The sequence below is a fragment of the Sciurus vulgaris genome (assembly GCF_902686455.1).
Source record: "Sciurus vulgaris genome assembly, chromosome: X".
Lineage (NCBI taxonomy): Eukaryota > Metazoa > Chordata > Mammalia > Rodentia > Sciuridae > Sciurus > Sciurus vulgaris.
Window position 1 is genome coordinate 127,310,637 of NC_136471.1, and position 144,179 is coordinate 127,454,815.

The following is a 144,179-nucleotide window of genomic DNA, read 5'->3' on the forward strand; positions in this document are numbered from 1 at the left end:
AACATTTACAGCACATCTCAATTTGGACTTACACATTTCAAGTGCTCATTCACATGTAGCTAGTGTTCACTAAATTAAAAAATGCAGTTTCAGACAAAGTCTTGTTTCCCACCTCCTTGTTTGTGTGTTTGTTGACTGAATATTAAATTCCTGTACTGTTTCCACCTGCAAATGTGGGACTACTCACTTCAAATAATGTAGGCTGTATTTAGAAAACCTTGCTTCTGCTTACAGCAGGATAAAACAATTCTGTTCTAGACAAATGCATTCGTGGTAGAATGTACTGCCATAATTATTTATGTCAGACTGACAGTGATGGGCGCACAGCCTTGGAGCCATGATGTTCCCCCCATGCTTTGATTCTTATCTGATTTTCCCTCAACTAAAGTTATTCAACAGTGTTCTAAATTCATGAGGCCCTTATTTATAAATGTAACTGCGGAGTGAAGGTGGGACAGGGTAAATCTTATGTGTCATCATTTAAACTGTCTAAGGAACAAAGAGCTGAGCAGAGCAGATTTCCACCCTACAAATGAAAGCATACTGGTTTAAATAAATGTACCCTTAGCTATACAGCATGGACTGGAACCGATTCTCCACCTCAGCACTATTGATATTGGGATTTTACATTTTTATTTTATTCTTATTCTTTGTTTTCAAGGGTGGTCTTAGGCACTATAGGGTGTTGAGCATCACCTTTGGTCTCCAATGTCCACACTCGCGCACTAGGTGATAACCACAAATATTTCCAGAAAGTGCCAAATGTCCCTTGGGGGTTAAAATCATCACCAGCTGAGGTTCACTGAACAACAATGAAATGAATTTTTGATGTATATAAGGCCTTTTTTCCCTTTCTTTTTCTTTTTCTTTCCTTTTTTTAGTCCAAGTTTGGAATTTTACATGAATAATGGCATTCCTTTACTGTCAAAGAATGTTACACTAACTTGTTTTTCTCTTTGCCAGTAGGGAGTGCTTGCGAGCTTCTTTAGTCATTGAGAAAATGTCACCCTTGCTTTCAGGCCGTAGGGCACATTCTTATCTAATCCTTGCTATAACGTTTATCTTCTTCAATAGTGCTCTGTTTTCTGCTTGACAGATTCCTGCTCATCCTCTAAAGTCAGATGCAATTTCCATATCTTTGTGAAGAGGTTGCCAATTTCCCAAGGCAGGAAGATGACACCATTGTTTGAGGTCTTCCTTCCTTTTGCCAAAGCTCCTCTAAGAGCATCTATTCATTATTATAGTCATCCCTGCATGTTGAATGGATGAATACATGATTACAAGTGACATTAGAGGTAGAAGCTGGGCATGAGACATAGTGAATTATGATCAGACCAACAATCATGTTTCATACACAAGAGACAATGGCCAGAGCAAAAGTAACCAGTAAGGGAAGGCCTTCTTGGAACATGGCCAAGAAGTCCTTCATAAACTTTAAAAACTAACAAAGAGCATTGACAATGTCAATGCCTTCAGTATTCCTCCCTTTTCCTTTTGAGTGGGGAGCGTAGGACTTCTCGTTCCCACATTGAAGAGCAAGACAGTTCCAGGTTTTGTAATTTAATGTATCTTGAACTTTAGCTCCTCAAGGTGATGGACAGGTGGCTCGAGATAGTGAAAGAGATCCCAGCACAGATGTGTGACTGGCTTGTGAGATGTCATCAGCAGCTGCTGTCAAAGGACAAAATGACAACAATTTAGTTTAAGGATCTTAATTGCTTTATTTTTGATTCTAGAATGGTGAAATCCTTCATTTCATAAAACAGAATGTGTTCTTTTTTTTAAAGAGAATGTCTTTATTTTATTTATTTATTTTTATGTGGTGCTAAGGATCAAACCCAGTGCCTCACATGTGCTAGGCAAGCACTCTGCCACTGAGCCCCAACCCTAGCCCAGAATAAGTGTTCTGATGGACTAAGTAGAAGAGTTTAGTTTTATAGACAGAGAAAAGTTGCAAGAAGCAGAAACAAAAAAAAACAAAAGCAGATTGGTCATTTCAAAGTTTATTTGCTTATAAGGTGGGGACAGAGAAATAGAAAGACAGAAAAATAGGCAATGGGACTGGGAGTGTAGTTCAATAGTAGATTTTAGAGTCCTTGCCTAGCATGTGTGTGGCCCTGGGTATGCTGCTCATGCCCTTAAATACACGGGAATCAGTGTGCAAACTCATCTTTGTTCTGTGGTCAATGACTTTCCCTCTTTCTCTCTCTCTTTCTTTCTTTCTTTCTTTCTTTCTTTCTTTCTTTCTTTCTTTCTTTCTTTCTTTCTTTCTTTCTTTCTTTCTTTCTTTCTTTCTTTTCTTTTCTGTTGTTTTTTGGTAGGGGCAGTAGTATGCTGGGATGAAACCAGGGCCTTGCATAGGCTAGGCATGTGCTATAACACTGACTTACACCACTAGTCCCAAATTCATATTTTTGTTTAGCAGAACTCGTTAGATCCTGTTTACATGTGTTTGAAAAGTTATTTTTCAAGAATCTTGAACAGCAGTTTCAAGCCCAACAAGAAAAGCACTTTAGTCCTGTTAAGAGATGGTTGCCAGAAGGGTAAGCAGAGAAGCTTTTGAAATGCAAACACCATAGCATTGCTTTCAAATTAGTGCCAATAGCCCTTCTAAATACAAGCCTAAGAAAGCAAAAATACTAGCTGTCAGAAAAAGAATGATAGAGGAAAAAAGTCATGAGACCCTTCTGCAGCAAAAGAATCATAATGTGCTTCTCCTTTTCTTCTGCCACGAAGAAACCAACGGTGTCAGGAGGAAGCAGAAAGAATCCTTGGTCCAAAGGAAAAATGAAGTAGGTTCTTTTATAATCAAACTACAGAAACATGTGAGTGTGTAACTTTTCTGTTTGTGGTTCTGATAGAAAGACACAACTCATCAGCTGAAAGAACTGAAAATGAAAGAAAGAAAAAGAAATGGAAAGAGGAGAGAAAGAAAAGAAGGGAAGGAATAGGAAAGGAAGAAAATAGAAGAAAGGAAGAAGATTTGGCCCTGAACTAGTTTAAGGTTCTGAGTTTAGAAAAGTATTTAGGTCAGAATTTCTCTGCCTCAGAACTATTGACATTAGAGGCTGGAACATTGTTGTACAAAGCTGTCTTGTGCAATGTAGGGTGTTTAGCAGCATCCTGAGCTTCTGCACACTAGGTAACAGCCCCCTTTCCAGCTGTGACTATCAAAAATGTCTAGACATTGCCAAATATTTCCTGGGGAGCAAAATCACTCTTGATTGAGAACCACTGTTTCAGATGGTCTGACCCATATAAGAAGATTTAGACAAGTGCTTCCCATATTATTGGTTGAGAAAAATCAGGTTTTTTAAAAAATTCTAGTTCATTTTGAACCTATACATCTTCAAAAATATATTGTTACTTTAAAAAGTAACAAATAACTGTGAAGTTGACCAAAAGTGTTTTCAAACACTCTCAATTTCTATACTTATTTCACACAGTGATGAACAATGGAGCAGCCAGTCCTAAGTAGTACTGATTTGGAGGAAATTAGACTTAAAGAGAGAAAAGATGCATTAAGTTAAGTAATACAGCATAATAAGAAATTGTGCTTAAGTCCTTACATTATTTTACATCTTGTTCAACTTCTTGTCACCTTTAAATTATATGAATTAATTTAGCTTTAGTGGTTGGGCAGCCTCTATAATAATTTCTAATAGGAGTAAATTCCATGTACAGGGAGGGTAGTGCCAGCTAGGAAATCTTCTTGAAGAAAGTGATGCATCTACTGAGACCCAAAGAATGAGTAAGGGTTCAGGGGTTGAAGCTGTGGAAGCTGAGATTGAACTTCAGACAAAGGATTCTGTGTAGGAGATGGTCAGCAGATTAATCATCATCTCTCTAGGGAACTGAAAGAGAAATGTGGCTGAAGCTAAGAGTGGGTGTGGAAAGGGCATAAAATTAAGCTGTAGAAATAATGCAGGGGCTGAATCATGTCACCATTCCTTGCTATGCCAGGTAACAATGGTTTGAATATGGTTACCCTTCCAAAATTTATGTTGAAATTTGACTGCCACTGTGACAGTGTTGGGAGCTGAGGTCCTTCAAAGGTGATTAGGTCATTAAGAGGGGTTAATGTCAGTGTCTTTTTTGTTTTTTTGTTGTTCGGGGTGGAGACACAAGAAATGATAGAATCTTTGTTTTATCAATCTTCAGGGATAGATTAGTCATCATGAGAACGGGTTGTCATTATGTCTCATGTTTTGCTTATTCTACATGTGCCCACCTGCTCTTCCACTTTCTATCAGCACAGGGCTCTCATTATATGAGACTGCCTGATCTTAGACTTCCAGCCTCCAGAACCATGAGCTAAGTAAATACCATTGCTTTACAAATTACCCAGTAACTGACTACAACAAGAAGTATAATGCCAAAGTCCAGCAGCAGCAGCAGCAGCAGTACCTGGGAACTTTTTTGGAAATACAAAATCTCAGGTCTCACCTCAGACTTACTAAATCAGCATCTGCATTTTAACAAAAGCCCCAAAGAATCCATGGGTTTAGTAGAGGTTGGAAACTATGTTCTAAGACATAAGAAGGCTGAATGTTTGATTGGGACATTTATCCTGAGGGATATGGGTAACTATTATGAGACCCTGAAGGTTGGCTAAACCAACAATACCCCCAGACCCTTTCATCTTCCTTTGCCATAGATACTAGGTTGATGAGTATGTGGCTCAATATGTACTTTCCCAGACTCACTTCCTGCTACAGGAAGGACGCGTAGAAATCTGCTGGAGTGATTTTAAGAAAGCAACTACTTCCCTGATTGTAACAACAGGTATTGCCAGCAGATCCATTTGCCATTTTTTCTACATTTAATGGGGATGTTATTCCTGGAATTGTGGTAGCCATCTCGGTTATGGGAGAAAAGCCAATACTGGTTTTGGTTTGTTGGACTGCATAACATAAGCCAGGATACACCTTCATCCAGATCCCCCCTCTTATTTTTGGTTACTTGTGACTGAAAGCACTTCTGTGGCCACTCCACAATGATGGATTATTAATGTATCAGTTAGGATTATGTTTGCACATATACAAAATCCAACACGATATTTGTAAAACAATATATATTGTTTCTTACCTTTACCTAGTGAAAAATCAAGTGATATGCACTTTAGGCTAGAATGCCAGCTACTGTAAAACACCGAACAATTTTGCTGTCTTTGTCATTCTCAGTGCATGATTTTTATCATCGACTTTCATAGTTGCTGAAATTCTACCCATCATATCTGCACTCCAGGTCAATAATCTACTTCCTAATTTCAAAGTAGTTTTCCTTGAAATCTCACATCATACTTACATTTACATATTATTGACTAGAACTTGTAACATACTTACACCTTGTTGTGAATGAGGGTAGGTAATGTATTATTTTTGGGGCTGCCAGTACTAAGCAAAATCAGAATTTGGTGAGAAAACAAGTAGAAGAGAATGGATATTTGATATCTGTATCTCTCTAGAAAACTATCACAACCAGGTTTGCATTCCAACACTGTCATTTTGACTGTAGTGTGGAGAGCAGGGTGTAATTAAAGAAGATTGGAGGTAGGTAGACCAATGATGATGCAGTGGAACAATCTAGGCCAGGGGTTGGCAAACTACAGGCTGTAAGTCAAATCTGGTCAACCACCTGTTATTATAAATAGTTGACCATAATATAGTCAGGTCCATATCCTTTCATGTTATCAATGGATGCTTTTGTTATACATTGGCAAAGTTGAATAATTGTAACAGAGACCATAAGCCTGTAAAGTCTAACTATCTGGACCTTTACAGAAGAACTTTATCCACCTCTGCTTGAGAAGAGCAGAAAGTAATATTGGAGAAAATAGACATTTTCATACTACAGTGACATAGCCACATCAATATTTATAGTAGCTCAATTCACAATAGCTAAACTATGGAACCAACCTAGATGCCCTTCAACAGATGAATGGATAAAGAAAATGTAGCATATATATATATATATATTATATATATATATATGTATATACAATGGAATATTATTCAGTCTTAAAGAAGAATGAAATTATGGCATTTGCCGGTAAATGGATGGAGCAGGAGAATATCATGCTAAGTGAAATAAGCCAATCCCAAAGAACCAAAGGCTGAATGATTTCTCTGACATGTGGATGCTAATTCACAATAATGGGGTGGGGCTAGGGAAGAATAGAGGTAATTTGGATTAGGCAGAGGGGAGTGTAGGGAGGGGAGGGGACAGGGTATGTGGGTAGAAAGAATAGGACAATGAGTGGGACATTATTTCCCTATGTGCATATATGATTACACAACCTGTGTAACTCTACATCATGTACAACCAGAAGAATGAGAAGTTATACTCCATTTATGTATCATGTGTCAAAATGCATTCTACTGTTATGTATAACTAATTAGAACAAATAAAAAAAGAAAACACATTTTCAAGAAACACTGAGGAGGTAGAACGAGTGGGTGATTGTTGAGTGTGGGGAATTAGAGACAGAGTAAATCTCTGGGTAAAGAAGGTAGAGTGTTCCTGAAATCCTAAGCATTATCCAGATCACTATCTAGCAAATCAAGTTTCCATGAGAATATTCTTGTGAAACTTCAAACTTATCTTTACTTATAGTCCATTAACTAAACAAGAAAAGCTAACTCAATTTTTGAGATTTTGGCTTTGATGAAAGAATACTGCATATGAATTTGAAAAGGGTAGAGAAATGAACATAGAAACACAGAGTCTGAGACAGGTAAGGCACTGTGCTGGAAAAGTTTTTATTTTATCTATTTGTACTCAGTGACAAGGCTCTTTAACTTTGTTTTTTGATGTTGGCTAAATTACCTTAAAAGTAACAGAAAAATTATATAACCAACATAAGTGACAATTTAAAAAAATTCTTTCATATCCTTCTTAAAATTTTAGTGATAAAAATATAGGAGTATGATAAGCCCATGAAAAAGAGAGATAAGAGAAAAATGCAGGAAAATCTATATTTACCTTTGGAAACAATTGCTTTTAATTCAGGATATTTTCATTTTTATTCCCCTCTTGAAATATTAATCATTTTCTACTAAATTATACTTTCAATGTAATCATATATACTTCTCTTATCTTAAATTTTATCACACTATTTTTTCATGATGTGATCTTTATCTTTATTATTTTGGTTATAAAATCAAGTAAAGGATTTATGAAAAATTCTTGGACTTACAAACATGTGAAACTCTCAGGTTCTATATTTCCTAGTTGTAGAGATAAATCCTTGACATAATATACTGAGGACCTTCCACCTACTCAAAAGGGTTTTTTAAGCCAAGATCCCTGTCCCACTACAATCCAGCACTTACCTCATTTGGGAATGAGGAATCCAATCTTTGCATTGGCAGCAAAGCCTGGGAGAGTTGCTGATTTCATTCAGTAGTTATTTGTAGAAGCAAATCGACCCTTTTATTCTCACCTTGAGAGTAGCAGGTAAAGTTGCTGTGCCACACAAAACAATTCTTCTTCTTCCATATGCCTTACAGTGACATTTCTTTGCAACTAATCATCATCTAGAAACCCTCCCCTTATCTCCCATCCTGTGGACATTTGATAACTGGCCCTAGATTAGGGAATAATTTCTCTCAGAGAAAGAAAATGAAAGGAGATAAGTTAGTAGATATATGGTTTATCTAAAGGATCTAAAACAAAAAATAGATTGATTTTACAGATCCAGCAAAACAAAATCTATTTAATTTGCACCCAAATGAAACACATTTTTAGGAGAGAGTTTGAGTAGTACTTTCCATTTCCAGGGACAATCTTTTTTATGTGGTAGAATGTAAACCATACCTGTACAGGGGTAAAAACTGTTGTAAATGCTACCTGTTCAGGTGTCTCTTTCTTAATATACTCTGGAAAGCTTCCAAATGTTGAATAACTGATCTCTAGAATAAGTTCTGTTTTGCTTATAGATTTTAAATATTAAACAAATCCACTGATTCTCAATGGAGCATTAAACATCTGAATTCATTTGGTAAATCTGAATGTTAAAGTGGTTTTTCAAATGAGAATAAACATAGAGCCATTTATTACTAATGATAACACCAGCAGTTCTAACAATTGGATCCCACCAAATAGAGTTCAGGATTTGGCCTCCATTTTTTTTTCTTACTGTGTTAGGTTAACCCTGCACAGAGATGTGCTCCCACCAGTGTGAAAGTGGGTTAATTATTAATGTCTTCAAGACAGTGCAGGAATGTGTTATGTGTCAATTAGTGTCCCAAGATATTTTCTCTAAGACCGATTTGCATGTTCCTTCATTCACTGTGATCCTACCCAGTTTCATATGTTACATTTCCTAGATGCATTTGTTAGAGTAGGATGAGTTATTTTTTCACACTAATGTCTTTTTTCCTTTTCTTCTACCTTTGAAAAGTCAACTCTCCAAACAGTGCATTTCCCCAGCTAGCCCCCAGCATTATACATCAATGAAAATTGGAAGAAAACTGTTGACAGCTGGTCTGCACTCAGTTTTTACCACCCTGGAGACACATGAAGGAGAAATAACTTGGTCAACTCTCCTGTGGGTTGGCTAATTTGACTTCCTGATGGTTAGGGGAGTCCTTATCAAGGGAATGCTTTCGTTAGGATACACCAGATTTGTCTAGGATTAGTTATGATAAACCCACCAGGAATCTATGGATTTCTGGGGCCTGGCTAGTTGGAAAATGCCATCTTTTTAATTATTAGACTATAATATGAAGATGTTTCATGACAAAAATAGTTCATTTTGTGTAAGTGATCATTATAGTTTGGATCTAAAATGTCCTCCAAGACTCATGTGTTGAAGATTTGGTCCCCAAATGCAGCAATGTTCAGAGGTGGGAACACTTCTGGGGAAGTGATTGGATCATAAAGGTTCTAACCTCATCAGTCAATTAACTAATTGGATAGATTAATAATTTGAATGGACTACTGGGAAGAGGTGAAAACTATAGGCGGGTGGGCCCTAGTCGAAGGAAGTAGGTCATAGGGGGTATACCCTAGAAGAGTATATCTTGTTCCTAGCCCCTTTCTCTCTTTTCTCTCTGAGTTTCCTGTACACTATGAGGTGAGTATCTCTGGTCAGACCCATAACAATGATACCAGTCAACCATAGGGTGAAATCCCTGAAACTATGAGCCCAAACAAATCTTTCCTTCTTTAAGTGTTTATCTCAGGTATTTTGTCATAGTGAGGGAAGAATTACTAACACAGTGATGCCTCCCTCCTCCCCTCTTGCAACACTTAGAGATTTCACTTGTTATAACTGGGCCAGGACCACCCTACCCTACATCAGTGATTCCCTGAAGTCAAAGGCCACATGTAATTTCTCTTTGTAACACTGTGCTCAGTGCAGTACACATATTAGAAAACATTTGAAAAATGTTTAATTCATTTTAAAGACTAATCATACAAAACATAGCTCACTAATAAATGACCATGAACAACATAGCAAGCAAAATCCACAGAAGTTCATAAAATACCTTCTAACCCACAATGATTGCAGCCAAGGAAATGCTTAATAGTCAAATAAAACAAGAAGTCTCTTAGAAAAAAAGAACTTTTGAGTAAAAAGTAGAAGTCCTTTCCATGAAGGTTTTAAATATATATATGAACCACTGGAGATTTGGGGATCTTGTGAACATACAGATTCTGATTCAGCAGATCTGGGGTGAACCCTGAGATTGGTCTTTTTCTGACATTTGAAAGCCTTCCTCCTCAAAGCCTGGTGTAGGCACGGTGGCATCAAGATGACCTAAATATTTGCTAGAAATTTAGACTCTTCAGCCCAGTCCAGCCTTCTTAGTCAGATTCTGGCTCCTCTTTCAGTGATTACTTCTAACACACTCTTTGAAGAGGACCAAGGACTCATTGATTTCTAAGGTTGCATGGCTCTGCTTAAGGAGTGGTATTTTCTTGATGCTTCTGTATCTCCATTATAATTGTTTGACTTTTCCAAGCTTATTGCTAAGGGGCAACAAAACAGATTTCTATCTTTCATACTTTTCTGAACATAAAGCCTTGAACTTTCAGTTCATTTGATTCAAGCCATGTTTGTTTAGGGACTGCCTAGCAAACAGCCTAAAACTATTCATGCTGTTTACTGGAGGGCAGGAAAATACAATATTGAATAATGAATCCCATGGGCAAGAAAAGGAATGTGAAAATTTCACCTATAATTGACTTAAAGAACATTAGATTCAATAGGTAGCAGAAAGATGTGCCTGGGGTAAATAAGATGCATTTATATAGCAGAAACTCACAGAGTCACTTTTTCCCCTGAACTGTTAATAAAAATGTATATTGATTTTAAACCATAAAATGGAAGGTTAATAGAAACAATTAGCCAAAGATCAGTGCCAGAACAATTGAAAGTCAAAAATATGAGTGAAGATGACAATACTACTGGAATAAGGTGAAATTTTGGGCAGAATTTCTTTCTTCAGAGAAACAACCAGTTGGAAAGAAGACTCAAAAAAGAAATGCCATTATCAGAAAGAGGCAGGCTGACATGAAAGGATTACATGCAGTTAAATCCATGTCTGCCAATACTCATAGAACACCATTAACTTTAAACAAGTACTACATGCGTAATTACATTTATTATCTATAATGAAGTCCCCTAAATTAGGATTCTTATGCTGCTCCTGAGGTCTACTTGGATTTGCCTTGAGTGAATGAAAGTCAAACAAATGTGGGTTGGTTGAAGTCTTGTGGAGCAGAAAGCAATAATGACTAGTTTTTATGATGAGCTTCCATCCCAGTAAGTCTCAAATACCTTTCATATATTTAACCAATCCACTAAAAGGTAAGACGAAAAATGTTCTGAGAGGGATAAGAAGGAAGAGAGAGTCAGACATGTGTAATCTGGCCATGGCAAAACTACAAAATGCCATAGGGGGTAAAATGGAACAATGAAATGTGAATTCACAGAAAGGCTTTTGGAATTCCATGTGACTGTTAGTTAAAATACACACTTTATCACATCCAATTAATTTCACAAATGGAATTTAGAAAACGAGAGTATAAAGATCTATCTTGGGCTTTAGCTATAAATCTATCCTCTTGTACAAAAGTCATGAAATTTTAACTTTGAACATCACCTTCAGCTCTGATTTACATTCCAGTTGCAGGCTGGGCTTATGACACACAGGGACCCTTCAACCCTGTTAAAACCACCAACACAGTGTTCTCCAAAGTGATCTCAGAATAGTTAGATTCCATGTGCCAAAGGATAAAATTACAAGAATTTAGTTTAACAATCTTAATTGGCTGTATTTTTCAATTCTAGAATGGAGCAACACTATATTCCATAAAATAAAATAAGTATTCTGATGATCTGAGCAAAGGAGTTTGGCTTTATGGACAGAGAAAGGTTTGAAGAAAGCAGAAACAAAAACAGAAAGTGAAATGGTCTTTTTTCCCTTTTTTTCTGAGACAGGGTCTCTCCACGTTACCAGGTTGGCCTCCTCTTGCCTTAGCCTTCCAAGTAGCAGGAACTACATATGTATGGTGGGCTCAGTTGGAATGGTCACTTTTAAAAAAAATTTATTTTGTAGTATTGGGGATGGAACCTAGGACCTCACACATGCTAGCCAAGCATTCTATCTCTGAGTCACATTCCCAGCCCTTTTTATTTCTCATGCTGAGACAGGGTCTTGCTAAGTTACTGAGGTTCTCACTAAGTTGCTGAGGCTGGTCTCAAACTTGCAATCCTTCTGTCTCAGCCTCCCACGTAGCTGAGATACCACCACCATGCCCAGCTGAAATAGTCATCTTAAAGTGGTTTTCCTGGTAATGTGGGGAAAGGGAGACAGAAAGATAGGAAAATAATGAAGATTAGTTAACATCAGATTATTTTACTTTTTGTGTAAAGATGAAAGCAGAGGAAATTTCATTATCATGACAAATATAATTGGTCTCTTGGGAAATTTGGCTATTCCCTCTCTAATCCTGATTTCTCAGGACGGCATAAAAGCTTATTTTCAGCTTGGTTAGGTGGAATTAAGGTGTGAGCGACTCCATTTTGATTTTTAACTTGGTCTGTTGGGGCCTAGTGCAGAAACTTGGTGCAAAACAATGATTGCTTACAATTTTTATTTAACATGTGATGTCATAGATTTGCAAAATACATAATGTTTTCAGAATTTTGCTTTCAACATTAATACAATTAAGAGTATTAATTTGAAATTCTATGGGAGAAGACAGTTTTGTTTTAATATGGTGTTTCTTTATAATTTAAATATTGATGCATTATATTATACATATTAGAATTCAGTATGCTGTATTCATACATTCAGATATCATAATTTGATCTACCTCATTCCACAGTACCTTCCCTTCCCCTCCCCTTCTCCTTCCCCTGATCCACTTGCTCTACTCTACTGATTAATATAGTGTTTATTAAAATTATATGACAATGCTTTTTGGACAAGTTTAATTAGTGTTCAAAGGAATTTACTTGAGGAATGCAGACCTGTAGAGATAGAAACAGCACCTGAAGAACTACTCTAGCATGATATTAAGGGGATCATAGTGGTCCCTTCTGGGATGCAAGTAGGACATGAAGAGTTGGGGAAAGTTCCTGATCATTAAACCTTTGGCTATCCCTCAACACTGTCCACCTCTAGTGAGTCCATGAGAGAAGAAATATCCTTACAAGTTCTGGAGAGACAATGACCCTACTGACCTATAATTTCCATTCAGGATTCATACAGCTATCCTAGCTTCTTTGAGAATGGTGACTGTCCTTTAATACTTGTCACCCCCCCATCCCTTGAGTACCAAGTTATAAGCTTTGCCTGAAGCTGTGCTTCATGAATGACAGTTGATTGATGTACATGGGGAAAAATAGGAATGAAGAAGGGAAATGCTAGCCTAAAACTCAAGAGTAGTCTAATTTTTAAATTTCAGAAACTTTTTCCTTCATCAGCTAGGCTCTATGCATGCAACAAGTATTGTAGTATATACTGGGGACTTGGTGATGAATACTATCCCTTGCCTTAAGGAATTTAGAGCCTAATGAGGGGAGAAACATTAATAAAAGATGCACATGTATTTAAATACAAGCTATAATGAGTGCTACAAAGAAAACATGGTGGTGTCATGGGAACATCTAACATGGGGCTCTAACCACATACATCCTTGGGATGTGAGAAAATTTTCTGAGTCAATGGTGAGCTGAGAGTCACTGGGAATGGATAAGGGTGGGAGGTTGGTAGGGAGGGAAATTCCAGGTAGAGAATGCACCCCAAATATAAAAAGGGAAACTTGGCAGTGGGGTGGAGAAATGAGTCTGGAAAGAACCTTGTAGGGCAAATTAGGAAGTTTAATCATGGGTTAAAAGCCAAGAAGTCTACTTGAGGGTTTTAACCAAAGGAATGATATGATCAGATGTGCAGTCGCACCAGGTCTGAATGTTTCTGCAGTTTCTCTCTTTTTATTTTTTATTTATTTATTTTTTTTGCGGTGCTGGGGATTTGAACCCAGGGCCTTGTGCTTGCAAGGCAAACACTCTACCAACCGAGCTATATCCCCAGCCCTCTGAATGCTTCTGAATCAATATGGAGAAAGGATTATGGAAGATGCCCAGATGCCACTTGAGTGTGTTGCAGGAGTCCAGGTGAGAAAAACTGGGAAGTGGGGATGAGGAGAGAGAGAGAGAGAGAGAGAGAGAGAGAGAGAGAGAGAGAGAGAGAGAGAGAGAGAGAGAGGAGAGGAGAGGAGAGGAGAGGAGAGGAGAGGAGAGGAGAGGAGAGGAGAGGAGAGGAGAGGAGAGGAGAGGAGAGGAGAGGAGAGGAGAGGAGAGGAGAGGAGGAGAGGAGAGAGAGGGAGGGAGGGAGGGAGGGAGGGAGGGAGAGAGAGGGAGTGAGGGAGAGAGGGAGTGAGGGAGAGAGGGAGAGGGAGTGAGGGAGAGAGAGAGAATGCAGAAGGAATGCTCTGCAATGTCAAGGATGAAACGTTTATAGATGGTATAAATGAATGGAAGGTGGTGTCATCCTTGGGGACCAGAAGTCAAGGTCAGGGGTTGATTGTGAGTTGCTTTTCACAGTTTGTGATGAACACCTAAAACCGCAGAGTTAGTAGTAGGCACATATGTCTATACTTAAAACAGGGAATCTGGGCTAGAAATATACAAGGATTAATGGCTTACCAATGGTATATGCAGCCATGGATATGGAGGAGTTTCTCTAGGAAACAGAGGGAAGAGTCCAGTTCAAACCATAACATCTTAAAGAGTGGGCAGAGGAAAATAAGCCAGTAAAGGTAACTAAAGGGTGTCAATTGGCAAAGAAGTTTGTTGTCTCAGAAACCTAGTGGTTAATATAGTACAATTGTAGAGAGAGCCACTTCATATATGGGCTCAAGTAGTTCCATTGGATAAAGCAACATAGAGGACATTTCTGGACCTTAACAAGTGCTTATTTGTTGGAGTGATGTAACTAGACCATAGAATGAAGTGAGATATCAAGGTATGCAAGTGGGGATGTTTTGGGATCTTTTACAGGAGTTTGTCTAAAAGGAAGATCATATTTCAGTTCTGAGTTTACCCCCAAGTATGTGAACACCCTCAAGTAGATCTAGCCCTCAGATCTTAGAATAAAGGTGGTCTATTCTATTGAATGCATATAGAATGGCAAATAAGAATGTTTTCCTTTCATTTATTCTCAATTCTCTCGTGAGAATTAAAGCAAGATGAGTTTGCTGGTATCTAGTTTTAAAGACGCAATACAGGGCTGGGAATGGTAGGTCAGTGGAAGAGTGGTTGCTTAGCATGTGTGAGACTGGAGATTCAATACTAGCACCAAAAAACAAAAACAAAAACACCACAAAGAGATGCTACACATATTTATTATGATACAGGACCCCTTCCTTCCACCCATATAATAAAGTAAACCTGATGATTTGTCTGGTGTATGATGTGTGATGGTGTATGACGAAGCTTTGAATTCATCAAGATATGGATGGATTACTATGTCTGTCTCAGTGGAGACAAATTTTCAAGGAAAATTCTGACTATATTCAACTCTTCCCTAAGCACTGACTTTAGAATGTAACTCCACTGTTAGATGCACCTCTACCTTTAATGACTTAGGTCTCAAGTGGTTTAAGAAATTCCAGCATGGTTAAATACTGGATTTTCGAGAAAGCTTTGCTTTTTACATTTGCCCTTTTCTTTGAACTTTCTTTTTTAGCAACCTATTAATTCAGTCACATTAAGAAAGTAAATTTTGCTAGACTGTGCCATGCTATTTTATTGTCCCTAATGATTACTTTTTACCCTCCACCCCTACTAAAGAGCCACAGAATTAGAATATTGAAATGCCAAAGAAAAAAGACACATGACTATTGGATTGAGAAAGACAAATGATTCACTTCTCCATTATAGTCCCAGATCTAGCAAGGAAAGGGGAGAGGCACAATCTTATGTTTCAGAATCTTCTTGCAGTCAGAAATTTATTAAGAATCACATATGACTTCCAATATTAGGAATTTTCGAAGTTTCTTGTTGTTAGAAACTTACTAAAAATACATACATGACTGAGTGTAGTGGTGCACGCTTGTAATTCCAGCAGCTTGGGAGGCTGAGGCAGAAGGAACATGTGTTCGAAGCCAGCCTCAGGACAAGCAAGGTGCTAAGCAACTCAGTGAGACCCTGTCTCTAAATAAAATAGAAAATAGGGCTGGGGATGGGGCTCAGTGGTTGAGTGCCCCAAGTTCAATCCCCAGTACCTCCCACCCTCCAAAAAAATACATTCATGATTTTCAAACATGAATCAGGAAATCAGCAAGATTTTTCAACACATATACATACATACATTGCTCCAGAACAACCTGAAAGTGTGCAGTGTACTTTTTAAAATAATAGAATTTAAGGAACTGGAATTTGATCCAAAACAAAGTATAAATATTGGAAACATGATGCATGTCTCTGTAAAGATATTTTTCTTTCCTTTTTCTTTCTTTTTTTAACAGTTTAAATCTTTGCACTTAGCTATTTTCACAGAGCATACTTATGTCTGACAGAAGGAATTTAAATAAATTAGCTGAAGTGAACAGATTATTCTAAAAGAGAAAGTTTAAGAAGCTAATCGTTTTTACTACAGCTTCATTCATAAAAGCACACGATTACTGGAAGTACCCTTTGTTCTAGCAAATTAACTCATTGTTAGCACAATTCTTGAGTACTTTTTATGGTTGAGTAAATTTTAAATAAAGTGGTCACATACTTTCCCTTAACAATTTATTTATAAATTTGAATATTTGTGTGAACTGAAACTATGAGACTAGAGAAAGTCAACTGGGATAGAGATATACACCGAAACCTGTCATTTGGTGCTTAATACAGAAGTTCTAGTCCATTTCCTTTTAGGTGTGGACTAGAACTTCTGTTGGGACATTTGTGAATTCAAAGAATGGATTGACAAAGACAAATGATTCACTTCTTTGTTATAGTCCCAGATCTAGCAAGGAAGTCAGCAATCAGATTAGGTAAGGCTGAGTTTCAATCATCCTATTTCCTGACTGAAATTGAGTGAATTGAGTGAAATCACAGCACACACAATAGACCCTCTGTACATTCTTTCTTTGAGTGTGGGGCTTGAGGATGCAATGGGATATCATCCCCATGATTAGATTGTCATATGCAGAGAAAAGGTTTTGTAGGTATAATTAAGATTCCAAATGAACTACCTTTGAGTTAATCTCAAAGATTGTCCTGGGTGGGCCTGGCCTAATCAGGTAGGTCTTTGTAGGGAACTGGGCCCTTCCTGAGAGAAGAGATTTAAAGCAGGAAGAGTAATGCTGTGAATTGCTTATGGTGGAGGACATAGAGCAAAAACCTAAGAGTGGCCTCTAGGACCTGAGAGGCTCCCTCACCAGCAAGAAATCAACAATCCTAGTCTTACAGCCACCAGGGGATGAATTCTGCCCAAAACTTGAAGGCACTTGAAAGTGGATCATTATCCATTTGAGCCTCTATGGAGGATGCCTTCAGCTGACACTAAATTTCAGTCATGAGAACCCGAGCAGAGAACTCAGCCATACTGTGCTGAATTCAACTCACAGAAACTGTGAGACAGTAAATTAGTATTGTCTTAGGCTACTAAGTTCGTGAAATTTTGTTATATGGCAATAGAAAATTAATATATGCCCTGATTTTGTTAAACATACAACTTGTTCAGGCCACTAGCCTATGCTTTCTGAGACAACTAGTGACAACACACTCTACAAGATGCCCTTCAATGGAGTGATAAATCAACCCCTTTGAGGGTTAATACTGCACATCAAAACACTCCATCAAAGTAACATTAGCCCCTGCATTGAAAACCTTTCTCAAAGTAAGGCTATGTATAGCTTAGAATACCAGGAAACTTTACTTTTCCAGCCAAAAGTCCTGAGTGGCTATTCTGTTTCTTGTTTCTCTAAGTATTTTATCTTCATTCTCTTTCCTTCTCATACTGTTTAGGAAGGTGAAGCTCTGTCAGACTTACCCATTCAACATTTTAACCAATTACTCAAATGTGACAGTTCAGGGTGGTTACAGCAGATAAGCATTGCCCTAGTTCAACTCCTGGCTCTGAAATTGACTAGTCATGTAATCCTGGGAAAAAGAATTACTTCTTGGACCCTCTTTTCCTTTGTTAAAAACAAGATCTTATGATGTATTCCCAGACTGCTAAGGACAAAGGAGCATGAAAAAAATACTGTTAAAAGTATTTTAAGGATCACTCAAATTTTTCCTCTAGAAAGACTTCAAATCAATCAGATGAGCATGTATCTTGTCCTGAGGGTCAGGGAGATAGCCCCCTATATTCTTGCCAATTAAACCAATTGTCTTCAACTATTTTAACATGTGCACAAGGTTAGTTTTACTTCTCATAGCAGGGGACATGAGTGTGGTAGGAAAGATATGAGATTGGACATTTATTCAACAGGACAAAATTAAGATGTAGACATGAAGGATCTGATGTGATGATTTCATTGAGGTGCCAAGAAGGCAAGGATAGGAATACAAAGCAGGAAAGATTGGCTGTGAATGAGGTGGGACATTCAAGATCAAGTGTGAAAAGTTATAGGAAGCTGGAATATGAAGAGGAGGAGGCAATACACCAGCCAAGCATGGCCAGTGTCAGTGGATGCTTTACATTACTTCCTCATTCTCACACCCATCCTGTCAATTAGTCCTATGATTATTGCATTGGGTAGGGAGAACAAATAGGCTGAAGCAGGCTGACATTCCCAAGACACTCAGGGAGGAGGTAGCAGAGAGGGAACTTGAACTTGGGCAGTCTACCTCAGTGCTCTCACTCCTAATTGCCAGACTCAGGACAAATGGGAACATTTCCAGTCTGTCTCTTTGGGGCCAGGAAGGGATATATATATATATATATATATATATATATATATATATATATAGAGAGAGAGAGAGAGAGAGAGAGAGAGAGAGAGAGAGAGAGAGAGAGAGGAGAGAGAGAAAGCATGTGCACACATGTGAGTCCTATGCTTCTGAGACCCCATGGTGTTCTGAGATCAGGAAACCTTGAGCTGGTAGTGAAAATGTAGGGGAGAGAGAGTTGAAGATTCCTGCACTTCATTCTTTCACCAGAGGAGTTGTTTCCTAGAAAATTGTCCTTTACAAAGATTTTCTTCACGGTCTCAGGTTGGTATGGTATTTCTTGGTAGGTTAATGTTCTTTACAGTTTATTTTATAAGATGGAATGGACTTTCTACCTGCTTTAAAAAAATCTCCACCTCCTTCAGAAGAGGTACCAGTTCTGTGCATTCTATTTTTATGGCTCGGTACCTCCCATTTGGACGGTTGTGTCTCCTAGTGGCTAGGGACCAACATCAGCAACACTTCCATCAGCAGTTTGGGTTGCCCTGTGCCCCTCCCCAACAATCCTGATTTTAGAAGTCATCAATGCCACATTGCCCAACATCCCAGTGCTTGGCAGCCAGCAGGATGCCTTCTTAGCTTGCTTCCTGCTTACTCCCATCAGGTGGGAAGGTGTGTGAATACTAGAACTGGGGCAATCTCAACTCACTGCAGCCCCAGGAATGAGTTCAATAATGAGAACCAAGCCACGACAGTGGGTCCACTGCTAAGAACTGCTCTGAAGAGCAGGCAAACTCGACACAGGGATGAGGAGAAAAGGGACACATTAAAGGACAGGCTCACCTGACCCAGGACTGTATCTTTGGAAGCCTGAAATGTTGTCCTTATAAAGATGCAAAGCAGATCCAAAAGAAATTCCTGTCATCTTTAAAAGGTCAGTATGAATTTGAACATTGATTTTCTTTAAGATGCTTTATCAATTAGAGACCAGAGGTTTTTTTTTTCCTGATGATATTTATTTCATAAATGTAATTATTTTTCTAAAACATATTAAAATAGAAAACATGTTCTTTTGATCAATTTGTACAAAGAAAATACCAATATAGTAATAAAAATACTGAAAATATATGAAAAGCACCTGAACATTAGAGAAATTACACTGGCAACAAATTCTAGGAATATATTTTTTTTGTAATTATACAACAAAGTGCTATTAAATCCAGTCAAAATTAGTGGCAAGATATAAAAACAGTTATGGTATTATTCAATTTGAGGCTAGGATTATCAGCAATTGCATTTTTAGGCTATCTGCAGATCAAGCTAATGGTATCTCATTAATGTTTTCATGGAAAATCTATTAATTTCCATTCTCAAGTGACAAAACTCTAAATCTAAATGAAAGTCCTTGGTAATTTGGTCATGAACATGTAATAACATGATTAAAAACAAATTGATTAGAGTACCAAAAATAATCATGTGACTGTGATTAAATCCAAATGAAGACAAAAAAATAAGTGTAAATATATATGATTAATCAAGACAAGTACAAAAGTTTAGATTCTTTGATTTTATAGTCAATTTTCAGTAATTCTGCTCAGTCACATTTAAACGACACACAAACATTAACAAGATATATTAATTTCCACTGACTAGACATCAAGCAAGGATATTTTAGTGAGTCAACATAATTTTCATATGAAACATTAAAGGGACACTGGTAGGACAATACATTTCCAATTTTGGCTAATTCTTTCATTTATCTGCCAAGGAACAGAAAAGCATACACAAATAATTTGGGAAATCATATGAAGGCCAAAAATCTACCCTGTAAGGGGGATTCACTGTGCACACACACAGGTAGATATTGTGCACAGTACTTAGGGTGGACTGCAGTCCCTTGCACATCTGGAGGTGGCAAACTAAAACAGAAAAGCCCAAATTAAGACAAAGTATCACACTAGTGTCCTTTTAAGGTTTTATTTTCTATGCCAATTTTGAAGGAAATCTATTATATCGTTCTCCATAACTCGGTTTTGGAATCAACTTCTTCAAGATGAAAGCCAACAACACTCACTTCATAATAATAATAAATCTCCAAATATGGCTCATTTGAAATGCAAATTTATTTTACAAGCAGGCTATTTTTTCTTTCATATAAAGTAGATACACATGTGAACCAAAAGGGACTAACAACTGGTCATATTAATGAGAAAGAAAACTAATTTCATTAGCTTCTGCTTTTGCAAGGGGCATCTCTTCAGGAATTTAGGAACCATATTGGGTGGGTATTTCCATACCCATGGCAGAATAACAAGTCAGTCAATTAGTCCTGGTCTGAAGGTTTTACAGCCCATCATGAGTTATATTTTTCATTCTCTAACAGAGAGCTGATACTTAGGCTTCTACATGTTTTTCTTTTCACCCTTATAGATACTCCAGTCTTTTGTAAGTTTTTCTCTACTGGCTGATTTTAACAAGGGACATTTGAACTACAAATTCATCATAATGCTTAGCATCTTGAAGAACTAACTTCTCAAAAAGTGTTATCTAATGCCTTTCATTTAGAAATGAGGGGGGAGACAGTGCAATTTGTGGTCCATAGAGAGATTCCTTTGCTCTGGAATGAGGGTGAAGATGGAAGAATGGAGGATCGGGCTTTCATAATAAATTAGGTGAAAGGCTTACTGTCCAGCCACAGTGAACAACATGAAGCTGCACAGAGATGACTGGAAGGAGGGTCTGCTTGGAGAGACTTTCCTTCTGGGCATTACTATCAGAATTCAAAGAGCCAACCACATTTAGTTTTCGAAATTCTACCGAAATGAGATTGTTAATTAAAAAGCCCAGGATTAATAAAAGGCAGACTGTTAAGGAACATTGAGAAACAAAGGCGAAGGTGGTTTGGCATTGAATAGATTTACATTCCAAAAGAATATTGACTATCATCTGGAAGTGCTTCTCAAAATTACAAAGTCATGATTACATAAATTACTTTGTTAAGTATGTTTTCTTTTTCAATATACATGTTCTTTTATATACAGAGTATAGAAAAGCTAGCAAGTTGGCTCAGCTATAATAATTTTGTCATAAAAAAGCAGATTACATTTTTTGGCTGCAACAAAGCATGTTACTTATACTTTTCAGTTCAGCTAATGTATTTACATGATAAAACCTAAGCTTTAAAAGTATTTGAATCAAAAGGAAAAAATAAATTACATTTACGCTATTCATTTACACAATGCATATACCTTTACTTACTTTCTTAACTAACTATACTCACTAATAATTTCTCCAGAATTTCTTTATTCGAACAATTTATTTTCAAGACAGGTAAGTACTGTACCCCTTTAAGTGCTGCATATTTCCTTTTAGGAAGCACAGATGTGCAATACTTTTAGTAGCTTGGTGTAGTAGTTTGGGGTCTGCTGCTTTTCCCAAATAACAGATGAAAAAGCCATGGTTTTGACCAGGCACCACCACTTTAACTGTACAGTGAATAAAAGAAAGAGACAACAAGGGCAAGCAAGAGCATTGTTAAGGCAAGTAGCAGCTGCTGGAACCAGATACAACGTTGAACTTGGTCTTCAAGCTTCCTATTGCTTTCTAGTACACGATTGAGCTGAAGAGGAAAAAGATTCGTATTAATAAAAACAATCATTAATAATAGGAATGAGAAATACGGGTATTAGAAATTCAAATGTTGAATGGGATGGGGCCCATCTATTCAGACAGGCAGGGGGCTAGAAATGAAAGGAGGTATTCAACTTCTTTGGTGGACAGATGTGTGTTTGATTACTCTTATTTTGAAAGGTACAATTTTCTAGTTGAGACAGGAGCAAAGCAATCACTTCCTAGAGGCACAGGAAACCTTTGAGCTACTCAGAAGGAGAGCCCTTCTGTCTGTCTGTCTGTCTCTTGTTTGAACTGCTGGTTCAAATCTGGTGATAGGCAAGTGCTCCACCACTGAGTAACACCCCCAGTACCTTTCTGTCTCTTTCAAATTTATAAGTGCTACTTGGTACCCCTTTCTGCAAGATGGAATTCTTTGATACTCAGCAAAGCACAAGGTCCCTATTCCAAATTAAAATGGCCAGAGCTTTTCAAAGGTTCAATTTCTGAAAGTAACTCACCTCTTACCATTTCTAATTTGGCTTCTCTTCACAAAGAAGAGAGCACTTTTGTCATGTCTATGCCAAAGATTTTCCCTTCTGTTAGTGGTAAAAAGTGGATTTCTAATGCTGATTAGCATTAACAACTTATTTTAGTTAGGAAAAAAGTATACTTACTTGTAGATATATATCTTCACTGGTTTTATCTGACATGTTAAGAGCACTGTCTTTTAATGTAAGGGTGTTTGGTTTATTGCTCTCAACAGTATGGCATCTTAACCTAAGAAAATGCAAAGGAAACAACTTCTTAGAAGCTTTAGTACATTTTCTCATCAAATTAAAATATAAAATAAAAAAGTTAAACACAAGAGTCTATGTAACAGAGGCGAAAGGCCTCATTCCCTTCCCCAGGGCCACTTAAGGTAGTGGCTCAGTGTGTATTTAACTATTTATCTTCAAGTTTCTCTAATTTTTTTGGTGCTAGGGATCAAACCTACAGCCTGGCATAGGCTGGGCAAGTGCTTTACCTCTGAGCTATATCCCTAGTCCTCTTCTAGCATCTTAATGCATGTAGAAAGAACACAAGAGATTGTGAATACTGTTCAATACCCATGAGATTCAATGGAAAGTTTTTTAAAATAACTTTTTATGGTATTCAGTAGAATTCATCCAAATATTTTACTATTTGAAGGCAGTCACCCTTTCTAGATAGGAGATACTGCTTTACTTGGGTCCTCAGTACTAAAACACCAAACATCCCACCCACTTCCTGGGAGAAAACAGTGCTCTCCTCTTGACAGTTACAGGAAATCAAGCCACAAGGAATGGGAAAAAACGAAAGCAAAGAAAATAAAGCAACTTATAGAAAACAAAGCCAAAACCACCCCCTTGTTTTGAGAGGCTATTTCATAAAACTTCAAAGTAATCTTTAATACCTTTTATACCAGTGTTTCTCAACCTTTCAAATTTTTTTCCACATCCACACCTTTGACCCAAACCAAAACCAAAACCAACCCCCGAAAAACTCTTGATACAACAAAAAGTAGGTCTTCCTGAAATATAATCTGAAAATTTAAATATGTAATTAGTCCATGCAAAAACAACTGGAACAACTGGAAGCTGGGTCTCCATCTGCATTCCTTTCTCCCCCTCTCCCTGGGACTGAGGCTCATCATCCCTCTACTCCTGCTCCTTTTAGCATTCTCAGGAACTGCATTGCTAATGACACATCTTATACATCTGGCTTCTCCTCTAATGATCTCAGAACCTGGTTTTTAAAGAATGCTCAAATCTCTTTTATAAAAAGGAGCACCATCAAGGACACAGTCCTCTTTCCAAGTGCCACTGCACTCTTTTCCTAACCAACCACACCTCCAGTACAGATTTTACAGCAGCTTCCATTTCTTCACTTCCTCTGATCTATGTGGCTCCTGCCAACTGAAATTGTTCTGGGTAAGGTCATCAGTAACCTCTGTAACATCATCACCAGCTGGCACTGGCTGTTCTGTACCTCATCCTTCTTGACTCACAAGGCACCACTTGATATTACTGGTCATTTCCTACTTGATGACACAGTCTCTTCACTGGGCTTTGATGATTTGGCAGAGCTCACTTGATTTTCCTTCTCTTTGTTGATTGTTGGCCTCCATTTGACCACAAAACACTCCTTTAGGATAGGCTTCACTTTTCCCCTCTCTTTCTGGGCCAACTAAAATAACACTGTCTCCCCAGGTGCACTCTCATTCTCTTCCACTCTATTAACTCTACCACCAACAGCATGATCTTGTCAAAGGCAGATCAGTCTAGGTTGGACTCTACCACTGTTTCTGTGGTAGGTGACTGAGCTCCTTCTCTGGCCCCTTCTTGCTTCTCTCAGTTTCTTTCTTTCCACTTGCTTTCACTCTCTGTTCTAGCCACTCTTGTATTCTTTCAACCCCTTCTGTGAAAAATTTACTCAGATGTGACCAATAGGTCTATCAGTTCCTCATCTCGAAAGTGGGAAAAATCCTTCTCACCACTAGGGTGATCTTCACAACTCCTTGAATAAATGAAAGTAAAGCACCCAGAACTGTGCTGTCCCACGGCAAGCACTACTCCAGTGTGACCCCTGCAGCACAGCTGCCACTGCATCTACCCACTATTTCCTACACAGTCCCAGAAGGATCCTTGAACAAAAGGAGCCAGATTTCCTCATGGCTCTGCTCAATACCATAAGTCTTTCTCTCAAACTCAGAAGTCACTACCAGCAGTGATCTGGTGTCCTACTATCTCGTTGCTCCCCATATCCTGGATGCCCACCCCACATTGGAGTCATGTGGCATTGTCCTCCTTGCTGTTCCTCACAAACATGGGCCAAGCACAATTCTTTTTTATTTGCTCTTCCCTCAGCCTACAAAGCTCTTTGTCCAGTTTCCAATGTAGCTCACTCTAATTTCCTTCAGGTACTACTCTAAATGTTGTGAGGGTTTCTCACCTCAGCACTCCTGACATTTGGTTTCACTTGATTTAAAGGGGTTGAGGTTGTCCTGCATACTGCAGGAGGTTAGGTGGTGTCCCTAGCTTTCCCTACTACATGCCCATTGTAACCCATCTCTCAGATGTGACAACTAAAAATGTCTCTAGACACTGACAAATGTCCTCTGGGGGACAAAACTGGGAACACTCTAATAAATCATAATTCCAATTAAAAAAGAAACAAAGCAAAACTAAACTACAACACAGCCTTCTTTTTTTTCTATATATCATTTCAAGACTTTTGTTACAACCCGACATACTCTCTCACACATATATATCTACACACTCTACCTATACTAGCCCCCTTTATATAGGATAATGTCATATATATTTTTCTGTGATTAGTTTCTTTTCTGATAACATATCACATCTATCTTTCCATGTCAGAACAAACAGATTTGCTATGCTTCTTTGGATGGCTACAGAGAACTCTTTAGTGTGGTTATACGCAAATATATCTCAGTATTGCTTTACTGGTGACCATTTAAGTTCATTCTTTCCAATGCTGCAACACACATTCTCACAGTCATGACGAGCATTCCTGAATGGGGGGGCTTCTGGGTCAGAAACGTGCATGTGTAATCTCCACAGAGTTCCTCTTGTCAGGACCTTCTTGAGCAGTTCCAGGTCACTTATTCCCAGAGTCACAGAGTCAAGAAGGAAGGGATGGTGCCTCCCCCATGGAGGTACATTTCTTTTTTCTGATTCTTCCACACATCTATGAGAAAAATCTTACCTATGCTCCATCACTTTGTTTCTGGGAACTTCTTTCCAGAACTGAGTCAATTCTGCTGGCCCAGTGCCAGATGACTGCTCCATTTCTGCAGCCATTATCAGAAACCGGTCCTGGGCAGAGACTGTTAAACCTGCATTCCAAAAGGGTAATTTAGCATATGAACAGGAACCTTTACAAGGGGCTGGATATGTGGCTTACTGCATTATTCTAGAATATTACATTAAGGAACAAGAAGAAAAGGGAACTATCTTAAACATGTAAAAAGTCCCCCAGATGAAGAATTATGTGTTTTTGAAATTCGATTTCAATTGGTGTCAGTTTAAAAAAAATTCACTCATTAAAAGACAATTACATTTTAATGCTGGAAAAGGGCTTTGGAGACCCTTTGACCATCTCATTTCACACATACAAAAACAGATACTTAGAGTAAGGCCGAGGGGGCTTGCTGATACTCTGCTAATGTCTACATTCAGCCCTATAGCTCTGCAGACTCAGTAAATAGCCCCCTGTCTCAGCCTCCCACCACAGCGGCTGTGGCCACAGTGAACTCACCGCCATGGGGAGAAACAACTATATCCACTGATGCACCCGGATCGCAGCTGCTATTGCTTGGCTTGACTCTGTATTTTTCTGGAGCAGTTGTTCTCACCTGTTTGGAAACACAGGCATTACACAACAACCTGTATGGTAACGACCTTTATGCTTTTGGGGGGGGTTTCTTAAAAATGACTTTAAAATAATCAATAGTTAATAATCAATGAACTGAGAGTCTATAGAGCAACCTTGGTGCTTATGCATAGATTGTATTTTTCCTCATTAACAGGATAAAAGCATCTTGATCTATCTAAAAAGGTATTTCTAAGTTCAACTGTCACTTAGTCTTCCTCTTAAATAAAAAATTTAACCCATTTATTAAATATGTATCCTGCTAATAACCTACACTTAGTAATGCAAATTCATGCAACAGAATGCATAGTATATCCCAGTATGATGGCACTTAGAAATCAAACACAGTTGACAATCAAAGCGCATCCAAAACATCTTAACAGTTATATCTTAGTCCAAGTGGAGATTAAGAAAGGAATACCTATGATATGGGTGGCTGCGGACTCAGTCTTGTTACACTTAATGTTCAGTATCAGGTAGGTATCCAATATAAACTATACTGTAGAACGTACTGCACTTGAGGGAAATGTGCACTTGCAAATTTATAGTTTCGCCTTTCACTGTTGTTATGAATTAAATTATTCATATAATGAAGTGTGATTTCCTTGGGCTTTTATTTACAATAGGCATTAAACTCTGGGAATAATTTGGACATTAGCCTATGAGGGGCATTAAAGACTGAGATGCAGATCCCACAGAACTTGTACTGCTTAGTTAGAACCAGTAGGACATATAACATCCTAAAAGTATCATCAAGAAAAACACTGTTTTAGTCTTTGCACAAGATTATTCATTGTTTAATGATTAATCTTTCAATTAGCATTGTCTCAAATCACTTTCCAATTCACATTTTCACACATGATGTATTATATCTTTAAGCTATTTACCTTAAATGCCACTATATTTTTAGTTATATTTGTCAACACTATTAAAGTTTTCTTTTCTCCAGATTCTGTACTTCCAAAATAGAGTTCTTCAGCTGGGCTAGGTGGTGACAAAAACACAGGGCATTTGCATTACTCAGAATAAATGACAATATAATCATTAGCTTGAAAAATATATTTGGCTAATATTTTATGCTTATTTGTATAAAGAGATTTCACTGAAAACAAGACTATCAAACAATCACCTAATTCAATTTCACATTTCAATTTTACCGATCCAATGCATGCTATTTAAGAAACCCTATTGTTTTCCCTAAGATCTAAAGCAAAATAAGAAAGAAGAAACGAGAGAATAAGAAAGACTGTGAATTAATTCTATAGTTAACACAATCTTAAGGTGCATTTACTTAAACTCTTTAAAAGGCTATGGATTATAATCAAAGGAAAGAAGGGATCGATGTTTCAACTTTCCCTCATTACAGATATATAGGACATGGGCATTTTGTCTTATACCAACAGACAAGACCATAACTTAAACAGAATCATTAGGAATATATTTAAATAAAAGAATAACTTCTTACTGTACAATGGTTTTTCTAGGTAACAGAGGAGAGAAATAAACATAGAAAGAAATTTGAATGGGAACTAAAGGAAAAACTTATCAAACAGTAAAATCAGTGAGCCTCAAAATTCAAATTTTACTATTAGTGGTCATTGTAATGCCTATGACCTACTAAAACATAAAAGATTCAAGCAAAGTTTGTGCACTTAAATGATATTATTCAAATTATATCAGGTGCCTCAAAACAATGGGAAGGACATACTGGATGGTGTTTTTATTTTAATTAAATAACTAAGGTGAGTCTTCGGAAACATATTTTGATTTTGAGATACATCTTTAAATAGATTCATTTTACATAAGGAATGTCTACACATGAGAAATAGTCTGTAGTCTAGAGAACATATATTATTAAGGAAAAGCTCACCCAGAAGGGCTCTGCCCCACTTTTGGACAAGTTAGTAAAACAGCATAGGGGTTTGGGGATATAGCTCAGTTGGTAGAGTGCTTGCCTCATATGTACAAGGCCCTGGGTTCAATCCCCAGCACCACAAAACAAAACAAAACAAAACAAAAAACCCCAGTATGCTTGCTGGGTTCCTTTTAGGGACCAATCTTAAGTTATATAAAAGGCATCAAGGTTAAGCATCTCTGAGTCACTCTCAGTAACCAGCCCAAAAACCATAAGCAGCTTTGGAGAGATGGACATTGTCTGGGTCCTTGTGATCTGTGATTTTGCTGGGGGCACAGGCAGTGGTGCCAGAGCCCAAGTGCAGCCCTGGAAGCTGTCCTGTTCCAGCTTGGCTTTTTTCCTAGCCTGCTATACTTGTCAAACCTTGACATTCACAGGTTAGGATCTGCACTTTTGACAGGTCCCTCGTGAAAACACAGAATGTATAACTTACAAATTAGTAGAGGGAAAAATGAAGACAAAAGAGAGCAAACTCAAAAATGGGAGAAGGGCAAAGAAAATCCATGGGAAACAAAATGTATATGTGTACCTTTCTTTCTCACTCACACATATACACAGACAGTGGAAATTAATCCAACTACAACAGTTATCAAAATATGTGTTAAAAGACCCATTTTGTCAATTACAGAGCCTCAGATTTGATTTTTTTAAAGAATTTCTCAGTCTGGTTGAGATATACCTAAAACTAATTACATAAGGAGGTTTCAAGTAGAGGGACAGAAAATGCTATATTCAATTATCATGAATGAGGGACACTGAGCTTATTATCCCCAGGCCCCAACACTAATTTTTGTTTGATCAAATAACCTAGCAACAGAAATGGAGATGTGCTGAAATTGGGTTTTAGTCAAAAATCTATTTTTTGGGTTTAGAAGGCAAATCAACAAATGCCTCTTTTGGTGGCATTTCTGGCATCTCCCTAATTATATAAGTATAGGTAATATGAGAAAAATACATGTCATTCAGATTTATTAATATATGAATATTCACTTTTATTATCTGATGTATTATGAGGGCCATATACATACACACAATATAATAAATAATAAAGTAGCTATAAATACATATGTATAAATACATACATATATGTCTGGAAACTAAGGTGAGTCTTCAGATAACCCTTAATTTTGTATTTTAATTTTGCTGCCTCCTCAAGATATAACAGTATAGCTAATAAAATCTTCAGTGATTACCTGATGTGTAACAAGGGCCCTTTAAATACACTCAATGGTTTCTTGAAAGTTTTCATCTTTGAATCAACTTTTTCATTTTCTTCTGCTTTGGGAATAGATTCAGCTGGGTTAATCTAAAGATACACACACACACACACACACACACACACACACACACACACACATCCCAAGAAAGAGAAAAGATAAAGACATTTTAGTTTTACACTGCTAATTGGTCAGGTCACTAGGCCAAAGGGTAAATATTATTTTAATTCAACCTAAATTATAATCTTTAATATACATTTACTATACCTAAGTGATATATTTAACAAATAGTAACATGATCATGAACATATATTTAATTGCCCACTATAAACATGTTGCTGTTGAAAATATAACATGGTCCCTTCCCTTAAGAGTTCTTAAATTTGTACTAAATTATAACATTATATTTATTTCTCTATCTAGTCCCTAAAAACTTGTAGAAAGACTGATAACTAAGTGTTCTTTGAAAGATGAGGAAGTAGATCAAGGTAAAGCTTTAAATCAATCACTTATCTTAGAAAAATAAAAAAAATATTTAGATAAAGCATATTCTTCCAGATGCACTTTGACAATTTTTGTACAAAGCATGGACTCAGCCTTTGCCTTTCATAAAACAAAGTGGTGCTACCGATCAGCTCATGTTGTCCTTCCTCTTTTTATACACAATGATGGGGAAGGGCAACAAGTTTAAGTGGATTACCCAAAATCCCATTGCCAGCCTGTGGAAGAATTGGGACTAAACCACAGCATTTGATTTCATTTCTTGTATTCATAAAATTACCTTTTTTAGAAGAGTAGTTTGCTCTTCATTAGAAATTGTTTCCAAGGTTTCTTTACCATCAATTTCTATATCTTCTTTACTTGAAGTTTCATCCTCACTGGCAATGGGCCCATTCTCACACAATGGTGTCTGGAAATCATCATCTACCAGTGGTGGATAGCTATACTTGAAAGGATCCTAAGAGAAAAGAAATCAGCCTGCTAAGAGGTGGACAGAGAAATAATTCTCTTATAGTAGATTTAAAATTCATTACTTCAGTCAAGAAAACAGATTCAATTAGGTAGTGAAATTTAAAATACTGGAAGTATTTCAAACCAGATAGATAGGGAGAGCACACTAAGTAGCATGGGACAATCACAATCTATGAATCTAAAAGAATCAACTTAGAAATTTACTCTTCGCACCAAGAAAAATTGAAGATGGATAAAAGCTTTAAATGTATACTTGGTATTTGTTTAAACCAGAAAAGCACTGGAACAAAACAGAAAAAGGATTAAAAACAAAAAACAAACAAATAAAAACCTAAGTAGGGAAGGCCTTTCTACATAGTACAAAACCTAGAAAGCACAAAAATATTGATAATAGGCTGGAGATGTAGCTCAGCAGGACAGCACTTGCTTAGTATGTGTGAGGCCTTGGATTCAATCCCCACCACCACAAAAATACCACCACAATAAAAACAAAAACCAAACCAAAACAAAACCTCAACCAACCAACCAACCAACCAACCAATCAACCACCCCTCAAAAAAAACAAAACAAAACAAAACAAAACAAAAAAAACCCAGCTTTTTTAAAAGGTCACAACTGGAAAAATATGTACCATACAAATAAGAAACAAAATGTTTTTTGTTGATATATATAAATCAACAGGAAAAAGACTCACCAAAAGGTAAACAGTGGTATAGAGTTCATAGTCAAAGAGGGAAAACTGCCTTTGAAATCATAAAAGCACTCAATATCATTTATAATAAAATAAGTGCAAATTAAAATCACATTAAAATATTGGTCACAAGAGACTGGCAAAGATTTCAGAAATGAGACTATGAGGTGTTGGCAAGCATGTGGCACAACTCTCACACTTTATTGGTAAATAGGTGCAATGTTTTTGGGGGAATTTGGCAACAGCTACCAAAATTAAAAGCTAAAATACCCATTGGCCTGATAATTACTTTTAGGACTTTATCTTATACAAATATTTGCTGTACCCATGTGTAAGGTTCCATATGCAGTCCGATCCACACCAAAGATGGCCCCTCAGCGGCTTCTTCTTCCCATAAGTCTCGGCTTCCCGCCACCTATTTTCCCACCGGCGGCAAGCCGGACCAATCAGAAACCCACACGTCACTTTCTCCCTTAACCCGGAAGCCCCCAAGAGTATATATGTAAGCCTCATCTTGTAATAAAGCGGACTTCTCCAGTGACTTGCCAACCGTCTCCATCTTTTATTGGTGCCGAAACCCGGGACGGAGTTAGCCTTGAACGGCACTCCGTTCCTCTGTTGGCAGGCCACCCTCGTCCTCTTGCTCCGGCGCTGGCTCTCGACACTCAACACCGGCTTCGAAAATTCGTAAGTTTCCCCTTGGAGGAGCACACCTTACCTCAGTTATACGCGGGAGTACTAGCCGTGACCGTCCGGTAGCCTCCCGACGCTGAGTTAAGGGGGGACAACCTCCCACCACGACCTTCATGGTCACAGTGGACCCCTGTGCCCTTCCGTCAGAACACAAAAGAGGCCAATAGAAGACACTTTATGAGGAGTGAGGAGCTTAATCTACCCCTGGGGAACCCCAGTCACCTTTCCTCTCCAACTGCCTAAATCCAGTACTGGTAACCTCGTGGCCATCCGGGTTCCTTACCCCTTTGGGAATAGCGATCGAGGTGACGATCTCCATCGCGCTTTCCCTTCCGTTCCGTTTCCAGAACCTCCGGATCCTTCTCAAGGCATTGGGGACGCCCTTTACCTTGTAGATTGATCCCCCTCCGGGTCTCTCTTGAGGCATTGGGGACGCCCTTTACCTCGCAGACTGCTCCCTCCTCGCCCGAGGTCTTCCGCTCCCTACACCCTTCTTCCCTCTAACCATGGGGACCTCCCCATCTTCCCCGGTGGCAGACACGCCCCTCCAGTGTCTCCTCAAAAATCTAGGACCTCTTTCCCTTAAGCCTGACATCAAACCCAAATTATTGACAAAATTCTGATCCAAATCTTTTAAGGGACCTTTTCAACTATTGCCAGCGCCTGAACAAGTGGAAGGAGATCCCTTAAGATTGCTTCCCCATTGTCCTCCCCTCCCCCATCCTCCTCTCTTGATTCTTTTGACCCGGCCGATGAGCCTCCCCCTTATAGGGCCCCTCCTCTCAACCCTATACTCCCGGAGCCACCTTCCTCCCCTCTCTCCCCACCCCCGACCGCCTTGGCTCCCATGCCCATAGCTCCTACACCCACCGCTCCACCTATTTCCTTCAGCCCGCCGCTCACGCGCTCCCATGGACCCCCTCCGGCCCCTCCCACTTTTATGGCCCCATTAAGGGAGGTAGCTGGAGCTGAAGGTATTATCCGTGTCCACGTCCCCTTCTCCCTGGCTGATTTATCTCAGATGGAACGCAAACTGGGCTCCTATTCCTCCGATCCTACCACTTACATAAAGGAATTCCAATGGATTTTACAAGCCTACAGCTTAACTTTTAAAGATATATGCTCCTCGCCAACACCCTCCTGACCGAGGAACGGCGACGGGTTTGGGATGCAGCTCAAACTCATGCGAATGAAACACATCGCACAGACCCTACTTTCCCTCTAGGGCCTGAAGCGGTCCCAGAAATCGATCCACAATGGGACTACAATACAAATCAAGGCATACAAGCCCGAGATAGGTTTGCCTCGTGTCTCGTTGTGGGCCTAAAGAAGGCGGCCCGCAAAGTAGTTAATTTTCAGAAGGTCCAGGAAATTATCCAAAAAAAGGATGAAACCCCCACTGAGTTTCTAGAGAGGCTTACTCAGGCCCTCAGGCAATATACCACACTGGACCCGGACACAGATGAGGGCCGTTATAGCCTTATGACCAGTTTCCTAGCTCAGTCCTACCCCTACATTAAGGCCAAATTAAAAAAATTGGAACATGGACCGGCAACTCCTCAAAGTGAGATTCTGTCGCTGGCCTTTAAGGTTTTCTATGGACGAGATGACGAAAAAGAACACCTAAGGCATAAGGCCAGGCAAACTGATTTACTAATGGTTGCTCAAATGATCAGGGGGACTCCTCATCCTGTTCCCCATTCACAGAAATTCCCGATCCCTACAAGGGCCCCTCCTGGAGCTTGCTTTAAATGTGGAAAAGAGGGTCATTGGTCACGCTCCTGTCCTCAGCCATGGCCCCCCAATAAAAACAAACAGGACATTGGGGCTCCGATTGCCCCTTCTCCCGAAGGGGTGAAGGGCCAATCGCTAGAATGCCCCCCTCTTGTCCTCCGATAGTGGGATTAGCTGAAGAGGACTGACGGAGCCCTGGGCCACACCCGACCCTCAATATCACCACTCGCGAGCCTAGGGTAACCCTTGTAGTGGATGGCCGGTCTGTCACCTTTTTATTAGATACAGGAGCAACCTTCTCACTTTTGACAGAGTTCCATGGCGCCACCACTTCTAGTTCCACTCCTATTGTCGGGGTAGGAGGGAAACGCATATATCCACTCAGAACTCCCCCACTTCTGTGTCGCCTTAAGAATTCCTCTTCACATTTTATTCATTCCTTTTTAGTCATGCCTCAATGCCCAATTCCCTTGTTGGGACGGGACATTCTTTCCCAATTCAAGGCGTCTATTTCCTTCCCACTTTTCGATGCCTCTACTTCCTTTTTTATGGCCCTATTGCAGGATCCTACCTCCTCACATCCATGTATCTCCCACCCTGTTAACCCCTCAGTTTGGGACACGGACAATCCCTCCATAGCTCAGTGCCCCCCAGTCTCCATCCAATTACGGGACCCTACCAAATTTATTCATCAGCCTCAGTATCCCTTAACCACCTCTACCCTTCTCGGACTTTCTCCCATTATTTCTGACCTTCTTCACAAAGGATATCTCTCCATAAATGCCGCTGTCATACCCATCCACCCTCTTGTTCCCAATCCCTACACTCTACTCTCTCTCACCCCAGCTTCTTCCACTCACTTCTCAGTTCTGGACTTGAAGGATGCCTTCTTTTCCGTACCTCTAGACCCTTCCTCACAGGACCTTTTTGCCTTCACATGGACTGACCCCCAAACACGACACTCCGAACAGCTCACTTGGACGGTTCTTCCTCAGGGTTTTAGGGACAGCCCACATCTATTTGGACAGACCCTCTCCCATGACCTCAAAAATTTCTACCCCACTTGTCCTCTTTCCACACTTTTGCAGTATGTTGATGATCTCCTTCTCTGTAGCCCTTCTTGGGATATCTCTCAACGGGACACGGCTGCCTTGCTTAACTTTTTGGCCCAACATGGATACAAAGTGACACCTTCTAAAGCTCAAATCTCAGCCTCCCAAGTCACTTACCTAGGGTTCTCACTCACACCACAACATAAATCCATTACAACTGACAGGAAACAAGCCCTTTCGTCCTGGCCCGTACCTAAAACCAAGGCTGAAATTCTCTCTTTTTTGGGCTTAGCAGGGTATTTCCGTGCTTGGATCCCTAACTTTTCTCTTTTAGCCAAACCCCTTTACGATCTCTCTAAAGGAGACCCAAATGAACCACTCCCCTCCTCCCCTAAAATGCCTTTTAATAACCTACGTCTCAAACTCCTATCTGCCCCTGCATTACACTTACCAGATTTAACAAGGTCCTTTCTTCTCTATGTTCATGAAAATCAGGGACAGGCCCTAGGGGTACTGGGACAAATGCAGGGCCCCACATTTGCCCCAGTAGCCTATTTATCAAAACAACTTGACCCCACAGTAAGGGGATGGGCCCCTTGTCTCAGGGTCCTTGCAGCTGCCCAAAAACTACAGCAGGAAACTTTTAAACTTACTTTTGGAGCCCCCTTAACTATATGCTCTCCACACCATCTAAAGGATCTCCTAGCTTACAAGTCCCTGCATACTTTACCCCCCTCACGAGTTTTAGCCCTAATTACTTCCTTTTTAGAAAACCCTTCTATATCCTTTCAATCCTGTTCTCCTCTCAACCCAGCCACTCTTCTTCCTGTTCACCCTACCCCAGAGCCTCCACTTCACAACTGTCTAGAAACATTACAATCCTTAACTCATTCTCCCTCTACCATTGTCGAGGGCCCCTTACCCCATGCGGATCACAATTGGTTCACGGATGGATCCTCATATAGAAGTCCAACAGCCCCCAAAGCTGGTTATGCCATAGTCTCCCTAACAGCCACTATAGAAGCCCAACCTCTCCCTCCGGGTACCACCAATCAGCAAGCTGAACTTATCGTGGCAACCCGAGCATGCATTCTGGCCGAAGGGAAAACCCTAAACTTATACACCGACTCTAAATATGTGTTCCACACACTCCTCTCCCATTCGGCAATATGGAAAGAGAGAGGATTTATGACAACTCGTGGGAACACCATTACCAATTCTGACCTAATTCACAAGCTATTCCAAGCGTCCCAACTACCCACGCGGCTCGGAATTATCCACTGTAAAGCCCATAAGAAGGACAACTCTCCTTCTACACAAGGAAACCGATTAGCTGATGCTGCTGCCAAGAACGCAGCATTTAGCAAGTCATCTGAGACCCCACCCCCCATTCTTCACTTGTCCTCTCCCAGTCCAATCCCGGACAAGAAACTTCTCTTTCAAATGCTGCATGACCTGTTTCACTCCAGTCCTCAAAGCCTGTCTCGTTTCTTACAATCCTTCTTTCCTCTCACATCCCAAGATAGAGAAATGCTAAAACAACTTTCTCAAACCTGTGTTATATGCCAAAGAACCAACCCTAACACCACTACAGTTCCTTACCCATGTCCCTCACATCAAGCCCGCGGTTCCATTCCGGCGGCAGACTGGCAAGTTGATTTCACACACATGCCTCCTGTTCACCGACACCGGTACCTCCTAGTTTTCCTAGATACCTTTAGTGGCTGGATTGAGGCATTTCCTACTACCAACAAAAGGGCCTCCACTGTCGCCAATCACCTCCTTACCTCCATCATTCCATGCTTTGGGATGCCTACCTCCCTTCAATCGGACAACGGACCGGAATTCACAGCTCAAGTAATCCAATCTCTCTCTCAATCTCTAGCCTTACCCTGGCATCTACACTGCCCATATCGTCCCCAGGCCTCAGGTAAGGTTGAGAGAGCAAATCGGTCCATAAAGGAGACTCTCACCAAACTTTCCCTAGAACTCCACTTAGACTGGATTCGCCTCCTCCCTCTGGCACTCTTTAAACTACGCTTACTTCCAAAGAAACCTACCAATTTGTCCCCTTTCGAGGTGATGTATGGAAGATCTCCTGTACCCCCTGGAATCGTTCCTACCTCCCTAAACATCCCAAATACCCTCAGCCTTCCTCTCCTTTCTCACCTTAGAGCTGAACTTTGGAAACATCAAGGCTGGTTACTTCCCCGTCCTCTTGCAACCTCCCCTCCTCCCTCCTTGAACCCAGGGGATCTTGCCTCTTATACTCCACCAACCACACCTGAACCCTTATCTCCTAAATGGCTGGGACCATACCCAGTAATCCTTAGTACCCCCACCGCAGCTAAACTCATCCTACCTTCTAACGAGACCACTCCTTGGATCCATATTTCCAGGTTAAAACCCTGCCCGGCTGACCAAGGAGACTCACCCCCTACTCCTCTGGATCCTGACCCTATAAATACGGGCAAGCCGAACATCTATACCAGTTCCGTGGATCCCTCTAATCCTTTGAAACTCTGTCTCTCGCGCCTCTCACCCATTCAGGAGGAATGATAACTTCCTACCTTTCTGCTTTTTTCCCCTTCTTTTCCCTGACCCTAGCTGGATTTGGTCCACCTGTCAACAAATATGGACAACCCTGTGCAACTTGCAAAGGGGCCTCAACCCCGGGAGCAGTGACCACCACAGGGAAAAATTGCCTCCCTCTATTAGGTCCACTTATTGGAGTTCTTTGCATCATTTTCTTCCTCCCCTGTCTCATAAGGTTCGTTAGAGACCAAGTACAAAAAATTTCTAACCAAGCCTTTAACCAGCTTCTCCTCAGGAACTATCAACTGCTACCTACTGGGAACAACGCCTGGTGACGTCCTGCTATGATGGACTTCCCCCAACTTCTTCCAAGGCTAATATCCTTTCTACGGACCTTGGACACTGATGCATGGCTCCTCCACCCGACTAATGACTACAATGAATTCCTAGACCAAATTGAGGACTTATGGCTCCAAGGGAGTTTTATGGACTTTACGGGGGACGAAGTAGCCAACGCTTTGTTCTCCCCTCACAACCAACCCCCCTGCCCTGGGCCCCTTGACGACGCCCCTGATCAGCAGGAAGCAGCCAGATTGAAAATCAACGTCCCGAATTCCCATAAACCAAAGAGGGGGGAATGTAAGGTTCCATATGCAGTCCGATCCACACCAAAGATGGCCCCTCAGCGGCTTCTTCTTCCCATAAGTCTCGGCTTCCCACCACCTATTTTCCCACCGGCGGCAAGCCGGACCAATCAGAAACCCACACGTCACTTTCTCCCTTAACCCGGAAGCCCCAAGAGTATATATGTAAGCCTCATCTTGTAATAAAGCGGACTTCTCCGGTGACTTGCCAACCGTCTCCATCTTTTACCATGTACTAAGATTTACTTATAAGAATATTCACTGTAGCAATATTAATAATGGTAAAAAATTAGAAAGTAACTAGAAGATGGGAAGATCTCCCATGTTCTTGGATAGGCAGAATTAATACTGTCAAAATGGCCATACTATCAAAAGTGCTATACAAATTCAATGCAATTCCAATTAAAATCCCAATGATGTGCCTCAAAGAAATAGAGAAAGCAATCATGAAATTCATTTGGATGAATAAGAGACCCAAATAGCTAAAGCAAGCCTTAGCAGGAATAGCAAAGCAGGTGGTATCACAGTACCAGACCTTCAAACTATACTACAGAGCAATAGTAACAAAAACAGCATAGTATTGGCACCAAAATAGACAGGTAGACCAATGGTATAGAACAGAGGACACAGAGACACACCAACATAAATACAGTATTTTCATACTAGACAAAGGAGCCAACAACATACAATGGAAAAAAGATAGCCTCTTCAACAAATGGTGCTGGAAAAACTTGAAATCCATATGCAACAGAATGAAACTAAACACCTATCTCTCGCCTTGCGCAAAACTCAACTCAAAATGCATCAAGGACCTCGGAATTAGACCAGAGACCCTGCACCTAATAGAAGAAAAAGTAGGTCCAAATCTTCAACATGTCAGTTTAGGACCAGACTTCCTTAATATGACTCCAAAAGCACAAGAAGTAAAAGCAGGAATCAACAACTGGGATAGATTCAAACTAAAATTTTTTTTCTCAGTAAAGGAAACAATCAACAATATGAAGAGAAAGCCTATAGAGTGGGAGAAAATCTTTACCATACACACTTCAGATAGAGCACTAATCTCCAGAATCTATAAAGAACTCAAAAAACTCTACACCAAGAATATAAATAATCCAATCAACTAATGGGCTAAGGAAATGAACAGACACTTCACAGAAGAAGATCTACAAGCAATCAACAAACACATGAAAAAATGTTCAACATCTCTAGTAATGAGAAATGCAAACCAAAACTACCCTAAGATTCGATCTCACCCCAATTAGAATGGCGATTATCAAGAATACAAGCAACAATAGGTGTTGGTGAGGATGTAGGGAAAAAGGTACACTCATACATTGCTGGTGGGGCTGCAAATTAGTGCAGCCACTCTAGAAAGCAGTGTGGAGATTCCTTAGAAAGCTTGGAATGGAACCACCATTTGACCCAGCTATCCCACTCCTTGGCCTATACCCAAAGGACTTAAAATCAGCATACTACAGTGACGCAGTTATATCAATGTTCATAGCTGCTCAATTCACCATAGCCAGATTGTGGAACCAACCCAGATGCCCTTCAATTGAGGAATGGATAAATAAACTGTGGTATATATACACAATGGAATACTACTTGGCCATAGAAAAGAATAAAATTATGGCATTTGCAGGCAAATGGATGGAGTTGGAGAGTATCATGCTAAGTGAAAAAAGCCAATCCCCAAACACCAGAGACCAAATGTTTTCCATAATAAATGGTTGATGATATATAATGGGGTTGGGGGTGGAAGGAGAGAAGCATGGAGGAACTTTAGATTACATAGAGGGAAATGAGAGGGAGAAGGGGGCAGGGGCATAAAAAATGGTGGACTGAGACAGACATCATTATCCTATGTACATGTATGATTACATGAATGGTATGAATCTACATTGTGCACAACCACAGAAATGAAAAGTTGTACCCCATTTGTGTACAATTAATCAAAATACAGTTTGTAAAAATAAAAAAAATAAATCATACAAAAGTAATTATCACAGTAAGTTTCACTGTTATGTAGTACTAAAAATTTTATATGTACCCACTTATTCATGATCTCTTATTTGTAAGTAGTAAAAATTGGTTCAAGATATCTTGAAGGCTGGGGTGTAGCTTGGTGGTACAGTACTTGGCTAACATATATGAAGCCTCAGTTTTCTCCCCAGCACCACAAAACAAAACAAAGAAACTTGATTGTATATGCTTAATAATATTTTACATTAAAGAGTCTATTGAACAACACAAAATTGGAAGAAAACTAAAGACACATCAAAAGGAAATTCAAGAACTTGTGGTTCATCTTAGAAACTGGAGTACTATGAAGCCATAAACAAGAGTAAGAAAGTTTGTCATACACTGGTTTGGAATAATCTCTAAGACATGCTATAAAGAAAAAAAGCAAGTTGTGCAATAGTGGATAAATACACTACCGGTATGTTTAAAAGGGATGGGAGGGAGGGAGGAAGAATTACATATACTTACTTGCTTATATATGCAATACACATCCCTGGAAATTAATATAAAATTGCTGCTGTAGAAGGGAACAGGGTGGTTGGTATAAGAGTAGGAGGAGACCATTTCAAAGTAGAATAGATTTTAAAAGATTTGTTTCTGAATACTTTCCTGAATACTGAATACTCTGCAGGTAAGAACCATGTAAATTAATTACCCATTCAAAAATTTAAAAATTAACAACTTTAAAACTTAATGAAAAGTGTCTGTACCATCACTTTCTATTTTGGAGTCTCTGTTATCTGTCTTTGAATGTCACAATATTGCTTTTGCTTTTTCCTTGAGGAATGAATACAGTAATTGTTCTTCAGTGTTCTTTCATCAACAAGTTTCAAGGGCTATACTTACAGTTCCACCCATGTGGGGAGGCAGGTATTCTACACTGACATAATCCTGGACTTCATTTTTACTTGTAAACTTCAAAAAACTCACTGCTTCTGGGCCAAGCCAGCTTTTCACAATTTTGAAAGCAGCTAAAGAAAAAAAAAGTCATTTCATTAAAATACTTTTCATTCTCATCAACTAATTCATTGTCTATGCTAACCCCAGTCTTTTGAAACCAGTTTGGGCTATGATCTGTTAACATTTATCTTTACATGGCATGATACTTAATAGTCTCAATTCCTGTAGGCATTTATGGTGTGACTGTCCTTTATGGATTTCAAATGTTCTATCGAGATTCAGGAAGATTAATTTACCCTGATGCTCATTAATAATCTTACCAACATCTGAACACATCTCAAGTGCTAAGATCTGTAGATAGTAAATAAAACTGCTGTGTGACTTAGGGAATAAGTGTACAACAGTATGAAGAGTCATTTACTATGGTTCTGATAAACCCTCAATCTGAAAAACCTTCTCAAAGGAGAAATCAGAAAGAGAAGGAAGTAGCCCTCCCTATATGGGTGTGACCTGGACCCAGATTTCCTTCCTACCTCTAAACTACTCTGCCTTTTTCCCAGGCTCTGCAGTTTACATAACTGTGGGGGAACTTAACGAATCTACACGAATAAACTGTTATCACACACAGCTGTTTGGTAATTACAATCTTGTCCTGTCGTGCCATTTCTTACTTACACTTAATTTTTTAAGCCTCATTTCTAATGTGAGATTCTAAGCACATTTTTAAGATACTACAAGTGGAATACTGCATTAAATGTGCATAAGCGTTGATGGAAAAACTGGAAATAAGAACAGCATGATAAACTCTGAATACCAGTTCAGAAAATTACATTTTTACCTTGGCTATGATTTAAGTTTTTCTTTTGCATAACATTTAAATTATCAATAATTTCAATTTAAAGTTTGTGAGTTGGCAGGCTTGAAGCTATGCAACTGGAGTTAAAGTGCTAAATTTGACTTTTGATAACAGCTTTATTAAGATATAATTTAAATGATGTTAGCTGTGGGTTCTCAATTGATGTCCTTTGTCAGGCTAAGTGAGTTCAATTCTGTGTAGTAAAGAATTGGCTCTGCTCAAGGAGGTTGGGCTCTTTCCCTCAGTTTCTGGGAGGTAATCCTCATGTCTTTGTTTGCCTGGGGCCTTGGATCACATTGGAATATGATTTAGGGTGGGCACTGGCAATTGTAGAAAGACAAACAAACATGTGGTTTAGGGTGGGGGCTCTGGTCACACAATATTAGTAGACCTTGGAGAGACTGGGGACAGAGATGAACCATGAGTTTATCAATCATGTCTACATAATGGAACCCCAATAAAAACTCTGAATACTGAGGCTTGGATGAGCTTCCATGGTTGGCAATCATCCATGTTCACTGCCACACATTGATGCTGGCAAAGTAATGTGCTCCACATTTGAAACTTCCCTTGGCCAATTTTAATATGACTCTCTTCTCTGTAATTAACTGTGACTATGAGTATAACAGCTTTCAGTGAGTTCTAGCAGTCCTTCCAGGGAATTATCAAAGCTGTGGATGGTTTTGGTAACCTTTGAACTTGCAGTTTATGCCAGAAGTGGAGAGGGGTCTTCTATAGATTGCTATGATCTCTCTAGCTTTCAGTTGTTCCAACTCTACATTTTCCATTCCCAGTTTCAGTGCTTTTATCATGAGAGGATACTAGATTTTGTTGAATGATTTTCCTGTGTCTACTATTAATATGGTGGATTACACTGGTTTTCCTATGTTGAACCAATTTTGCATTCTTGAGATAAATCCCACTTGGTCATGGTGTATACTGCTTTTTATGTTTTGCTGGATTCTATTTATAAGGGTTAGAGTCTGGAGTTTTCTTTTCCTGTTAGGTTCAATATTACAGTGATGCTTGCCACATGAGTTTGGAAGTGTTCCCTCCTCTTCTATGTTTTTGAACTGTTTACAAAGGATTGGTATCGATTCTTCTTTAAATATTTCCTAGAATTTACCAAGGAAGCCACCTGATCCTGGGCTTCTCTTTGTGGGAAGTTTTGTGGTTACTAATTCAATTGTGTTATAATTCTATTTTGATTCTTCTTGAGTCAGTTTCAGTTGTTTATATCTTTGTAAGAATTTAGCCATTTCATCGAAGTTATCTAATTTCTTGGCATACAACTGTTCATGGTATTCACTTATAATTCTTTTTGTTTTGATAAAGTCAGTAGTTATGCCTGTTTTTTAACTCCAAATTTTAATAATTTAAGTATTTTTTTCTTTATAAGTTTTGCTAAAGGTTTTTTTTTATCAACTATGTTGAACTTTTCAAAGAACCAAGTTTTAGTTTTGTTGATTTTCTCTATTGCTTTCTATGTAACTGATTTTGTAAGCATCAATGAAAGTTCACATTCAGAGAAAATAAAATTTGCAATCACTTTAAAGTTGGTAAATTGTTTTTCAATGGATTTTTCAAAAAATACTGCCAAGAAATATATTACAACTGTCAAAAGGGTCATGTGGCTACAGCGATTTAGGGTGAATTTCAGATTCATCCCATCTTCTTCCTCAACTTGAAGTTGAAGAGAAAATATAGCCAAGGCCTGTATTCTGTGATGTTCCCTATTTGTAGATGACAAATAGAGCCTTCTGGTTACACTGTCACTTGAATGGCTGCATATCTTGAGGTTGATTTTAGAAAAGACCAGTGAGTACCCCAGAGTCTGGGCAGAGAATGTCAACCCCATTTGCTTAAGACCAGCCATTGAGTACTCTAGCTCCAGCCTGTTAAGAGTGCACATCAAGTACAATACAGTTTGTTATTAAATAGCTTTAGAAGTATGGCTAGGTTGGCAAAGTAAGAAAAGAGAAAACTGGATATTTTGTTTTAGGAAAGCATAAATAATTTACTCACCATTCATTATCCAGGGCATATCAAAGATCACTATTTTTGCTGAAAGATGAAAAAAATTTCATTGAATGTGACTTAATACCTCTATAGTACTATCACTCATACCCGGCCTAGAAAAATCTGATCACTTAAATGTAAGTAAAAACTGAGCTGACTGACCAAGTACAATTCAGTGAAGTGTGAGTGGTGCTGGGACTGAACCAACATCTCACAATGGTGAGTGGCTTGCCCAGGAGGATGACTAGTGGGAAATCAATAATGCACTGTCACTGCTGTTTTGAGAACAGCCTGTTTCTTTGTTCATTTATTGCTTGAAGAAAGGTACAAAAGAAAGTAAGTTAAGAGGGTAAGTGGACTCTTTGGAACTGGCATGTCATAATAGTGCTGAAGGTCACTGAAATTTAAAAACATTTCCATTATACTATATTTAATTATAATTTTCTAGATATTACACTGTTAAAACAGTCTCACAGTTCTCTCCATCTCTTTTAATAAATCACTATGCTTTAAGTAACAAAAATTATTTCTACTTTTTTAATATTATGAGTTCTAGGAAGCCAATAATTCCAAAGTATAGAGAAGTATAGTTTACACACTGAACAGAAGATATTAAACAGCCCTATTAACAACTGTGAGAAAGAACCAGAAATCACAAAGGGGAGTTTTGATATCCAATTCATTTTTTTATTCCAGATGAATCAATATGTAATTTCATTCTTCTCTAAGCAGAGAACCTTACAGAGTGGATATAATAATGTAGGACAAGTGAAGTACATGTAAAGAACAAGGTACGAAGAGATACCCTGGTCTTAACAGTCCAGTCTTCATTTGGCATATACTTGAGATATGCTGGTTATATTTCATGATGGATTTTGAATCAATTTACGATTCCACAAAATTCAATGTCTGCAAAATTACAGTATGTTGGTATAATATATACATTATCTGTAGTTAACTGAAATGAACAGCATTCTAATTCATGCTTATAAAGATCTCTGAATTTGGGGTTGGGGTTGTGGCTCAGTGGTAGAGTGCTTGCCTAGTATGTGTGAGGCACTGGGTTCTATCCTCAGCACCATATAAAAATAAATAAATAAAATAAAGGTATTGTGTCCATCTACAACTAAAAATATTTTTTAAAAAATGTATGAATTTATTAATAATTCTTTTAAAAAATCTTGGATGTATTTTATAAAGTAATAAGAATATTTATGTTATTTCTAAGTGGCTTTTTACAAACTCCTTCAGATATTTCAATAAACAACTGGAAATTTTGCTTTAATTTTGTCCATAAGAGAATCAAACTAATAATACAGAGTAGTGATACCCTACAAACTATAGACTGGCACTGCTCAAAAAGCCTTAAAGAATAAGGGTACATTGCAGATACAGAAGAATTCCTAAGGAACAGTAGATGATACAGGTTCCCAAAATTGCACACTACTCATCATTCTCTATAGCTAAGAACATTCACAAATACTGTCTCTGAAGAGATGAGAGTACAGGGCTAGAGGTGGCACTACTCTTAATATCCATTATGCTTTCTGCCTATTCCTAATTTCACATTAACAATAATAATGTGAAAATAAGCCAAAGTAAGATGCTTTAGAAATTTTTATATTTTAATGTCACCTGAATGATGAGTCCCAAATGACCCTAATCTAGGTATCTGCCAGGAGTATACCCAGAAGGGTCCATGAATTTTCATTTTTTATGTCTCTATTGCCTCCCTTCTATCTTTTCACTTTTAACCCATTGGGATTAAATATATTTGTTTATGTGGGTTGGAAGCTTGTTTTCCTAGGGGGAACTCATCACATACATCCAACAAATGAAAAAATAAGCATTTGAGATTTACAAATTTTTCATTTGGGTAATTACCGAAAAGTTAAAACTAAAAGAAAAAAACTCCAAACGCAAGATTCAAATACAGTGTTTTCTTGTAAAGTATTTTCTTAATGACAATTTTTAGAAAGCAATCAATAACACAATGTACTTTATGCAATAATGTTGCTTATCATACAGTGTCCTTTATCCATATTGCTATCTGTTCTTGCATGCATAAACATTCCATATAATTAATACAATTTTAAATGAATTTCTAAATTGAAAGAATAGTAAAACTAGGCCAATCTTTTAAGTAAATGTCTATTTGTATGTACGTGTGTGTGTGTGTGTGTGTGTGTGTGTGTGTGTGTGTATGTGTATGTGTGTTATGGGATGTATTTTAGAACTTAAACTTTTAAAGCTAACTGTAAAGGACAATGACTACTTATGAATAAATTTCCTCTTTACCTACCATAAAATGTGCTTACATGTCCACCTATGGACACACTTAAATCTCTTCATCAGAAAACAATGTTTTAGATATGAAAGTCTATAATAATACAAGGCTCTACAATTCTCAGACATTGTCTATAGTTTCAATATTACATTTTTATAAAGGAGTAAGTTACTTACAGAGGTATTTAGGGTAATAAACCTTAAAGCAGTTGATGATAAAGCGTACAAAGTCCATGTCCTAAAATAAAGATTAAATCTTTAAGACTGTCCACATTAGAGAACTTTAAATTGCACATTTCTAAAGGTCATAAGGTGTTAAATACAAATGAGACAATTATTAAATTCTTAAAAATGAGCTCATATAAATATTTATATTCCCAAGCATTAAGTTTTTAGGTTATTAAACTATAATTATCAGCCCTAAAATTGAGTTGAAGAAATCAGATGCTTGAGTGATGTTTTAAAATTATTGCTCAAACTAGTTATATATTTCAGGCTGCTATGGCAATGGGGCATAAAATAGATCTAAAAGCAATCCCCACAGAGAACTCTAAAAATCTACTGAATAATTCAATAATTATTAAAACAAGAATACAAGAATACACACAGTTTATAACTACATGGACTAATAATACATATACATATAAATTCTGTTATAGTATTTGCCTTCTAAACCTACTTTTTATACCACATGATAGCTTTAACAATTAATCTGATCACACTGACCAAAGTATCAAAGTATCTACTTGTGGCTTCTTTTATTTAGGGACCTCAATTTATTGTTTTAGTTTATATTCAAGTGTTGTTCATTGACTTCAATTTCTGGGAGACTTTGTAAACTTAGCTGTCTGGTTAGTTCTAGTGCTTTGAGCACAGCAACAGGAAATTAGGTCATTGGGGATGCTATTTGCATTTCATTCCATGTTCTTTCATGGGCACAGGCTGTTTCAGTAATCCTGATCTGCCACCTTATAAAGTCTGCTGGATGAAAGATATAAGCAGGCAAACTACAGTCCATCACAATTACTGAAAGGCAGATTATTCTAGAGATGAGAGTCTATAAAGTCATCCCTAGCATCTGAGTTGCAGCATCTTAATTGCAGTAAACTGAAAGTAAGCGTCCTTAACTATCTGAAGTAGTTATGGGATAAATTCTAGCATATAATAATACCTTTATAAATAGTCATTACACCTACTGTGTAAAGTTTCATAATTTGAGGTTAAGTAAGAGTCAAAGAAAATAGCTGAAAAGAACTAGTTATATCAACATTTTGTTACCTAGTTTATAATCCATAAACCCTCTAGGAACTTTGCCTAGTCTTTGTCTAATATTCTCATTTCCACCATTTATTTAATTGACTATGCTTGCTCATCAAATCTTGAGTTACTGCTAATTCAGATGGATTTGATAAGATGCCACTGCTGTATGTCTATCAGTGGGTACTACATAAAATAGTTCTATGAAACCTATTGTTCTGCATTCTGTAAGGATGACTCTGTTTTTGAGGATGTTATACATTATCTTAGAAAATGTCTTTCCTTTGAGGACCCATGAAAGATTTTTCTCTCTAGTTCAACTATCAGGAATGAATAACTAGTTCTAAACTACTGGTTTTCAAGTATGGCCACTGCATGATTTAAAAAGATTTCATTTCCTTAGGCAGGCAGCTGAAAGCTTAGAGTCAAACTGGTGGCCCAACTCTAACAAATGATTTCCTAAGTTTTTCCCTGTAATTCTGTATACATCTTTATAAGATGATTTAAACCCTATGTGAATCATGAGAGGGTCATATATAGAAATAAGTTACCCAATAAGATTCAAGTAGTTTAAAACAATAATGACTGAAATATTTAGTCATGCAAATAATCTTTATTTACAAATTAAAGATGATGAGGTATTACATAAGTAGCTTAAAAAACAGCTCAAGTCAATTCCCTGCCCATATTTGGTAACAGAAAATATTAACATTTATTTTGCATGATTCTGAATTAATAGATAGGAAATTATCATACCCAAAGGATAAAAGAATCGTGATTTACCTCTATGGAATATTTATTTATTTAGGTAATTTGATTTTGATTTTGAATATAAAATGATTTCCTCTGTAATTATAAACCTATTCATATGGAAACTAGGTTGAAAAAAATCCAGGGCATTGGATTCTTAAACAATAAAGACTAATAGAAACATGAAAAAAATAATCTGTGGTCCAATCACACCAAAAACTTCTTGTTAATAGTTTTCTCTAGCCTGTTTTTTGTTTAAGTTGAAGGTTTCTTTTTTTTTTTTGAGCTACATATCACCATATTATGGTAAAACAGTCTTTTTCATTAAAGAAGTATTCTCCAATACTACTATAAATTCTTTATAAACACCATTTTATATAGCTACATATACTCCACCAATTAGATATACCATAATTTACCATTTCACCAAGTTAGACATTTGTATGTTTTCTAGGTTTTTGCTATTTTAAATGACATCCTGAGAAACATTTTCATGCACAATGCTTTTTTTTTTTTAACTCAGGATTATTTCTTTAGAATAGAATTCTAGAAGTTAGTTACGAGAAAACAGTATGAATATGGACACTTTAAGGTTCTTAACATACTTTGCCAAATGTTCAACACTGCTGTGAGTGGGTCTGCAAATGCCACTTCACTGCTACCAGAATCTGCCACAGTTTAAATATACGAGACAACAGTTAAAATAAATGTGCCAACTAATCTCAATTGCTGCTAAAGGTTTTATATTTAGCACTAAAGAGACAAGCGTCCAAATTAAAGACAGAATACTTTGATGTTTTTTCTGAGATGGGGTCTTGCTAAGTTGCCCAAGCTGGCCTCACTCTCTTGGGAACAGGCGATGCTCCTGCTTTGGACTTCTGAGTAGCTGGGACTACAGGCATGCAACCCACACCCAGTTGTTTGACTTATGTTTTTAAGCTTGGCAAAGTCACCTGGGGTTAAAATTTAGCAAATCAAACAGACAAATAGAAAACAAATCCAAATAAGCAAACAAAAGTACCCAACAAAATCACAGTATGTATAAAACTTGTGAGTATTTTGCAACTGCAAAACAAGGTATAATGTCATAGAGATCATATATGAATTTATTTGATATTTACTGCATGTGTTTCCTCTATGCAGGGCACAGGAGTGGGTGCAGTAGGATATGAGCCATAGTGGAAAAGTTGTTATTACATTGACTCATGCTCTGCCAGTCTTGATGTCCTATCTCTTCATCCTGTTTATCAGACATGGAACATTTCTAGGAATTCTAGTGTCAATGCCAAGTACTGAAGCAAATTTAATTCTCTGCAAACCCAATTCCATGTCTGACTTCATTCAAAGAAAAAAATTGCAAACTTAAGCTATCTCTATTTTACAACAAAATTTGGTTGGCAGGGAGGACAGGAGAGAGGGAGGAAGCCAGGATAAACAATGGTTTAGAATTAATGTAAAATGCTTACTATGCTATTTAGTCCAGTTTCTGACAGGTCAAACATCACTGTTATAGGTTTTCCGTTTTCTCTCTTAGCATAACGTTCCAACCAGAATGCTATGAGCTTCTTTTTGTCCAATATAGTTTTTTGGTCTTTTATATGATACTTCACTCTGATCCAGACTTTAAGCAAAACAAAAGATAAAGATAAGAACAAGATTTATGGCATTTTAATATTATTACATACATATACAGCCTTTCCCTTGACATGCTTCTTCATTTATAACTCATTTTGTTTTACATTTTAAAAGCAGCTCTTCTTTCTTTTAAATGAAAAATAGTTGCCCTTGGGACCTTTAAATTAAAGAGAAGCAGAGAGGTAAACTATTTTTCTTTCTCTTAGGAAATAAACAACCTTCACTTTTATGGGGAAAGAGAAAATGCCCGTGAACAAACACTATTTGGTAATAACCTGAAAGTACTCTTCAGTATTCTCAAAAAGAAAGCCAATGGTTCTGCCAAGCACTAGAAAAAAATGTTCCATCCAGAGGAAAGACACTGACAGGTGTGATGGCGGCCTGAGCAGGTGCTGGGCACATGAGTGGAGTATGACAAATGCTTCAGGTGGTGGCAGCTATGAAAAAATGTGACAAGTAGTGAGAGGAGATGTGAAATAGACAGGAGCTTGGCTTGAGGGTCTCTGGAACACCAGAACATTTTAGTTTTCCTATTTCAAAACACATTTTGGGCAGTGGCACAGAGGATAGAGTGGAAGAGGCAAGGCAGGAAACCTAATAGTCTATGACTTGGGAAGGGACTAAGAACAAGTGGGTGGTAGGCAGGGACTGAACTGAGGAAGTGGCTGTGAGGATGGAAAAGGGACCAAATTAAAGCTATATTAGAGGATAAGAAAATGAGTGAGAACGAGTTGGGCAATATAGAAAGAGGGCAAGTGGTGGGATGCAGATGTTCTGTTGTGTGTCATGTTAAAGGCAGCTCACAGTCAAGTGGGGCCAGTTTGTGGGTAGCTGCATATGTGCCTGTGGTGTGGGGACTACGTGGGATCCCCACCATGTGTGGGAAGGTAGCTGAAGCTGCCATTATGCTTCAGATGACCCAAGGAGATGGTATTAGCTGGAAACTAAAAGAAGCCAAGAAAACGCTAAGCCTGGGAAACATTTAAGGGGCAAGCAGCAGAAGACCTGAGAGAATTAAAGATTGAAAGGAGAAATTGGTAATAAGGGAAAGATAAGATATTGTTAAAATACAGTACAGATCACAAGCTAAAGAGAAAGTGAGCAAGATGAGCAAAGTACATCTATTCAGTGCAGGGATCAAACACACCAGTTTGCACTCATTGCACAAAATGAAGCTAGATTTGGTGCAAGTGGGAGAGGACAATGGACTCATCTGAACAACAGAGATGACTGTTTCTGTTCTTCTTGTTATTATACACATTTCAGAAAAAGCTAAGGGGAGATGACTGAGAGACACACAAAAAAATCCATTTAGCAACTCTTAGCAACTGTAAAAAAGATTCTCCATAAAAATACTGGGTCAAATGTTAACAACAACATCAACAACAAAACTGACTTCTTGTATATCCCCCCAAAACATTAACAACAAAGTCGAAATAGAAGATAGTGACCCTGAATCAAATTATTTTGATTGGGTTATAGGATGCAGCGTTTGCTTTTACTGCCTACTTTCTTATAATGCAAACAGTATGCACAACTACTAAGTATCTGATATGCAGTAAAGACGGTCCTGACCATCTCCAATTGCAGGAGACAAGCAGTGTACTACAGATGGAGAAAGTGTAGCAGATTAATTCAATTGAGATAGATAAATGTTGGTGCATAAATTAAATATACTTACACAACTTGTTGCCTTCTTTGTCATAACCATGCAGATAAATACCACCAATTTCTAACAACCATCTGGGAATGGAGGATTCATTAAGGTCTAAAAAGTGATAAACTTTGATCAGTAACTGTAATTTAGAAACCAAAAGATAAAACTGACAATGTAAAGGTAATGTTATATAGTAGCTCTGATAGAAAAAAAAGATACAACTAGCGATACAAAAGGGTATTTCCTATTAAGGAAACGAATGACATAAAGACATATGGAGGGCTGTGGGGGTGTATCTCAAATGGTAGGGCCCTTGCCTGGCATGTATAGGACCTGTGTTTGATCCCTAGCACTGCAAACAAATATACACAGGTGACAGAAATGGAAATATTCTATTTTCTTTGACAAGTCAGTCATTATTTATTTGGATACACTTTCAAATTCTGGTTGTGGCTCACATAATGATTTGACTTGCTAACAAATATTATCACTATAGACAATCTTAAGAGAACACAATAGGGGCCCACGGTCAGGGCTCAGTGGTGGTGTTTATACATAAAGCCCTGGGTTCAATCTCTAGCATAAAGAAAAAAAAAGAAAAAAGAAAGAAAAGACAAAAAGAAAGAAGGAACACTTGTTTGTATATATTCACATAACCTCAAAATTAGTGGAGAAAAACTGATTTTGATTTTTCTAGTAAAATGGTATTTTTCTACAAAATGTTTGACATCCAGTAGACTGATACAGTTTATAACCCTGGGGCAGTAGAAATGCAAGAATAATGCAAGATCCTTTGACAGGAAGAACAAACAAAGTGTTTAGTCTCTGGGAAGGCTGAGGACCAGCATGACAAGGTAGAAGCTTCTGTTTCATTTATCAGCAGTTCCCCAAGAATGTTCGAAGGTTTCTCCTTTCCCACACCTCCCACTGCTCTTCCTATCTCTGTTTGCCACCAGAAACTAGCAATTCTATGTAAGAACACAAGTATGGTTGAGTTCGAAAGTTTATTCTATACTTAAATGATTTAAATTACCAGATTCATTTTTTCTTTCAGTAATAAGTGCTAAACTATTGCCGAACAGTTCACATGATTTTAAAACTTCCAATCACATTCTTTCTTTTTATTAGTGCCATCACTTTATTTCTTTAATATTCCCTTTCTCATGGATTCCTTCTACAAGTATGAAGACTGGGGAGAGTATCTGCTCTAATTACTTGTTGACTGTCTTGCACTAAATTTTGAGACCTATTCACTCCAGAGTTTATAATCTTCAAGGACAGGAAATCCTTCTTTATACCTAATTGAAATCAGTAGTTATGCCAGTTTTTTCGTCCTAAATTTTTAGGACACAGATACCAGGTAACCCTTTCTGTGAAGAGTTCTTCATATACTTGAAGACCATGCTAAAATTCCCTCTAAGATTCAAAACTTCCACTTGGGAGACAAATTTCAATCTAGTAGTGGACTTAAAAAATTAAGAAGAGAAAAGTGCCATTGGAATCCTTTAAGTTTGCTTTTCTGGAATCTCTACTCATTTAATGATTCTATATAAACACCCACAAGCACAAGGAACTCTGGGGTAGGGAAAGGCATGGGAAACAGCTGAGAAAAACAGGAAAATAACATATCCTTATTTCGAGGTCTAGTAGTGAATATGCTGCCTCGCTGTTGTGTAATGGTGCTGAACTAAACACAGGTTAGAAGGCTGTGCTGTGAATGAAGAACATGTGATTCTGCTCCCCAGTGACTTGATTTCCTTAGGAATGATCCTACTGATAAGAGTTTTTCACAAGCTGTTCCTTTGAAAGTGTTATTGGGTCTTTCTAAATAATTATGTTCATATATATATGACAATTGCCAAGAATATGTACAAATACAACATTTAATAAATGTAAATCAGCAACATTTGTGCAGGCAATGTTACCCTGTCACAGTTAAACTGAATGGCTTACCATTGACAGAAAATTCTTTCCTCCACTGAAAACTCTCATCAAGCATCTTCAGTGTTTCATCAACAACATTATGTCTCCAAACTAAGTAACTTTCAACCCAGTTATCATCTTGTTGTAGCCTTTCAACATCACGTGGATCATATTTTTCTGACTTATCTAGGGAAAAAAGAGTAATAAGTTTCCAAGTCAAATTTAATTCTGCAGTAACAAACAACAAATGTCAATGCCAATAAGAAAGGCCTGGAAGACAAAGCCAAGCTTTTTGAGGGTAGATGTAGGAATATAATTCAGATGAAGAAGCAATTTAAAGAATTGATGGAATTTCTAAATGAGTAAAAACTAAAGTTACTTAAAGACTGCATATTTAAAAAAAATAAGACCAGAGTCTGATGTGGTCGTGCATGCCTATAGACCCAGATCTCAGGAGGCTGAGGCAAGAGGATCACTTGAGCCTGGAAACATAATGAAACAAGGGCTCAAAAAACAAAAACAAAATAAAAAGACCCCCGAAATAAGATCAGAGTAAAATATTTGGCACAACCCTCTCTAAAACTGTAAACCAATTATCTGGGAAGATCAATTGTACATGAACTTGAAATCCTTACTGTTGTCAAATAAAGACATATGTATAGAAATGAATAAGTTATTTTAAAAAGATGGTTGCTTGGCAAGTGTTATTTAAAAAAATAAACAATGCAAAATGAAAACGTGACCATGTATACATCATTATGGTATTTATTATTTCCATACTGAGGCCGATATTTTCAATAATTTATTGGAATATTTGTTTTTAATAACAGTAACTTCTCACTATCTGCATACACACATGCTATATTCCTAATTTCGATACCAGATATTCCTTCTTGCATGCCTTGTTCTATGTTTCTACAACTGAACTCTCCTTGTCTTTGTACAACCATCTCTGCAACCAAATTTTACCTTTCTACAACACTCCTATCAAATGTGTCTCCTTCCATAAAGACCTAATGTTTTCCCTCCTGTGAACAGCAGCATAGGACTTGAACTTAGCCTTTCTTAAGGCACTTATCAGTTTTTACTTTGAATTAGAGTTCTCAGCATGCATGTCATATTTCCCAAATAGACAGTAAAGGTGTCAAGTGTAGATATCTTATGAATCTTCCAAAACAGATGACAGTAGTGACAATGAGAAGTCCTTCAGTAAACCTTCATGTACAGAATCTATTATGTCTTATTTTTTTTCTTCAGCTATCTGTATCCTCTCAAGGCCCAAGAAAATGCTTCAGAAAATTTCTTGGCTCCTTCATTTCCTTTTCTTTCACATCTAGTTAGCTTCCAAGTTTTATAGATGCTACTTCCTCTCCAATTGCACTGCCTTTATTCCAGAGCTTCAGAGATTATAGCAGAAAGGGCAGAAAAATATAAAGTACATTTAGAGAATTATCTTCTTTGAGTCTCAATTTCCTTATCTTTAAGCTGCTTTATATGCATACAGCACTGTATGAGGACCAGATGAAAAAACATGTATGAAAATACTTGGAAATTTAAATCAGTGTAAAATATGAGACCATAAATCACAAATCTGCATATAGTCACCTTGGATGTGATCTTTAATATCTGGGCTCTATTTTTCTAATCTATAAAATGGGTGGTTTTGTAGTACTTAAATCTTGGAAAATGCTTTTTAGTTTTGCTACTCAAAAATTCATCAGCATTTTTCTTTAATTATATGTGGCATTCATAAGCATAAATTGGAAATAAAAGAATTCATGGAGTCTCCTGTCCCATGAAGGAGGACCATCCAGTTGGGTTACTGGACCAGTAAGGTATTTTCTCAGAAATTACAGACTGACTTCATGTATTTTCAAGAAACATTCTACAAATACCAAGTCTGCATAACCATAGTTTACTCATCAGTTGTTCTTCCAAATAAAAATGGTGTTCTAGGAAAAATGTGACTAATTCAGATGGTCACTTAAACATACTTAGCATGCAGAAGTGCTTTATGCATACTTCTCCATTTTCTCACCCAGAAAATTAAAAGGACATGTCCTCAAAGGTCAAGATTTAATAATATTTACTGTATCATTAGGGACTTTCTAAAATAAAATTGGCTTTTTTTCTCTTTTTTTTTTTTTTTTCACTGAGAGGGTTGACAAGCAAGACTATGATGGCTATTGGCCTTGATTTGGGTCATGGACTCAGCAGTTTTATCCACCATTGCTTCTGTGCAATCACTACAAATGTCATCACAGTGATAAAGGCAAATGATATCATAGAATTATTATGAAAATAGTTTTGACCTCATAGGCTTCTAAAAGAGTCTTGGGCATCCCCTAGGGTCCCAGACTCTGAAAACTCCTCATTTAGAATTATATTTGGTAAGTGGTAATAATTCAGTAAACATTAGCCATAAGAAAAAAGAAAACATTATTGTTCTCATTATTACTAGGGATAGCATAAAGGAGACAATGCCCATTATGAAGAAATTTAAAGACCATGGCCTTTTTTGGGGGTGGGTAACCAGCGATTGAACTCAGAGGCACTTAACTTCTGAGCCCCCATCCCCCACCCCTTTTAAAAAAATTCTTGAGACAGGGTCGCACTAAGTTGCTTAAGGCCTTGCTAAATTGCTGAGACTGGCTTTGAACTTGCAATCCTCCTGCCTCAGTCTTCCAAGTCACTGGGATTACAGGTGTGTGCCACTGTGTCCAGTTGCATTTCTTCATAAGAAGTCATTTTCAGCTACTCCTTTGTTTAGAAATCCTCTTAATGAACCATCAGTACGCTATGGTTCACTAGCTTTTTTGACCCCATATTTGTTTTTATGAGTTTTATACAGGTACAACACCAATAATTAAATTGCAACATCTATTATTTGGCAGAGAAAGAACTAAAGATACATGACAATGGTGATTCGCCTGTGGGAACAGACAGTTAAATATTCTAGGGTAACAATGATTCTCTTAGCTTTTCATATCTCTCTCTCTCTCTCTCTCTCTCTCTCTCTCACACACACACACACACACACACACACACACACACAGTTGTAAATGTTGCAAGATAAAGAGACTGAAATTCTTTTTTGTAAAACAGAGTGACATTATCAACAGGTCAGAAACTGTGTTTTAAATTTAACAAGTGTGAAAAATATGTGGCTTCATTCAGGATATGGGGTAGAGTGATGGGATCAAAAGTCCTATACTGCTATATATAGTGAGACCAAGTAAGTCACTCAAAGCCTTATTTTCTTATATGTAAAGTGGAGATAAGGACTGCCTACTAATAGTCTTTGGAGGATCAATAACACTGAAAAATGTAAACACTATACAAATGGATTTATTTCTATTAACATAAGTTAGAATGTTAACCATCAATGAAAGACAAAATTCAAATTTACCTAAAAGTTAATTAGTTGAGAAAGTCTTGGAAGTATATTGTAGTTCTTATAAATGGGCCTAGATTAAAGTTGAAAATATACAAAAATGTTCTGATATTGAAAATTAGAGAACAGTTTTTAACTGGGCATCATAATATTTAAAAGGAGCAATCATAAAACTCTAGGTTATTATAGTAGTTTACAACACCATATGATTTCTTATTCCTCCACAATTCTGACATGGATCCATTGAAAGTCCTGATAGGGCCTTGGAAGAGCATTCATAATGAATGGACTACTTCTATTGGGTGGACTAGGTAAATGTCAACAATGGGAGTAATTGACCAAAATAACAAAATAATCCTTCAGGAGTATCCTCTGCTAGTTGGCCACAATCTACCCTGAATCTCCATTTTCTTGTGAAGCTATCAGACTGAGTGATGGGTGATCTTTTATGATGGAATTAAGTCACTGGCCTATGGCACTCATTCTCAAGTGTTGGCAGGTATGAGAATCATTAGGAAGGGCCTATTAAAACAGGAGTTACTGGAACCCACCCCTGGAGTATCTACTTTTGTGTGGGATGCAAGATTCAGCATTTGTAACCAGTACCTATATGATGCTGCCAGTACACAAACCACACTTGGAGAACCATTGGTCTATTGCAGGGGATGGCAACTTTTCTCTATATAGGGTCAGGTGGTAAATATCTAAATATTTTGGACTTTGAGGGCCACACATGTCCTCTGTTGTTGAATTTTTTTGGGTGTACATGTTTATCAATCCTCTAAAAATATACACATGCACACAAATCTCTGAGGGCTGTACAAAACGTGATTTTGCTGTTCTCTGGTTATGCTTTATACTAAGTTATCCTATATAATGAAGAGTTGTAGAAATAATGGTACAGGTCATTGTCTTTTTCCTGACTTTACAGGAACTATTCTAAAGTTTAACAATTAAACATAATATTTGCTATAGTTTTTTAGAAGCTATAGCCTTACTGGTAATTTCTATTGTGAAATCCTTGTCAAACCATGGGTTGTTTAACAGAAGAAAGAATTACACACATTGTTGGGAAGTTATTAATCCATGGGTTATTTAAGAGGCATGTTATTTTAGTTTCTTAAAATTTAAGTATCTGCTTACTGTGATTTTAATAACATTGTTTGATGTTGTGAGACCTGGACTGTATGACCTAGATTCTTTAGAGTTTTCTGAGACTTATTTTATGACTTATTATAGGTGGAAACTTTGCAAAAGTTCCCAAAATAAAAACAGATAATTAAAAAGTACACATTTTGTATTTGTTAAGTAGGGAAGATTATACAGTCAAATATACACACAAGCATTCATATGTCTATGTGTCTATGATCAAGTTTGTTCGCTGTGCTGTTAAAGTGTAAAATCTTAAGTGTTTTTGCCTGCTTGTTTTCTGTATTTCTGGAAGAGGTTTGTTAAACTCATTCAACATGTTTGTGGATTTCTTGAGTTTGCTTTATAACTAGGATATTTCACTTTATGTATTTTAAGATTATATTGTTTGGTAACTTTTTTATGTTGTTAGTTCTTAACTGTTATACCTTTGTAGGGGTCTTTTTATGATTAGTAGTATATATCCCTTTTTATATGTAGTACTGCTTTTCACTCAAAGTAATATTTTATCTAATGAAAGTACTGCCAACACAGGATTAGTTTTGGTCCATATTTGTTTTGGATACCTTTTTATCTCTTTCTATTTCCTTTCCTTCTCCCCTCCCCTTCCCCCCTCTTCTTCTTCTTCCTTCTCTCTCTCTCTCTCTCTCTCTCTGAACAGGGCCTTGCACATGCTAGGTAAGTGCTTACCACTGAGTTACACCCCAGCTCCTCCATCTCTTTATCTTCAACCTTTCTTCATTAATTTACTTTAGTAGTCTCTTATAGCCTGTAGGTCATTAAGATTTTAAAACTTTAACCTGATAGTTAATGCATACAAATCTGCTTATATGTGTAGCAACTACTGATAAAAGTTGGGATTATTTCTGTTGTTTTCTGTGTTTCATGGTTACTATGTTTCTTTGCTTATCCTTTCCTGTTTCTTGTTGGGAAGATGACTTTTTATTCATTCTCTTTTTCAGTACTCCACCGGTTTGGAAGTTAAACATTTTATTTCTATCTTTCAGCACCTACACCTTTACACATGCTTTTTGCATATTTTTTCTTAACATAACAATAGAATGTATTTTGACATAAATATAAAAGCATGGAAAATAATATGTTTTAATTTAGTCCCCAATACTTCCCCTTTCTCTCTCTTTCTCCCACCCCCTAGTCCCTTCCCTCTACTCTACTGATTTTTCTACCATTTACTTATAGTTTTTTCAGTGTCTTGTGGCTGCATGTGACAGTGAGATTCATGTGGTATATTCCTATATGTACATAGGAAAGTTAGGTCAGATTCATTCTACTGTCTTCCCTACCCATCTCTCTTCCTTGCTTTCAATTCCCTTTGACTACTCCACTGATCTTTCTTCTATTCTTTTTTTATTCCCCCATACCTTATATATAAAAATCTGAAGTTAATATTTCTATGCTCATCTAAACAATACAAGTCCTTGTGATGTTTTATCTCCATATCCCCTATTCCTATTATTATTGTTGCTATTGATTTTTTCTTCACTACTTTGCCTACCTACTTCTTTGCTTTTCATTGCTTCTTGCATCTCACTGTTTCCTTTCTGCATTTTATTTACTTATTAATGAAAGTCTCATATTTACTTTACCAGCAATGAACTATAACCTATGCCCGCCTAAAACTTTTACCTTTACTTTTGAATACATATTTTCAGTGGGCAGATATTTCCCTCAGTACTTTCTGAAAATTACTTTACTATTTCCCAGCATCACTGCTACTGATGAGAAATCAAGTACCAAGTCTGATATTTGTTCCTTTGTAGATCATCTGTCATTTCTCTCTGGATTTTAGATTTCCTACTTGTCCTTGGTGCTCTCAGTTTCACTATGATATGCCTTGAGATCAACTTATTTATGAAGCTCACAGTTTTGTTTAGCATAAAGACTTGATACTGTTATGGTTTGGATCTGGAATATCCCCCAAAGGACAATGTGTTGAAGGCTTAGTCCCCAATGCAGCAATGTTTAGAGGTGGGGATTTGAGAAGTAATTGCATCATGAGGGCTCTGATCTCAGCAATGGATTAATTCTTTGATGGGCTCATAATTGTACAGACTATTAGGAGGTGGTGGAACTATAGGAGATGGGGTCTAGTTTGAGGAGGAAGGTCAAAAGAGGCATGCCCTGGGAGGGTGTATCTTGTCCCTGGCCCCTTCTTCTCCCTCTGCTTCCTGGCTGCCACAAAGTGAGCAACTCTGCTCCACCATGCCCTCTCCACCATAATGTTATGCCTCTTCAGAAGCCCACAGCAATGAAGCCATGGGACTATAGACTGAAACCTTGAGCCAAAACAAACCTTTATTTTACTCTTCTAAGTTGAGTTTTTTGGGTATTTTATCACAGCAATTAAAAGCTAACACAGATGTCTTTTATAAAGTCTGGGTAATTGTCAACTATTATTTTGCAGCAGGCTGTTTTTTCCTGCTGGAAAGTCTACTATATGTATATTGGGTTTCTCATGTCTTTTATTTTTTTATCCATTTTAAAATCCAATATTCTAGATACTGAGTAAGTACCTGTATAAAAACTTTAAAACTGTCTATGAATGTCCTATGTTAGCTGTGAATATACAACAGTACAATGGGAAAGGAAAAGTTCCTGCAAATTATGGTCCAAGTAATCAGGACAAAGTAACAATATAAAAAATGTTTATTCCTAAATGCCAAATCACTAGTCCAGACAAATTCAGCTAAAAGTAGTTTTGACTGAAATGTAGCTAGTTTTCTGCCTTCCCCTTCTTTGTAAAATGGCTATAGTGGGGAAAGGTCCTTTAGGAATTTCTGTGAACTCTTCTCACTCTCCTAGAGATTTTATCAAATCAAATTATTCTTAGAGATTCATTTTCAGTAATGAAAAATCATCCATGTACTGTACTACCCAGAGCACACAATAAGGCTGGGGATGTAGCCTCAGAGCACTTGCCTAGCATGAATGAAGCTCTTGGTTTCATTCCCAGAACTGCAAAAAAAGCAAAGTAGATATGATAAACAAGACCACCAGTCTTGTGTAACCTTTGCAAGTGACTATGACATAAAACAAACTCACATCCTAGAAATTACAGCATTCTAGTAACAGATGGTTTAAATTTTTAAATATCACTAAACATTCAGAATGAGGACATATGAAGAATAGGTATCAACAACTTAAAGATATAAGACCAAAATTAAAAGAATGTTTGCTGGTCATTATAGAAAGTCATTACTCAGAAGAAAGATTCAAAAGTAAGGAGACATGTATCATGTCTCCATGGGAAGTTATAATCTTATATTCCCTACAGCAAAGGCTTGAAATTTTTAGATATGCAATAAAGATAAAAATTGATAATTTCTTTTTAAAAATTCATTTATAAATTGACAAATAAAAATTGTATATGTTTATGGTGTAATGTTTTGGCATATGTACACAATATGGAATAGCTAAATCAAGCTATGCAGGATACACACTGTCTCACACACATCATTTCTGTCTGGTAAATACTGTTATTACCTTATAGTCACCATGTTGTACAATAGGTATCTTGAACTTATTCTTCCTGTCTGATGAAAATTTTGTATCCTTTGATCAAGATCTCCCCAATCTCTTCCCCACATACAATTTCTGGTAACCATGATTCTAAGAGGAGTTCAACTTTTTTAGATACCACATATAAGTAAGATCATATAGTAATTGATTTTCTGTGCCTAGCTTATTTCACTTAACTCAGCATCCTCCAGGTTCATCCAAACTGTTGCAAATGACAGGATTTCTTTGTAAACAGTTTTCCATGGTGTATATATACCATGTTTTCTTTATACATTCATCTGATAAGTTCTGAAGACTTTTTCTCTTATTCTAATCATGACAACTTTAAAATGATTGACCTTGAGAATGTTAAAGACAGAGAAGAATTTAAGAAAATGAAAGTACCTGCCTGTCTATTCTTTAAAGGCATCTTTGCTTGGGGTTAATAACTCATTAATGATGAAGACTAATTTGTGATCACCCACCATCTGCTAGCCCAAAACAGAGGTGGTATTGCAGATGAAAAGAGGTGAAGCCTGAACTAGTCCCTCATATGGTTCATAATCTAGACACTTATGCAAATTATCCAATAGTACAGTTACATTTTAAATGTCAATTTCCTTCCACCCTTCCATTCCAGACAGGGTGGCTGATAAGGACAATCCCTGTTTTATGCACCCCTTTATCTACAAGGGTTCCTTCCATTCATTGCTGATCTTCCTGGACTTGAAATTTGCCTTTTTTGTAGTCTATGTTACTAACCACTTTGTCCCATTCATCCTCAGAAATAAAAGGTATTCCTCAAAATTGTTGCTTAATTTAAGAAAGACCAAAACAAACAAACAAGCAAAAATAGCTAAGGGCAAAGTAAAGACATTTTCAAAACTAAGAGTTTACTACAACAGACCTCATCAGGGGAATTATACATTATATGAAATAATGATGATTCTAGATACAAGACTGAAGAAGAAACAGTGAATCAAATTATTAGTAAATATATGGTAAGTAAAAAAATGCAGACACATGAAACAACCATATTAAATTGGAGGGGATGACAAATTTGAGGACTCCAGTTAGAGCTAAACAATGAATGTATCTTCCAAGGAACAGAAAAGAAGAAACACTTCTAAGCTTACATAATCCTGACTGATGTCAATATTACAGAAGCAAAACAGAAAAAAGAAAATTACAGGTAAAGTCAAGAACATAGATGCAAAATTCCTAAAAACTTGGTAATATAAATATAGTAGCTTATTCTTAAAACCTGATCAATATAATCTACCATATTAACAAGCTAAAGAAGAAAACCCAAATGAAAATTTCATCAGATATAAAAATTATATCTAAAGAATTTAGTAAAATTCAATCATCAAACTTGAGGGGAACAAATCAAAGAACCTCAAACTAGGAAACCAAGAACAGAAGGAAATTTCTTCACTTTGATAAAGGATGTTTACAAAGATCATGCTTAATAGTGACATATTCAGAGCTATCTTTATACACTCAGGAATAGACAAGTAGGCTTTCACCACTGCTGTATTCAACAATGTTCTAAAGGCTTCAGCTAGTATGGAAATAGAAAAGAATGGAAAGATGTAAGAAATGGAAAGTTAGAAAGAAAACTGGCAGTATTTCATAGATTTCATAGAAATCTCAAATTAAATAGCTACAAATTATCAGACTAAGGGTTAATAGGCTTTGGAATTCAATATTAATGTAAAAAGTCAAATGCATTTTGCAAAAACTAGCAACCATCATTTACAAAATAAGTTTTAAGACATATCTTTTACATTACAGTAGCAAAAATAAAATATGTATAGGACCTGGGCATAAATATAACAAAAGATGGGTTAACCATTATGGAAAAAATGTTAAGTCCTTCCATAGAAGGACTTTGGTAGGCAGATATATACTCTAGGTTCATGGATAGAAGGACTCCACCACGAAAAGGTCAGCTCTCTCTAAACTCATCTTAGGATTTAACACAATTCCCTTCAAAATTCTATCAGAAGCTGTTTTTTCTTTTTGCAGAAACATGATAAGATAGTCTAAAATTTATATGGAAGAACAAAAGGTCAACAGGTGCCTGAAGAAGTAATTTTCATGGTATTGGAAACCAAATGGCCCATGAAGATATGAAAAACTGCTCAATCTCATTGGTATTCAGAGAAATACAAACTGAAACCACAATGAGATAGCTAGTCTAGCACCTCCATCAGATGGGCGAAATTTTTTTTAGGTGGGAAATTTTAGGGTGTGGAAAAACAAGGACACTAAAAATACTACTGGTTAAAATGAAAACTTGTAGAATCATTTTGGAAAACAGTTCCACATTATCTAGTAAAGCTGAATATGTGCTTATTCTGTGGTCTACCCATTTCATTGCCCAGTACAAACCTTGGAGCAGCAATTCTCAAACATCTGGTTTCAGGACCCCTTTTATACTATGAAAAATAACTGATGATTTCAAAAAACCTTTTTTGTTTATATGTGTTATATTTATTACTACAATATTAGGTATTAAAATTGAGAAAAAATAAAAACACAAGAACACATAAGTACACACTCTAGTTCTTTGGTTGAATAGTAAGTACAGGTTGTTTATGTTTTATACATTCTGCAAATAAAAAATTTCAAAATTAAAGAAATTAAACAAAATCAAAACAAAATTAAGAGTACAAAAAAGTTATTTAGCAAGAGAAAATTATTTAATAGCAATGGAAGATACCACAAAGCAATAGGTCATTTTGAATATATTCAAAAACTACAAGAAAAGTAAGAGACATGAGCAAAAAAGTCCATACCAATATTAAAATCCATACTAACAAAAAAGTTTAAACTATAAATGGATGTAAATATCTGAAATGTTTACCACAACTAGCAATCAAATGCAAACTAAAAGAATCATCAGTTAGGAAATCACATGTAATATGTAGTGAGACTAATACTCTCCTACAGGACTAGTAGTAATGAATATTGGTGAAAGTTCTCTGGAGGGATTTTAACACATATTATCAAATGTGTCAAAAATACCTAGGAAAACAATAATTTGATCTGAATCTAAAGGAAATGATCTGAACTTCAGCACAAAAAATTATATTAACAAAAATCTGGAAATAATCTAAATGTCCAAAAAGGGATTACCTAAACTAAGTGATAAGAAAACTACCTTATTTATAGACTCAAATAACAAATATTAATACACAATGTTGTCTACCTTATAAATTTGGGGAAATAAAGATCATGTCAATGAAAATATAACACAAAATTATATAGAGTGGCTTTTTTTTTAGAATTTAACATTTATTTTATTTATTTATTTATTTTATGTGGTGCTGAGGGTTGAACCCAGTACCCCACCTGTGCTAGGCAGGTGCTCTGCCACTGAGCCACAACTTCAGCCCCAGAGTGGTCTTTTAACTCTATTTTCTTAAACATATAGAAAAATGGTCTGGGGATGCGGTTCCGTGGTAGAGTGCTTGCCTAGCCTGCACAAGGCCCTGGGTTCAATCCCCAGCACTCAAAAACCAATCTAATCTTAAATGTATAGAAGAAAAGACTGAAAAATGTATCCATTGCTAGAAGAGCTGTCTATGAATGGCAAGCTTATAGGGGCTGGTAGATATTTTTTGGTATCAACCAAATTCAATTAAACAAATTCATATATTTGTAAAGTCACATAATAAACTCAACCAACCTCTTAATAGTTCTCCACCCTTACTTTAAAACACACATCACTTGGGTGTCCAAGGATTTCAATATTATATACTCGCAATATTTTTAGCGAGAGAACTTGCTATTGCTTCCTAAACATGCTCCATATTTTTTCACCTCAGTCCCTTGGCTCAGACTATTTGACCCATGTAGATATCTTTCTCTACCTGAACAAATTCTACCATGTTTCCATAGTCATGAGAAACACTACCTGGGTCAGTCAGTTTTCTGTTACCCTAACAAATATCTGAGAAAAATCAACTTATAAAGAGAAAAGGTTTAGTTTTAGCTCAGTTTTGAAGATTCCAGGCAATGATTGGCCTGGTTGCTTTTGGGCCCATGGCAAGGCAGCACATCATGGTGGGAGCATGTGGTGTAGCAAAACTGCTTACCTCATGGCCAAGCAGCAATCGAGAGAAAGAGAAAGGGATGGGGGTCCACTTTATGGGCATACTCCCTAATGACCTAAAGACGTCCCAGTAGGCCCTACATCCTAAAGGTTCCACTACATTCCAACAGCACCACCCTGGGAACAAGCCTTTACCACATGGATATTTGGAGGACACTTAGAATTCAAAGTATAGCACCACCTTTTTTTTTTTTTTTTTTTTTTTTTTTTTTACAAATGTTCTTGTAACTCTGTGTTTACCCAGACACCAAACAGTAGTTATTTTTCCTTGTCTTTGACTACCACAGAGAGCATTTTAGCACTCTTATTACTCAATATAATTTGCCTTAAACTTAACGGTTGTCTCTATTTTAATGCTTCTATTAGATTGTAGTATTTCGGGAAGGGCTCTATTTTTCTTTAACTTTTTCTCTAATACTGACACACTGCTTCCCAGAATTAAGCATATAATGAGTACTTGAGGATCTGAATAAATTATTATCACAAATGGTTAGTCTCTTGTCTTGTGCACAAGGAGTATAAAGAAAGAATGGGCAAAGTTTCTCATTTCAGACTGAGCATGGAATTTTTCACAGTAACAAAGAGAAAAAAAAGGACAATTATGGACCTATATTTTATTCCTTTTGTCAAATTAAAATATTCCCATCATTGGTAACAGTTACTATGGGCACAAAAATTTGTTTGGAATTCCTAAGAACCTACCTCCAAAACAGTTTTTGGATTATAGATAGTACTTGAAGTGATAGGCTTGCAGATAATACACATTTTTCTTTTGGAAAAACATCATGTTTACGTAAGTCTGCCTTAAACCTCTTATGAAACAAAATATTGTTAATGACAATAGAAATTGTGAAAGACAGAGGAAGAAGGAAAGTGGATGTTCTAAACACCCAAGTTTGTTTCTAAAGAACAAACTTAAAAGGGAGAAGGTAGGTAAGTTATAAAACTTTTTTTTAACCACTTTGCAAGTCCACCTTTATCAGATATTACATTTTGGGAAACAACTGAACCTTTAAGAAAGTCTTTGAAGATTTCAATTTTGTTTTCCATTTAAGTCTTTAAATTAATATTTGTAATTGCTGTGCAGATAAATTACACACATTCATACCTACTTAAGTGTGTATATTTAAGGATAAAACCCTCCCCATTCTTAAAGCCACATAATACAGTGCTTTACATTTTCTTTTTTTTTGGTACCAGGAATTGAACCCGGGAGGGGGTGGCGCTTAACTACTGAGCCACATCCCCAGCCTTTTTTATTTTTTATTTTGGGACAGGGTCTCACTAAGTTGCTTAGGGTCTCATTACATTGCTGAGGCTGGCCTCAAACTTGCAATCCTTCTGCCTCGGTCTTCCTAGTTGCTGGGATTCCAGGCATGCGCCACCATGCCTGGCACAGTGTTTTATTTTGAAATAATGCTTGTATGAGATATATTGTGAGGACTGCTCTTTGTTAGATTTTAGTGGGAAAGGGGAGCCAGTTGGGACAGTTCTTAATTCATAATTGGACTATTCTTCCAATGCGTATAAGTATTGCTGTATTCATTCAGGGTATGCACTGAGAACTGTACTAGGTATTTAGAGGCAAGTAAGATATACGAGACTTCTCCCCTAAATTTCTATAGGTTGCTACAGAACTCATATATAACCTATTTGAGGAAGTGAAAAATAAACAAACAAATATACAAGACAATTACAGGTTATGGTAAGAGAAGTAAAGAAAATAAGCAGGGCAGGGAAGCTACTTAATAATCAGTGAAGGCCTCTCAGATACATTTAAGCCTCAGAAAGTATAAAAGGACCTAGCCACACACTCTAACTGGGGAAGAGCCTTCCAGGCACAGTAAAGAAGTGGAAAGTTCCTGAGATGGAAACAGACTCATTCTGTTTGATGAACACAAATGAGGCAGTATAGTCACGTTTTTCAAACTGTGGGTCATGTTTTAGATTGTGATATCAAATTTGTGGACCACTGACTTTTTTAAAAGGATGTCAAATAGTAAAAACATCAGAGTCACATGGTTTCAGAATAAGTATTCTTTAATGAACTTTTGCTTCAACTATGTGAGCATGTACATGTGTTACTGGGTTGCAATGTATGTTTTTTAATGTAGGAAGTAGTCAAAGCTGCACTAAGCAAGGAGAGAAGTAAGAGGTAAGGATGTAGGGGTGGGCAAGAGTCAGATGATATATCGTCTTGCATTGCAGGTCACCACGAAGATTGGGATTTTATTCTACGTGCAGTGGGAAGGGGACTGACGTGATCTAATTTGACATTATGGCATTGCCAAAAAATTACTATAGTGAATTTCAGAAGGCCTGAGTACTAACTTTGGCGAAGCCACAAACACCAGGGATTTTGAGAAAACCACTTAATCTCCCCATGCCTCAATTTCCTCATTTTAAAAATGACAAGGCTGAACCAATATGGTCTTTAAGATCTGTGTATTGCTAAATTTCTGCCTATCTTGTGTTTCTTCCTTTGGGCATAAGTAAATGACTACTGACAGCGGGGTCACCAGTTCACTAGGTTTAGTTCTGAGTTACTTCTTAAAATACTATAAATCATGTAACTGTAAGAAAGCAATTTTAGAATTATGTCTTTACTGCAACCAGCTATGTTATTTGAAATGAGATCTCTGGGCTAAAAGTGAATTGAGTACTTTTGCAACTCTCTGGTGCAAAGTTTGGAGAGTGAAGAAAATTTGCAAGGAGGCATGAAAAGATTTAGTGACCAGGCTATTTTGGAACAGATTTCCTTATTTGTTCTAGGACATCAACTGATACATAATCTAGGGCAGTTTAAAGTTGTAAGAAACTTCTGCAGAGCAGTAAAGTCAAGATGTGCAAGCTTAACTTCTTTAAAAGAAACCAAAATGACTATTGAGACAAAATAGAGAACTTATTATATGTTAAGTTCCTACTAGACAGTTTGATATATGCTTCTTCATTTAATCCTCCTAATTTATTTGCAATTCACAGATACAGAAACGGGTTCAGAATAGACATGTAAGCTATTTAGTGGCAAGGTCAGAAATAGAAACAATTCTAAGGTAGGCAACATATAGATCCTTTTTTAATTCCATATTTATAACTTATCCTGCATGTTTTAAAAAACTATTTGATAAGTATTAAACCATCAGTTAAATACCTGACAACTCAAGCATCGTGACATATGGACACAGAATGTTCAACCAATAAATCAATTCTGGACTCATAGGAACTTTGCTAGGTGTAGTATGAGAGTATAAGATAACTTGTTCTAGCACTGGAAGGCCTACACTGTGGGTAGCGTGCTGTGTTGTATGAAATGAAGTCAGGCAAAATATCAAAGAAACTGGCATATTCAATTAAGTACACGTCAACAGTACTATGGCAGTTTCCAGATTCATTTTCTCAGAGTGTCACTGGTGAAAAGCTAGTAAAGGAACTGTGAAATGGCCAGTGTCGAAAGACTGACAAGTGTCCTACAAGTTCTATAAACGCGAAGAGATGCTAGAAAATCACCGATTTCCAACTTACATTAACCCTTTAACGGAAGCATCAGACGCACCACTCTTGTTATGGAAAGCAAAACCCTTGAAACGTGCAGAGTACAGGTCCTGTGAGAGTCGAAATGGTCCCTATACTTCCCACAGAGACACCCACTAACACCCTAGCAAAGTTGGGGATGCTCATCGTACACCTTTGTCAACCCCGAGGACGCAGTGCTCACCTGTCACATACTCAGCTTCAAACCTTCGCCGGGTCTCAGAGATGAGCTTGGCTTTATTCTGGGCGTTATTCTGGGTGGGAAACATGACAGGAGCTTAGATACTTCTTGCACCAGCCCACTTACCCTCAGCCCAGCCCACCTGCACCCCGGAGAGCGGCCCCAGGCTTCGGAGGTGGTTTCCGAGTCCAGGGAGCCAGCAGCGGTGCAGTCGGCTCCTCACCTCGGCCATGATTACGGTTGTGGATGTGACTGCACTTGCTGAAGCTGTCACCCCTTCCACCGCCGCCGCCAGAGTATCTCATCACCGGCCAGTCAGGCCCAGAGGTAGACAGGGAAGGGCGGGAGGGGGAGGTGGTCGCGTGACACCGGAAGGCAGACGGAAGTGGTGCTGCACCACTCTATCGGAGGCAGCCGCCTGGGCTTGGAGGAGGGACAAGGCTCGCAGCCTGGGCCCCATTCGCTTCTCGCTCGAGCCCCACCCCCGACGTCCCCCCGCACTGCGGTCCCGCCCCCGCCAGCAGCTAGATCTGTGGCGCTGCCCCCGCCGGCTCCGCCCTGGGGAGCTTGGCTGGCCATTCGCTTTCACAACACTCCCTGGAGGTTCCGCCTCCTCAACCTCCCATGGCAACCGTCTCCCAGCCCACTTGGTACGCTCCGCCTCCTCTGTATTCCACGCAGCCTCCGCGCGGGCTGTCCCAGAATGCAGCGCGCTGGCGGGAGGTTTGGAACCTTGGGACGCTGAGCCTGCGTGGGTCTTGGTGAACGTGCCTTAGTTAAGGTAAGGTAGGGTCTACTCCTTTCCGTCCCTCCCATCTTCGCGTTGTGGGAGGCCGACTGGACCTGCACCTCTTGCCTTCACTGTGCGGGAGAGCAGGAAGGAAACTGGCGTCCCGGGGCCTAGGACTGTTTTCAGTGGAAGGACTGGATTTTAAGTGCTTGCTCTATTCTGGTATTATTTATCTGAAAACTTTCTTCATTCCTTCAACATCCGTCCTATTTGGAGTGTGAGATACTTAAAAGAAAAATTATCGTTGAAATCTTTAGACTCAGTTATGTAAAGTAAAAAGTGAAAAACATTTTCGATTTAATTAAAGTAGTTTTCAGCGGGAGAGGTGGGCGGTTCTGCCACTTAGGGGACATTTGGCAATTTCTGGAGACATTTGTGGTTGTCACAACTCTCACTACTCGGGGAAGCTGATGCTACTGGTTTCCAGGGGGGCAGAAGCCAGGGACGCTGCCAAATATCTTGCAATGCACAGGATAAAAGACAATGACTAGCCAGCACAAAACATAAGTAGTGCCAAGGTTTGAGAAAGGTTTGGATTTATGAAGTACTAGAACAAATTTTAGTTTCCTTAATTAAAAACCTATAATTGAAAGGAAATCATTGTGCATACAATATTGCCTTTCTTAAAACTTCAAAGGTACTGAAAACAACAAAGAAGTTGTAAGAACAGTCCCCCATATTTGCATCATCCATAGTCACCCATTTTAATATGGTACTTCAGAGTCTTTTGCCCCAGACTGTTTCTTATATTTACATTCTTTTCTGGGAAAAAAAAAAATCAAACACATTGTGTAAAAATGGTTTGAATACATTTGTAAAGACTATTTCAGCTGGAATGTAGCTCAGTGGTAAAACACTTGTTTAGCTTGCTGGAGGCCCTGGGTTCCACTTCCTGCACCACTAAATAAATAAATGAATTTAGTTATAACTGAAGTCTCCTTCTGGTTCCACTACCAGACTCTGACATCCATCCCCTTGTCTGGAATCACCAGCCATTCAACATGTGGCATAAACTGTTTAGTTTTGCTTTTATATTTTGGACCACACTACCTGGGTTTGAGTCTTAGCTTTGGCACTTTTTATCTGTAGGCCTTTGGGAATATCCTGAAATTCTGTGCATCAGTTTCTCATCTTTAAAATGAGATAGTAATATTTCCTATGGCATAAGGATGTCATGAGGAGTAAATGACTAATCCAAAGTGCTTAGAACAGTATCTGGCACTCTCTATGAGGAAAATAAAGAACTCCCTGCCACTATTCCTAGAGAAAACACTTAAAGAATATAGCAATTTTAAAACAAAAAGTATATAATACTGTTTCATATATTTTTCATTTCTATAAATACTACAGTATATCTTGTCTGCAGTTTCTTTTTAAATTTATTTTAAAAATGTAATTGACCATAAACAGTTTTAATGCATTCGTTTTAATGATTGTGCAATAAGCCATCTGTATTTATTCATTGTCCTATTGATGGTAATCAAAAATTTTCCTTCTTTTTTTCTGTTTTGTGGTATTGGGAATTGAACCCAGGGCTTCAGGTGTGCTAGATAAGCACTCTACCACTGAGCCATATCCTAATTTTTATTTTATTTGGAGACTGAGTCTTACCAAGTTGTTCCAGTTTCCTGGAACTTGGGATCTTCCTGCCTCAATCATCTGAGTTGCTGGAAACAAGTTTGTGTCACCACAGCACACGTACCTTTTACTTTTTTATATTACAAATTATAGTGCAGTGGACACATTCTAGAGCAACATCCTTATTCATATGTGATATTATTTCCCTGGATTTGTATCTAGAAATTAAAATAGTTGTATATATGCATTTTGGTTTACTGCCAGTTTATATTCCAAAGTCATCTCTCCCTTTTATTAATTACTCATAATTATCTCCTAATTGTTAGCTTTGTTTCCATTATAACTTCATTCACATCTTCAACACTGTCACCAACGTCTTTATAACACAGCAATACAATTTTGTGGTTTCTGAATTTGAAGTCTTTCAAAGGATTATCGTTGTTTATAGGAGAAAGTTAGAAGTTCTTAGTATGATGTAGAGCTCCTTCTTTAATTTAATGTTTAATTCTTTAACTTAGTAAATCACCATTCCCCCACATACACGGATATTTTAGGCATGTTAGATAATGCTGGGAAAGGAAAAGGGGAGATCAATTCTGGGTAAATTCCCAAGAAATGGTTAATAAAGGGAAAACCATTTTAATGGTGAACATATTTGGTAAACAGCTTAATTTACTTAACAATGCCATATATATGGGTAAAAGGTATCTGTCAACATTATGTTCATAAGATTGTGTTCAGTATTAGTAGGTGCTGTTTTTGGTTGGGCATCTTAATTCTACGTCTCTTTCTGAAGATATTTTTCCTTGCTTACAATTGATAATGGTTTCTTACAGACTTTTTTGGATTTCATATGCAGATATTATATTGCTCTTATAGGTTGTTCCTGAACCACAATGATAGTTTATTTAGAGCTTTGAAATGTATAATGCCAAAATGAATTTATAAGCATTAAAAGGAACACTGTGTTCATTGAGAGAGGGGGTTAGTAGAGAAGAGTGGGTAAGGGAAATAAGTTTTTGCCACCCTACTATGTTTATATTAACATAGGTTACAGTCATTCCTTGTATCCCTGGGTGATTGGTTACAGGACCTTCACACACAGATACCAATATCTGTTAATACTCAAGTCTGTTATATTAAATGCCATGGCATTTGTATATAATTTACACACACCCATCTACTTTAATACCTCTGGATCTTATAATATTTGTAATACCTCATGCAATGTAAATGCTACATAAATAGGTGTTACACTCTATCCATTAGGGAATAATGGCCAGAAAAAAAGGTATATGTGTATAGTACAGACTCAGTTTTTTTCTGGAATATTTTTGATCTGTAGTAGGTTGACTTTACAGATGTGGAACCCATGGATACAGAGAGCTGACTATATATGCAAATGCTATGCCATTTTATATAAGGGCCTTGAACTCTGGTGGGTTTAGTATCTGCTGGAGGTCCTGTGAGCAGTCCCCCATGGATACCAGGGGTTGACTGTACTCCAAAATTTAGCAACTTAAAATAGCATATCTTTATTATCTCCTAATTTTTGAGTGTTAGGAATTTGAGAGCAGCTTATCTGGGTGGTTCTGGCTCAGGTCTTGTCCTGGGGTTGTAGGATCTGCTCTCAAAAAGGCTCACTCATATGGCTTTGGCAGAAGGTCTCATTTCTTTGCTGGTTTTTGGTAGGAAGCCACGGTTCCTTGCTATGTGAATATCTCCATGGGACTGCTGTGTGGCAGGTGGTGTCCCTCTGTGCAGGTGATCTAAGAGGTGAAAGAGAAAGAACATTGTTCCTTATGATCCATTCCTGGAGTCACACAGTTCCTTCTTTCTGCCCTAGAAGCAAGTCACAATATCCAGCCCTCCCTCAAAGGGAGGCAAATAAGTGATACTTGATGAAAATTGTAACAAAGAATTTGTGAGCACATTTTAAAACCACAAGTGATATATTCGGAAATGAGATAATAAGATGGGACATCTCCACCTTGAAAATAAATGCTAATTGAATCAACTTTTAAGTAGAATTGCCTCTGTAAATCATAGTCCTTTCTGAAAATGTAGGCTACATTGACTTAAATTTTAGGTTATGGTTTATAATGATGCATTTTTCTAATTGAACTATTCATAGATTTTTATCATGAATGAATAAAACTTGAGCTTTTGGAGTTTTCTTCTCATTCAAGGAAAAACAATCCTATTGTAAATGATCTAGTTTTTAGTTGTTTTGGAAACAGTTGAAATTCCTGGTATACATAATGGTACACAAGTAGGGAAAGGTATGAAGTAGAGTTATTTATTGTGGAGGGGAATCTTTCTTCATCCACAAATCCTTAAGTATGTAACTATTCTTTCAGTGTTTGGAAGGTTAGATACTCTATGGGCCAGAACTAGCCATGATGCTGATGCTTATAGTGATGTTTGCAGTTAACAGTTGTTGAGTACAGTTGTTTCCTCTTATACACAGCTGATATATTCCAAAATCCCTAGCAAATGCCTAAAACCATGGGTAGTAGTAAGCTCTATATATACTATGTTTTTTCCCATATGCTTTGCTGCTTTGTCATATAGTACCCAAGTTAGCCTGTCTTCATATTTTATGTTCCGGTGCCTTCTTTGCATCCCTGCTCTTGAACTTTGGGGTCATTATTAAGTGAAATAAGGGTTACTTGACTATAAGCATTTGGATAACTGAGACAGCTACCAAGTAACCACACAGTCAGAAACATATCTAGACATGCTAGACAAAGGAATAATTCACATCTTGTCCTAGATAGGAAGGAGTGGGACAGCATGAGATTTTATTACTTTACTCAAAACAGTGCACAATTTAAAACGAATGAGTTGTTTCTGGAATTTTCTACTTAATATATTCAGGTCACAGTTGACCATGAGTAACAAACTGCAGTACCTATGATTAGGGTTACTACTGTACTTCCTGTTTAACAGGCTCTATTTCAAGTGCTTTGTATTTAATTCTAGTACCTTCTGAGGTAGAATTTTTTTTTTTTTTTTTTTTTTTTTTTTTTTTTTTTTTTTTTTTTTTTTTTTTTTTGGTACTGGAGATTGAACCCAGAGGATTTAACCATTGAACCACATCCCCAACCCCCACCTTTTTTTACATTTTAATTTTTTATATGTTCTTTTTGGTTATTTTATTTAGAGATGGGATCTTGCTGAGTTGCCAAGGCTTTCTTTGAACTCACGATCCTCCTGCCTCAGCCTACCCAGCCTCTGGGATTACAGGCATGCGCTATTGCACCTGGCTAGGTAGATATTATTATTATACTCCTTTATACAGATGTGCTTGTGAGGAATGAAGGGGTTAAGTAACTTGCCCCAAATCACACATCTAGCAATAGGAAGACCCAGATTCATACTGACTCTCTAAGCTTTTTCTGCTTAGTATATGGTAAGCATTCACTAGTGCTTTTAAACACTATCAAAGGAGTGATTCAGTATGTGTAGCCACATACTGAAAAAAGAGAGAACATCCTTTTTTAAGAAATATGTGTTCAATTTAGGTGGTGTTCTTTTGATTTTTATTGTATTTAACTAATTCTCTCCAGTTACCTTCTCTTTATAACCAGTTTGTTCAGAAGAAGAAAATGGATGCCAGGTCAATGTGGTAGTTAAAAGTGTAGACTCAGGAGTCAGAGGGCCTTTTTTCTAAGTCTAGCAGCATTGCTGATTAGTATTGTAACTGTGAATCCTTGTTGCAACCTTGGGAAGTTGCCTTATCTTCATTAAAATAAGTTGTTTGTATTCAAAAAAAGATAATAAGAATACTTATTTTATTTTATTTTTGGTACTGGGAATTGAACCCAGGGGCATTCAACTACTGAGCCAAATTCCCAGCCCTTTTTATTTTATTTTTTGATTTTGAGAGAGTGTGTCACTCAGTTGCTTAGGGACTTGCTAAATTGCTGAGACTGGCTTTGAACTTGCCATCCTCCTGCTTTAGCCTCCTGAGCTGCTGAGATCACAGGTGTACCACCACACCCAGCAGAATACTTATTTTTTTAAATTTTATTTAAAAAAAATTGTTCTTTTTAGATATACATGACAGTAGAGTGTATTTTGACAAATACATACTTGAAGTATAACTTAATTATAATTAGGATCCCATTCTTGTGGTTGTACATGATGTGGAGTTTCACTGGTGGTGTACTCATATATGAACATAGGAAAGTTATGTCTGATTCATTCTGCTGTCTTTCCTATTCCCATCTCCTCTCCCTTCTTTTCATTTCCCTTTGTCTCTTTCATTGAACTTCTATTCTTCCCTCCTCCCAGTTTGTTGTGTGTTAGTATCTGCATATCAGAGAGAACATTTGACCTTTGTTTTTTGGAATTGGCTTATTTCACTTAGGATGATAGTCTCCAGATCCATCCATTTACCAACAAAAGTCATAAAGTCATTCTTTTTTATGACTGAATAATATTCCATTGTGTATATATACCACATTTTCTTTATCCATTCCTCTGTTGAGGGGCATCTAGGTTGGCTCCACAGCTTAGCTATTGTGAATTGAGCTGCTATAAATGTTGATATGGCTGCATTGTTGTAGTATGCTGATTTTAAGTCCTTTGGGTATATACTGAGGAATAGGATAACTGGGTCAAATGGCGAGGCGGTTCAATTTCAAGTTTTCTGAGGAATCTACTGCTTTCTAGAGTGGTTGCATCAATTTGCAATTCCACCAACAATGTTTGAGTATACCTTTTTCCCTACATTCTCGCCGTTTATTGTTACTTGTATTCTTGATAATTGCCATTCTGATAATGAGATGGAATTTCAGTGTAGTTTTAATTTGCATTTCTCTAATTGCTAGAGATGTTGAGCATTTTTTCATATAATTTATTGACCATTCCTATTTCTTCTGTGAAGTACCTGTTCAGTTCCTTAGCCCATTTATTAATTGGGTTATTTGTTTTTTTGGTGTTAAGTTTTTTGAGTTCTTTATCCTGGCTAATGCTCTGTCTGAAGTGAAGACAGCAAAGATTTTCTCCCATTCTGTAGACTCTCTCTTCAGACAGAATCCTTATTTTATTTATTTTTTTGGTACCAGAGATTGAACCTAGAGGTAGTTAACCACTGAGCCACATTCCCAGACTTTTTTTTTTATACTTTATTTATAGACAACGGTCTCACTGAGTTACTTAGGGCCTTGTGAAGTTGCTGAGGCTAACTTTGGACTTGTGATCCTCCTGCCTCACCATCCCGAGCTGCTGGGATTACAGGTGTGCACCACCATGCCCAGTGGAACACTTATTTTAAAAGAATAGTTGTAAGCATTAAATAGTGCCTATATTGTACCTGGCATATAGGAAGCAAGAATGATTAATAATTCTATCCATTATAATAAATTGTATTAATCCTCAATTTTTCCCTACTTTGAATGAGAATAATGACTTCTTTAGGTAATAAAAATTCATTGTTTGTAAAGTAAGATTAATTTCTTATATTTTTTCAGCCTTGCTTTAGTCTCTCCCGTTTTCTTTCTGGGGTTTTATTTTTGTCATAGATCCTGTATAGGCTCTTTGTCTTCAGGAAGCAGGAGCCCAAGTACCTGGACTGTGGGAAGTCTAATTTGGGAATCACCATATTTTGATAGAGCCAGAGCTTCATGACAATTAAACTATTGATTAACTGACTTGTCATTCTATATGGGCTAAGGTGAAAATAGAAGAGAGTTGGTAGGTTTAAAACAGAGAGAGAAGTAGAACCCTTAAGAAATTCCCTGAGCCAGAAAGAATGTCTGAAGTCACTTTTAATAGAGCATGTAAACCTTTAAATATGTGCTATTAACACATTCAGGTATCTTTTTTTGATTAGTTATTAACATTCTAGCAAACTTTTTACAGGATGTATAGAAATATTATTGGGGATTTTCTTTTCTGCCAAGTGTGACATTGTCATGAAAGTATGTAGTATAAAAAGCTAAAAAATGCTTAGTGAAATTTATGGTTGCCTGTGTGATAATTTTCTAACAGAAATGTGTTTTCTTTTCAACTCTGCCTACTTCATGGCAGTTTTTCTCATTTATTTTTTAGGATTAAAAGCATCAACTGGAATCAATTTGCATTCAAAAATTGGATCAGCACAAAGACTTGATATTGTGGAATGCCTAGTAAACAAGCCATGTCATCTAAAGAACAAGAGAGGCTCTTGTGTTACAATGGAGAAGTCCTTGTTTTTCAGTTGTCTCAAGGAAATCTTGCAGATAAAGGGCCTGCAAAAATATCCATATTGCATGTCAAAAGAATGGTGTTTGATAGAGAAACAAGAACATTTGTTCTGAAGTCCACCGGGTTCTTTAGCATGAGGAAAGAATACTCTCATTTAAAAATTATATGTTGCAATTGTGTGTCAGATTTCAGAACTGGAATTAACCTCCCTTACATTTTGATACAAAGCAATAAAAATAACATTTTCAAATATTTTCTACTGTGTCTTCACAGTAACAATAAATTTGAAAAGCATTTGACTTTTAAACTAGCCCATGAGTTGAAGGAGAGCATAAGGGTTCTTAATGGCCCTTTAGTTTTATGGCAATATGTCAACACATTGTACTGTATCTCCTCCCACACTCGCAAAGTTATGAGTGTGTTGGTTAACTTTTCCTCTATTGAGTGGGCAGGCGAGATTGAAAATCTAGGTATAGTGTTATTGGGACTAACAGAATGTGATTCATCTGAGAAAGAATGCAACCAAAAGCCTTCAGAATCAGATTTTGCAATTCAGAATACCAAATTTTGTGTATATTCTCTTGAAAGTCAAGAAGTATTAAGTGATACTTATATTATTCCTCCTGCTTATAGCAGTGTGGTAACTTGTGTGCATGTCTGTGAAACTGAGATTGTCAACAACCAGTTCAGAATATCTCTGATTGCCCTAACTCGAAAAAATCAGCTGATTTCATTCCAAAATGGAACTCCTAAACGTTTGTGTCAGCTTCCATTTGGAGATCCTTGTGCTGTTCAACTTCTGAATTCGGGTGAAGGGAACCTCTTTTTCATTGTATCATTTAGGTCCAATGATGCTTGTGCTGTTTGGAAAAAGAACTTTCAGGTACAGTGTTTAATCTCTAATAATTCAGTTGGTGGTCTGGTACCTTTTAAGCATTTCTGTGCTTCATGGAGTTCACCCTGGAGTTTTATTAGCTAAGTCAATTTTTGTAGTTCTGCCCTTAAAATGTAATTAAGTGTCACATTGTTCTTTTTTTTTAAAGTTAGCTGAATACTACCTGATAATTTTTTGTCTTGCCATTATGAGTTTGGAAATACATAAATACATAACTATAATGATTATGTATTTCTTTGTCTTTTAACATAACTATTTCTAACTTTTATTAATATAATCATGTCAGAAAACCTAGGTTAAGGGAAATACAATAATTGCATTTGATCACTGCTACTTACCACGTAAGACAAAAAAGTAAATATGATGGTTTTGTGATTGAAAATTCTGAAAGGGAAATTTTTTTCTAAAATTGAGTTCTGAAAGGAGTTTACTGTTTGTGGTATTATGTAAGAGGTTTTGGATAATAAAATGAATACCTTATTTAATAATGAGATGATGTCTTTGATAGCAGTTTTTTCCCCAGAAACAGTCTTCCTTTTGATTGACTATGTATCCCTCTATCCATTCTTTTACTACCTCCTTCCAAGAAGGAATTAAGGCAGCTTACAAAGATAGGTAAAATACAAACAAGCATAACTCTGAGTAAATGATGAAAATCAAGGTTAATGTGCTCCCAGATCAGTTCTTCATTAAAGTCCTAGGTATGTTTAATCCAGTGATAGGACTTGAAATAGCTGAGTCTAGAGGATACTAATTAGCTTTTCTGTTCTCAGTCTTTCTCTCAAGAGAAATTGTCTCTGCAAGTTTTGACAAGAATGTTTGTAGCAGGCATTTCAAAACTGAGTTCATTGTCAGATATACCTGAAGTAGATATTGGTATGTTGTCAATAGGAAAAGATCTGTGTGTCTGATATGGTAGCCACTAGCCACATATGTTATTTAGTGCTTAAAATGTGGCTGGACTGGATTAAAATGTGTTACAAATGTCAAATATATATGAGATTTCAGATTTGGTAAAAAAAAAAAATCTCAATTTTAAAAATTAACTACATTGAATTAAAGTAGGAGTATTTTGGAGATATTAGGTTAAAGGCAGTTAGCCCTCTGGGGGTTCTACATCCATGAGTTTGACCAACTGCATATTTAAAATATTTGAAAAAAAATGATGTCTGTCCCAAAAATGTACAAACTTTTTTTGTATATTCCCTAAGTAATACAGTATAATCACAATTATATAGCATTTACATAATATTAGGTATAATTAGTAAGATAGAGATGAATTAAAGTATATGGGAAAATGTGGGTGGATTATATGCTAATACTACAACATTTAAAATAAAGGATCTAAACATCCACAGATTTTGGTATGTGTGGTGAGTCTAGGAACCAGTGTTCCATCAATATTGAGGGGTGACTGTATATTAAAATTCATTTCACCTTTTCACTGCTCCTAGAAAGTTAAAAATTATGTGTGTTATGCATTCGTGGCTCACCTGTGTTTGTACTGGATAGCAACTTTCTCAAGGTATAGATTACAAATGTGTGTGTATTCATGCGTGCCAGCTCTCTGGTGGTTGCATGCTGAGCACATTCTTATCACTAATGCTTCTTCCTAAAGTTCATTATGCTCCATGATAACCTTGGGAGGGTTCTGGGTTTACAAATAAACAGTCTTCTTGCACAAATGAAGAATCATAGCTTTAGAAATTATCCCAAGAGGACCAAGATTGATATTTGGTTGTACAGATTGAACAGCCTTACTTAACATTCTACCCTAATACAAACCATCATCATGTATCATCTAGATGTGCCTCTGCTCCTAGATTCTGAGTGGAACTGTTAGCATTTCTGCCTCAGGGAGAAAGGGGAGTCTCATCTTCATGGTGTTAATTTTCCAAGGGATCAGTCTGGAGGCTTTCAGCTTTATGGACCTTTAAGTAGCTGTTCTCTTCTTCAGATTTGGGGCCTCCTGTTCTAATATAAACTGGCCAAATCATTCCAGTAGGCAGGATGCTTCTAGGTGACCCACTGTTATGGGTGTTTACCTTTGTGTTCCCCTGATAATAGCTCTGCCTCCCTTCCCCAGGGTTTAAGCTAATAAGTTCATCTTGATGCTCTTTTAAGGTATTCTACTTTGAATGTGTACTAGTAGCACCAGTTACTGAATTTAACTGAATTTCTTGGGTAATTGTTCTTATCCTAGATACACATACACTAAGGCTTATGGGAATGAGGGTTTTCCATAAATTTGCCTTGATAAAGAATCTTCACTAGAGTTTTACTCTTGATAAATGTTACGATTTCCAAAAGATTTAGTTATGAGAAGTGTTAGAATTTATAATAACTTACAATAAGATTTTCACAGAGAAATCAGGAATGTGACAGTCCCTGGACAAACATTAATAAAGTATTAAATGTAAGTATCTTGGTATTTATAAAGTTGTCTTAATTCCTTGTGCTTTCTGATCCTGTAGTATCTATTTTATTTTAGTTTTTACACTACCATTTTCATTACTCATTTATAAAATTGGGGATAACAAATTACTACATGAAACAAAAGGGCTTGTTTATTTCACATCTGATTTTTTTCTTCTCTATTCTTCTTTTAATGTGTACTTTCTCTCAGATTGCTGCTAAGTGGGAAAAACTTACCTCTGTATTGATAGATGACTTTATTGGAACTGGAACTGAACAAGTACTTCTCCTTTTTAAGGACTCCTTGAACTCATTTAAAATAACAAATCTTGACAAAATAAATTATTCAGTAAGTTCTTTTGTTATATGTTATTTTAAGAGCTATATTAAGAAATTTTGAGTACTTAAGTGCGTTTGACCCACCATTTAAGTATCTGTGCTTTTATAGTTATACTTTTGAATTTTAAAAATTCATAGATTGAATCTTTTAAATCTATGCATTAAATCTCTCAACAAATATTATACAAATTGAGTATATGTAAATTTGGAATATGGTATATCTGATGTCATTCAGGTGATTTTAATATTATAAGTTAATTTTGTTGCTTCTGGAAAATCAATTTTTATAACAATAAGCACAATACCGTATTAAGGAGTAAAATGAAGTAAAACTGCATTTTAAAAGAAGTAACAGTTCAGAGTATCTTGAAGTCTTGAACGTGAAATTATAACTCTGCAGTTTCAGATCTGTGGAAAATCTTTCCAAACCTCAGATTTTTTTTTACTTGTAAGATGAAGATAATTTTTATTTTCTCTAGTTAAAGTAATAGAAAACTAATAATCCAATACTTTTAAAGCAGTATTTTAAGTGGTAATAGTAATAGACATAGTAATTTTATCTAGTTACAAGAAGATATGGGAATATAATTTGCCTTTCATAAAATTGAGGGTAATATTTTAGTGGATAAACTTTAATTATATTTTGTTAATCTTAAAATTTTCAATTTTATTTCAAAATTTTAGTTCTAAGGGTTTTTAAAAATTTTTTTTAGAGTGATCCATTGAATCGTAATGAAGATGATTTATTTGAAGATGAACCGGAACATTGTTATTTGGCGATTCCAGCACTGGAAAAAAGATTAAAAGTTAGTGTCTGTATTTGTTTTTTGCTTTTGTTTTTTTTTTAATATTTATTCTTTTTAGATATACATGACAGCAGAGTGTATTTATTTTGACATATTATGCATACATGGAGTATAACTTCCCATTCTCATGTTTGTATATGATGTGGAGTTTCACTGGGCATGTATTCATATATGAACATAGGAAAGTGATGTCCAGTTCATTCCACTGTCTCTCCTTTTCCTTCCCTTCCCTTCATTCTACTTTTGATTTTTGATGAATGCTATTCTGTTAAGGAAAGAACACTGAAAGAAACATGTTTAAAGTGTAAACAGCTCAGCACTTGGGGAAAATGGTATTTCAAAGGATCTTTACCTTTTTGGCACCTGTGTAAAAGCTATCGTAGCATTACTTACAAATATGACATCTAAAAATGACATCTCTTTAGAGTAAGATTGGGTAGATTTAATAAGCCTCATGAGACAATATAAGAGGCTCACTTTTGAAAACATTCTTTCTGGCCTATAGAATTGGTATACCACAGTATCTCTTTTGGAGAGAGGGGTACCAAATAGGATAAATTATAACAAATTATTTGACATGAGCAGTGTACCCTCATGTTTTCTGTAAAAAATTCTCTACAAATTCTGTTTTTCTCCTGAATATACATCCTCCATAAAACACTGAGACTGCAAAGAAATACTAAACAGAAACTAACAGGTACCTATGTAAAATAACCAATTTTAACATGTTCATGTTTATATTCTAATAGTTTTATTATGACTTGATGCAATTTACACAGAAATGTGATTATAAGATGAATGTTTTAACCTGCATTTTTGTTTATGTATATAAATATATTTTTAAATGTATAAAATAGCATGTAAATATATAAAAAAGTTTGAAGAATGATGTTTAACCCTGTAGTCCCCATGTAGATTCGACTATATTTTTTAATGTTTTGAGGTGGTGTTTTGCTCTTTACCCAGCTTGTCCTTGAACTCTTGGGCTGAAAACAGTCTTCCTTAGCCTCCTCAGTAGCTAGGACTGCAGGCGTGTGCCACTGTGCCTAGCTCTTTTATTACTCTTTAAAATCATATTTGCCTCCTCTTTATGTGTGTGTATACATATTTGTAGAATCTTTTGAAAATTGTAAATGTTAAAATACTTCACTCCAAAGTATTTCAGCAAGAATCTTCTAAAAATAAGGACAATCTCCTATGTAACCACAATATCATTATCATAATAGAAACTTAATCTTGCTGGGTGTGGTGGCACATGCTTGTAATCGTAGTGGTTTGGGAGGCTGAGACAGGAAGATCATGAGTTCAAAGCCAGCCTCAGCAATTTAGCAGGACCCTAAGCAACTAAGTGAGACCCTATCTCTAAATAAAATACAAAGTAGGGCTGGGGATGTGGCTCAGTGTTTAAGCACCCCTGGATTCAATCCCTGGTACCAAAAATAAAAAAGAAAAGAAAAGAAAATGAATCTTAATCTCTAAATCTTATTGATTTAGCCCATGTTGAAATGTATTTAGTTGTTATAAGCATGTTTTTTATATATCCTTTTTTCAGAATCCAATCAGTTTATCCCTACATTTGGTCATCATATCTCTTCTTGGTCTTTTCATGTAGAATAATATCCCCTTCTATCCTCCCCACTTTTTAAATGACTCTAATAAGGAGGCCAGGCCAGTAGTCACTCTTTTTGGATTTGTCTGTTTCTTTATGGTGTCCATTAAGTTTTTCTTTATCCCTGGGATTGGCAGACTTTCTAGACAGTAAATATTTGTACTTTACAGGCCCTTTTAAATTTTTTTCATAGCTTTTTCAGTTATTAAAGTGAATTTACTAAATGCTTATTAAACACAGATAAGAATGTGAACAGTAGATAAATAAAACAGTATAATGGAAGTAGAACCATAAAGGAAGAGATTGATATATTACAAACTTTCGCACCCTGAGCAAAGTAAATAAAAAGAAAAGTTGTGGGAAAAAATTGTAATAAATGACAAGGGATATTTTCTTTAATATAAATGTGCCTTCTTATATAGAATTGTTGGGAATGTAAAGTAGCCCTACCTTCTTAGGGGGAAACTTGTTATAGATATTAAAATGTGAATCACATGTGTCTTTTTACTATCATAGTTTCACTTCTAGAAAACCTAAGGATGAACATGAAATTTTTTGGTGTGGCATTAGGGATTGAACCAAGGGCCTTATGCATGCTAAGCACACAATTTACCACTGAGCAACAGCTCTAGCCCCAAGATGATTTTATAAGTATGTTTATGTAGTGTTTATAAATAACAAGAGTGGTCAAAGTGTAAATGCACACCTTTAAGGATTATGGTGAATAAATCATGATGTACATGAGAAATGGAATATTATATAGGTGCCAAGAAGAATAAGATATTTTTATACTGATTTAGAAATGATGCCATAATAGGGTAGTTTATGAAAGCATGTCTTTATAAGAGGTTTGATTTATGAAGCAGGCCAACTCTTCCGATTAAAAACAACTTAAAATAATAGATGAAAAAATTTTTAAGTTTGTTAAAAGTTCTAAAAACCTGACAGTATAAGAATAAATTATCAAACCAAAATTTCAAGTCTGGAATCCAGAGAAATAAGCAAAATATTGATGCTTCTTTTGCCCTGGGAACATATTCAAGCCTTCATCAGTGACAGTGATGCCCCATGCTCTTGGCAAAAATAAATATACCTCTCTAGAAATACATGTTTATCCCAGGCCTCATAGAAATCTCACATTTTATTTTATTTTTTTCAAAGAAAATGAGCCACTCATAGAATAAGAGCACATAAAAACAAGGCATCACAAGTAATTACTCACAGAAAATAACCAAATCTGTTTTTTCCAACTCAAGCTCAACAGATAACTAATAATTAAAGAATTGAAAGAAATGCAAAAAAATTTAGTGAATCAGAATGTATTAGAAAAATTATCCAAAAAAATCTCACAAAGACAAGGAAACTATAAAAGGTTAAATAAAGGAAAGGGAAAGCAGGGACAAGTGGAGATGGGGGATAAAGAGAGTGTAGTGTCCTTTTTAAGAATCCATGTATTCATAGCAGCTGTCAGTGTGGATATTGAAGTTCTAATGGTGGTAGCCATTTAAGAGGTTAGCAAATTTTCCATACCCCCATTTTGTACATGAGGAAACAAAGAAGCAGAAAGGTTAAGTGGCTTGCAGAGCTAGAGCTAGAGTCCATTGTACTATTCTTTCTCCCATGGAATTTATTTTCCAATGAATTATTGGAGGGGAAATGGAGAGACCAGGACCTTGGAGAGACTTGTGAACATGGACAGGGACATTGCTAGTAGCATTGGTTGTAATTTTCCACAACTGTGTGTAACCCAAATGTGTACCAACAGAACAGAGATGTAAATCATAGTCATAAGATGGAAGGAATGATCTATATTTACTAGTAACAACATGGTCAACTCTAAAATCATTCATAAAAAGTCCAGAAACAAAACACAAAAAAACTAAAAATGTTCCTTAGGAATTCATACAAATGTGTTAAAATTATGAAGATAAGGAAGTTATTTTAAAAGGGCCAGTGTAGTGTTGCTCCAGGGAAGAAAAGAAGTTTGTGACCATGGAGGGCTTACAGGCAGCTTGTGGAGTGCTGTTTTTTGACATGGGTGTTTTTATGTGGGTGTTGGCTTCATTATTAATCTGTGTACTCTTTTGTATTGTGTACTCTTCTACTGTGTTTGATAGAGCTCACAATGAAGAACAAAAAGCCAGGTTCAGTGTCGTCCAGTGCATGTGCTCCTTTATTGGGTTTTTGGTGGGTTTTTTGTTTGTGAGGAAGAGAAAGAACACATTCCTTAACATATAACATGTAACATGAAAATGTGTTGGAAAGGTAAACCATCTGTTGACTATGTATCTAGGTTTGTGTGTCTAAGAAGAGGAGGTGAGGCATACTTTTATATTGTTTAAATTTCTTACATATTTCTGTAGTTTTATAATAAAACTTCATAACATAAATTATCTAACAAGTCTTGTGATTCACTATTTAATCCTGGAGCAGGGAACATACTGAAGAGAGAAAGGGCAAGAAACCAAAGCTAGTATTCTGAGGGTTCATTTTCAATCTGTACACATAATCCTTCCTTCTACTCCATACCCATCCAGCAATTCAGATTTGGCTATATATCTCTGATGAGTACATCTTCTATACAAGTCATGAATTACTGAGTGAATGAGTGATGCACTGTGAAAGATGTGTAGCTCACAGAACTAGGTCAACAAGAGTAGTGTAAAATATTAGAAGTTTAAGATATTAGACACTTTATATACTTTGTGCAATGAGGTGAGATATAGAATTAATTTAGTCTTCACCTTCCAACTTATATTCATTGATAAAAGTAAAATTGGCTTGCCTGAAAGTTTAAGGAATCCAGAAGAGGAATGCATTTTGTTTTTTAAATATAGAAATATGTTTTATTAAAAGCTAGATTAATACTTAAACAGCTTCAGATATCCATCTGAAATGAAACAACTTCTATCAGTTCAATGGCAACTCTTTAAATTTTCAGCAGCACAATCTATTCCATGAATGTTTCATCCTTAGTGCTGAAATCTATTTATCTGGTATAATAAAAGGAATGTGTTGCTCTGTGCCCAGTTCAGACCTACATTTGTATTATTTTTTTCAGTAATTTTCAGTATTTTTTTTCCAGGAGAGTAGATCATTGCAGTGAGTTTATTGACATAAAAATAAACTTATAACATGTCAGGGCTGTTACATGACATAAAAATAAACTTATAGCATGTCATCTTTAAAATTTTGTTGTAAAAATTATATGAACAGAGGGTTTCAAACTATCATATTCATAGTGATCATTTCTATTCATGATGTCTTTGCTTATATGGATGCTTAGTTTTTGAAACAAATTATTTCAACAAGAAAAATGTTTTTGATGAGGGTGAGAGTGTTCACAGAATTTGATTCTTATCCATATTGATTCTTAGTTACTTAATACTAAAATGGATGCTAATAGGTTGGCATTCTCAGTTTGATACATAAACTCTATATTGCAGTTATTTGCTATATTTTCCTTTGAAAGAAAAAATACTTTTTTGTAATCAGTCTTAAAATCTATAAATAAAAATTTTTGCTCTGAGAAATATTCCCTGCTTTTCCATAGAAAAATGAATTGAAAAGCACATTTGGAGAAAGTACTTCCTGAATTAATGGTATGCCTGGTTTCATTTGAAATTATGACTCTGGCAACTATTTTTCTTTCTACTTTACAGGTTGGTTTGGCTTCTGTTCAGGAATTACAGCAGCATCTCTTGCTTAAGGAGAAAATTATTTCAAAATCTTGGAAAGCTTTAATAAATATGGTTCAAGGGAAAGATGATAGTACATCAAGTGCAGAGGAGGTAAAATTAATCATGGCCATTTTATCACTTTATGCATCAAAAATCTGCAAGCAAGCTGTTGAAGAGTTATTTAAATTGGAATATTGGAATATATTAGAAAATACTGCTCAGTGGATCAAGAACAAATGTTTCAGGGATTATACTGGTGGACTTTTATGACATTGAAAAATATTTGATTCAGGAGCCAATATTTTACCTATTTGCATGCAATCCTATAGGATATTAAATCTTGGTTAATTAAATTAAATTTCAGTTATCAGAAACCTTAAGGAACAAGTTCTGTTGATTAAAAAAGATTTAACTATTGACTTTTTTATTTATATGATTTAGATAGGAATTACTCATAAGTAAATATTTCCTGGATTTGTAAATAGAATACTGAGCATTATTTAACCTTATATTAGTGATGACATAATTTCATCATTAGCATGATGATTGTTCTTTCAGTCAGTTGCCTTGTTCACTTCTAAGGGTATTTATTCCTCTATCTAGTAAATACCCTTAAATTGCTGGGTTTCCTTAGTCCTTCTATCTACAGTTTATAATTTTACTTTTTTTTTTGTGGCGGACCATCATATGAACTTCTTCAGGTACCTTGCAGTTCCTTATGCTGTTATAGTAATGTCAAAAGTTAGTTAAAACTATTCAGACTTTATAAAAGCAGTGTTTATGCATATTAATTACATACAGAGAAAGACCAGAATGTATAATTACATAGAGAAACTTAATGTGGCATTTTTATTTTCTCAAGTGCACTCTTGTGCCTTGCCCTGACTTCCTCTATATTGCCCATCCTTTTTTTTTAGTTGTAGATGGACACAATACCTTTATTTAATTTATTTATTTATATGTGGTGCTGAGGATCTAATCCTGTGCCTCACATGCTAGGCAAGCACTCTACCACTGAGCCACAACTGCAGTCCCTATATTGGCATTCTTATGTCCCCTGCCTGCATTTCAGTCTTAGCAATATGAGGGGTTTGGTCCAAAATATGATCCTGTTAATGTAAAAAACATAAGAAAAGCACATCGTGTTGTATTTCTTTATCACTGTTCTAATTTCCTGGGAGATCTCACAAAAGTCCTTGTTAAAATTGAGTCCCCATTCCCTTCTCAGCTACTGCATCAATTTTGCTAGTATTACAAAGAAAGAATGTTTAGAAATGAATTGAAACCACTATGTTCAAGGCCCTATTTTGGGCTGTTTACATTGTTAATTTTAAAAACAAGACTGGAAGGTAGTAACAGTTTCCTCAGGTTTCAGATGAATAACCTGCCACAGATCTCACAGCTGCTGGCCAAAGCCAGTAGAAACATGTTAGTGCACTATTGTGCTGTAAGTGCCCATATCTTTTTTTTCAGTAATTATCACATAGAGAGAGAGTAGGCTAAGTTAGAGCACAGGCTTTGGAACTAGTATGCCTTAGTACAAACCCAGCTCTGCCACTTGCTTGCTGTGTTACCTCTGGCAAGATACTTAACTTCTCTGTGCTTCATTTTCCTTATCTGTAAAATGTAGACAACAATACAACTGACAAAGGACACTAGAGTTATTGTAAGGGATGAATGAATTGATACATTAGTGACATTTAGAACAGTGCCTGACATAAATAGTCAATAATATATGTTGTTATCATTACTACTATTTCTATTGTTATTATAAATGCTCGTGTGTGCAGAAATTACTGAGCATGGCCTGGACTTTTAAGAATAAATTTTAACAATCTGTAAATAGTCCAAAGATCAGTTTAATTGGTTTTATTAACACAAAAGTCTATAGTTACCAGCTAAGTGCAAGTTGCTAAGATTTTGGATTGTTTTTGGTATACCTAGGGTACATATTGTCAGACTGACATACCTGCTGGTTCTGTGTCGAATAACTCATCTTGTTCCTGTCAGTCCGTGCTTCTTGATCAGAATAGATAATTAATTTTATGTTTTATGTATTTTATTTTAGTAAATTATGTGTAATATATAATATGGTACATTATGATTTATTATAAAATAAGACAAGAAGACCTGACCAAAAGCTGATTTACATTATTTTAGTTTTGCTACATTTGATACTTTTCCTAATCAGTTATTTAAACATATTTTTATATAAGGGATATCTTGTTCCTTTTTGTGGTAAAGAAGAAAACTGTGTTCATGCCTTTGATGAAAAGCTACCAGACAATTTTCAAGATTCAGAACAGCTAGTAGAGAAGATATGGTATCGTGTCATGGATGATAGCTTAGTTGTTGGAGTGAAAATGTCATCTTTGAAGCTGTAAGTAAATTCTGACATGATAACGCTTTCGACCAGCACTGTCCAATTAATGTAAGCCACATGCAATTTAACTGTTCTAGTAGCCATATTAAAAAGTGTAAATAAAAGCAGATGGGATTAATTTTAATGATGTTTTATTTAACTTAGTATATCCCAAATATTATCATTTCAACATGTAATCAATATAAAAATTGTTAATGAGATATTTTAGGTTTATTTTTTCATATCAAGTTTTTTTTTTTTTTTTTTTTGCGGTACTGGGGATTGAACTCGGGGCCTTGTGCTTGCGAGGCAAGCACTCTACCAGCTGAGCTATCTCCCCAGCCCTCAAGTTTTTATATTTATATCACATTTTAGTTCGGACTAGCTCCATTTCTAGTGCTCAATAATCATATGTCTCTTGGCCAATATAGCTGTAGAAGTATCTCTTTTACACAAACGCATTGATGTTAATAACATGAAGAAAGTGATATTTACAAAACCAAGAAGTTGTAGTCTCAGGGTAGGAAATAATTAAATAATATTCAGAGCTTTCTATCAAAACATTTGGAAGTATTGGGAACATTTAGAAACTATTGACTAACATGGATTGGTGAAAATTTAGTTAAGTAACAGAAGTTTCTGATAATACAGGAATTTTTCTCTTTGAGATCATGTATAGGGAAGTAATGTCTGTGTTGTCTGCAGACTAGCAAAGAACTTTTGAGATAAAATAGACTAAATATAAGCATTGTAGTGCCACATTTAAACCCCAAATATGCAAGTAGAAAGAGACCAAGTAGTGCCTTGTAGTAGTTGGAGAGAGCATGTCAGTATATATGAGCAGCTCAACACAGTAGGACATTTACATTACTTACCTAGTGGAGTTGAGATATGGATTTGTTCTTGTTTCTGTGAATTTCTAAGGTGTTTTGGGCTGGTTGATCATATGGAGTTTTTTGTCTCTTCTTTAATGTGGTGAGTTGTATTGAGCAATTTTCTATTATAAAACCCATTTTGTGTTACTGAGATAAACCCAAATTTATTCTATCATTTGGTACACTGGTATATTTGGTTTGTTAATGTTCAGTCAAGAATATTTGCATTTTTATTCATGAGTGAAATTGGCTTGAAATTTTCCTAAACAATACTTGCTTGGTTTTAGTATTAAGGATATACTTGTTCGTTTTGTGTTGGAGGTCTTGCTGTGTTGCTCAGGCTGGCCTAGAACTCCTGGACTCAAGTGATCCTCCCTTCTCACCCTCCTAAGTAGCTGTGACTCCAGGAATATGCTACCATGCCCAGCTTATGCTATACTGTATTTATTCATTTATTTTTGTCTGTGATAGGGTGTCACTGTGTTGTCTGAGATGGTCTCATGGATTCAGGAGCTCAAGTGATCATCCCTCCTCAGCCTTCTGAGTAGCTGGGATCACAGGTGTGCACCACTGTGCCTGGATTTATACTAGTTTATAAATGAGATAAGGATTATTTTCTTTTCTTCTGCTTTGTGGAATAGTTTGTGTCAATTCAGAATTATCTGTGCTTTGATATTTGCTTGTACTGACCTGGAAAGCAGTAGAAACCTGGCCATTTTCTTCATGAGATGTTGTTTTTTTGCAGTGCTGGGAATTGAATTCAGGGCCTTGTGCATGCGCGGCAAGCACTCTACCAACTGAGCTATATCTCCCGCCCCTATGAGATGTTTTTTAGCTACTGATTCAGTTTTTTAAAGAGTTAATGGGATCATTCGGATTTTATGTATTCTTAAATGCATTTTGCTTATATTTTCCTAGTAATTTGTCCATTTCACCAAAGTCATCATATTTATTAGTATGTTGTTACCAAGATATTCAGATATTTATCAAGCACATTGTCAGTCTTTTTTTCATTCCAAAACTTGTGTCTCTTTTTTTCTTGATTAATTTTGTTAGAAATTCATTTTATTAGTCTCTTAAAAATTTTTATGCCAATCTTTGATTGTGTTTCCTGTTTATTAATTTCTTATCTTTTATTATTTTCTTCTACTTTCTTTGGGCTCATTCTGTTATTAACTATTTCACTGTGATGTGATTAGATGCAGATATTGATTTTATTCTTCTTTGGGTCTTAGAATTTCTTGACTCCAAGAAATGATTTTTAATTTTTTTGGCAACTCAAGAGATTCTTAGTTATTACCTTTTCAAATATTGATGCCTCCCAATTTCCTTTTACTTTTTTTTCTCATGGGTTTCCTCTTAGTCCAGGAAGTCCTGTTAGGTCTGCTAATTCTATGCTCTGTATCTCTTAACTTCTCTTTCATATTTTCTGTTCATTTCTCAGTATGAATCCTAAGTTTCTTCTGTTCTATATTGTGCTTACTAATTTTATCTTTAGTTCTCTCTATTCAGCTACTTAATCTCATCAATAAATTTCTAATTTTTATTATTATTTGCATTTATCTTAAGTTATTTGCTCATCTTCAGATCTGGCTCATTATTTTTTATTGCTTCTTATATTTTCACTTGCCTTTTATTTCCTTAATAATATGGTAAACAAAATTACTTTAAAAATGTTTTTATATGTAAGAAATTTCAAACATACTGAAAGAAAAATACAGTAAACCCCATCTACCAGTCATTGAGCTTCAGCATTGCTCAACTCATTGCTAGTCTTGTTCCATCTATACTTCTATTCTCTTCTTACCCCTATTATTTTGAACAATCAAAGGCTTTTTTTTTTTTTTTTTTTGGTGCTGGGGCTTGAACCCAGCACCTTGTGCATGTGAGGCAGTACTCTACCAACTGAGCTGTATCCTCAGCCCCAAAGATATCATTTTATTTCACCTGTAACTATTCTAGTGTATGTATCTAAAAAATAAGAGCTTAGAATATGTATATAATCCCCCTCAGAAATTACCAGTAATTTTCCCAGTAAACATTAAAATTTCCTAGTTGTCTCTATCAAAATTTTTTTCATATCCAAATAAGATCTATAAATTGAACTTGACTGATATTTTCCAGTTCCTCGTAATCTATATGTGCCATTTTCTTTTTTTTTTGTATGTGTTTCTCTTATGTAGTTTGAAAAAATCAAGCAATAGGCTCTGTGAAGTTCTGTAGACAAGATCTTGCTGATTTCATCCTGTGTTATTGCTTCACATGTTTCTCTGTCTCCTGTATTTCCTCTAAAGTGGCAGTTAAATCTAGAGCCTGGATCAGATTGATACTTGAATTTCATTGAGAGAATACTTAATAGATAATGTTGCTTTTTTGCATCAGGAGGTATATAAAGTTGGATCTTTTCATTTTGTGATATTAGCTATTGGTGATCATTGTTTTACTGGAATTTCCAGTATGATGATTTTCTGATTCTATTATTGTCTTTTTATTAGCTGGGATATTTCTATAGAGAAACCTCTCATCAGTTATTTAGCTATACCCTCAAATAGAGTTTGTAATATAGAAACCAGAGTTTAGACATAAAAGGTGTTCATTTGCTCCTGAGTGCATTTTTTCTAGACCTTTTTAGTGGGCAGAGGGAGATTTTTTGTTGTCATTGTTTGGTTGGTTGTGATTCTTTTTTTTTTGTCCATGATAAAACAGCATAAATTCATGCCAGTGTTTCCAATTATACTAAGAAGTTCAAGATATTTACTTATCACCACTAGTCTTGCATCCATGTCTTTTTTCCATTGCTGAAAATCCCAGTTCTCAGTTTGTACCAACATAATTACTTGTTTCATTCCACAGTCTATATGGCAATATTCACAGAATAACAGTACCAACAATATGATTGTTACAAGTTTCAACATTTTTTTTGTAATCCTTATTATAACCCGCTAGATATACAGTGAAATTCTTGTGTGTTAAAGTCATCTTATTGATTGTATTATCATTCTCACCTGTTTTATTTGGTAATGTTGGCAATGTTGAATGTATTAAAATACGCCTATATCATAGTTATAAGTTGTTAGAAATGTAAATCTGGGAAGAATTGCTGAGAAACCAGCAATATTCTGTATTAAAAGCAGATATTATTCAAGTAATTTATGGGAATATAAAGTGCAATTTTTATTTTAGATGTATTTGAAATCTAAATTATTACCAAAATAAACTCTGGAAAATGAGTAGTTTTTTTTTTTTTCTTCTTTGAAAAGTTTGAATGGAAAATCCTACTTCAAAAATAAAATCCAGGCATTATTGTACCATTCTTTACCTTTAAAAATTATTTTCCAATTGTGGGGTGCCATAGCACACACCTATAATCCTAATGACTTGGGAGGCTAAGGCAGGAGGACCACATGTTTGAGGATAGCCTGGACAACTCAGGGAGACCCTGTCTCAAAATCAGAAGTAAAAGGTGCTGGGGATATAACTCAGTGGTAAAGCATTCCTGGATTCAGTCCTTAGTACAAGAAACAAAGAAAGAAAGAAAGAAAGAAAGAGAGAGAGAGAGAGAGAAAGAGAGAGAAAAATAGAGAGGGGGGGGGGGAGGGAGGGAGGGAGGGAGAGAGAGAAAAGAGAGAGAAAAGAAAGAGAGAGGGGGGGAGGGAGGGAGAGAGAGAGAGAGGAAGGAAGAAAGAAAGAAAGAAAGAAAGAAAGAAAGAAAGAAAGAAAGAAAGAAAGAAAGAAGGAAAAACAATTTTCTATAAATCTAACATATTTCCAGTGGTTTTGCCGGCCTGTTTTAGAAGGTATGGTACAGGACCTTTAAAAAAAATGTGTATTGTTAACTGTGATATATTTTACCTTTGAAATTATGTTTCCTACGAAAGAAGAGAATAAACATTTTTGTCATTTGTATGGTGTCTAATCTTTTATTTGATTTTTAAAAATGAGGTGATGGATTTTAAAAAATGAGTTGGTAGAATTAACCAAACTTATATTTTTTACAGGTCCCTCAATGAAGTGACTTTATCACTGATAATGGAGCAAGCCTACAGCTCTAGCTTTCGGCTTATTAAGTGTGAAAATAGAGTGATTAAATTGAGTACAGATTCTTTCCCAGCACCACACTTGATGCCACATGAAATAGGATCAGAAGCCAAAAAGATCAAGTTGACCTCTGATAGTAAGGAAGAAGGAAGATTTGCTTGTGAACAACCATATATGAAAACATATGTAGAGACAATTACTGCTATAACGTCTCTTTCACCACTTTTAGCATTCAATAAATTTTGTTGTGTTGTGCTGCTACACATTAGGGAGAAAGAAAATGGTAGCTGTCCTAAAGATCGTTATATTCCATGTGGCAGACTTTTTTTAAGTCTAGAAGATCTTTCAAGTGGGAAATACTTAATGACATTTCCAAAGAAGAAACCGATAGGTTTGTTGGCACTTTTTAATCAGAAACTTAATTGAATCAGAAAATTTTAAGAAGGATTTATTTGATAATGAACAGTTTAACGATAGAAATTGTGACATTTTTCTTGTAGAGGACATGGAAGATCTTTTTGCACTTCTTACAACATTGCACAAATCTTGTTTTCAAGTCATCTCACCTGGCTATTCCCTGAATTCAATGAAGATGTGGCTCTTAGAACACATGAAATGTGAAGTAATCAAAGAATTTCCAGAAATGTGTTTTTGTAAAAGGCCAAGAAGTTTCTATGGGACACTCTTCAACTGGAAACAAAGAACCCCATTTGAAGGCACTTTAACAGTCTATTCCAGGTAATGCACATTAAGTTGGAGTGTTAGTGTATGTGAGTGTGGTGACCGCATGGTCTAACAGCTTTCCTCTTGTAGAGTTCTGTGCTACTGTGGGATGTGTCAAGGCCATGTCCTGGTATATAGTGAATAGACAGGTGTAACTTCAGTTAGAAACTGAAGATCTCTGCTTTAGTTTTGTTTGTTATTGACTTTTTAAAGAGTCTAGTAATTGTTTTAAGATTTCCTTTTACCTCTTCATAGTGAGATTTTTTAAAAATATACTGATCTTAATGTTTAAAATAAGTTTAATCAGGAAGTGGTTAATAATATGAACCAAATTAGTTGTGTGTGTGTATTTGCTGCAGTCTGAATTTTATCAATGATTGCATGCTTTTTTGATTCTATTCATCATTGTAGTGTATAAATGAATATCAGTTGATTACTACAATATGCTATAAGTGACTGCTTTGTAATATCATATTTGGTTTTTATTTTAGGAATCAAACAGTTTTGTTCCAGTGCCTTCGTAATCTCATCAGAGTTCTCCCTATGAATTGTTCCTTCAAAAATTTAAAATTAGGAAATGAGGATTTCCTAATTGATCGTTTGGCATTGACTTTGGAGAAGGAACTGGTTACCCTTGGTTCTCTTTCTTCTTCTGCTTTAGCTAAGGTTGAAAGCAACTTTGTACAGATGGGTGAAGCAAACACAGGAAAGAGTAGTGTCATGACTGCTTCATCAGACAAGAAGGAAAATATCCATTTGTACAGAGAAGAAGTTCAGCGAGAAAAGAAGAAAATGTTGGAAAGGAACCTAAAAGTGAGTGGTGTCCTTTATAGAGAGATGACTTTAAAATTAGTTGAGATTCAGTTGCAATCAGACCTCTGTGCAGAGAAACTGACCAGTTTACAATCACAATTTCAGCGTGATCATATTTGAAATTGTGTTTTCTCTCCCATCAATTTTCATTCTGCTTTGTATGCCCCCTTTGTAAAAATATTGAGGCTCATTGCAGTTCTTTTAGTTTTGATGATGCATATAATAGTATTCCTTGTGGAGTAGCAGTTTTCAAGTGGGGCTGTTTTACTTTCCTTTGTTCTCACCTTCCATTGCAAGGAACATTTAACTGTGTCTGAAAGTGTGTTTTTCTGGTTGTCAGAAGTTGTGGGGTAGGATATTATGTGGACAATCATAAAAACCAAGACGAAACTAATACTGGGGTATTGTGGCTGGATAATTCTTTGTATTGGGGAGCTGTCCTGTGCATATAGTAGGAGTTTTAGCACCATCCTTAACCTCCTTTACCTTCTAGGGATATGTAGGGGTACTGTGGGCAAATAATTATCCAGCCCAAAATGTCAATAATGCAGAGGTTGAGAAATCCTATATTATATTCACCACTGAAGTGAAGACAGAAATGCTATAATAGAATTTTGATCTAAATCTTTAAAAAAATTCTTTGCTAATATTCTGCTTAGTAAAACCTAGCGTGTAAAAAACAACTTCAAATGAATAAATTAAGCAAGACTGTGAGGATTCACAAGTTCCTATAAATATTAAGCTTCTGTAGGAAGTCAAATGGCAGAGTGTCTGAGTGAGACTAGTTTTTGAAACACTGGTTAATTTAAATTTTATTAGAGACCTGCTCTGAAATTGTGTGAGTCTATAGGAATGTAAAAATTTTAGGGCATTTTTCTAAAAAGCACATCCCTTTCAAAAGGCTAAGTATACCTCACAGGCCACTATTAAAAATAAAATTGAAAATGCTTTTAAGTCATCTGAAATTCCAACTCTAGGCAAAGGTAAAATATAAAGTTGTAACTAAAATAATTTAAAGAATATGGTGTTCCTTAGGGACAGAGAAATTTTAAAAATAAGTGAAACTTGACTTCAATAAAGAAGTGATTTATAAGGGATCCAGTGAGAGACATTTCAAAGGGATAAAAATTGAACCTCCTCTTTTCTTTTTTTGAAAAATAAGAATTCTTGACTAATAAGTGTCAGGAGAAGGAAAAAGACACCAAAAGGTATGAGCAGAAAGAAATGTTCCTGATCTTTTTTACTCTAAAATCCTTAAGTGCGATGCCAGTTTCCATCTCAGTTGAAAGAAATGAAGATGATTATAGGAAGTAGCATCTCATGCTTGCAGCTATGAAGTGCTAATTCCCCCCATGCCATAGAAGTGCTTGTACCTAATGATCTGGTGATACAAACTACAAATGGTTTTTAGAAAATATAGGTGATTAGTTTCTTATCTTAGTTTTTATGATTGTCCATATAATATACTACCTCTTTTTGGCAATCCGTTGGAAACTGAGATAGAACTTCACAGCCCTATTTCTATGAAATGCCAATGGGAAATATTTTAGATATTCTGCAAATGGAAATGGAATAAATTCAGGATTAATTGTAAAAATCTGGAAACAGTATGTGTCATGTGTTATCTTTTGAAACTGACTAGGACAGGTTCTGAAAGAACAACCAAGTATAAAATATAGTAACTGATTGTAAAATGGAGGTTGTCAAAAGACTAAACAGGATTTAATTGTTTTAGTTCATCTGTAGGGAAAGTTCTGATACTAAAAAACAGCATGTTACTTATTTTTTATTTATAAATACAATCAATATTATATGTGTGTGTATGTATTCCAAATACCTTTTTTACAAGTGAGTTTTGTACTCTAGTATACTTTCCTACTAACTACAAACTAGAGAGGCCTAAGTTTGAGGACTCAACACTCTGGCATTTTTTACGATTCAGCTGTGTTTGCATCCACAAACAAATTCCATTGATGCTACCCTGGTTACAAATCTGAGGTTACTTTCAAAAACATAATCGTCCCAAATTCATGGTTCTAAATTCAAACCAAGTTTTGTTTAGGAATGTAGCTCTCCATAGTTTTCAGAAAAATAACCATCTATTGACTCCTGATCCCATTAATTAAGAAATATGTTCAAGCTAGTGTGTAGTCAGTTCATTAACCAGGCGTAGTAAAAGGGCAAGAAATGTAACATTTATTGACTATCAGCTCTATGTCAAATGGTAATCTTCAAACATACCTACATGCTAGCACACGTGCATGTACACACACGCACATTCATATGTGATTTAAACATACATATATGGTTAATTCTTCACAGCAACCTATGATGTATAGTTATTAGTGTTGTCCTTAACATGGAAAAAATATTAAACCAAATTAAGGAGATGCCTAAAACCACCTTGATCCTGTGTCCTTGTTGCAAATAAGTTCAAAAACAGCAGATAATTTAAGAACTTTAATATACCAGTGAATCATATTGTTGTAATAACATCTCTTTATACCATTTAGAATTTACCAAGTTTCCCCCCAGTGTCAGAAAGGAAAAGATGTAGTTTACATCTCTATCTGCTTTCTCCAATAAAATAAAAAATTGAACTGTCTAGGCTAGAAGCCTGTGCAGAGCTTTCCTTCCTTCTTTCCTCCCTCTTTCTTTCCCTTTTTACTTCTCTCCCTCCCTTCCACCTGGATAGTACTAGATATTGAGAGGAATTCTTTTTTATTTTGCAAAAACATTACTTTCTGTGCTCAGAATTTTAAGAGTGTAAGCTCCTTCTTGGATAACCCTATCTTGCAGAACTTTAGGCTTTTACTTCTAAACACAGCTTGGTTCAATGGAAAGAATGTTGACACATAAACAGTATACTTAATTGACTTCTTTAGGGGTTTGTTCTGTTTTCTATTTCTGAGTTGTCTATACTGCTCAAATGGCTTACTGCCTCAACAAAATAGTGCTGTCCTAAAAAGTCCTCATGTTATGCATTCTTGCAGTGCTAAGAGTCTGGTCACTTTCCAAGCCCTTATTTCAGTAATCGTGTCAATTTGACTTTTTATTCAGTAGGATGCCAGGTCCTGTTTGGAAGCTGAACTTTCATAAAGGCAGTAAATTAGATAACCAGAGTGCTCTTCTTATTAGGTTTTTTCCTTTGCTCTACTTATGAGCAGCTGTGTTGGACAAAGTACCTGTGTGTGTAATTGTAGGTCAACATCATGGCTCTGGGTTCAGCCAGGGGGTTTAACATCCTTAACTTCACTTTTAATTATCTATTTCCTCACAGTGGCAGCCAGTTATGCCAAAGTATAAGTGGTGTTATGGCCAGTAAAGCATACCATTAATAATTAGTCTAAATATTTAGCTAGATGCCACTTAGTCAGGAGTTAAAAGTGTACCATGCTCTATTGATTGCTCCTTGCACATCTTTTTTACTCCTTTTTTTCATACCAGAACTCTCATTTTGTTCACAAAACTTTCTTTCTCACTGTTTGGGGAGGTGGACCCCATCCCCAGTTCAGAGGTTAGTTTTCACTATTCTAAGCCTGTTGATATAATACCTTTCCTTGGCAGCCATTACTGATTTGGCACAAGACCACCCCATTGGACCTAGTCAGATTGAAGGGAAGGACTTTGTTGAGGAAGAGACACTTGCTAGAAGTAGTTTTAATTTTAAAAGTCAAGAGTTATGTTAGAGTCACAAGGACATTAGAATGAATTTGACACTGGATCTCAACATTTTTGTAGTTGCACCCCTGAATCAAACATAAATTTGACTTTTTCCCTGGATTGCTGATGGATTTGGGAAAAAAAAAATCTTCATGATAGAAATCAGGATTTCTGCTACTTCTAGCTAAAATTGTTTGAAACTGCTAGAAATGGGGAAAAGAATCTTAGAGAATAAAACCCATGGAGCACAGAATGCGTTTACATTTAAAAAACAGCAATAAAGAACCATCTACCCTCTGCCCCATGCCTACTCTGATTTCTGGGTAGTGACTTACTCCCCCTCTCTATGTTTATAGTTCAAATTACTACATTCTTGATAGCAATATATAATTGAAATAAAAGTTTTAATTTTTAAAATTTATCTTTTTCTATTCCTTAGCTTCCCTTTAGTATTAGATGATTTCAATTGTTTTCTTATGCCTTCCTTATTGGGATAGAGGCATATGTCAGATTCTTTAACCTATTTCTCTATTTCCTATTTTAAAATATAAAATTGTAAATGTAAGGACCATTTCTGTCCAGTTTGTTTCTTAGATACCTCAAGAATTCATAATTTAAATTCTCATTGCTTCTGACAACTCTTCTCTTATTCTTAGCTACATCCTCTTCAGTAAAAAGAGGAAGAAATCTTTTTTTTTAATTTTTAATTTTAATTAAAAATCATAAATTTACATAGGGCAATGTTGTTTGATTCATTTTGTTATTTTTTCCCCTTCCCCCCTCCCCTCCCACCCCTCTTTTCCCTCTATACATTCCTTTCTTCCTCATTCTTACCACCCTCCTTATCCCTAACCCTAAACCTAACCCTAACCCTAACACTAACCCCTCCTACCCCCCACCCCCGTATGTCCTCATCCGCTTATCAGCGAGATCAATCGTCCTTTAGTTTTTTGAGATTGGCTTATCTCACTTAGCATGATACCCTCCAATTTCATCCATTTGCCTGCGAATTCCATAATTTTGTCATTCCTCATGGCGGAGTAATATTCCATTGTATATATATGCCACAGTTTCTTTATCCATTCATCAACTGAAGGGCATCTGGGTTGGTTCCACAATCTGGCTATAGTGAATTGAGCAGCTATGAACATTGATGTGGCTGTATCTCTGTAGTATGCTGATTTTAAGTCCTTTGGGTATAGGCCAAGGAGTGGGATAGCTGGGTCAAATGATGGGTCCATTCCAAGCTTTCTGAGGAATCTCCATACTGCTTTCCAGAGTGGCTGCACTAGTTTGCAACCCCACCAGCAATGTATGAGTGTACCTTTTTCCCCACATCCTCGCCAACACCTATTGTTGCTTATGTTCTTGATAATCGCCATTCTAATTGGGGTGAGATCGAATCTTAGGGTAGTTTTGATTTGCATTTCTCTTATTACTAGAGATGTTGAACATTTTTTCATATATCTGTTGATTGCTTGTACATCTTCTTCTGTGAAGTGTCTGTTCATTTCCTTAGCCCATTTGTTGATTGGATTATTTGTATTCTTGGTGTAGAGTTTTTTGAGTTCTTTATAGATTCGGGATATTAGCGCTCTATCTGAAGTATGATTGGCAAAGATATTCTCCCACTCTGTAGGCTCTCTCTTCACATTACTGATTGTTTCCTTTGCTGAGAGAAAGCTTTTTAGTTTGAATCTATCCCAGTTGTTGATTCTTGCTTTTATTTCTTGGGCTATGGGAGTCCTGTTAAGGAAGTCTGCTCCTAAGCCAACAAGTTGAAGGTTTGGGCCTACTTTTTCTTCTATAAGATGCAGGGTCTCTGGTCTGATTCCGAGTTCCTTGATCCATTGTGAGTTGAGTTTTGTGCAGGGTGAGAGATAAGGGTTTAATTTCATTCTGTTGCATATGGTTTTCCAGTTTTCCCAGCACCATTTGTTAAAGAGGCTATCTTTTCTCCATTGCATATTTTTAGCCCCTTTGTCTAGTATGAGAAAATTGTATTTATTTGGGTTTGTGTCCGTGTCCTCTATTCTGTACCATTGATCTACCTGTCTATTTTGGTACCAATACCATGCCGTTTTTGTTACTATTGCTTTGTAATAGAGTTGAAGATCTGGTATTGCGATACCACCTGCTTCGCTCTTTCTACTGAGGATTGCTTTAGCTATTCTGGGTTTCTTATTCTTCCAGATGAATTTCATAATTGCTTGCTCTATTTCTGTAAGGTACATCATTGGGATTTTAATTGGAATTGCATTGAATCTATATAGCACTTTTGGTAGTATGGCCATTTTGACAATATTAATTCTTCCTATCCATGAACATGGGAGATCTTTCCATCTTCTAAGGTTTTCTTTAATTTCTTTCTTTAGTGTTCTGTAGTTCTCATTGTAGAGGTCTTTCACCTCTTTTGTGAGATTGATTCCCAAGTATTTTATTTTTTTTGATGCTATTGTGAATGGGGTAGTTTTCCTAATTTCTCTTTCTGAAGATTCATCACTTATGTATAAAAATGCATTGGATTTATGAGCATTGATTTTGTAACCTGCTACTTTACTAAATTCACTTATGAGTTCTAAGAGTTTTCTGGTGGAATTTCCAGGTTCCTCTAAATATATAATCATGTCATCGGAAGAAATCTTTATCAAATGTTATTTTTCTAGGAGTCTTTGCTAGAAAAAACTGATTTGATGTCATGGGACTGTTTGAGAAATAGAGTAGTATTGCTGTATCAAAAGAGATACAGCATTATTAATTTAGACCTTGTAGCCTTTTCAAAGATAACAGATACATACTATGGAGTGAAAGATAACCCTTTCCAATTCCTTTCTAACCTCATCATAAAAACCAGATGATGGTAATTTTTACCGTGATTTCATGAGCCTGATGAGATATTTTAAGGTTTAGAATGGCTGCGTAATTTGTCAACTGCAATAATAAAATCCTCTTTGATTTATCCAGACAGAAAATTAATTTACTCCCAACACTTAAAAGATTCTGATAAAAATAATAAAAACATTGACATGTATTTTCAGAGGATGGAATCTGAAAGAAGGTAAGGTCAAATGTGTTATAGTTGCCAAAATCTTCAGAAAAATAAAACTTAAATATATGGTACATGCATTGGTCCTAGGAAGGGCAGGTGGGGCTTAGTGTGCTGGCTAGTCTGGTGTTTCCTGAAGCTGTGCTAACTGAAAGGGGAAAGAATTATACAGGAAATATAAATAGTAGGAAAAGGAATTATCTACAACATTTAAGAAAATAGTTGAATAAAACTGTAACCTACACTTCATATCAATTTTCTACAATGGGGTGTGTTGTGTGATATATGTATGTGTATATATACTATGCTATTCTGCTTATAAAATCAGTTTTTAATAAAACACTGTCATATCCTGACAGTCTTATTGTAACACTTATTACACACACACACACACACACACACACACACACACATTCACACATACACATATAGTGAACATATATTTTCTAAATGTTTTGCCTACATGATCCTAAGAGCCCTTTAAAACTGTGCTTTTCTGGGTAGTAGTCTTTACTCATTTGTGGCTATTCAAATTTTCATTTTGATTAGTTAACATAGTATAAAATTTAGTTCCTTACTTGCTCTGACCGCATTTAAAGTGCTCAGTAGCCACATGTGACTAGTATTTGGTCAGGCAGAGAACATTTCCATAGTCATAGGAAGTTCTACTAGTCAGTACTACTCTAAGATGTTTATTATTAACTAACTTTTGTTTCCTAATAAAGAAACTGAGACCCAGACAGGTTAAATAATGTGCCTAAGATCTCATAGCTAGAAAGGGAACTACCAAGACTTAAATCCTCCAGTCTAGTTTTAGTACCTCTGCTCTTTCACCACTATGCTATTCTGCTTATAAAATCAGTTTTTAATAAAACACTGTCATATCCTGACAGTCTTATTGTAACACTTATTTTAAAAATGGGGTGCAAGAAATACATAATTTGCTAAAAGTATAAATCTATTTATAAAATTGAAATATCAGGGAAAATTTGAATGTGACAGTTCATCCTAAATCCTGTAATGGTCACATTCTAAAGAGTTAAGTGATGCCTCAGCTGAATCTGCTTTCTTACATACTCGCCTACATGTAAACACCAAATACCTATGCATTAGTCCCTATTTCCTTCCTGTTGTTTTTGTTAGAACTGTCACTTTCCAGCATTATTGCATTACTATTCCTGGTTCATATTTCAGGATTTCTTGAATGAAAGTGTTACTCTCTAAATAATCTTTAAGTAGCTTCTCCTTGAGAAATACATACGTCTTGTGAGTTGCCATGATACTCATCGTTGACTGGTCATGACTACAGTAGGGGACTTGGAATTCTAGGAAAAATTGTGAACTGTCTAGCTTAAGAAAGTTACATCTTTATTCTGTATGAGTACTGTGTTACTTGAGAAGAAAAGGAAGTTGAATTCTGTGTTCTGTTTTCACCCTTTGCTTGCTCTAATCCTTCCAGGTGATCTGCCCATAGAAAATATTTTACCTGTTTGAAAATATGAAATATAAGAAGATGAAGGGATCTGTCATTCATTCATTCATATATTTTTAGGTTTCGTTGAATCAGTGTTGTGTATATCTAGGACCTGGAGATACAAATATAAATAAGCTTCTTGGATCTTAAAAAGCTCAGTTTTAATGGGAGAGACAGTGGGACAGAGATATATGCTATACTGAGGTATTCGATACATGTATTCCTGAGGTTCCAGGGAACACCTTTAAGTGAACTATGCCCAGTAGAAATACTATCTTAGTGAGAGGATTCCTTGGGGATCTGATAAAATCTGAGGCTATTCATGTTGGAAGTGGTTTTGAGTTTAAAATGGTGGTATAATGATGTTTTACCTCATGATTCAGAGAGAATGCTAGAAAAAAATGTAGGCACATAGAAAAGTTCAAACCAAAGCACTTTGAACAGCATAAAGGAGTCTAATACATACAGATTATACTTTTGAAATCTTTCTTTCTTTTTCTATTTTCTTTCTTTTTTTGTGCTGGCAACTGAAGGCCTTCAGGCTTGTTGAACACCCATTCTATCACTGAGTTGCACCTGCACTCCACATTTGAAATATTTCTTGATTGAAAAATTAGTTTTATTGTATCAGTGAGCCTACAAAATAACTATATTCAAAATTTTAGAAATAAACCTGGTTCTAAAAATTAAAGTACCATATATATAATATATTAAAGCAACTTCTTAAATTGATTGAATCACTTTTATTTATTGCGGCAAAAAAAAAATTACAATATTAAATTTACAGTCTTTACCATTTTAAATATACAATTCAGTGGTCTTAAGTATTTTCATAGTGTTATGCAGCAGATCTCTAGAACTTTTTTATCTTGTGAAACTGAAGCTGTACACATTAAACATTAATTCCCTCTTTCCCCTTCTTCAACCAATGGCAACCACTTTTCTACTTTCTGTTTCTATGATTTTGTTTACTTTAGATGAGTGGAATCTCATTCATATGAGTGAAATCATACAGTATTTGTCTTTTTGTGCCTGGCTTATTATATACAATATCCTTGAGATTTAGCCATATTGTAGAATGTGACAGATTTTCCTTTTTAAGGCTGCATAATCTTATATTGTACTTATACCACATTTTGTTTATTCATCTGTGGATTGACATTTAAGTTGCTTCTACTTCTTGGCTACCATGAATAATGCTGCAGTAAGTACATGTGTGCTAATTCCTCTTAGAGATCCTGCTTTCAATTTTTCAAATATGTACACAGAAGTGAGATTGGTGAATCATATAGTAATTTTGTTTTTAGTTCATTGAGGAGCCTCTGTACTGTTTTTTATAATGTATGCACCATTTTACATTCCAACATTGTAGAAAGGGTTCAGTTTCTGTATCCTCCCCAATACTTGTTCTGTTCTTTTTTTAGTGACCATTTCAATGTGTGGGATCTGATGAATTTCCCTAAGCAGCCTTTTAAGTTTCCAGTTCACTCAGTTTTATTTCTTTGTATCAGTGGTTCTCAAAGTATGGTCCTTGAAAGAATAGCATCATCTACATCTGGGAACTTGTTATAAATGCATATTTTGAGCCCTATTTCAGACTAGATAAATCAGAAACTGGATATGGTGACTGGTGATCTGTTTTAACAAGTGCTCCAGATTATTTTGTTGCATTCTCAACTTTGAGAACAGTGCCCTTCACTAATAATCCTCAGCCACAGCTGTACTTAAGAACTACTAAGAGCTTCTCAGTGGTTTTCTTATATTATGCCCCACTCCAAAGGCTCTGATCCTTTTGATTTAAGTTCTGCTTTAGGTCTTACCATTGGCTTAAAAGCTCCTCAGGTAATTCTGATGCATAGCCAGAGTTGAGGGTCACTGCTTTATAATAAATAGCAAATCAGCTTGACCATTTTAGGGAGCATGGCTTCACAGATATTTCTTTGTTGGTGGCAACTTTCTCTTGACTAATATGCCAGTGTTTCTCAGACTTTAGTAATATAAACATACATTACCTGGGGATCTTGTCGAATTCTGCATTGTGATTCAGCAGGTCAAGAGTGAGGCCTGAGACTGCATTTCTAACAGGATCATTGGTGGTGATGCTGCTGCTGCTTCATGGAATACTCTGTTATGGTTTGGTATGACATGTGCCCCAAAACTCCTGATAGAGAATGAAGAAATGGTCAGAGGTAAAATGATCACATTATGAGAGCTGTGAACTCATCAGTGGACTGACCCATTTGATGGATTAATAATTTGGATGGATTACTGGTGGTAACTGTAGAGAGGTAGTACATGACTGGTGGAGTTAGATCCCTGGGAGCATGTCCATGGATAATAACCCTTTTGCTTTCTCTGCTTCCTGACTGTCATGAGTTGAGCAGCTTTCCTCGTCCACAACATTCTGCTATGATCTGCCTTACTTCAGGCCCAAAGTGATGGACTATGTTGCCCATAGACTGAGACCCCTGAAACCTTGAGCCCAAAATACACTTTTCCTTCTTTAAGTTGTTGGATATTTCGGTCACAACAATGAAAAGCTGACTAAAATAAATTGATATCAGAAGTGGGGTTTTTGCTTTGACTAACATGAGCATATAGTTAAGAAACCTTTGAACTGGTTTGTAGAAGAGTTTGGAAAATTTTGGAGGTTCAGGCTGAAGAAGCCCTGGAATATCATAAGAGAGCCTGATGGGCAATTCTGGTAGGAGCACAGAAGATGAGAATGCTGAAAGGCATGCAGACAATAAAAGATTGTGGGCATGAGGTTTTGGAGGAAATGAGGACTATGGGGATTCAACTAGAGGCTGCACAAGTTCTACTTGGGCAAATAACTTGTTTATATTTTTTTCAAGTCCTGAGACTTTGTGAGAGCCTGAATTTAAAGATGGTGGACTAATTAATCTGGAGGAAGGAATTTCAAGGCAGCACAGCATTCAGACAGTAGCATGGGTACTGCTGTTAGCTTTTAGCCAGGTTTACTGTGATAATCAGAAACACAAAGCAGAGCAGAAGGATTTTTAAAACTTGGAGTTTGGTCAGGAAAGTGTACAAAAAATTAGGGCCAATAAAGGTATGGTTTTTGAAGAAATAACTACCACTAAAGAGAGGTTAAATACTTTGCATAGAGACAATAGGAAAGATGTCTTCAGGTCATCTCAGGAATCAGTAAGACCACACCCATCACAAACTCCTGGGTATAAAAATGAAAACTAACTTAAGAGAACTTAGGAGCACTCTGCTTGGTTATCAGGGCCAGGAAACTCCTCAGGGTGCTTTTCACCATGATGCAGGCACTCAGACCACTGCAACCATGATCCAAGAGAACCTGGCTACTACTGCTCGAGCTGCAGGAAGACCTTGACATTGTCCATGTGATGCTGGTGTAGGAATGCAGGTTGTTGGAGTTAGGGGGTCATGGAGGCTTCTACAGAAATTTCAAAGCAAGGTCTCAGCAGCCAGGAAAAGTGTAGCAGGATTGGAATCTCTCCGAGGCAGCCTCAGAGAGCAGTGCATGAAGCTGAAAAAGAACCCAAGGCTGCTGCAGAGACCTCCCAGGATTAAGAGATGCCAGTAACATGAACTTCTATAGAGGAAAGCTGCTGACTGCTGGCAGCCAGTTTATGATAAAGGCCATATGGGCTGCAGGCTCTGGGCATCCGGAGCCATTTCATGTTACATCTTGCTGACATGTGCCAGAGTTGCTAGATGCGGTGCTACAGGACTTGTTTTGGTCCTATCCCTTCTTTCTATGTCCCTGTTCTTCACTTTTGGAATGGGAAAGTTTACTATGTATCATTGCGTTTTGCATATATGTAACTTCTTTCAGTCTTACAGGGACTTACAGCTGAGTTTGCTTTGAGTCTCAGATAAGACTTTTGACTGACTTTTGGGCAATTCTGGAACTGTTAAGACTATGAATACTCTTAGAGATGGATTAAATGCATTTTGTATTGTGAGATGGATATGACCTCTTTGGGGGTAAGGGTGGAATGTTATGGTTTGGATATGATCTGTCCCCCAAAAGCCCATGATCAACAGTGTAGGAATGTTCAGAGGTGAAATGTTCATATTATGAGAGCTTTAACCTAATCGTTGGACTGATCCATTTGATGGATTACTGGGTGATAACTGTAGGCAGATGGGGCATGACTGGAGTAAGTAGGTCACTAGGAGTGTATTTTTTGGTATTATATATCTTGTTCCTGGTTCTTCTCATTCTGATTCCTGGCTGCCATGAACTGAGCAACTTTCTCTTCCACACCCTTCCACTATGATGTTTTGCCTCATCCCAGGTCCAGAGCAGTTGAGTTGGTCAACGATAGACCCAATTTTCTGAAACCAAGAGCTCAAAATAAACTTTTCCTCCTCTAAGTTATTCTTGTCATAGCAAAATCAAGGTTTATATGTTTTCAGAAGGAGTCATTCTAAAACGTCCTCACAATTGGATGTGGTTTTTGAATGGATTAGTAATACAAGGTATTTCATCTTTGCTGTTGTGCTTATTGATGCAAATTTTACACAAAAGTGTTCATGCATTATCTGTGTTCCAAAACCTTTTGCGATAAAAGGAAAACCAAAAGATATATGAGCTTAATCTCTTCTTTGACATTTTAACATTTAGGTTATCTTCTGTGCCTTGTATCAGTCATCATGGATGGGGTTTTCTCTTTAAATTCTAAAATAAAAAATTCACTCTGAGCCGGGCATGGTGGCACACACCTGTAATCCCAGCAGATCAGGAGGCTGAGATAGGAGGATTGCAAGTTCAAAGCTAGCCTCAGCAATGGTGAGACCATGTCTCTAAATAAAATACATAATAGGGCTGTGGATGTGGCTCAGTGGTCACGTGCTCCTGAGTTCAATCCCCAGTACCAAAAGAAAAAAAAATTAGTCTGAACACAGAAACAGTGGGAAGAAAATGACTGTACAATGAATGCGTAATGACACCTGGTATCCATTAGGACTTCCTCTGAAAGAAAATCCAACTCCAAATGAATTTACATGTGGAAGTGATATAATCATCATTCAAATGGGAAATGTTCAAACTTGAAGCATTTTGTTATAGCAGGATTTCTAGGATGTTCTTAGCTTCATTGTAAGGTTGGCTCCCCATGTGGTACAAAGGAATTGTGCATTTCCAGAATAAGTATCTGCACACCACTCCTTCCAGAAGGAAAAGAGCTTATCAAAGAGTGAGGAACCTTTTTCCCAAAGGAAATGTTTCCTGATGGCTTACTGCCTTATATTCAGTCACACATTCAATCCAAAATTGCCTTTGGCAATTTGATTATCCTGTATTGATTTGCTTAGGCCTGGAGAAGGAAAGGAAGTAAACATTTTGCTGTTTACTGTTACTTAAATATTTTATGTAAGCATTTGTATATGAGTTGAATTGTGCTCCTTCCCACCCCCAAAGTATGTTGAGTCCCTAATCCCCAGTACCTCAGAATATGATCTTGTTTGGTCATATTCACATTGCAGTGACCAGTGTCCTTGTAAGAAGGTGGTCACTTGAATATGAAGGCACACAGGTAAAATGCTATGTTGTGATGAAGACAGATTGTGGAATTATACAACTGCAGGCTAAAGAATGCCAAAGATTGCTGGAAGGTCCCTAATATCTATGTGTTTTTCCTCTTGTTTCTTTACCGTCCTGTTCTTCAAATGGCAGCCACAGTTGTTTTTGTCAAAGTACAAACCTGATCATCTGCTGCTGAAAAGCCATTTGTCATCTTTCTATTGTTTCAGTGTTCATTTAGTGGCTTCCCATTACTTTTAGAATGAAGATCAAACCCGTGTGTGGCATACAAGGTAAGTATCTGGCCTACTTCATGGACCTAGCTAGAATTCTACTCTCCTTCCGGTGAGTTCTGGCATGCCATTAATTATTCAAGCACAACATTTTACCTTTTTCACTCAAACACTACATGTGCTGTTCCCATTTCCTGCAGCTTCTGCTCTCTGTCCAATCCTCCTTTTCCATTAACTTGGTTTTATATCCATTCATCCTTCATATCTCAGCTGTTAATTCACTTCCTGTTGGAAACCTCCGATCCTCTAAGACCAACTCAAGTCCTGCCTGGTATATACTTTCATAGTATATTTTATTATTTTTTTTCTAGCGATCATAATAATTTAACAGCTTACTATTTTTAAGTAGGTACTATGGTTAATACCAATTTGAAATCATGGCTTTTACTCAGAAAAACCCTGTACTCTAACCCTGCTGTTTTAGTAAGCTTTTTTGCCACTGTCAGTAAAGGACTTGACCGGCACAATTGTAGAGGAGAAAAGGTTTATTTAAGGACTCAGTTTCAGTTTCTCAGTCCATTTACAGCCAGCTCCATCATGACAGAAGAGTATGGCAGAGGGATGCAGTTCACATGATCAGAAAGCAGAGAGAGAGAGAGAGAGAGAGAGAGGTCTCCACTTGCCAGATACAAATATATGTATACCTCATGGCCACATCCCCAATGAACCACTTCCTCGAGCCACAGCCTACCTGCCTCCAGTTACCATTGTTAATTCCATCAGGGGTTAATTCACTAATTAAGGTAAAGCTATAACCCAATCATTTCTCCAAATCTTGCATTGTCTCACATGTGAACTTTTGGGGGACACAATATCTAAACCATAAAACCTTCAATCTTTCTTTTGGGTGGAGCCCAATTTCAGTCTTGATCACCTTTTTATTGCATGTAGCATAGTACTTTGCACATAAGTGCTTTAATATCTGTGTAATATTTTTAAATGAATGAAATATGGTCAGTTGGATTTTGTATTTAATTTTTTAATGACTCCTACAGAGCAGGACAGAATCACTGGAGTTGAGAGAGTATGTGTTTATACATAAAAGGACACATATATGCCAGACTTGCTTTGGATCTGAACTGGAAATATCAAGAATAGGACCTGGCTATATATCATTTTTAAAGTTGTAGGTATGATTCTAATGGTCACCATAAGTTGAAAATCATGGATAGATGGTCAGTGGAAAGAGGGAGTAGTAGTCAAGAAGTCTTCCAGGTTTATTTTGGATTAATACAATAGAGCATTTTGGAAGAATAGTTTGAACTGCTTCAATAAAACTCTCATTCTGTGAAAACAGTCCTTCATTAAATAGTCTGAGCTCAATGAGGGCAATCTTTCTTTACAGAGTAATTCTGGCTCATCCCTACAGCTTATTTGGTCCTTACTGTGTACTGAAGAACAAATTCATGTCCAGGTAGTAAAAAGCTCAGTCTATTTTCTTTAAAATGAGACTACATAAGAAAATAAATACCATAATTACAGTTACAACAAAGTGCCCATAATAGGAAATGCACAAGACCTACATAAAGAAGACATTTAAATACTATTAAAGAATTCCAAAAAGGTTTTAAAAATAGCAATGCATACCATTTCTTGGTTAGGAAAACTAGATGTCAATAGTATGTCTATTTTATTTTATAGATTTAATCCAATTCTAATAAAGTACCAGTAGGTTTTCTAAGGAACTCGTCAAGCTAATTCTAAAATTTCTTGTGGAAATATGTGCAAACTATAAAATCACTGAAATTTCTGAAAAAATAAAGCATGAGGGGAATGGCCTCTACCATAAAATTAAAATTAAAATTCATAGTAAAATTACAATAAGTAGAATTTTTTCCAGTGAGCAAATGGACACCACAATAGAATAGAAAGTTCAGAAGTAGAAACAAATGCATGTGAGAATTTGGCACATGATAATAAAGAGATTCCACTTCAATGAGGAAAAGATGGTATTAGGAAGTCCAAGTAGCAATCTGGAGGAGGAAAAATAGAATATGCCTATCAACTGGACCAATTTGAAATACATGAAAGTTACTATGGTTGTGTAGCATAATTGAAGTTAGATATTGTGATGCCTCTAGAATGCTCTTTTTGCTCAGGATTGCTTTGGCTATTCTGGGCCTTTTGTTCCTCCATACAAATATTAGAATTTGTAGTGAACCACTTATGTTTGGATGGTGGTTGCACTGAATCTGTAGATGACTTTTAATAATGTGTTAGCGTTTTGTTGCTGTGACAAAGAGCTGAGAACAACACCTCAGAGGAGGAAAGATATATTTTTGTCTCATGGTTCCAGTTCATGATTAGCTGGCTCCATTGCTTTGGGCTTGAGGTAAGGCAGAATATCTTATCATGGTTGAAGGGTATGGCAGAGGAAAGCTGCTTAGCTCATGGTAGCTAGGAAGCAGAGAAAGAAATAGCAAGTGAGGCACTAGGGACAAGGACCTTGCCCCAAAGGACCCACTCTCTTCTGATGAGGTTTGAGCCCTCATGATCCAATTACTTCTGGAGGATAGCACCTCTGAACACTGATGCATTTGGAGGAGGAAAAATAGAATAAGCCTTCTACAAATGAGTTTGGGGAACATTTTAGAACCATAACAGGTAATATGGCTATTTTGAAAGATAATATCTGTAAAGCACCAATTTAAAAAAACTAGAAGTGAATAGAAGGCAGATCAGTAGAGTTGAGGAAGGCAAGGAAAGATGAAGTGCTAGGGATGTAAGTGGAGGAAATTGTATTTTATGCATGTATGATTATGTCAAAATGAACTCCAATATTATGTGTAGTCATAATGTACTAATTAAAATATTCATTCTGTTTATCCATGAATATGGGATATCTTTGCATCTTTAATTTCTTTCTTCAGAATTCTATAATGTTCATTGTAAAGGGTTTTCCTCTCCTTGATTATGTTTCTTTTTAGGTATTTTATTCTTTTTGAAGTTATTGTGAATGGGATTATTTTCCTGATTTCTTTTTCAGAAGACTCATTATTGGTTTGTAATAAAAGCTACTGATCTTCATATATTGATTTTATATCCTGCTACTCTGCTAGAAGTCTTCTGGTGGGCCCTTCAGGTCATCTTAATATAGAATCATATCTGCAAATAGGGATAATTTGACTTCCTTTCCTATTTGTATCCCTTTTATTTCTTTCTCTTGCCAATGCTGTGGCTAAATTTCAAGTGGTATATTGAATAGATGTGGTTCCTTGTCTTTTATTTGATTTTAGTGGAAATGCTTTTGTTTTTTTCTCCATTCAGTATGATGTTGGCTTTGCATTTTTTGTACTTAGCCTTTATGATGTTTATCTCTGGTTTCTTCAAGTTATTTTAAATGACAAGAGTGTGTTGAATTTCATTGAAGGCTTTTTCATCTGTTGAGTTATCATGTGACTTTTGTCCTTGGTTCTATTTATATGGTTTATTTTTTCAAAGAACCAACTCTTTTTTATTGATCCTTTGAAGTGTTCATTTGGATTCTATTTCATTAATTTTAGCTCAAATTACTAATATTTCTTTCCTTCTACTAGTTTTAGGATTGATTTGATCGTGCTTTTCTAGGACCTTAGATGCATCATTAGGTTGTTTGAGATCTCTCTTTTGTTTAATAGAGTAGGCATTCATAGGTATAAACTTCCCTCTTAGCACTGCCGTTGCTACAGCCTGGAGATTCTGAATACTGGCATAAAAACAGACATGTAGACCAGAGGAACAAAGTGGAAGTCATAGAAAAACCCACAACTGTAGTCATCTCGTTCTTGACAAAGGTGCCAAAAACATACATTGGAGAAAAGACAGCCTCTTTAACAAGTGGTTCTGGGAAAACTAGATATCCATACATAGAATGAGACTTGACCCCTATCTCACCCTGCACAAAGTCAACTCAAAGTGGATCAAAGACCTGAGAATTAGACTAGAAAGTGTACCTGCTGGAAGAAAAAATAGGGGAAACACTAATGTACAGGTAAATACTTTCTGAATAAGATTCCTGTAGTTCAGGAAATAAGAGAATGAGTTAATAAATGGGATGACATCAAATTAAAAAGCTTCACAGCAAAGGAAACAACAGAATGAAGAGACAGCTGGAAGAATGGAAGAAAATCTTTGCTACCTTCTCCAACAGAGAACTAATATCCAGAATATATAAAGAGTTCAACAAACTCAATATTATAAAACAAACAACCCAGTCAGTAAATGGACAAATGATCTGAACAGACATTTCTCAAAAGAAGTATAAATGACTGACAGTTGTGTGAAAAGAAAAAGTTCAGCATCTTTAGCCATCAGGGAAATCAATGGAAATCAAATCTACACTGAGATTCTCTCACCCAGTTATAATGGCAATCACAAAAGAATGCAAAGAATTTTTACTGGTATTCTTTTATTTACTGTTTTTTTTTCTTTTGAGCAAGATGAGTATATTTTACAATTAAGACTTAAAAAATTAATTTCTTATACTAATCAAAACTTTGCCCTTCTTCTTAGCTCAGGACTGCCCTAGATTCTGCAGACCAGAAATGGGGAAGGGAAGCAGATTGCATTCTGGACCTTCACTCCCTCTGCTTCTCTTGGCTGGCTCCTCAGGGAGAAATTAGGGGCAAACAGCAATACCTCTTGATTTGCTGCCACACAATCTAGCTGTTGGTACCTCTGTCATAGCACAACTGCAGGCTCTTTGTGCTGTGCCTTGTTTGATCTTCTCAGAGATATTTGTGAAGGCCTTGGCAAGATCAGTGATGATTTCATGACTCTCCTTTAACTCCTACCCTTTGGTATTACACCTCTGGGGTTACCCCGTTCTTTGGCAGGCAACCCTTTTGGAAAGATCATTTCAGAATGGCTCTATTGGCTACCTCCCACAGGCCTTCTAGGCCTTCAGAGAAACATGCCACCCTTGTGCCCACTAATCTTGGAAGTACAGTTGTTCCTACTGCTTTCTTCTCTTCCAACGTTGCGGGGCAGCTTTCAGGTCCCATCAAAGGACAGTTTGGCACTAGTCTTTGTGCTCCTTGGAGGTCTGGGGTTGCTGTGAAATTTTCCAAAAATCCTCTTGTATTCTGCTTGGGTGGTACAGGGAAAATCTGTGAATATGTACAGCTCAGCAAGCATCAGTTGCAGAGTGAGATGCCTTCTTTCTCTTCTGAGAAACTGGAGGGGACTAGTTAAACAAATTTAAGCAAAAAGGATTTGCTTGCTGCTTACTTGACTTGACTTGAGATAGGAGATAATGCCCTCAGGAGGAAGAACAAACACCAGTATGCTCTCATTTCTTAAAATATTGAAAAATAACATCTCTTCTAATTTTTAAACACATTTCTCTGTGTTTCTCCTAAATAAGCTAGAGGTAGGTGGTAGTCACTGAACTAGTTTGTCCACTTCTTACTAAGTCAGCACCTGTCTTTAGAATAACTAGAAATTTGATGCCTATTGGTCTCAGCTTTGGGGACTTAACAGAATTCTCCAGAAGATAAAAAAAGCCCTATATGAATTTATAGTAAACCAAAAGAAAACCAGAATAATCATTTGTTTAAATAATTAGATTATATAAGTCAAAAGTTATATAAAATCTTGTGTTTTATTCTGTTAGGTTCTATGTCATGTCATATGTCATAATTATTTGTCTGCTATATGACTAAGGGTTAACTTGTGGGCAACCCTGCTTTTTCTTTTTTCTGACCCAGGGATTGAAATAAGGGGCAACTAACCACTGAATCGCATCCCCAGTCCTTTTTTATACTTTATTTAGAGAGACAGGGTCTCTGAGTTGCTTAGGGCCTTGCTAAGTTGCTGAAGCTGGCTTTGAACTTACAATTCTCTTGTCTCAGCCTCCCAAGCTGCTGGGATTATAGGCGTGTACCACTGTACCCGGCTACCCCTGCTTCTTGAGGAGAAAGATTTAGGGACACGGCAGTGGGAAAGGGAGAAGAAATAAAGGGAGGACAACAGACAGGAATTTCCTTTTAAGACAAAAATAAGATCATGTCACTCTGCTTTAACCTTCACCATCTCTCCATCTTACTCAGAGAATAAGCCAGAGTCCTCACTATGGCCACATGATCTGGCTAACTCTCTTAACAAGCCCTCCTGTCCCTTCTCTCTTAGGCATAGTGGCCACCTTACCAATGCATAACTATGCCAAACACACTTCTATCACAGTGCCTTTACATTTGCTGTGGTACCCTCTTTCCCTGGACCAGAGGTTGGCAACCTTTTTCTATAAAGGGTTAGATAGTAAATGGTTTAGGCTTTGCAGGCCATACAGTCTCTGCTACAACCATTCAACTATGCTATTGAAGCACAAAAGCAGGCTTAGATAATATATAAACAAATAGGTGGGGACTGTGCTCCAGTGAAACTTCACTTATAAAAGCAGGTAGCAGTCCATATTTGGCCTGCAGGCAAAAATACTGCCGATCCTCGCTCTCTCTTTCTCTCTCTCTCTCTCTCATAATATATATATATATATATATATATATATATATATATATACATACATGGCTTACTCATTCATTTAATTCAGGACTCCACTCAAATACATTCTTATTAAAGAAGCCTTCTCTGACTACCCTGAATAAACTAGTGCCTCCGAACTACTATACTATATTTTCCATTTCTGTCTTATATTTTTTCAAAGGATTTTCCACTTTCTGACAATTGATGCTTTTATGTGTTTATATTCTGTCTCTCTCCCTCTCTCTCTCTCTCTCTCTCTCTCTCTCTCTCTCTGCCCCCTAGCCCCCACACAAACATAGCTCCGGGTAGAAAATAGAAATTGGTTTATTGTATTCTCAAGTTCCAGATCTGTGCCTGGCACTTAGTAGGTGTTTAATCAATAGAGTATTTATCGAATTAATAATTGAATAGTTAACATTTATTAGGATGTTAATTGAGTCCATGGTAGGCTTAGGGATAGAACTAAGGAACCTAATATTACCTGATTAGATTAAAATTGCTATTGTAACGTGTGTTTTAAGTCTATAACAATGAAGAAATTGTACTAGATTAACATTTTCTCAAGTGTGTTCTGAGAAACCCTAATTTTACAGGTCTACAAAGGTCTGGGACATTAACATTTGTGCCTGGATTGAGTTGCTGTAGTTTCCCATGGACTTTTATCAGAACACATGGGCATTCTAAGATGTAGGAGGTTCTAGAATATCGAGGTATGCCGGGGATCTCCTGCATTCTAGACATTCCTCCTTAACCCCTCAATCTAACAGTATCTCAGTTTCCTCTTAATGGTCAGGCTGAATCACCCAGGCAAGTACAGTAATTCATCCCTTCTTTACCTATTGACACCCTGGTACCAGGAACCTAAAACAACAGGTAACAGTCTCAACTTAAATGAAATCACTGTTATGTCATTCAAAGGAAGCAGAGTAAGGAATTCCAGAAAAGGATACAGACTTAGAATTTTCTATTTGGATATTAAGGATAGTTTTCAAAAGGATAAAAGCATGACTCTCAGACACATAGAAAATTGTTACATGTCAAAAATTGCACTTCAGTTAAAAATTGATGAAAAACAGTAAAACATTAAAATCAGTCAAAGAGCATTTGAGAAGTGAGATATGTATAAGTAATGTTTGGGTAAGTTTCCCAGATTAAATACAAAACTGGCTAATATCCTATAGGGCCATTAACAGTAACCCCCTTGATGGCTCTATCTTTTTTGGACAGAAATTATTTATTTACATTTCTATTGGACAAAATTCTTCAAGTTCACCTCTGACTCCACAGAGCAGTAAAATAGCTGAGATGATGAATGTGAAGCCTAGCACTATACTGAAAGAGCACCTGTGATCTTTTTCTTTTGCCTAATTCTGAGACATCGATCATTTTTCTAATAGACAATTGCAATTCAAATGTAATACTTAACTATTATCTATTAATGTACCCTTTTTGGTACTAGGGATTGAACCCAGGGCACTTTATCATTGAGCTATGTCCTGAGTTCTTCTTATTTATTATTTTGAGATGATCTCAATAGGCTGCTAAGGGCTGGCCTTGAACTTACAGTCCTCCTGCCTCAGCCTCCTGAGTCACTGGGATCACGGGTATGCATCATTGTGCCAGCTAATATACACTTGAAGGGAACCAAGACCCAAATTAAAGTCATTTTCCCTCGATCACAGAGCACGTTAATGTACTTTGGACTCAGAATCAAATTCCTCTAAATTCTATTCTTGTTCCAAACTACTCCCATGAGCTACTTTCCCCCATATACACAGGTAGAGAAAGGTATACAGGAATTTTATCTCCCCTAATTTATTCCACCTCCATAGATTATTTGCCCATTCTTCTGGAAAGCAGATGGCATGGTCATAAAGACATAGTTTGTGGAGTCACATCAGAGTTCAAATTCTCCTTCTGTCTCTGTAAAGTGACCTTGGCAAAGCCTCAGGACAGAAGATAGCGTAGAACCTTATGCAATTGTAGGTGAAGATTAAACTGATTAGTACCTCCCACTTAATGAATACTGAATAAACATCAGTTCTTATTCCCTTTCCACCCACTTTAATTAACAATGTTTTACTTCACTAATGAAATCATTTAGTACGTATTGCCTTTAAACACATTCTATATATGTGTGGTCTATTGTAACTACCATAATTTTAAATCATCATCTCAATATCAAAAAAGCTGGTCAAAAGTGAAAATACCATGTCTGAAGACAAATCCAAACAAACTTTTGTGGTGGCAAGTTTTTCTTTTCAAATTCAGTAACTCCTTATTAAAGAAGGGAGATCCTATCCTGGTTCTTAGATTATAATGTTGAAAAAGTTTTGAAGTTAGAAAACAGAATAGGCACCGGCCAACAGTGTCCTAGTGACCGCCTCTTAAATGATGAAAATCTCTGTATCCAAGTTGAACAATTTTAACTTGAGGTTTTAATATATCTTTTATTTTTTAAAGTTTTTAGTACACATTTTTTTTAGTTTTTTAATTTATTTTTATTTATCTTTTAATTTTTTACAGACTGCATTTTGATTCATTGTACACAAATGGGGTACATCATTTCGCTTCTATGGTTGTACACGATATAGATTCATACCACTCGTGTAATCATGCATTTTCATAGGGTAATGATGTCTACCTCACTCCAACATTTATCATACCCCCTTCTCTCTCATTTCCTTCTACATAATCTAAAGTTCCCCCATTCTTCTGTCACTCCCCACACCCCACCAACCCCATTATATATCATTTTCTACTTATGAGGGAAAACATTCAGTCTTTGTTTTTTTGGGATTGGCTTATTTCACTTAGCATGATATTCTCCAATTCCATCCTTTTATTTGCAAATGCCATAATATTCTTTTTATGGCTGAATAATATTCCATTGCGTATATATACCAGTTTCTTTATCCATTCATCTGTTGATGGGTATCTAGGTTGCTTCCACAATCTATCTATTGTGAACTGAGCTGCTGTAAACATTGATGTGGCTGTGTCACTGTAGTATGCTAATTTTAAGTCCTTTGGGTATAAACCTAGGAGTGGGATAACTGGGTCAAATAGGGTTCCATTCCAAGTTTTCTGAGGATTCTCCACACTGCTTTCCAGAGTGGCTGCTCCAATTTGCAACACCACCAGCAATGTAAAAATGTTCTTTTCCCCACACCCACGCCAACATATATTATTTGTGTTCCTGATAATAGCCATTCTAATTGGAGTAAGATGAAATCTTAGAGTTGTTTTAATTCACATTTCTCTACTTACTAAAGATGTCGAGCACTTTTTCATATATTTATTAATTGCCTGTATGTCTTCTTCTGTGATGTGCCTGTCCAGTTCCTTGGCCCATTTATTGATTGGGTTCTTTGTATTTTTGGTGTAAAGTGTTGTAAGTTCTTTATAAATTTTGGAGATAATTCCTCTATCTGAAGTGCATGTGGAAAAGATTTTCTCCCACTCTAGGCTCTCTCTTCACATTCTTGATTGTATCATTTGCTGAGAAAAAGCTTTTTAGTTTGAGTCAATCCCATTTATTGGTTCTTGCTTTGATTTCTTGTGCTTTGGGAGTCTTGTTGAGGAAGTCTGATCCTAAGCCAACATGATGAAGATTTGGGCCTACTGCGTCTTCTATTAGGTGCAGGTCTCTGGTCTAATTCCTATGTCCTTGATCCATTTTTGAGTTGAGTTTTGTGCAGGGTGAGAGATAGGTTTAATATCATTTTACTGCATATGGATTTCCAGTTTTGTCAGCACCATTTGTTGAACAGGCTATCTTTTCTCCATTGTATGTTTTTGACTCCTCTGTCTAATATGAGATGGGAGTATTCATATGGTTTTCTCTCTGTGTCTTCTATTCTGTACTATTGGTTTGCCTGTCTATTTTGGCAATACCATGCTGTTTTTGTTACTATTGCTCTGTAGTATAGTTTAATGTGTGGTATTGTGATACCTCCTGTTTCACTTTTTCTACTCAAGATTGTTTTGGCTATTCTAGGTCTCTTGTTCTTCCAGATGAAGTTCATGATTGCTTTCGCAATTTCTATGAGGAATGTCATTGGGATTTTAATTGGAATTGGATTGAATCTGTATAGCTCCTTTGGTAGAATGGCCATTTTGACAAAATTAATTCTGCCTATCCAAGAACATGGGAGATCTTTCCATCTTTGAAGGTTTTCTTCAATTTCTTTCTCTAATGTTCTGTAGTTTTCATTGTAGAGCTCTTTCACCTCTTTTGTTATATTAATTCCCAAGTATTTTATTTTTTTTGAGGGTATTGTGAATGGAGTGGTTTTTGTAATTTTCAGAGGATTCATCACTGATGAATAGAAATGCATTAGATTTACGCGTATTGATTGTATATCCTGCTACTTTGCTGAATTCATTTATTAATTCTAGATGTTTTCTAGTGGAATTTTTTGGATCTTCTAAATATAGGGTCACGTCATCAGATAATAGTGACAGCTTTAGTTCTTCTTTTCCTATTTGTACCCCTTTAATTTCTTTTGTCTGTCTAATTGGCAAGTGTTTCAAGGACGATGTTGAATAGAAGTGGTGAAAGAGGGCATCCCTGTCTTGTTCCAATTTGTAGAGTGAATGCTTTCAGTTTTTCTCCATTAAGAATGATGTTGGCCATGGGCTTAGAATAGGTAGCCTTTACAATATTGAGGTATGTTCCTACTATTCTGTTTTTTCTAGTGTTTTAAGTATGAAGGGATGCTGTATTTTATAAAACCCTTTCTCAGCATCTATTGAAATAATCATTTGATTCTTAACTTTAAGCCTACTAATGTGATGAATTACATTTATTGATTTCCAGATGTTGAATCAACCTTGCATCCCTGGGCTAAACCCCACTTGATCATGATGCACTATCTTTTTAACATGTTTTTGTACGCAATTTTCCAGTAGTTTGTTAGGTATATTTGCATCTATGTTCATCAGGGATATTGGTCTAATGTTTTCTGATGTGTCTTTGGTTTTGGTACCAAGAGTGATACTAGCCTCATAGAATGAATTTGGAAGGGTTCCCTCCTTTTCTATTTCCTGGAATACTTTGAGGTGTATTGGTATCATTTCTTCTTTAAAGGTCTTATAGAATTCGCCTGAGAATCCATCTGGCCTTGGCTTTTCTTGGTTGGTAGGCTTTTGATAGGTTCTATTTCGGTGTTTGAAATTTTCTGCTTAGATTGTGTACATCTTCCTGATTCAGTTTGGGAGGATCATATGTCTCTACAAATTTGTCAATGTCTTCGATATTTTCTATTTTGTTGGAGTGTAGATTTTCAAAGTAGCTTCTAATTATGTTTTGTATTTCAAACGTGTCTGTCATGATCTTTCCTTTTACATCACACATTCTAGTATTTTGAGTTTTCTCTCTCCTTCTCTTCATTAGTGTGGGTAGGGGTTCATCAATTTCGTTTACTTTTTCAAAGAACCAACTTTTTGTTTTGTCAATTTTTTGAATTGTTTCTCTTGCTTCAATTTCATTGATTTCAGCTCTAATTTTAATTATTTCCTCTCTTCTATTTTTGGTGTTGATCTCTTCCTTTTCTAGGGTTTTGAGATGAAGTGTTAGGTCATTTAGTTGTTGACTTTTTATTTTTTTAATGTATGACCTCCTTTTAGTACTGCATTCAGAGTTTCACAGAGATTTTGATATGTTGTGTCGTTGACTCATTTAGCACTAAGAATTTTTTAATTTCTTCCCTGATGTCTTCTGTTATGATTGCATCATTCAATAGCATATTAGTTAGTCTCCAGGTGTAGGAGTAGTTTTTGTTTGTTATTTTATGATTCATTTCGTATTGCATTCTATTATGGTTTGATAGGATACAGGGTAGGATCTTTATTTCTTTTTTTGTATTTACTAATGGTTTCTTCATGGAATAGCATATGGTCTATTTTGGAGAAAGATCCATGAGCTGCTGAGAAGACAGTATATTCGGTAGATGATGAATGAAATACTCTGTAAATATCCATTAAGTCTATATCATTGATTGCATTGTTTAGTTCTATAGTTTCTTTGTTCACTTTTTGTTTGGAGTATCTATCCAGTGGTGAGAGCGGTGTGGTAAAGTCCCCCACTATTAATGTGTTTTGGTCTATTTGATTCTTAAACTTGAGAAGGGTTTGTTTGATGTACATTGATGCTCCACTGTTTGGGGCATAAATATTTAAAATTGTTATGTCTTGCTGTTTTATACTTCCCTTAAGCAGTATGAAATATCCTTTTTATCCCTTCTGCCTAACTTAGGTTTGAAGTCCACTTTATCTGATATGAGGATGGAGACCCCTGCTTTTTTACTGAGTCCATGTGTGTGGTATGTTTTTCCCCATCCTTTCACCTTTAGTCTGTGGATGTCTTTTTCTATGAGATGAGTCTCTTGAAGGCAGCATATTGTTGGGTCTTTCTTTTTAATCCAATCTGCCAGTCTATGTCTTTTGATTATTGAGTTTAGACCATTGATATTCAGGGTTATTATTGTGATATGATTTGTATTCCTGGTCATTTTGGCTTATTTTGGGTTTTTAACTTGATTTGGTTTCTCTTCTGATTGGCTTTTCCTTTAGGGTAGTTCCTCCCTATGCTGACTTGTATTGTTGTTTTTCACTTCCTCCTCACAAAATATTTTGCTGAGAATGTTCTATAGGGCATGCTTTCTATTTGTAAATTCTTTTAACTTTTGTTTATCATGGAAAGATTTTATTTCATTGTGAAATCTGAAGGTTAGTTTTCCTGGGTATAGAATTCTTGGTTGGCATCCGTATTCTTTCAGAGCTTGAAATATATTGTTCCAGGCCCTTCTAGCTTTTAGAGTCTGGGCTGAGAAATCTGCTGATATCTGTATTGGTTTCCCCTTATATGTAATCTGTCGCTTTTCTCTCGCAGCCTTTAAAATCCTATCTTTTTTTTGTATGTGAAGTATTTTCATTATAATGTGTCTTGCTGTGGATCCGCTGTAATTTTGTGGACCTGGTGTTCTGTAAGCCTCTTGTATTTGATTTTCCATTTCATTTTTCAGGTTTGGGAAATTTTCTGATATTATTTCATTGACTAGGTTGTTCATGCCTTTGCTTTGTATCTCTGTGCCTTCCTCAATCCCAATAATTCTTATATTTGTTCTTCTCATGATATCCCATAATTCTTGGAGGTTCTGTTCATGACTTCTTAACATCTTCCCAGTTTGTTCAACTTTATTTTCAAGATTAAATGTTTTGTCTTCATTGTCTGAGATTCTGTCTTCCACGAGATCTATTTTGTTGGTGATGCTTTCCATTGAGTTTTTAATTTGGTGTATTGTTTCTTTCATTTCATGTATGTTTTTTTTTCAGAATCTCTATCTCTTTATTGAAGTGTTCTTTTGCTACCTGCATTTGCTCTTTTAACTGTTTACTGGAATGGTCATGCATTGCTTTCATTTGCTCTCTTATCTCACCTTTTGCTTCACAGATCATTTTAAGTATGCAGATTCTAAACTCTTTTTCTGTCATTTCTACTGCCCTGCTGTCACTGGATTCTATCACAATAGCATCTTGGTTCGTTAGGTACACTTTCTTCCCCTGTTTTTTCATGTTGTTTCTTATATTGCCCTCTAGCAGTGAAGACCAGAGATACTGAAGTTCCCCCCTTGCAGGTTTATTATGACCCTGCAGTTTTCCACTACCTCTCCTTTGAAGGGGAGATTAATACCAGTAGTACCCAATACAGAGAAAATGCAGCCCTGCACCAGATAGTCCCCATAAAGACTTTAACATTACTGTAATAACAGGATCATTCGGTTACTATTTACAGTGTTTTTAGTTGTGAACAATAGGATGGGGAAGGGTATAGGATTTAAGTGAATAAATAGAGGTACCTGTCAAAGGGCCTTCAGTCTCCTTTAGGTGTCTCAGGATTGGAGCTGCTTTTCCAGTGATGATGGCCACGCCCTCAGGAATAATTAAAAATGCCTACACCAGCCTCCAAAGAACCTGGGGAGCCCCTGCGAGGGTGCACTGAGTCAGCACGGAGGCAGGCGCAGTGTCCCTCAGCAGTAGGGGGGCAGGTGGTCAGGCTCAGTTGCAGGTCTCCTTCCTCAGTGTGGGGGCATGCGGACTCAGTGCCAGCATCCAACCTCCAAAAAAATATTTTAATTTATATTTGAGACCGATTAAGATTTGCTTTAGAAGAGGTGGAAAAATTATACAGAAAGTTCCTGTATATAAGCCTGTGAATTGTTTTGCAAAGAGGTGACATTCTGATTTGTATTTGGAAAAAATACCATGGAGTTTGGAGTATCATGAATTATATGTATGTAGAAAGAATACTAGGGGATTTGGAGTGGATTGGAATGGAGTAATACCAAGCAGGTAACTTTGGAAAGCTGCTGCAATAATGTGGGTGAAAAATATGGACTGAACAATGTAGGGGCAAGCAAATTTCTTTGACTGTTTTGGGTCTTCAAATGTTGTAACTGTTTTTTCCTAGTTCTTGAAGAATGTCATTGGTATTTTGATGGTGATTACATTTAATCTGTAGCTTGCTTGGGGGTATATGGACATTTTAGCAATATTCATTCTTTCAATGCATGAGCATGAAATGTCTTTCCATTTTTTGTGTCCTGTTATAATTTCATCAGTGTATTAGAAATTTCATGGTAGAGATCTTTCACTTCTATGGTTAAATTTATTTCTAGACATTTTATTTCTATGTGGATATATTGAGAGTGACTTTTTCTTTTTTCCACCCTGTTTGTTATTAGTGTATAAAAATGTTGCTGTCTTTTTTATTTTTATTTTGTGTCCTGCAACTTTCTTGAATATATTTATCAATTCAAACGGTTTTTTTGGTAGAACCTTTAAGGTTTTTTTTTTTTTTTTTTTTTTTTAACATAACCATCATGTTATCTGTAAATAGGAATAGTCTGTCTTCCTCTTTTCTACTTTGGAGGCCCTCTATTTCTTTTTCTTCCTTTATTACTCTCACTAAGACTCAGTATTATTATTTTTAATGGGAGTAGTGTAAGTGGATATCCTTGTCTTGTTCAAGAACATTACCGTGATGTTGGCTGTGAGTTTGTCATATATAGCCTTTATTGGATTAAGGTATGTTTTTCTGTACCTAATTTTTGAGTTTTTAAAAAAATCATAGAGCAGTGTTGAGTTTTATCAAGAGCTTTTTCTGCATACCTTGAGATGTTTGTATTTTTGGCCTCCAGTGTGTTGATGTGCTGTATTATGTTACTGATTGCATATGTTGGAGAATCCTTACATTCTTGGGATAAATTCCACTTGATTGCTGTGTATAAGTTTTTTGATGTGCTGCTGAATTTAGTTTACTCTATTATTCAATAGTTGACGATTTTTATATCTATGTTCACCAGGGACATTATTCTGTAGTTTTGTTTTCTTCTTTTTTCTTTGTCTAGTTTTGATGTTATTGTACTTCTGGCCTCATAGAATGAGCTTGGCAGAGTTCTTTCCTTTTCAATTTTTTTAGAATAGTTTTAAGAGTCGGTCATTTTTCTAAAGAAGAACTTAGTTCTCCTTTAAACATTTTATAGAATTTGGCAATGAAGCCACTAATTCCTGGGCTTTTTATTGTTATTGGAAGACTTTATTATTGATTCAGTCTCATAGTTATTGGTCGATTCAGGTTGTCTATGTCATTATGGTTCAATTTTGATAGGATTTATGTTTCTGGAAATTTTTTCCATTTCTTCTATATCTTCCCATATGTTGGTATATAGTTGTTCATAATAGTGCTTAGAGATCCTTTATATTTTTGTCATATTAGTTGTAATGTCTTTTTTTTTTCACTTCTGAGTTTATTTATTTGTGCTACTTTCTTTTTTTGCTTTGTTAGCCTGGGTAATATTTTGTCAATTTTGTTTGTATTTCTAAAAACCAGCTCTTTATTTCATTGATCCTTCATATTTTGTCTCTATTTAATTTATTTATTCTCTGATTTTATTATTTCTCCTCCTTTACTAATTTGGGGTTTTGTTTATTCTTGCATTTTTTAAGTTCTTTGAATTGCATTTTTAGGTTATTTATTTGAAATCATTTTCTTTATTTTTTGTATAGGTACTTATTGCTCTAAACTTCCTTTTAGTGCTGCTTTTGCTGTACCTCATAGGTTTTGATATGTTGTATTTGCATTTTTATTTGTTTCAACATTTTTTCTTTTGCCTTTTGATTTCTTCATTGACCCATTTTTAAAAATATTTTTTATATGTTGATAGACCTTTATTTTTATTCATTTATTTATATGTAGTGTTGAGAATCGACCCCAGTGCCTCTCACATGCTAGGCAAGTGCTCTATCAGTGAGCCACACCCCCAGCCCTTCATTGACCCATTTTAATTCAAGAGCTTGGTGTTTGATTTCCATGTATTTCTATAATTTTGAAAGTTCACCTTATTGTTTTTATTATTATTGAATTGTGGTCAGAGAATATATGTGATGTGATTTGGATGCCTTTTTCTTATTGCTTGTTTTGTGGCCTAATATATGATCTATCCTGGAGAATGTTCCCTGTGCTGATGAAAACAATGTGAAGCCTCCAGCTGCTGCATGAAATGGTCTATAAGTGTTTTTATCAGGTCCATTTGGTCTGTAGTATAGTTTAATGCCAATGTTTTTTTGATTTTTTGCGTGTGGATTGTCTTTCCATTTGTGACAATAGTGTGTTGAAGTCCCCAGCTATTATTGTATTAGAGTCTCTCTCTTTAGATCTGATAGTGTTTGCTTACAAAATTGGGGACTCCAAGACAGAGTGTTTATATGTTTATAATTGTTATTTTCTCTTGTTGTATTGATACCTTTTAATTATATAGTCACCTTGTTTCCTTTTACAGTTTTCAACTTTAAGTCTATTTTATCTGATGTAAACATGGCTGCTTGTGCTTGCTTTTAGTTCCCACTCACATAGAATATCTTTTCCAGACCTTCACTTTTAATTTATGTTTCCTTTTTTCTTTTCTTTTCTTTTCTTTTTTCTTTTCTTTCCTTTCCTTTCCTTTCCTTTCCTTTTCCTTTCTTTTTCCTCCCTCCCCCCTCCCTCCCTCCATTCAGCCACTTAATATAATTTGTGGAATTTAATTCATATACATTCATTTAATTCATATACATTATTATTGGTAAAAAATTGATTCCTACCACTTTGTTAATTATTTTCTGATTGTTTTTGATATTCTTTCTGTCTCTCATTGTTTATTTTTGTAGTTTGGTAGTTTTCTGTACAGGTAAAGTTTGGTTCTTTTCTCTCTTTTATTTGTACATCAGCTTTACCAGTGTTTTATTCCTTCACATGTTTTTATGATAATAGTTTTTTCAGTTTTCTTTGTTATAACCAAAATACCTAACAAGAACAAATTGGAGGAGGAAATGATTATCAGAGGTTCAGTTTTTGATTGGCTGAATCTACAGCTCTGGGACCAAGGTAAGGCAGAGCATCATGGCAAAAGGGGATGGTGGAGAAAAAGTGGTAGCTAGGAAGCACAGAGGCAGTGGGAAGAGTCAGAAACAAAATCTGTACTCCCCAAGGCAAGCCCCCAGTGACCCACTTCCTCTAGCCACACCTCACCTGCCAACAGTTATCACTCATTAATCCCTTCAGATTATTAATCCAAAATATGAATTAATCCACTGATTAGTTTACAGATCTCATAATCTAAAAGTTTCACCTCCTGTATAAACACAAGAGCTTTGTGGTGACACTTCATCCAAACTACATAGAAGGTATAAATTTTTGTTTTCATATGTAGGACCTTTCTAGTATGGTTTGTGTAGTATGATGGATTCTCCAAGTTTTTGTTTGTCTTTGATTGCCTTTATTTTCCATTCATTTACGGAGGATACCTTTTTTTCCTTTTTTTGGCAGTCCTCAGGCTGGAACCCAGGGACTCATTTATACCAGGCAAGTGCTCTGCTGCTGAATTACATCCCTAGCCATTTTTTAAAAAAATTAATATATATTTTTTAGTTCTAGATGGACACAATACCTTTTATTTTATTTATTTATTTTCATGTGGTACTGAATATTAAACCCAGTGCCTCACATGTGCTAGGCAAGCTCTCTACCACTGAGCCATAACCCCAGTCCACTTTTTAAAAATTATTTTGAACAGGCATGAAGACCAGTAGAATAGATTAGAATACACAGAAACAAACCCATATAAATATAGTTAGCTGATACTAGACAAAGTTGCCAAAAATATACCTTGGAGAAAATACTGCTTTTTTAACAAATGATGGTGGGAAAACTGTATGTAGTAGAATGAAATTTGATTCCTATCTCTAACCCTGCACAAAACTCAAATTGGATCAAAGACCTAGGGATTAGACCAGAAACCCTGCACCTGCTAGAAGAAATGTAGACCCAATACTCCAACATGTGGGCTCAGGAATTGACTTCCTTAACAAGAGTCTAAAGTGTAAGCAGTGAAATAAAAAATCAATAAACGTTATGGCACCAAACTCAAAAGCTTCTTTATAGCAAAGGAAGCAATCTAGAACGTGAAGAGAACCTACAGAATGAAAGAAAATCTTTGTCATCTTCTCCCCAGGGCATTACTATTCAGAATATACAAAAACTCAAGAAACCTTACACCAAAACAAAAAAACAAATAACCTAATAAATAAAAGGAGAATGGAACTGAACCCTTCTCAAAGAAATACAAATGGTCAAATATATGAAAAAATGTTCAATATCTCTAGCAATTAGAGAAATACAAATTAAAACAACACTGAGATGCCATCTCACTCCAATCAGAATGGCACTTATCAAGAATACAAATAATAATAAAGGTTGACAAGGGTGTGCGGAAAAGGGTACACTTATACATTGTTTGTGGGACTGCAGATTGGTGCATTCACTCTGGAAAGCAATATAGAGATTCCTCACAAAACTTGGAATGGAACCACTATATGACCTAGTTATACCATTCCTCAGTATATATCAAAAGGACTTAAAATCAGCATACTACAGTGATGCAGCCACATCAGTGTTTATAGCAGCACAATTTACAATAGCCAAGCTATGGAACCAATCTAGGTGCCCTTCAACAGATGAATAGATAAAGAAAATATGATACACACACACAAAGAAACATTGGAGTATTGCTCAACCATAAAGAAGAACGACTTTATGGCATTTGCCAGTAAATGGATGAAAGTGGAGACTAAGTGAAATAAGCCAGTCCCAAAAAGTAAAAAAATCCATTTTTTTTGATACATGGAAGGTAATTTAAAATTAGGAGGGGGGATAAAAAGAATAGAAGAAAGATCAGTGGAGTAGACAAAGGGGAATGTAGGAAAGGTGTGAGAGATGGGATAGAGAAAGAGTGGAATAAATCTGACCTTACATTCCTATTGTACATATATGAATATACCATACTGAATTTCACCATCATGTACATCCACAAGACACTAATTAAAAAAACAACTATAATTAAATAGCAGAAAGATCAGTGTAGTAGAAGGAAGGGAACAGGGGTGGGAGTATGGGAGAAAAAGGGGAAGTACTGGGGGCTGAATTAGAGTAAATTATATTCCATGCTTTTATAATTATGTCAAAATGAATTATATTGTCACATATAACTAAAAAGAAACAATTAAAGAATAAGAACATTGATTTTTAAACCCTTTAGAATATTCAATGATAAGGAAATCAATAAATTATGGTATAATGGTAGGCTAAAATATTGATGCAATTTTAAAAGACTGCTTTAGATAGATAGATATTAATATAAAATAATTATAATATTAAATAAAAATTGAAATGATTTTATTTAAAATATGGTGGTAGATACAACCAAAATTTTAATATTGGTTGTCCCCAAGTGATGAGTGTTTCAATTTTATTTTCATTTGTTCTAATACAAAATTATTTGAAGCATGTTTGGTGGTATAATTAGGAGGAGGAATTTTTTTTTTAAAATTCTGGAACCCAAAAGTTAACTTTCCCAAGGTATTTAGTACACTCTTAAACGTTTTTTTTTCTAGGCATCTTGGGGTATTTCCTCTTTTGAGACCCTCCCACACTGGTAGGAGCTGAAGCCATTTAACTAAGGCAACAAATGTTACTCGGTTGTTCAATGGCTAATTATTCAGCTAAACAACTGCAAATATGGGAGAATGATATGTTTTTGAACTTGATAGATTAAAATAAGTGTAATTTGGATAAAAAATTATTTTGATGCAGAATCTAAGTTTCCCAGGCTGCCTCAAACATGGAATCCTCTAGCTTTAGCTTCACAAATAACCGGTTACTATTGTGCACTATTATGCCCAGTTTGAACAATAGCTTCGATGTTTATAATATTCTTTGTTGTCATTTTTTTTCTTTCAAAACTTTTAATATATCATCCTACTGCCTCCTGTCCTGTAAGGTTTCTGCTGAGAAGTCTGGTTAGTCTAAGTAGAGTTCCCTTAAATATAACATGGTGTTTTCTTTCACTGTTTTTAGATTTCTGTCTTTGTCTTGAACCTTGACCTGTTTGATTATAACATACCACAGTGAAGACTTCTTTATTTTGATAAAATATATTTGGGGGTCCTTTGGGCACTGTGGATCTAGATGCCTATATATTTTTTCCCAAGATTAGTGTCATTTTCAACTATTATTTCATTGAATATGTTTTTATGGCTTTTCATTCTCTTTACCTTCTAGAATACCTATAACTTGAATATTTATTTTTTATGGTTGTCCCATAAGTCTCAGAGGCTTTGTGTGTTATTTTTTCTTTCTTTTCTTCATGTTTGGGATATTTCAAAAGACTTGCCTTCAAGTTCAGAAATTCTTTCTTCTACTTGAACTAGTCTGTTGTTATGGCTCCCTACTGTATGTTTTATATAACTTACTGAGTTCTTCAGTCCCAAATATTCTGTTTGGTTCTTTTGCATGGTCTCTTATCTCTTTGATGAATTTTTCATTCATATCATGAATTAAAGTCTTCTAATTTCATTGAATATTCCATCTTTATTTTCTTTCAACAGGCATTTTGCTGATGTCCCTTTCTCTGAGGTTTATTGCTGGAGAGTTCGCTTGTGTTCTTTGGATGCATAGTACCTTGATGTTTCATACTTTTTATGTTGCTATATTTATGTATGTGTATCTGCTAGATCAGTTGTTTCTATTTTATAAGGTGTTTCTCATAGCAATCATAGCAAAAAACTTTCTCCTACAGATGTATCTTAGTATTTGTTGCTTTGGTAGGCTATTACTGACTTTGGTTCCAGTTGGGTACTATACTGTCATCTCCTTGTAGCTTCTTTTGGTATAATTGATGGCTTTGGGCATAGTGCATGTATTGGTGGGGTAGGAAAGCCCATGGTCCCTGAAGGCTATTTGGGGGTGGGGGCACACTAGTGTCCCAGGCAGGTATGTTGCACATGGCAGTGGGCGTGGGGCGCACACTGTGTGGCTGCTCATATAGCGAAGTGGTGGTGCTATGATGTGGAGCATCATGGATATTTTTTCAGTCACTGCTGGGCAAGCTTGCAGTTAATGGGTATGTCTGATAGTACTGGGGTGTGGAAAGCAGGGATGTGTCCCCAGAATCCATAGGGGGGAACACCAGTGGTGGCAGAGACTTCCAGCAATGGTAATGGTGACCCCAGGTTTATAGATCATGGGACATTTTTTAATATTTTTAATGGGGCTACTAGTAAACGTTAAATTATGTGTGAGGCAAGTATTATGTTTCTATCACACCGTGATATTCTGGAGCTGTTGGTCCATTTTCCTTATTCCCTCATCCCTTTAAGTTAGATTTTTTAGGGAAGATTCAATTTTGAATATTTCCTGCATATCCCTAAATTTTCATAAAAATCTCCTACTTATTCAGTACTACATTTGAATGAATGTTTTGGAAAATATGATCCAAATTTCTGTTTTATGTTTTTGTTGGTTTTTGCTATTCGAGGGCCTGACCCAGAACCTCAGGCCTTGCACATGTGGGGCAAGCACAGTACTGCTAAGCTATATCCCCAGCCACATTCCTTGTGTTTTCTAATGTACTTTGCATCTGTAGCCTCCTCGTTTTCTTTTTCAAAGTCTACATATGTTTGTGGGGTCCAATTCAGGTGACCTGCCTTTCCATCCATGCCTTCCTTGACTATCTGCCATGGGTTGCTGTTTCCTGTCTCTCTATTCCCAGAACACCTAATGTGAGTTGCTGTGAACTCAGACTCATCAATGGCTTGCATTGATTTGTATTATTCTTGCTTCTTACATGTGAATCTTCCTCTCCTTTCTAGAAATTTAAGTCATTTGAATCATGGAATCAATGATCATGCTTTCTCCCTCCTTTATATACTAATTAAGTCATTTTTTTCTTTGAGTAGCACAAAGACTAAATAAAGACCAGTTCATTAATAATAATAGCTCAGTGAAGGAAAATTCCAAATAGTTGATGTATACCCCAATCGAGTCACTAAATGTTAAATTTGTCAATCTTAATCAATTTAAAGTATATATTCATGTACGTTTGGGAAAATGTACAGTAGTGGAAAAACCAATTGTTTTGAAGTCAGCAAACAAAAACTCTTATTCCAATTCTTTATCTCTGGTGTCTGACCAAGGAATATGCACTTCACCTTTCTTAGACTTTCTTCATCTATAAGAATAGATAATTCCTAAGATAAATTTCAAAATCACATATTTTATAAGTCTATGATGAAAATCTTTCTCAAATCCCTTATACACTACCCTGAATTTTAAAAAATGGAACATGCTGAACAGAATTCACTTTTTTAAAAATGTCAGATATTATTAGTAATGTCAATTATTATGCAGTGACATGGTAATGCAGCTAAGGGGTTATTGTGATGTGCACAGCAGCTTACTCTCCAGAGCATGTTTCTTTAAAATTAATATCTGCTCCTTAATTTCCTCTTAATGTCAGACTATTAGCTGTTGCTTCTTACTGATGACATCACTCCTGCCAATAGCTTCCTTGTTCCTGTCCTACTTAATTTGAGAGTTGTAGGCTAATTTAACTTATATCTGAATTTGATCAATTAATTCCTCAGCAAAGATTTATTGGGCGCCTGTTTCTGTATGCAAGGCACAGGATGGTGCATGGTCTAAGGAAGGAATAATTTGTAAACTTAATAACTTTGGGAAGCTTTATGTGATAAACATATCCAAACTTTAGTGCAGAACTTCTGCAGGTCTTTTTCTTCACTTCTCAGTTTCCAACCTTTCCTGATGACTGATTTTTTTCAGACCTGTCACCTATGGATAATAGAGGGATTAAAGGAATAGGATTGAGAGGGAGGAAAAGATGAGAACATGGGGAAATACTGGAAAATGAAATCTACTGAATTATACTATGCCTATGTATAAATATACTGCAATGAATTCTGCTTTATATATATAATGTACTAATTGGAAATTAGTAAAGCAAGCAGATCTAGGGAGGGAGGAGGAAAGGGAAAGGGGAGGTACTGGGGAATGATATTGACCAAATTGTTATATGTATATATGAAGATGGTACAATGTATCCTATTATTTATAGCTATAATACATAAAAAATAGAGGGCTTAATATACGTAATGGTTAAGCAACCTGTTGAAGAACTTTCACAGACATGCAAAGAGACAAGTCAAACAACAGAAAGTCAAGAAACAGACTTCTGTATATTCAGGTACTAGGTCTATAATAACAGCAGTTTCCCAAAACAGAAAAAAATGGGTTATTTAGTGTCTCATTTAATTCTTTCAATAAGCTTGTGAGCTGGGTAACATTGTTCTTCCCACTTTATAGATAAAACAGAGTTCAGATGTGTGCCCAAAGTCACAGGGGAAGTAAATGGTAGATCTGGAAGAAAGTGTTTCATTCATCTCTTCCTGACTTCAATACTGGGTCATTTTATGTTTTAGATCATTTTAACCCTTCCTAAATTCCTCTAGTAGTCAAAGGAAACAAATAGAAAAGTGATTCTCAACCAGGAATAACCCCCCTCACTCTGTTAGGAGCATTTGACAATGCCTGGAGACAATTTTGGAGTAAGTAGTGCTACTGGAATCTGGTGAGTAGAGATCAGAGATGCTGCTAACACATCCTCTAATGCACAGGATAGTGTCCAGGAATGTTCCAGCCCCAAATGGCAATAGTGCTGAAATTGAGAAGCCCTGTGATAGACAAAAGCCTTTACTTAGTTCCTTTCTAGTGACAGGGGTTGGGTTAAAATAAATAATGTATTCAAAGTCTATTTTTATTCCTTTTTTCCCTGCTTACACCAGAGTGAAGTAAAGAATAAATGGGAGGAAGGTAGACAACACTTTCTGATATTTGAAAATACCTGGAAACATTTAAATTGTTTTTCCTATAGTAATATAAACAAAATCTGAAAAAATATGTATCTGTTACAGACATTACTGATACTAACATTCCTTCTTCTTTTTAAATTAAGCCTTACTTCTGGCATATTTTTTGAATTGGAGTCTCACTATATTGCCCAGACTCAAACTCCTGGACCCAATCAATTCTCCTTCCTCAGCCTCCCAAGTAGCTGGGACTACAGATGCATGCCACTATACCTGCTTTGCCAATATTTATGATTCCTTTTAAAAATATTATTACTTTTTATATTTGAATATTTTATTTGTTCAGCATTGTAAAATTTTTATTTATCTATTTTTTTGTAGGAGGGATTGAACCCAGGGACACTTAACCACTGAGCCACATCCCTGTTTTTTTATTATTTTTTATTTTATTTTATTTTGGTTTCCTATATCATTTTTCATAGATCTGATTACCTCTCTTATAGAGAAGTAGATCCACCTATGTTGTTTTTTTGTTTGTGTTTTTTTTAAATTTTTTATTTTTAGTTATTGATGGACCTTTATTTTATTCATTTATTTATATGTGGTACTGAGAATCAAATCCAGTGACTCACACATGCTAGGCAAGTGCTCTACCACTGAGCCACAACCCCAGCCCTATTTTTTATTTTGAGACAGTATCTCATTAGGTTGCTTAGGACCTCATTAAATTGCTGAGGCTGGCTTTGAACTTGCCATGCTCCTGCCTCAGCCTCCTGAGCTGCTGGTATTACAGGCATGTGCAAATTTGTATTTTTAATTGACAAATAATTATTCTATATATTTATGGGGTACAATATCATATTTTGATACATGTTTATAATGTGGAATGATTAAATCAGGCTGATTAACAAATATATAATCTCACATATTTATCATTTCTTTGTGACAGGAAAGCAGAAGGGAGAAATTGGCTCTCTGACTCTTCTTCCAGAGCAGGGTATATTTTTCTAGCTGCTGCCCTTGGACATCATACCCAGATTCTTTGGCATTTGGACTCTGAGACTTGCACTAGTGACATTTTGGGGGCTCTCAGCCCTTTGCCCTCAGTCTTGGGTATGCACTGTTTGCTTCCTTGGTTCTGAGGCTTGTAGCTTCTGGTAATTACCCATACTATCAGCTTCTCTGGCTCTTGCTACAGGTCTCTATGCTTCTTCAGCTGAAAGATTGCCTATCATGGAATGTTTTAGCCTCTTTGGTCATGTGAGCCAGTCCCCTAATAAATCCTATTCTGTTTCTTTGGAGAATCCTGATTAATATACTACTCTTTAAACAATTTTGAAACATACTGGGCTCACAGGTGCCAAGAACCCACAATTGAGAAAGGACTGTCTATTCAATAAATGGTGTTGTGAAAACTGGATATCCATAAGCAGGAAAATGAATTTGGAACCTTACCTCACACCCCATATGAAAATCAACTGAAAATGAATTTTCTTGAAGTTAGGTATATGACTTTGAAGTGAATTGCAGATGGATAAATTTAAAAACTAGATTGTGATTGTGGGAGTGTATGTTGAATTGGAGAAACTATAAAATCTAAGTGGCATGGAAAACTGTCAGTGCATGGAGAGCAGCAGTCCTGCATGGATTTCAGGTTTTCTGAAGACTTTGTATGAGTAAGAAATAATGCTGTGCTATACCACAAAGAACTTTGGGGTTATTACTGTAGCACATCATGACTTATTCTGACCAATACATACAAATTAATAAGCAACTACTCTGGAATCCTCAAATCCCCAAATTTCTGGGACATTGTTTCTGCTTTTGGAATCAGGATGTATTATTTCACATACATATTCATTCATGCTGCTTTCTCAAATTCTGATGAGCATAGAAATCCTAGAGACATGCTGGGCTCCATAAAACTTGTGACTACATTAAGTACTAAGTTCTCATGTATAATTGTTGGGGCTATGTGTACAGAAATATTTTGTGGGCTTTGGAAATAAAATTTATGTCTGAAATGATTTCTGTTTTCATTAAAATAGATCTTGAATTGTGACATTTCAGACTTGACAACTTTCACCTGCCTATTATATAATTTTTATTATGTAAGATATCATGGAAATTTGATTCAGTTTCCTGAATTTCTAGATTAGAAATTGTGGAAATTCTAGGACAATTATAATCAATCTTTCTCTTTTCTTCCACACACTTCTTTTGCTTTTTCACTCTAATTTGAATCAAAACCATATCCTTATTTCTCTGACCCATTGAAAGCAATATATCTTTTTTGTAAATTAAGGAGCCAGAGAATAAAGAGCAGTGTTTTCTTTTTAAGTTATCATCAATGATCCTGTAAAGTTACTTCATATATTTAATCTAATATGATTTAACCAACACCTTTCCATAAGTTTATCCATTTTAATTTATGTTTTACATATCTGCTATATTCATATATTCAAAAGTATTTACTTCATGGTAGTTCTACAATTTTCTTTTTAAGTATTTTTATTGGTGAATAATAATTATACCTAGTAGTGGGATTCATTATCATATTTGTACATGCACATAACATAATTTGATCACTGCCATTCTCCAGTACATTCCCTTTCCCTCTTCTCCTCCATTTTTCAATCCACTTGCTCTACTCTCTTGATCTACCTTCTATTATTATTATTGCTATTATTTTAATTAGTACATTATAATTATATATATAAGCAGCATTCATTGTAGTGAATTCATACTTGGACATAGCATAATTTGGTAGATTTAATTTCTCGTTACTTCTCCAGGTTCTCCCTTTTGAAACCCCTTCCTCTGCTGTATTGGTCTCCCTTTTATTTTTTTGAGATTCCAATTTTTAAATTCCATTTTTGTCCTCTAGATTGTCTCTAACTGCTACACATGAGAGAAAATATTTGACCTTTGACTTTTGGAGTCTGGCTTATTTCACTTGGCATGATGTTTCCCAGTTTCATTTATTTACCAGCAAATGACTAATTTCATTTTTCTTTATGGATTAATAAAACTACATTTTGTATATATGCCACATCTTCTTTATCCATTCATCTGTTGTTGGGCAACTATGTTGATTCCATATGTAGCTATTATGAATTGCACTGCTATAAACATCGATGTGCCTGTATCAATATAGTATGGTGATTTTAGTTCTTTTGGATAAATACCAAGGAGTGGGATAGCTGGGTCATGTGGCAGTTCCATTCCTACACTTTTAAGAAATCTCCATATTATTTTCCAAAGTGATTGTACCAGTTTATAGTCCCACCAACAATATAGGAGTGTACCTTTCCCCCACATCCTCACCAACAATTATTGTTTTTGTATTCTTGATGATTGCCATTTGGACTGGAGTGTGATGAAATCTCAGTGTAGATTTGATGTGCATTTGCCTGATAGCTAAGAATGTTGAACATTTTTTTCATATATTTGATGACTATTTGTATTTCTTCTTTTGAGAAATTCCTCTTTAGATCTTTTACCCACTTATTGATTGGGTTATTTGTTTTTATGGTGTTAAGTTTTTTGAGTTCTTTATATATTCTGGATAGTAATCCCTTGTCAGAAGAGTAGCTGGCAAAATTTTCTCCCATTCTATAGGCTCTCTTTTAATGCTCAATTGTTTCCTTTGCTGTGCAGGAACTTTTTAACTTGATGATATCCTATTTATTGATTCTTACTGTTATTTCCTTTTTCTTTTTTTAAAGAATTCAACCTTCATTTTATTTATTTGTTTTTATGTGGTGTTGAGGATTGAACCTAGTGCCTCACCTGTGCAAGGCAAGTGCTCTACCACTGAGCCCCAACCCCAGCCCTTTTTGTTATTTCTTGAGCTTTAGGCATCAAATACTTGATCTCAAATTAAACCACAGAGTTTTAGGAGTCTTATTAAGGAAATTGCTGGTGTGTGTCAATATGTTGAAGTGTGGGGCTTATTTTCTTCTAGCAGTTACAGTGTTTTTGGTCTAATTCCTAGATCTTCAATTGTCTTTTATTATTCAGGATTGCCTTGGTAATTCTGGGTCTTTCATTCTTCCCATATGGAAGGATATTTTTTTTCTAGTCCTGTGAGGAATGGTATTTTGATGAAGATTGCATTGAATCTGTAGATTGCTTTTGGTAATATGGCCATTTTGAGTTTGATTCTCTGTGCCTTCCTCAATCCCAATAATTCTTAAATTTGGTCTTTTCATGATATCCCATAATTCTCGGAGCTTCTGTTCATGATTTCTTACCATCTTCTCTGTTTGGTCAACTTTCTTTTTAAGATTAAATATTTTGTCCTCAATGTCTGAGGTTCTGTCTTCCAAGTGATCTAGCCTGTTGTTTATGCTTTCTATTGAGTTTTTCATCTGGTTTATTGTTTCCTTCATTTCAAGGATGTCTGTCTGGTTTTTTTTCAGAATCTCTATCTCTTTATTGGAATGATATTTTGCTTCCTGCATTTGCTCTTTTAACTCTTGAATGGTGTGATCATTCATTGCCTGCATTTGCTCTCTTATCTCATCATTTGCTTCACTGATCATTTTAATTATGTATTCCCTTTCTGACATTTCTTCAACCATGCTGTCATTGTATTTTATTGATGTAGCATCTAGGTTTGTTTGGGACACTTTCTTCCCTTGTTTTCTCATATTGTTCATGTATCTTCCCCTCTAGGAAAGCAAATCTGAGGTTTCCAGTTTCCCCCCTGTAGACTTATAGTGTCGCTGCAGGTTTCCAATACCTCACCTCCTAGTTTTCAGTATCCTGGTGCCTGGGAGGAACTTGGCAATGTGGTATGTCAAGAAGGGTGCTGCCACTTTAGAGATGGTTGCCTCCAGGTGGGGTGTAATTCCTGCTAGTTGGGGAGAGGTGCCCCCACGTGTTGACAGAGGTCATCTGCAGCACAGGCACTAGACCAAGGGCTGTGGCTGGGCTGGGCTGGGCCTGGGTCTCTGGGCCTTGCCTCCTGGGTGCCAATATGGCCATTTTGATAATGTTAATTCTACCTATTCAAGAACATGAGCATCTTTCCATCTTCTAAAGTCTTCTTCAGTTCTTTCTTCAGTGTTCTATAGTTTTCATCATAGAGTTTCTTCACCTCTTTGATTAGTTTAATTACCAAGTATTTTATTTTTTATGTTATTGTGAATGGGATAGTTTTACTTATTTCTTTCTCAGCATAATCACTACTGGAGTATAGAAAAGCTATTTATTTGTGAATATTGATCTTGTATTCTGCTACTTTGCTGAATTTTTTATCAGCTTTAGAAGTCTTCTGGGGAAGTATTTTGGGACTTCTAGGTATAGGATCATGTCATTAGTAAACGGATAATTTGAGCTCTTCTTTCCCCATTTGTATTCTTTTAATTTCTTTCTCTTGTCTAATTGCTCTGGTTAGAGTTTCAAGAACTGCATTGAATAGGTGTGGTGAGAGTAGACTTCTTTGTCTTGTTCCAGATTTTAGAGGAAGTGCTTTCAGATTATTTTCCCATTCAGTATGATGTTGGCTTTGAGTTTGTGTTATATAGCCTTTGTGATGTTAAGGTAAGTTCCTTCTATCCTTAGTTTCTTCAGTGTTGACTTCGTTGAAGGCTTTTTCTTCATTTGTTGAGATGATCCATGTGATTTTTGTCTTTAATTCTATTTATGTGATGAATTACATTCATTGATTTGCTTATGTTGAACCAACCTTGTATCCCTGGGATGAAATTAGCTGGATCATCATGTACAATCTTTTTAATATGTTGTTGAATTCAGATTACTAATTTATTAAGGAGTTTTGCATCTATGTTCATTGGAGATATTGATCTGTTGTTTTCTTTCTTTGAGGTATCTTTATCTGGTTTTGATATCAGGACAATACCTGCTTTACAGAATAAATTTGGGACTATTCCCTTTCTTTCTAATTCATGGAGTAATTTGAGAAGGTTGGCTTTAAACTATTTACTTCATGCCAGTTCTACAACTTTCTTATATGAGATGTCGTTGTAAGCTATGGGTCTGCTGCCTGAAAATCCCTAATTCTTTCAGCCTTCTAAGAGTTGAGTCTCATTTTTCTCTGATGTCAAATAAACTTCCCTGAGACACAATCCCTTGGGTGGTAGAAATGTAACATGCTGGCGAAGACATCTGGTTACCTTTGTTCCTCTGACTTTTCTTGTGGTTAGTCCACACTGTGCCTGTAACTCTTTGGTCATTGAAAGCTGCTGTGTTCTCTCCATGCACTGCATCACCTCTGGCTTGGAGCACTGTCTGTACCAACACAAAGTGCCATTTTACAGATTTTTTAAAAAGAAAGATTATGGGTCATAAAGGGGTTCACAACTCCAAGTATTCAAGATAAGCCATTTAAAGTTGAATTACAGATACTACATTTCTCCAAAATCTCTTGCTCGTCACTGGGAATTTCTCAATGGCAGTCGTCTGTCTGAAACCCCAATGTCTTAGCATGGAACTGGACTCTTTTATTTTCACACTTTCCTCACATGTCCACTTTCTTCTTTTTCAGAGCCCTCATTCCCTCTTTATCAAACTCTCTTTATCCCTTTCCTTTGAATCTTATACTTGGCCTTTTTCTGTTTTGTGTTATAATTTGCTTAACCCAATCTTGAACTCAACGCTGGTCCTGCCTTTGTATTTTATGTACTTTAGTGAGGCATTCTGTCAAACACAGGCCCTCTACTCTGGTTAGAAACTCTTTAGAAACATATGCCTTCAGATTAGCTTTTTATTTAATATGCTCACATTTTAGACATGGGACTCCTACTCATAATTTTTTTAGAACAAGTGAGAAGGAATATACAGTATCAAAGTACTCAAGAAGAATAAGAGGAAGTAGACAGTATAGTCAGGAATAGCATGTGAGAGTGTAGGAATGTTGTCGAGTTGTAGCCAATAGGATTTGAGTAGTCAGAATGGGCCATGTAATGGATAATCTTGGGAAGTATCCTGTGGGCAAAATAAAGGAAGCTTTGGAAAGTTATAAAGAAGCACAAGATCATTCTCAAAACTGCATTCTTGCATACATCACTTCAACCACAGTCGGAAGAACAGAGTAGAGTCAGGGAGAATAGTTATAAGACTTTTAGTCCAAAAAGTAATGTGAAATGCCTATAGGGAAGGTAGAGCAGAGGTGATGAATTTAAAAGCTATTGAGGTGGTTTTGATGGGTTTTGGCAGGTGGATGAGCAGATGAGTCAGTGTGAGGATGAAGTCAGCTTAAACAGTTTAAGAGGGTGATATATTTTCTGAGATAAGGCAACAAGGAAGTGGAAGCAGTTTGGGGTAGGGGTGTAGGAGATCATGAATTCATTTATGCCCCTGGTTTGTTTAAGGTTCCAGTGAGACACCCTCAGAAAGATATTCAGTAAGTAGTGATAGAGCTTCAGACCCTGGCATGTACAGATTTAACACACTTGACTTTGAATGTTCTTGAAGACCTTGATCTCGCTTAAGTGTGAACTTGTCTCCAGAGGTACAAAATTGGTGTTTAGAAGGGAGTCATGTAGAATATGAATGAGACTCACACATTTACCTTTAGGGGAATCAGAAAAATTCAGAAACTGGGCACAGGGACAAAAGGGAGAAGTGGCAGTGGCAAGTAGGGGGAAGGGAAAATGATAAATACAATTTAAAATTATGGAGTTTGAGGGGAGAGAATGATGCTCAGGGTGCATATCCGAAAGCCACTGAAAAGTCAGGATTGGAGTGTGGGTAGTATCAGAACTGGATGTATAGATTAGGTAAATATAAGTCTGGTTCCATTTGCTTAGCTCCAGCATTTGATTTCTTAGCTCTATTAATTGGTGTGGAGCTGACAAGTGAGCCCCAGTGATTGGAATTTGTTCTACCCCATCAAAACTGGCAGAAACAGGTAGGTCTTTATCAATCTGTGAGGGGATTGAAGTAAGTAATGAATCTGGAACACAGAAGTGTAATACACTTCAGCACAATTATATCTTTGGGATCTCTGCATGCCATGAGTGGAAAACAGGCATGGTATTTGAAGCCAGAATATGTGCTAAATTTCACTTCTGACACTTTAATCTTCCTTATTTAAACTTTTCTGATATCTACATCATGTACAATCCTCCTACCAAAAACAAAAAATAAAGAAACTTGACTGAGGTTTCTTCTATTCCCTAACCTCCCCTGCAAACATAAAGGCATATGTACCCAGAATTATTATTTGTAATTTCTTCATTGGTGAAGAAACACATGGTGATCATTTAAAAATGTTGAGTGACAAAAGGAATTCATGAATATTTTTTAAAGACAGTAAAGTGGTGCCTTGTTCTGCAGTAACATTTGCTGATGCCAAGTTTATAGCTGAAACCCATGTAGCATCTATGATTTGTCCCAGCACTGAACATGCCTATGGATAATTGACAGACAGGTCTTGAAAACCATGAGTGATCTGCGCATCTTGTCTCTAGGATAAAAATTGCTCCTTTCAGGAGAGCTAGAGTCTGAAGTATTTATAATCAGGTCCTTTTTTGTGAATATAGAATGGTTAGTTTCTTAGAATCAAAGACAAGTTTATGAGATCAGGACACAGAGTGATGTGGCTGTCTCTTCTCCATCCATGCAAACATCTTTTCTTTAAAAATCAAACTTAGTTGTCCATGTATTGTAATGATGAGAATTTATTAAAGACTCAGCAGTCTCTATGATCTGAAAATAGCAACATCTGTACCCTAATTTTCCCACAATTTCTTGAATTTGGTGCATGCTGACACTTTTCTCCTAAAATACATTTTAAAGGAACATGTAGGGCTGAGGTTGTAGCTCAGTGGTAGAGCACTTGCCTAGCACATGTGAGGCACTGGGTTCCATACTTAGTACCGCATAAAAACAAATAGACAAAACAAAGGTATTATGTCCATCTATAACTAAAAAAAAAAGGAACATGATAGAAACCATTGCCTGATGACTCTAAAGGAAAGTATTGATTGAATGAAAGCCTGTTCATTTCTTGGGTTGTTTGATTGCAATTTGGCTTAGAAGACAGGAGAAGGGATGCCAGATCTAATTGTTTAGCATCCTAATTCACCTTGATGTTCTATGGGCTCATTAATTCAATTTGGCCCAAACCACACTCTTTTCCTATATTCCTGTCTACCACCCATATAACTACATAATCAGGAAGCTTGTAAGATATCCAAGACTTCTGATTCTTCATCAGTTTCCATACTTTTTATCTTTATCTTTTCAATATCTGTTTCCATTTCTTCCTCTGCTGTCCTACCACTTTAAATAAGTTGCCACCATGTCTAACCTAATCTGTGGTAGTGGAAACCTACTGAA

At 36.4% G+C, this 144,179-nt stretch overlaps 2 protein-coding genes across 2 annotated transcripts; one reads left to right on the forward strand and one right to left on the reverse strand.

Annotated features, from left to right (window-relative positions):
• Positions 1-20,092: 20,092 nt before the first annotated feature.
• MOSPD2 (motile sperm domain containing 2) lies at positions 20,093-69,416 on the reverse strand. Its single transcript, XM_079123199.1, has 15 exons — positions 69,256-69,416; positions 69,036-69,105; positions 53,166-53,321; positions 51,237-51,323; positions 49,387-49,541; positions 46,091-46,151; positions 43,634-43,672; positions 40,699-40,823; positions 30,288-30,464; positions 29,483-29,595; positions 27,262-27,358; positions 26,261-26,357; positions 25,709-25,838; positions 22,636-22,738; positions 20,093-21,968 (listed from the first exon to the last, which is right to left on the reverse strand). The coding sequence occupies exons 1-15, from the start codon at positions 69,262-69,264 to the stop codon at positions 21,831-21,833; spliced, it is 1,557 nt and encodes a 518-aa protein (XP_078979325.1). The 5' UTR covers positions 69,265-69,416; the 3' UTR covers positions 20,093-21,830.
• A 302-nt stretch (positions 69,417-69,718) lies between these two features.
• Positions 69,719-96,665, forward strand: FANCB (FA complementation group B). The gene is made up of 9 exons (XM_079123140.1): positions 69,719-69,813; positions 77,461-78,478; positions 81,117-81,254; positions 81,958-82,050; positions 87,322-87,450; positions 89,556-89,719; positions 94,575-95,005; positions 95,115-95,352; positions 95,829-96,665. The coding sequence occupies exons 2-9, from the start codon at positions 77,531-77,533 to the stop codon at positions 96,268-96,270; spliced, it is 2,583 nt and encodes an 860-aa protein (XP_078979266.1). The 5' UTR covers positions 69,719-69,813; positions 77,461-77,530; the 3' UTR covers positions 96,271-96,665.
• Positions 96,666-144,179: the final 47,514 nt, after the last annotated feature.

Excerpts from the sequence above, each read along its gene's own strand:
- MOSPD2 (XM_079123199.1), bottom strand. Across the intron at positions 51,324-53,165 it reads GAAAGAATTTTCTGTCAATG|ACCTTAATGAATCCTCCATT; the intron begins GTAAGCCATTCA and ends ATCACTTTTTAG. Across the intron at positions 43,673-46,090 it reads TTATTACCCTAAATACCTCT|CAAAAATAGTGATCTTTGAT; the intron begins GTAAGTAACTTA and ends TTCATCTTTCAG.
- FANCB (XM_079123140.1), top strand. The coding sequence starts at position 77,531 with ATGCCTAGTAAACAAGCCATGTCATCTAAAGAACAAGAGAGGCTCTTG. Across the intron at positions 81,255-81,957 it reads TTGACAAAATAAATTATTCA|AGTGATCCATTGAATCGTAA; the intron begins GTAAGTTCTTTT and ends AATTTTTTTTAG. Across the intron at positions 95,353-95,828 it reads ACTTTAACAGTCTATTCCAG|GAATCAAACAGTTTTGTTCC; the intron begins GTAATGCACATT and ends TTTTTATTTTAG.